Below are 121,896 nucleotides of genomic sequence, written 5' to 3' on the forward strand. Positions count from 1 at the left end.
GATAAGAGTGATGTCGAGCCTCAGCTATTAGGCCATTATCAATAAGATTAAGTACTTCTAATTTTTTACCTTCTCTAATAGTAAAGCTGTCAATGGACCAGATATTGGTCCAACCCAATCCGGTCCAATATGAGTCTATCACAGATAGATCAGATTCAATCCAGTCCAATAAATATTTTGGACCATCCAACTTATTTCAAATTGATTTTAACTTTTAATTAAAATTGGATCCAACTCAAACCCAGTCTATTGACACCTCTACTCCTTTCTTCTTTTAATGGACTGGATATTTATTCAACCTGTCCCGTCCCAATATAAATCCATTATAGATGGATCAGGTCCAATCCAATAAATTCTTTAAACCATTAAACCTGGACTGGTCCAATTCAAAATGTTTTATTGGACCATCCAACCCATTCAAATTGACTTTGATTCATATGGGTTCGACCCAAACCCAGTCCATTGACTCCCTGATCACTGGTGTACATGAATAGATAACACAAATCAACATCTAAAAAACTTAGATAACTCTAATTCCTAAAACATCTTGAGCGTCCAAATATGTAGTTAAATTAATTAAAAAGGAAGCTATGCTTTCAAGTTTCAAAGAACACTTTCAAGAAAATATAGAAAAGAAAAGAAAAGAAAAGCGGAAAGGAGCTCCTATAGTTCTCTGTATTCTGTTTTGCATGGAGACATGAAAACTAGCTTCTATATAATTCGTCTGTCTTAAGCCAATTTGCACTCAAAATCTTCATAGAATGGTAATTTTCCCAAATTGTATTATTATTCTTAGGCCCCATTCGTTTTTTGGTAAATTAATTACCTGGATAAATGCAATTACCTGGGTAAGTTTTTCCTGAAAAACACTTATACAGGTAAATACATTTACCCATGTTCTTTTTTTTCTCAGGCAAATAAGGCAATAACTATTTTAGATATAGAAATCCATTATTAAAAAGGGCATTTTTGTCTCATTCAAGTGTTGGCAACTTTTCTCCTATGTGGGAAAATTATTTACCCACCTAGGAGATGGGTATCACTTTCCTGGATAAGTGTTTCCATGGTCACTACATTAATCCGAAAAATGAACATCAATAGGATTTTGGATCTCATTGACCAACTTTCCCCCTCTCCAATAAAGCACTATTAACTGTCCCTAAGCATGTCATAAGAGTCGATTTACCTCATGCAACAACTAGCTAAGAGACATACACAAGGCTCTGCTCCATTTCATAGCAAATGCTCGCAGCTTACCATCTTCTTGCCCACTAACACAGACCCACCAACCCACAGTTCTCCAAGGCTGTTGAGCAAAATACAAGTCGTTTAATTTATCCCCTGTACCTGTACATGATGATGTTAGCAATTTTGATCCAAATACAAAATTTTTATGTGACTTCAAGTTTTGAAAATGAAAACAAATGAAAAGATCAATATATATATATATATTTACATCATTACATGTATGTTAGTATCAAATTGCCTCCATTACACAGCCACCAAACCATTCCTTAATTGACAACCCCTAATTTAATAATCGCACATCAAAACCTAGTGTATATCCACATTATTTTTCCTTGTCTAACTTTGCGGGTCAAAATTCTCATTTATTTGCTTTCATATAAAGAGAAAAGTTTTAGGTGTTAAATTGAAGAAAAAATAAAGGCCACTGGTCCACTCCTAAGTGAGAATGCAAATCCACATGTAAATTAAAAGTATAGTTGATTACATTTTTCTAAAACATCTCCAACAGTAGAATTTATGGTATTATAGATAGGTACCTTGTAATTTGGGATAGTGACAGTTGAACTTTCAATTGCAACATTTAAATATCCTGAATTCTCAAAAATAGACATTTAGGTCCACCCATTAGTATTCCGTTAGTTAAACATTATAGAATGTCAAAAATACCATTTTCATGTATTTTTAGACCATCCTCCAGTAATCGAATGTCTCCCTATGATGATGTTTTCACATGGACAGCAAATAAAATATTTAAAAATTTTGACGATGACATTTGGTGATGATTTACTCCGTAGAATAATCTCAAAAATATATGAGAAGGGTATTTTAGACATTATGTAATGTTTAACTGACAGACTACTAACGGATAGACCCCATGTGTCTATTTTTGAGAATTCAGGGTATTCAAGTGTTGCAATTGAAAGTTAAGGATACCTACATGCCACTATCCCAAAGTACAGGATACCTATTTACCCTAAAACTTATATAGCCAAATTGGCAAATTTTCCTTAGGCTGCTCTTGGTCAAACTGCAAATTTGAACCAAAAATAAATTTTGCACTCCTACGGTCCTGCCTAATAGGAAATTTGTACCTTTTTTGTCATTTGCACTGACTGAATCATTGGTACTATAAATTTTACATCTCAAGAACTGATGCAAAATTTGCATCACTTTACTCCTACTTCAATCATTATCTCATATAAAATGGAAATCACATCATCTTGCTTCCTACCTCTATACTCTTGCATATAAGGTGAGATCACCATTTTACTTGTCATTTTGTTTTTCACAAAACAAATTAGACAAAGCCAGATCTGAAACAAAATTAGATCAGAATTTGCACTCCCATACATTTAAGCAGACCGGTGCAAATACAATTTATACGATGTAAGAAATATGATAAATATGAAAATTTCGGTGTTTTATCCTACCAAAACCTTTTCCATTGAAGTATTCTCTCCATTGTTTCATTCAGTAAACAAAGAAAGATAATAAATATGGGCCGGAAAAATTTTGATGTATAAACCATAAAGCGTATTTGTATTGGCCAAAGACATGTCTATAATCCGGTAAGGTTGAGATGATGACTTAAATCCGTGGTGACTTGGTGCCGTTTCTGGTGCAAATTACTTATAACAACCTCTCGTCGCTCGTCGCTTGTCGGTAAATTTTAATTTAAATCCCGTCAAAGATAAGTGTTCTCGCTGAAATAGGATTATTTTGATTGGTACAATGTATCCAAACTAACATAAAAATTATAGAAAGAGGGTTATTTCTTCTTTTTGTTGGGACCCAGGTGTTGTTGTTCAGCCTAACAGAAGGAAAACAAGCCCACTGATAACAATACCTATGACTGACCTTGATGAGAAGGTTGCCGAAGATCAACCAAACATATATACCCACCACCCCCAGACCTCCCACTAGTCCAATCACCACATGGGCTTGAATCTAGGGCAGCCCTAACAATAGGGTCTATTGAGTTCCATTGCTTTCTATGCAACATTACACAAGAATTTTCATAGAAACTTCAGATCAACGTTTTAAAAATCGATTTGGAAATGGTATTGTTCTAGCCATCGGTTTTTAGGTCGATGGTTCAACTATTCAGTTTGAATGAATAGTCCATTGATAAGGGGGGATTTGGCCTTCTAATAACCTCATGACACATGGCATCCTGAAACAGCTGGATGACATATAGACACCACTTAAGCGATAATTTGGAGTCTCAAATCGTGGTTCATCTTCACTTTGACTTAGCGACCTCGACCACAACTTAGGTTGGCTAGGAGCACCTCGTCTAGGGCCGACCTGTAGCACCTTGTCACTAGTTGAAGTGACATTGGCGTGAAGAGCGACCTTCCTTGAGGGCTTGCCGGCTTGACTAATGTCTAGGTGGCGACCTGCAAGATGTGCTCGTCGACAAATTCAGCATGCATATCCTAACACTCCCAAATTTCTTGGAAGTTGGCCCACATACCGAGTATTCCAAAAGATGATCAACATGTGTGGCAGTTACATTCGAGGATTTAGGACCAGTTAGGCATGACTCTCTCGAAAATCTTGGATGCGGTGCGTGAAGCCTACGCCAAACAATGCCTATATAAAGGCATCAACCCCAATGACACAGGGGAAAAGGTATGCACGATTGTTTACATTTAAGCTCCTTAGCATCCAAAACTTTAGTTCGCAACGACAACATATTACTGACTTAAGCATTGGAGCGACTTCCCCGGGTCTTTCACCCTAGTCTCTCTGATCTTTGTCTCGTAGATTGATCTAGCTCACCACGTGAAACACGTCCAAACAATCCTCCAACTAGGAGCTTCCAGATCGTGCATCATCACCCATTTTAACAAAAAGTTAAAAAAAAATAAGAAAGGCTAAAAATCGTTGAACGGATTGATGGATCGACAATTTGATCATCTGAATCAATGAATTATTAACTTTTACAACAGTTTTTGGCCAAAAACTGAGTTTAAGATAAAATAAAACCGATTTCCTGAATGATTTCTGAGCCAAACAGTCTAACTGTTTAGGTCAACCGCAATTCGAAAGCCATACTTCAGATTGATCCACGGTTTAGTCGTATCTCTTCCTTATCGTCTCTCCTCTCCAAAATTCACATAACAAAGTCATGCTAACTCCAAAGAGGCTCATGGAAATTGCAAGGAAGTGGAGGAAAAGCTGCAGCAATAGGAATAGGAAGGAAGAAGAATCACATTGCTGATGTAAAGATATATCCTGGAATATATATGCATGGGTGTATTTAGGAGGCCGGGGGAAATGATATTTGCTGGGTGAGAGATGCTGTACGTGTACGTGTTAAGAACATCTCAATACGACCTTGGAAGTTGGAACAGGTTTAATGTGGGTGGGGACTGGGGACTGGGGACTGGGGTGGGTTCCATGCAATTACCAAATGGGCAATATATATGCATATGCATGGGATGTCCTTCTTTCCTTCCTGCCTTCCCAGATTCAATGAATATTATTTGGTGGTTCCATCTTCCATGAAGAGGTGGACTGGGATTCGGAACAAGTTGGATACGTCAGCTAGTTGTATATATAGGTCAATTAATTAATTACATAAAAGGCCAGCGAAGCATGCAACACATTAATTAACTAGCCAACTTGATGATCATGACATACCTAATGAATTAATATATAAACCACATCTATGAACTATGATCTATAGCTAGCTATACTCGATCGTCTTTCAAGTTTCAATGCATGGTCCTTAATACTTTTACTTTTAGGTTGAATTTGTTTATTGACCACCTATATATGTATATATGTTGGCAAAATATCAGTGGGTGAATCTGGGCTTTATTAATTTAATTATAACAAATTGGAAATTACGCAAATACAATATATCCAAAGCGAAACGCTATCTATCAGCTCTCTCTTAAGTCAATATAATCTTCTTCAAACAAAATTTTCTGTACACATGCACGGACGTTGGGAGTATTCCTCACATGCATGTGTCGATCGAGAGTTTTTGCTTTCAGGATACCCGGCCTCCTCAGTCCTCACCTATATATTGGATTATGGATAAACTACCTCATCTGTTGATTTTGTAGCTACCATTCAAACATTTGTTTATATATAATAAATTAGAAGTTGATCAGATCAGGTGGGCGCCAGGTGAGCACACTGGAATATGCCATTCAGTGCGTTTTCTGATATAAAATACCCTCAGCTAGCCCTTGGGTTTTGGTCGCTCCGTAACAAACCCAATGTGGACATTCAATCAGTGAACAGCAAACTTATATAATCAATTCATGGCAAACATTAATATAATGCAGCGTATTACTATAACCCTTTTGGCCCACTTATTTTATATTTTAGGAGAGTATTATTTCAGAAGTTAACGCAATATATATTGCGCGCCTATCAATTTCAAGGGATTTGGGATAGCATTCGGAATTTTCTATTCACTTTTTCTATCCATTCTTTATCCACTGTGAACTGAAACTACATATTTTTATTATACTCTAATTCACTGCAAATAGATAATAGGTAGAAAAAGTGAATAAAAAATCTAGGCTCGAGAGACAATTTAGTAAATTAGTGCATGCCTTTCTTTTTTTTCTTTTTTTAATTAATTAATTAGTTAATTGTACACGAGCTAAGGCACCCCACCAGGTGAGAAGTCAAAATATAGAGAGGACATTTAGTTGCTTATTCTTACTGTTTTACACCATTAATTAAAAAAAAAAAAAACTCTGAATAATTCTGCTTAATTGTTACAAACAACGCTACTCCCTCAAGACTCTAGATTGGCAAGATTCGCAATAATTATGTGCACTTATCAAGAGAATTCTGCTCTTCTTTTGTTTTCTTTTTCCTTTCCTTTTAAGGTATTGAGGTAGAAATATTCAAGATAATTAAGCCTCCATAGTTAGTTCTAGTACATGACTGTGGAAAATGGATTCAGTAATAAGACATATATATATGATAAATGAATGTGTATGTGCCAATGTTTTATCTGGAAATGAATCGAATTACATTTTTGTAATCTCCCCTTTTCCCATTCTTCTCCATGCACCCACCTCGTTCTAGCCTGCAGAGCCCAAATATGATTGAACTCAAATACGTTGTCATCAAATTTGTTTTCTTCGCATGGGCAGATGGATCATCAATCAATGCCTATGACTAACTGTTAGAGAATATCAATCTATCCAAGAACCTCGCCTGTGTTTGTTCACACTTCAAACCCAATGGGCCCTCATATAAAGGGATATGTTAGATAATATAAACCTATTCAAAGACTTTATCTAAAAGTGAAAAACTTCTAAACAGTCAACCGGAATCATAAACCTTATAGCCAATCAAGTGTTATTAATCAAAATTCATGCTTAAATTTTGATTGGTCAAAACGCTTCCCATACCATATCTTTTCGGCATCAAAGATTTTCCCATCAATAATTCTACCTGAACGACGTGGAAACTACTCAAACAATAAACCGTGGTTTTGCTTTTGTATTCGAAATTCTTCCCTAAACATCTTATCTGATCAGCCAACAGATTCTCATTTCCATGGAAAAACATATGTTAATGGCCCGCCCATCACCAAACCCATCTCTATCTCCATGGTCCAATAAGCACATAAGATGCTGCCTCTTACCTCACGCAATTCGACATAATGACGGTGACTATTTAAAGTATGGTGTCTACTCTTTGTCTAGTAAGTTTTAACTGTATGTATTATTTAGAGACTTCCAATTAATATATATATAGCAATTTGGCTAGATAACTCCTAATGAAATCTCATCATCATTAATTCTTTGCTTTTTGTCATATATATATTTATGGAACCGAAGAGTTCCCTATCTACTCAATCTAGCTAGAAATTAAGCAATGATCAGTCCCAAGAGGCTCCTTGCAATGGCAAAGAAATGGCAAAAGGCAGCTGCCAGCGGGAGGAGAAGAATAGTGTCAAGCGAGGTAGAGGTAGCACACGTGGAATGTTTCGATGACAGAGCAATTGCTGATAAAGGGCACTTCGTTGTATACAGCGTGGACAAGAAACGGTTTGTGGTTCCGTTGAAGTATCTGGACAACAACATGATTAGAGAACTGTTGAGGCTATCGGAAGAGGAGTTTGGACTACCTGGAGAAGGACCCATCACGGTGCCATGCGATGCCACCTTCATGGATTACATTGTATCATTGGTTCGTCGTCGACGCGTACCTAAAGATTTGGAGAATAGTTTGCTCACGTCCATGTCCACCGGACGCTGCTTTGCATCTTCTAATTCTCTTCCTCAACGACAAAGGCAGCAACAAATACCACTCCATGGATTTTAGCAATTTATCTTGATCCATGCATGGATGCCCATCATGCATACGTCTTTAATTAATTACTTCGGTGTATCCAACAATATATATATATAATTAGCTAGCTAGCCTTTGTAAATAATAATAATAATAATACACACTACAATTTTGATCTTTTTCTACACTTCCGCTCTCTGTTGCAAACGTTGGGCAATGTGATCACACTGTATGTAAATGGATGATCGCATGATGTACCAAAAAGAAAGAAAAAACACATGAGGCAGCAATTAATTAAAACATACAATAGAAAAACAGGTTCCGATCGATCCGTATTGGTATCCTATCCTCATCATCTTTTCTGTTCATTCATTGTTTCATGGGTAATCTCATTCATAATAAAAGCAGCAATTAAAACAAGAGAAATTTACAATTTATAAAAGGTTTAATGCAACACTTGTTTTTGGAAAATAAGGTTTACTAAAACATCGAACTGAAGTACCTTGATTCTGCAATGATTTTAAAATTCATTATCACCATGCATCTAAGCCTTGTTTGTGAGCAATAACTTGCCATCTGTATCAAATATGACAGGACCCAGGTCCTAGCTGCAGGAACATCCAATGGCCCAAAAATCAGGCTTCTTATGCTCTAATTCCATTATTTTAATTTGATGATGGAAAGTGTTTACTTTTTAAGATTAAAGCAGTTGTATAAAATAAAACGTAAGTGAATAGTCAAATTAGATGGTTAAAATCGTATGATATTGTATATTTGGCCATTGTTTTTCAGCTTATTATATTATGTTTTTTGCTCTAATGTTTTCTCCCCCTCCTTGGTGATCATTAATTAATAAAATATTCTTTTCTTCTTAAAATAAATATGCGTCTGATTATACCCGTTCTTTTTTCTGGAAATGCCAATTGTTTGTTTCATTCATCTCTAAACCGTGATTGCCCAACCCTGTCAATCTTTCCTCGGCTTGATCGAAGACTTAAATCACAAATAATTCTTGTCTTGAATTTGGAGCCGCCACTGAATCTGAATGATAAACAGAAAAGAGAAAACAGTATAACCGTGTTTATGGCTTGCTCATTTAATAGGAACATCACCACCACATGGACCTGAAATTCAAGGGCAAGAGTACTCCCTTTTTAAGTCCATCCATCTGCCAAACTTTTATATTTTGCTTTTCCAAACATTGGTCTAGAGTCTACATTCATCAGCTGTAGCTTGTAGTCAATAATTTCGGCTTATAATAAGATAATGAATCAGCCGGAGCCGTCTAAAGCAATCCAACCTGAGTCTCTCTGCCGAGAGTCCCATCTCGTGATGGGTGGCACTTTGAAAAAGGAAAAGAAAGGAAAACTGTGTTTAATGACTAGCTTTTCAATTTTTAACTTAACTGGCCAACGAATCATACCATATATGATAGAATCATAGAACCCACAGAATAGGGATCACACACACTAGTTGCTCAGCTCAGTTTGAACGCTTGCACTGAGTCATCAAATCAAAATAATTATAACCACTATTGATTCACATGTTTATATACTGTTAACAGTAGCCCACATAAATGAGTTTGGAAGTTATATAAAGGGACAAGTAGACTGCGTCAATTGCCCATCGAAGCCTTAATTAGTGTCAAAAGAAATACATATATGGAATGATACTATATAGTATCTACTGTGTTTGTGTTTGCACCCAATTTTTCATTTGAAAGGAGTATAGATATAAAAATATGTAGAGTGCAAACTCATATATTTTATATATGTATTACATATTTATATTTATACTCCTTTCAAACTGAGCCTTTAGTAATCAAATCAACACAAACATTGTTATTGTAAATGACATGCATGTTTCAGTGCATGGACAATCCGTGCAGAGTCACATGCATTATATATGCAACTAGTTGGACCATGGTCCATAAAAAGACCAATTGCACTGTACTAGCTGTCCCCCATGCGATGCTCTTTTGATCTGAAACCATGAAACCAAAGCCTCACTAGCTTGTCACCTAGCAGGTAGATCTGAATTTGATTTGTTTACATATGAATTCGGTCAGATCATATTAATCATATTGGCTGTTGAAGCCAGAAAACGATGAACGATCAAGTGTCCGTAAGCTCAGCGGCAAATAACCACCAACAAATTGGAGATGATGCAGTCTGCTGTTAAAATTGATGTGATGTTCCACCTACTGATCTACCTAGCTATAGCTGGATGAGCTTATCCTAGCTAGCTAGGTTGAGTAATCACTCAACCAACCACCTCCAAACATGCTCAGCCCACCACCTCCAATGGTCACATGGCTTTGTATGCCACCAAACCGCAACACAATGAAAGTTACTCTTGAAATCACACAGCTAGCTATATGAATTATAATCGACCTATCCCCATTGCCTTACCAGTTCACACAATCGATATCCTTACTCCTCATCTGCAATCTAAAAGCAAATCTCTTCCTTTCTCACTCCGATTCACATCTGACGACCAAATTCACAATATTATTGTAAGCATGATTAATCACAGAAAGCTCATTGCCCTGGAAAAGAAGTGGCAGAAGTTGGCTGCCGCCGGTAGGAGAAGAATTTCGTCACCAACAGCTCCAACCCATGAATCAGGAGTTGAATTAAAGGGTCATTTCGTTGTATATACCGCCGATAAGAGACGCTTTATCATTCCCTTAGCGTATCTCAGCAATCCAATCTTCATAGAGTTACCAAGGCTCAGTTTGGAAGAATACAAATATAAATTCATAGTGTAAAATCTTATATTTTATATTATTTTATATATATTTTATATCTATATTATATATATTTATATTAATATTCTTTTTAAACTGAGCCTAAGGATATCTGAAAAGGGGTTGGAATTGCCAAGCGATGGGCCCATCATGTTGCCTTGCGACTCAGTTTTTGGGAGTACATCATCTCTATGGTGCGAAGGCGTCTGTCTAGCCAGAGATCTAGAGAAGGGTCTAATTAATTAATTATGTCCTTGTACACTTGCCGATTCCCGTTATCTTCATCTCTCCACAAAGAATCAAACCACCCGCTTATACTTGTCAATGGATTTTGAACAGCTGATACGGCCATTTTGTACAACTTTACGCATTTGTACATAATATATATATATATATATATATATATATATATATATATATATATATATATAAAGCTTTTGTGGCAGTTAATACAAATTCATTCGTAATTAACTCGTTTAATATGGCTCTATTGCTGAAGATGGATTGTACAGTTTCGATTTAATTATGTTTTTTTTTTGCATAAATGTCAGTTATTACCTAAAATAGTATTTCTATAAAAATTTAAAAGTAGTTGTGCATGCATCTGGATTGGGTCAAGTAAATTCGGTTAATAACCGATCAACTTGAATTCCATGGATTGGCAAACTGGTGGGTTGGCGTTTGAAGTCAACCTCTCTAAAAGAAGTAAGAATAAATGGGAAAATGGCAATGAGTGAATGTCTACGTAGAGACCATTCTCTCTTGTAAAGATATATAATGAGGGAATGCAATGGACCACTACTCACCATGAACCGTGAGGGAGTATTTTATATGAATGCAATGGACAAAAATAAGACTTTTGTAATAATCCATGTCACTCCGATCCTCGTTTTCTTTTCCATTGTCCGGCCGGCTACACAATCAGTTTGGTTTGATTCAGAGCTTTCATTGTGAACAGGATCTCACTCTGCTTGGGGTGTTGAAAAATGGTTGGAGTTTTGGTCTATGAATGATCCACAATACTAGTACCTCAGCCACATGGGATTAGACCCAATTTTGATCCTAGATAGGACTCCAGCCCACCAATTTAATTTAGGCTGTCTTTGGAAACGATGTAAATGAAGTGTAAATCCAGGTTTAGGGAAAATTTAAATTCTGGTTCACTTTTGCCAGTGTTTGAAAATATTACATTTATGCATTGATAAATGATAGACTAATGCATATTTACATTGATAATAAGATGTAAAAGTACATCAATAAAAAAGAAGTAAATTTGCATTCAAGGGGGCTTTTGAAATAAAAAATAAAAAACATATTTATTGAACTTTATATTTGCATCCATTACAGCTAAAAGTTTGTTTGATATGAAAGTAAATTTGTTATTGCAAAACTAATCAAACTTTACAATTTATATGAACTATTTTACACTCTACATATTTGCATTCACACTTATTTGCATCATTTCCAAATGCAGCCTTAATATCCTTGCAAAGAGTTAGTTATAATTCTATGTGTGAAAAGTGAATGAGTTTTGATGCCAAGTCAGTGGAAATTAGGGCTATTTACGGGTCGGGTTGGGTCGTTTAATATATTTTTTTCAACTGATCCGACCTGGTCGTATTACTTAAACAACAAACCGAAACCGACCTTCCGTTAAATAAAACCAACCCAAACATGAAGGGTTGGTTTGGCATTGTTTGTGAACAGCCCTAAATTTGGTGTAAAATTTTCTACTCAAAAGGAAAACAATTCTAAAGACAAAAGTAATTCCCATTTAACTAATGTTTTATTGTTCTTTAATGCTAAAAATAAGTAACTAACTAGAAACAAAAAACTAGGATAGAGATTACCTAATTAGGGAAGGATTAAAAAAATCAGAAACTAACTAACTCGGTTTGATTCGATTTTAGTTTTTATACATGAAAATTAAAACCAAACCGAATTATTGGTCTATCCCTCTTTACAACCCAAAACCAACCCAACCAGTGATGAAGAAAAACTGATCAAATCAGCTTGTATCAGGCCGATTTGGTCAGTTTGACATTATTTGTGAACAGCCTTAGTGTAATTAATATAATTGAAATGGAAAGATTTCTGATGGCCATCTGCTAAACAAACATGTTAGCCAGTCATAGTTTTTAGCCACTATAATCGACACATGAGAAACATGCTGGCTTCCATATGTTGAGGGCAGGGCAGGTGGCACAAAACAGTAATGTGACAAACTAATTATTAAGCTACAAATTTAGAATCGAGTTCTTAGCCAAGTTAATCGAGTCAAAACATGTTTCCCCAAAGAAAGTTTTGAAACAGTGGGCTCATCCATTGGAGATATTAGGGTGCATTTGGTTCGTGGATAAGATTGGAATCGGAAGCATCTGTTTGGTTCAGTCAGGAATCAGAATCGGATTCCGATTCCTACTGTTTGGTTCGACTAGAAGGTAGAATCGAAATCAGCCAAAATTTCCAATTCTGCACCTATTAAAAGAACCTCAAAAACATCCACTAATTATATATTTTCAACATATACACACACTGACAACCTGCTACCAAGTGCATATATGGAGAAAACGCTTATCTTCTTTCATATTATGAACAAGATCCACACTGATAGGATCATTTAAAACAAATGTATTTACAGGAACCACAGGGGAAAAGTTCATATTACTGGGTTTCATAACTTCATTATCTATTTGGAAGTTTATGGTCTTTACATTGTTCAAGTAACTTGGAGGGCACATGTCATGATCAATATCAAGAAGTTAATAGATCATTTTATTTTGCACTGTTTTGACATAAAATCCAAGTCCTTTCCAAATGGATGCAACCAGTAGACATGATATATCAGAAGAGAACTGACCGCAATTTAGTATATAGCTCTGCGCGTGAAGGAGCAGTCTTCAGAATAGCTCCAACGATAGTAGACATCTTCTGAAGGTTTTCTCTGAAGTTTTTTTTAAGATAACAATATTTTCAAGTTTTACTTCTCTGATTTCTTCCCCGAGTGTCATCTTCACCATGCTGTGAGCTTCTTGGGCTCTATAGCATATTACATAAAACCGGCATGCACAACCAAAGTCATGGGGCTTCCTCTCAATTGAACTTATCCTAGCATCAACATATTCCTGCATGAGAAAAATATTTACTTTGAATTAAACATCATTCTAAGACCAACCCTCTGTTCAATGGGTTAATCATCTGGACCAATATTATGGCATCAAAACCATTATTGAACTCATGGGGCTTCCTCTCAATTGAACTTATCCTAGCATCAACATATTCATGCATGAGAAAAATATTTACTTTAAATTAAACATCATTCTAAGGCCAACCCTCTGTTCAATGGGTTAATCATCTGGACCAATATTATGGCATCAAAACCATTATTGAAATCAAGCACATAAAAAGAAAGATGTAAATCATGTTCCATATCCAAATAAAATTCACAAATGCACAGGTGAAAATAAAAACAAGAAATAATTAGTCATCACTGAACTATATAACACTCAGTTATGTTTATTAGCTATTTAGTTATGACAGATGATATCACTGGTTGCAACATTTTGCCATTTCCCTACTTGTTGCTATCACCTAATGACAATATTAGTTTATTAGTCATATTTTAGTTAATTCTTTAAGTATCTTGAGGCTACTAGCAAGAAATTTGATCATATAATTCATTGGTAATGTCTACAGCAACAATATCTTAAATACCAACCAAAGATACAGTGGAAAAAAAGTGTTAGAAACATGCACATCCAGTTTAGTGCTTTATTTGACGAGGAGGTTTTGAAAGGTGAGAAATTAAAAAATCATTCGATTTCAATTGTCTTTGAGCAATCCAAAGTACCATAGGAAAGACTGAATCAACTTAATGCCAAAAAAGAAACCACAGTGAGAATTAATGCCAAAAAAGAAACCATTGTAGAGACACTTCTCACCTGCATTTAGCACAGGGGTTTGAGGCCCTGATTTGCTATGCTTTGGAACCATTGAGTTGCTATATACCCTGCCCCCTTTTCCTGATATTGGTGTACGAAGGGGGCTGTTAACCACTCCAGTGTATCTAGGACTGGTAGTTCACTCATGGAAGTCTTCACAACCTTCTGTTTCACTCTTCCGCTTCAGAGGCTGAGAATCAACAATTATGTTTGCAGAATTTTAATAAGCAATTTGAGGAAATAAATTAACTGCATCACTAAATTACAATATGTTCATACTATTTTATGATGAAATAACTGAAATGAAGCACAATTGTAAAATGTGCACTCAAGATCATGATTTCTTGTTCCATTAGAGGGAATATTAAAATATGATTATTCAACTAAAAGGAATAATCCAAGGTATCCTATCCGCACTTCAAATGACAGATTCACAATATTTAGTAATGGCACATTATAAAAATAATGAGCTACAGCTACAGTAGTACACCTCCAAAGAAATACCTGAACTCCAAAGCAAACTTACCAATGTGTGGTGTTTAAGTCACAGTTTTTCAAAATATATATATATATATATATATATATATATATATATATATTGAATGTAATAGCATATTATGAGCAATAGTGAGACCATTGAGACTGCCAAATATAGATGTAAATACAATGGGCATAGTCTTCCAATATAAACTACAAGAATATTTGTGGTTTGTTGATTCTACAAGTGCAATCCATGTATCATCCAAACCGTATGAAATCTCTGAAACTTACCATCTAGTCTATAGCTGATTAAAAACAGAAAAAATAAGGACAGGAATGGAAGAACATGATCTTCATTCAGATGGGTTCTCTTGCATCTATTTTGAAAACTATTGCTTTTTGAATCTGACCAGGAGAGAGAAAGCAAGCTATTTTCTTTGGTTGTTGCATCCATTTTGCTTTGACCAAGGACCATTTCTTTCTTACATTTTGGTTTCTTATATCCCTTCTAACTTTGTACTCTTTTCTTTCTTGTGTACATGCAACAAATCTGAGTACGTTATTTACAAGCTCAAGGAAATGAGGAAAGTAGCAGAGAAAGATATCCTGCAAATCTGCAACCAGTTTGACGGGCTAGACACAGGCAATTGTGGGAAGATCACACTCGCTGATCTTATGGAAAATCATCATTGAGTTGATGGAAAATCAATCGCCCATGTCGGTTTCAATGCATGACCAGCTATAGTAGAGGAAACAATTAAATTACGAACAATCTTCCTGTTCCATCTGAGGTTTTATGAATAACAGGAGAGAGAGAGAGAGAGAGAGAGAATCTTTTCTTTTTGGGGATTAAAAGGAAGAATGGGGAAACTCCAAAATAGAGAGAATGCGATACAAAAAACAAACAGATAGCTGACAAAAAAAATTACTACAAAAGTAGCTCCGTAAGGATACTGGATTAAATAACAGTTAAATGCATATCGAAAAAAAAAAACGAAATGGATCAAATTCCAGCAAAAGAGAAAATCCAATAAGAATTATATTTGAGCATGAAGCAAGCAAACGAATTAAAAGCAAGTGAAACAATTAAAGATATCAATATGAATAAACAAATCACAAGAATGAAGCGAAGTTTCGCATAGGTGTTCCCACAATAAGATCTACGATCATCACCAAGTGAAGTAGAATGGCGGTTTACATACCAATTAAAACGAAATGGTTCGGCGATGGAAGAAGGCTTGGAGTTCTAGCAATCTCTCTTTCGTCTCTTCGACTGGATTGAAAATGGGGAAACTCCGATCTCCAATCTCGTGTTTCGTCTCTTCGCCTATATCGAAAATGAGGAGGGCATTTTTGTCCAAAATAATTATAAACTGGAATGGGAATCACATTCTCTGAGGAGGGGTCGGGAATGGCCATTTTCCCATTATACGAGGAATGGGAATGAGATTCTCATTTCGGTCGATCAAACATCCGGCGGAAACGGAATGACCCATTCCGATTCCGATTTCAGGGTCCTATTCCCCCGAACCAAACAGACCCTTAATTTGAACAACTATTAGTGGTTTCGAGCAACTGACGTTGGTTACGTTGTTCGGGTGGGACAAGGATGAGCAGTCTGGGAGCAAAAGAATATGCATTAATTGGAAGGATTTGTCCCCACTACTACTACTGGTCACGATTGTTTCTATGTTCACTCACCTTTAATTTAATTTGTAGATCAAAATCTCCTCCTGTTTCATGGCATTATCTTCAGTAATTCAACGACCACCAACATTTTCATGGTTTATGAGTTGGCTCTGAACTCGGTAGGTCCCCGCATGCCTGCTTTTAATAGCCAAACCGATAAGAAAGAAAGCCAACAGTGGATGTGATGACCTTAGCTTAATGAGGTGACCACTCAACAAATTTACGTTCATGCATTGCATTGCCAATCACATGGTTATGCATCCCATAAAAGCTACTCGTCCCTGGTTAATTTGTCTCTCCTTACAGTTAACTTATGTTCAGCAATTCAGCTTTTTAATTCAAATGTATCAAATTTTTATGTTATAATTAAATAATAATAAAAATAAAAACAAAAATTAGGCACATTTTTAATATTACATATTCATCATATTAAATAACAATAAATATGACAAATAAAAATAACTTTATACACTTACTAATTACCTAAAATAATATTTCTATGAGAGGTGATTATGCATGGATTGGGTCATTCCCAATCTAATTTGAAATTTCAGGCCAATCTGATCCAATAATGCTTGAATTTTTGTTTCCTAATATCTATAGGCAGCTTTTAGATGAGAAGGTGGGATAGTTTAATTTGGATGTTTGGTTTAAGTCCAGCTCCTGCAGTTACGGGAGGGATGGCTGGATGGGATTATACAGTTAAACTTGGGACCTGTAGCCTAGGTCACGGGTCCACATTTGATCTGATCATGGCCTAATAATATACCATCTCTGATCCACATCAGAAATCGTAACACATACTTAGATCCGCACAAGCACAAGAAAAGAGAGCATTTTTTTTTACTCAGTTTTCTACTTTTCTTGGAAACTAATCTTTCCAAAAACTCTCCAGAAAGAAGTTAAATAAATAAGAGAAAAAGGCTGGCTACCTACAAAACATTCTTCCTTATAAAGATAATGAGTAAATGCTGTAGAACCTAGATGGTCGTCCATGTGTTTGATCTCACAGAACAAGTCACCATGAACCGTGAAGGAGTATTAATGTATATTGAATGCAATGGACGAAAACAAGACTTTGCAATCCATGTGATGAAGTGGTTCAACTAAACGGTTGCCTCAGACCCCACTCATCAGTCATCACGCGGTCCCAGAGAGAGCATGAATTCCAAATTAGCCAGGACATATCCGTGTTACTTGTGCATGATACAGTACTACTTCTACGTACTGTCCTTGTGAGATGCCAGTATATATGACCTGAAGAAGAAGAATGAAGAAAACAATTATAAGGACTACACTCCACATCACATGACCACTCTCTATCCATAACATTTGGACAAATTAAGTCGTGTGTAAGTCTTGTATTGAGCGGATTAGGTTGCAAATTTAAATCATTCATATTTTATTTAATTGTAGGTTGTATTTCTCAAGTGGAGTGGGGGCAACGGGACCATACTAGCTAGCCACTATATATGTATTGCACCCTACACTTATTTATTAAAGGCTTGTTTGATTTGAAAGGAAACAGGTAGGGAAACTTGTATAATTCTATTTCAAACCAAACACAGCCTAAAAACGAGCCTAGGATAAAGCCCAAGAGTCCATTTTTCTATCTGACAACTTAGTCCAAGGCCCTTGTAGATTAGGCCCTGTTTTCAGCACCCTAAGCAGGATCCAACCCACAAAGTTTCTATCCCTTGCAAAGAGTTGGTTATAACTCTATTTGCGAATTAAAATTGAACAATTTTCGGTGCCAAGTCGGTGGAATAAGTTGGAATGGAAATGAGCCAAGTCATGGTTATGCATCCCATGCCAGATGCCACCCAACGTACCCAATTAATGAAAGCTACGTCCCTCTTCTCTGGCTTAATTGTCTCCCTTTGCATTTGTAACACTGTATATAACGAAGCTAATTCCCCCTAAATTGCCTTCTCCACCCCACAAATGACAAAACAATCTCCTTTATTAATTAGCACAAATATTCCGTGCTTCGACACTACTTCTCTCTGATCGCTCACGTTAATTTCTTAGCGAGATATGATCAGCCACAAGAAGCTCATTGGCATGGCCAGAAAGTGGCAGAAGCTGGCTGGCTGCCATCGGCAGGAGGAGGAGGGTCATTTTGTTGTGTACACAACAGATAGGAGACGCTTTAATTTGTGATTCCATTAGCGTATCTGAGTAATCCCATCATCATAGAGTTACTCAGAATGTCTGAAGAGGAGTTTGGACTACCAAGCAATGGTCCTATCATATTGCCTTGCGACTCCGTTTTTGCCGAGTACTACATCATCTCTTTGATGCCAAGACGCCCTTCAAGAGAACTAGAGAAGGCCCCCACCCTCACCAGTACTGGTCAATGCTCACTGTTGTCTTCTTCTCTCCATCAACCGACTGCTAACCAGCCTAGAGTTGTCAACGGCTTCTAATGAAGAAAGTCTTGTTAATTATTATGCACTCGTACGTTGAGAGAATGATCCATCTTCAATTTTCTGCATTTGTACATAAATATATAAACATTTTTAGGCAATACAAATTTAATTTGTACCTATACGCGGGATGATATAAATGATACATAAATTAAAACGGATCTTGAAATTCATTAATTTATTCTTTTTCGGTTTCCCTTGTCAATCAGACTATATATAGCTAGGAAAAGTCACTTTGATCTAATTGTATTAGATTCTCTTTCTTTTTCTTCCAAGTTCCACATTCCTAGCTTGCAACCAAAAAGACGGTGTAAGGGAGTCGCCACTTTCCAATTCCTCCACGACTGACGACTCCCTTTTTTCTTCCTTGGGACAAGTACGTACTCTTAATTTATAACATCTTCAATAGTTAATGCATGCCTTCGGATTAAAACACGCGTAGGTGTTTAATTTTCGAGTTTGACCTTTTCTACAGAGAGGAATTTGAATGGTGTCTTCTCTCTTGAACGTAACATGCATGCATTGATGAAAGTCACCATTTCCTGTTTAATAAGAATTAACCTTGTTGCAACAATTAATCAAGTTTCAAACAGAATAGTACGTACTGGTGTGAACCAAAGTTTGCTGGATCAACATATATAGCACGTCCTTATATTTTAGACTTCATTAATTCCTGTTAGACTTCTACGCATCAACGCTACTGCAGTCCAATGTAGGAGTATAATAGACGTCTTAGCTTTCCCTTCTATGCTCTCATCTTATTATCCCATTCCTTGTGTGTTAAGTTTAGTGAAAAACAATTAGACGACTGTGTTTGGTTTCATATAGAGAAAATAATTAAGAGAGAAACAGAAAATTAATTAATGGGAATCAGAATCGGAAAATGGTATATATATATATATATATATGTATATATATTGCTCCACCTGTTTGATTCAGGCTGGAATCATCAGAATCAGAATTAGAATTGGTTGGAATGGATTTTCATTCCCAATGAAGGGGAGGGAATGGGCATTCCATTAAGATGGTGAGAATGCCATTCTAGCTAATAATTAGAACAGAAATCGGATTCCAATTCCATCTAACCAAACAAATGAAAATTTCAAACCCCTATTCCATTAGTAACTCTGATGATCAAATGAACCTGATCTCCGGAATTTCTTGGCTTACAAGGACGGCAAGAGGTAAAACAGGAGACGGTATATCAATTCAGTGTCATTGGGCCAACAGACCACTACCTTAATTAGAGGGGGGGCTACCTAGACCTACATGGTCGGTAGTCACTGCCCATACGATACAAACTTGAGGCAGAGCTGCAGCAGACCTCCAATAAGCCAAAAGGAGTACTGGTTGTGGTCCAAGGCACATAGCCCACCTAGCTAGCTAGCTAGCACATTGGATTTGGATCCATTAATTTGATAATTAAGGATGGATAATGCGAAGATGGGATTCGATGCAATGCATGTAGAGTCGGCGAGCCAATAAACAATTAAAACTTACGAAATGTAGGCCAGCCACATTAATATTGAAGAAAATTTATGAGGCCCCAACTAACTATTTGTATAATATCTGGGTTGGCCGGGGTGTAGCATGAACACCCAGCTCAACAAAATTCAAGCATATCCCACCTCTTTAGTCTCCGATAACACTTCCTAATCCAATCCTCTATTTCCTAACATAGTAACATGCATGCATGGAATGATGGAAGACAACTCTTGCGTGGTCAGCCCAGCCCATTTTACAGATTCCGATCCGAATTTGTCTACTTGCTAATTGTAAGTCCAAATATAAGCTTCTACCCAAAAAAAAAGCCCCCATATAAGCGATTATACCCTTTTTTTTTTCAATTTTCAAATACAAGTGGTCTTAGCAAGAAATTAAAGGTCATTAATTAGCCAGATTAGTGAGAAACAAGTACTTGACCGGACAATAGGTTTTCAGATGTCTGTATTTCCGAATATTCAGTATTCTATACTTGTTAAACATTTAAAGGTCATTAATTGTTAAACATTTCAAGTACAAGGTATTCAGTATTCTATACTTGCTTACTGTCATGTGTTGGACTACCAGTCATGAGTTGGTGAGCTTAATTTTTAATTTAATTAGCTCCCAAAATATCTGCCGTGCTTGAGTTGGGCTCAACCAATCCAAGCTTAACTGAAAGTTGCATGAGAAGGCCCACAATTTTCACATATATCCACTGAAATTTGAATAAGGTTATTCAACAAGTAGGGATCAGGACAAGCACTTGAACCCATTACTTATTCCTAGTGGAGACACAGACATCTCGTGGTCGCGGCTGATCTAAACCAGCAGTCCATTCACCCAAATGGATCAAATGGGGGACCTACAGCTACAGGCCGCATGTTCGAGTTTTATATATAAAATGTGCTTATATTACAACTGACGTACTAATCACGACCGAATAAAATGCATGATGGGGCATAAAACGACTCAATTGACAGTTCTGGAAACAACTTTCAAGCTCCACAATTTCAGGCTGTCATCAATTACGTTGATTAGATAGATGGATTATTGATAGAGTGCGTAGAGTGTAGACACTTATTGTCACATGGGCACACTCAATGTTGGACCCAATGTGCTCTTTGACTGCTTAACAAAGAAGAACACAATTTGAATCAAGCGGACGAATACGAGTACCTCACCTTTATTATTTCTTATTGTGCTTCTTCAAGCTAGTGGATTCCCATATGCATGGTTTATGGTTATCCATCCCACCATTTCCATAAAGCAAAGCAACACTTGACATAGACCTATGACTCTCGCTACTTCGTCTATAATATAAACTGGGCTACCCCCATTCCTTTCCCCATCGGCGCAACCAATCTCCAGAGTCCAGTCCTTCAATTCGTATACTAAGAGCTTAGATATCTTTCTTTCTTTTTTTTCTTCTTTCTTTAGCCCTCTAGATCTTTCGCAGATTAGAAACCATGATTAACCACAAGAGGCTAATTGCCATGGCAATGAAGTGGCGGAAGTTGGCCTCCATCGGCAGGAGAAGAATCTTGCTAACAAGAACCCGCCAAGCATGTAGCAGCGGTGAATTAATGGTGGCCGATAAGGGCCATTTCGTGGTGTACACTACCGACGGGAGGCGTTTTGTCATTCCATTGCCATATCTCAGCAACTCCATCTTCATTGAGTTACTCAGGATGTCTGAAGAGGAGTTTGGACTACCAAGCGATGGCCCCATCACATTGCCTTGTGACTCTTTGTTTGCGGAGTACATTATCTCCTTGGTGCAAAGACGTCCTTCTACAGACATAGAGAACACTCTGCTTATGTCCCTACTGTCCACTGGCCGGTGCTGCTGCTTACCTTCTGTTCATCAATCACTGACCAACCAACACGTGCTACTTCATGGATTTTGAGATATGGCTCGCTCGCTCTACCTTAATTTGGAGTACTATTTCACATTTGAGGCCTAATATTGGTCTTCCTCAATTTTACACTTTACACCCTTGTAAATACATGATTATTATATTATATATGTACAACATTAATTAATTTGATCCTATACAAACTTCAATTCCTAGCTAATTCAATGCACATAAAAGCTATAGGTCCAGCAATTATATTTTTTTTCTTCATTCATGGTTTACAACTTCTGTCCAGAAAATTAAGTTTTGCGAAAACAGAGCTAGCTACAAGCTGTTTTGATCTGCCCTGGAGCTGGTGATCGACTCACTCGCAGATGACCCAACAATTGTCCTAACTTGAACCTCCAAATTAAATTATATCTTAACATTCATTTTTTATATCTATTTTCAGTAAGGGCTTGAAAAAAAAATGGAAGATGTGAGACTACAAATGTAACTCTTCTGATGAAGATCTCGATTAGACAAAAATGCTGATAAATATGTGTTTAGTACTTCAATTGCATTAGCACAAGTATGCAATTTTTCAGTTTGATTAGACTCCCTCACAATTCCCAAATCATGGGGCAGTTCCTTCGAAAGTTTGACCCAACTGAAGAAAGAGAATTCCTTACATTTATTAAAAGGACGAGCATGCATTCTCCTTTTGAGGGAGTGCATTTTCCACTTGTTCTGTCATCTTCCTACGCAACAGTAAAGTGAAAAAAAAAATACAAACCCCATGAAGTTTTTAATTTGCAAGGCAACAGGAAACTCTGGTTCTGCAAAATTTTCAGAAGCTCTCTAAAGATTGGTTTTTTTCTAGATTGCCTAGAGGAATAACAAAACTCCGGCCATTTTCAGCATAGACAACGAAATGACCCTTTTCCTTAACATTAATTCTAAGTTGGATGGGCACCCAGAATTATTATGTTAAAGGCAAGAGGGAAAGATGGAGAGTTACACTGTAATGAGATAAAATGCAGCAGATCTCGAGTCTTAAAACCTATCTTCTTCTTAGTTCTTACCCTGTAGCCTGTAGCAGACAAGCAGTAACCTAGCAAAACCACTCAAACAATTAATGCGTGTATCTTCCATGGTGTATTAATGCTTGGGCACGTAACTTGTTTGCTTTTGGCATAAGATACATATATCATGTAACAGGCGTTTGGTAAGATTACGTGTTTGTACTGAGAATGAAAATGAAACTGTAAATACAAAACAAATATGTACAGTACAGAACCTTGTCTTGTATACGGTTTGTATTTGCACCGTTAATCTCAAAGAACCCTTGCTTAAGTGTTGACAAATACAGAGTAGGTTTTTATTCTCTAACTCATCCCCTCACATCACAGGAAAGCCCATGGGCTTGAAGTTTTGATAAATATAGGCCCATCCATATCTTATTCTTAAATGGTACAGCAAGGATCAAATACTAGACCACTTGATGAAACATGCTATAATACCATCTCAAGAAACTGTTCAACCTTTTAAGCTGTTAAGTGAACTTCCTGAATAGGTTTTTATTCTCTAAAATTACTGTTTTTAGGCCCAAAGCTGGTCAATGGCTAATTCCAGTCCTGGGCTTCATCTTTGGCATTCAGGTCTCCTACCCATAGGACACTACAACAATACATCACGAACTCCTTTATATTGGTATTCATGGCAAGATGTTCCTAATGTGTAGGTGCGATGTCCTGTAGGTAGGTATGGATAGGGTTACCCAGATGAATTGGGATCTACTTCTCACAAAAGATTCTCACACCAAACTCACTGTCACATCCCACTATGTATTAAGATCATCTCCCAATGAATAATAAATACAAGCATGAGAGATGTTTCTGATATATGGTCAAGACATGTTGTGAGGTCGGCGTGAGGAGTAGATCTGGACTCTACCCAGATCCTCACAACCAAACAATACATTATAAATTTATGAAAAGCCGAATTGGGTTTGTATCCTTCTATTTAAACAAATTTACACTAACATTAGTGCACACAGACCAAATTTCACAGTTTGCTTGAGTGAATCCTAAACCAACCAAATCCAGCATGAACTGTAAGTGAATTTATTCCCTCCCTTTTCTGAACTTCCTACGCCTGTGGCAAATGACTCATTACATGTGTATTTTGATCAGTCCGGATTTCCTACTAACTTCCCTCTACTCCCCTCTTTACTAACCCGTTAAAATTGTTCCAGCTGTTAAGAAATTGGTGTTGTTCAACGTTTAAATCTTAGGGTGATGTTTGGAATGTTAATAGCGTTGTCAATCACATTGGTTTATTACCGTGTTCAGGGATTGATGTTTTAACGTTACTCGAAGAAAAGAAAGAAGGCGCAAAGGATTTGGGTGTGTGATACAAACAAGCCTCGATTTTCCCCGGATTTGGGTGTGTGATAAGGGCAATTTCGTAAATGTGGATGAGTAATTTCGTAAATAATGATGTTTTCCGTCTGGGTTATTGATGGAAGGGAGATTTTTGTCTAATTATTTAAAAATTTAAGGGAGGTTTTTGCTAAAATGAAACTATAAAGGATATTTTTATGATTATTAGAAACTTTAGGAAAGATTTTTATATTTTATCCTTATTTATATAATGAACTAAAATTGACCTTTATATTGTATTTCAAGAATTAAAAGATTTGAAAATTAATTATGTGAAACTTGAACCTATGATCATTTTTAGTAAATGTACAACATTGAAAACCAACTTTAATAATAGACACAGTATAACTTCTTAAGCATATATGAACATGTATTCCCTAAAAACTAATCATACAAAGAAAATGGATTAATTACATAAAAAATATCCCCACCCTCTAATGAATTCATTGAACCCTTCCATAACTAGTCAGCGATCTCTTGCCTAGTCTTAATCAATCAATAGTCGTTGGAAGCAGTTTGCCAGGGTTTGTGGAGAGAGAGATGAATGATGATAAATTTTGGGAGAAAAGATTGATAGATAGGGAGGGAAAGGGCGGTGAGAGCTTTGGGTGAAAAAACAAGAGAAGAAAGATAGTACGATTTTATTTCTTTAACTTTTTATACATTGGAAAAAATGGTAAAGATGATGCTTCATGCTATGATTGAAAGACCGAAATGCCCCCCTCCCTTCAGTGCAACTCCATGCTCACACGTTAAAACAGTTTCTTGTAATCTTGCATTTGGAATATCCTCTCATAAAATAAAGTACATATGTATGAAGATATTCCCAATGCAAGGCTGTAAAGACTGTTTGAATGATGATTGCTTTGATCAAAGCCGAATATAATGAAATAAGTTTGTGTGTATTAACATTGAATTTTTATAAGTAAAAAGAATCAGTATATAACTTATATAGAAATATGCATAAGTGAATTTATCCGGATAAATATTTTCAGAAATAACCTTTTAAAAAAGAAAAAAAACTTACCGTCAGGTCCGTCACATGTAAAAGCCCCATGTTCTTACCAATAGACATAGATGGCGGTTAAAGTTAAATTCTTTTTAAACAAAGCCTTCTTTTAGGAAAATCCATGATGGTCGTGTGATTTCTTAATATCTGCCACATGGTAAATTATGAGGGGCCCTAATCGTATCCACCCAACGTAAGTTCAGGTGTTTATTCCATCTCCATGTTTCAAAACGGGCATCTGGTTGCAACCGAGCCCGAGTCAATCCCTTGAAAATTAACAGGTTCCTCTGTTCTTGTAAAAATAAAATAAATTAATTATGTTAGTTGTCAAACATATTTAAAGTATTATTATCAATAAAAAAAAAACTATGCGCAAAGTCAGTTCGAATTTCTACTATTTTCCAAAAAATATATTTTAGCCTATGCAGGAAGAGAAGTCCATAGATGAATTATCAGATAGCCCTATATTTTGGAATTAATTTGCTCTTTCTAGTGTAAAGGTTGATTGTCATGCTTTGGAAGTTTTCAAGTATGCGTATTTAGAATGACTTGTGATGAAGATGGGGAGCCCTCAGTAGTTAGTACTGTCTTAGTCAGGAAAACGTGTTGAAGCAGAGGACCAGCAGTTTCTTATAAAGTGAGAATTTCAGCGCAGTTTGTGATTTCATTTGTTCGTGATTTTCAACCAAAAAGAATTTGAGCATAAAAGGCCCAATTTTTCCCTTTTTATTTGTTTATCTATTTATTTATCTGATTGTTTTCGCCTTCCTGTTGTCCATTAAATGTTCGACTGAGTTATTAAGCGTATTCTTCAGTACTCTGTATGGATCCTTATATTTGTACTCTTCCCAGACTGAGACAAATGCATCTTTTAGGAATGTTACTTACGTTTCTGGATTAGCCCGAACCTTAACTTAAAATGTCAGTGGCTTGTGTTACATTGAAGATCAAGTTAGATTGTATAAACATAAATCCAGCTTAAATTCTGATTATTTGGATCAGGTTAATTTGAAGCCTTGGACCACCCAACCCAACCTTAATACAAAATGTCTTCTTGTTTGCATACATAAATTAAAATCATATACAGGATGTGGAAGGAGAGACGGATGATTTCCCGAGAGGAATTATAAAATTCTTTTCAAGCCCCTAGATTGCAAGGTGCTGCTTTTTGGAAGGTTCTGATGGCAGTTTTTCTCAGCCGGGGGCTTCAGGTTTTGGTGCAGTTCTGAGAGATGAGGCTGGGTACGTGATACCAGCTGAGGCCTTGGCTGTTTTTAATGGGCTCAAGATGCTGGAAGAACTTAGAAAGTTTTTTATTACAGTGGAAACCAACAGACTCTCAACGCAAAGGATTTTGACTCGATGATAGATGCTAGCTTTCTGTATAGAGATATCGATGTCTTGGCAGTTAAATTGAATAGCTCTTTTAATTTTGTTAACAGGGGTTGTAACAATGTAGCTGATCAGTTGGCTAAACGGGATCTAAAAGAATCTTGGCGCTTTATTGGTGATATCCCACCTTGGATTAAATCACTAGCAAGTCAAAACTTAAATAGTCCCTAGTTATCTTTTTGTTGTTCTTGGACTTTGCTCTCGGTTTTACTTTTAATGAATCTTGCTGGTTTACTATTCAAAAAATTAAAATTAAAATCATAGGGCTGAGCCCAGGCATTGGTTTTTTAGTAAAAAAGTGAAAAAAGAAATGTTTCAAATAATGATTAGAATCTATTATGAATGATAATAGATCTTCTATTGAAAATCTAAGATCACAAAATTAACAATAATAAAACATAAGCTTTTATAGAATGAAAATCACTAATGACATAAGAGTCGATACAAATTGATATGAATGTATGTAAGGAAGTAAAATAATACATATGTACAATAGCAATAGTAGAGTCAGGTTCAGGTTGGGTCAAATTGTCCAAGGGGTAAATCCTAACTCAACTCAAAGTAAAGTCAGGTTGGCAAAATTCAACCCTATCCCTAATCTAATCATCAACTCAACCCAATCCAACCGGATTTTTTTGGGTTGGATTAGAGTTAACCCGGCCCAAGTTGCACCCCTATAGCTGCCTGAGTCTAATCCAACCCAAATTCCAGGTCTAAAATATAAGCCCAGGCCCAGCCCTGAAATTTATAGGTCTAATGCAGGACCAATCCCAGGCTGGGCCTAAACACAAAACCTAACATCTGTATATATGTTGTTTTTGTTTTGGTTTTTTTTTTTTTTTCTTACGATCACCAAGTTGTTATCTTTGTTATTACTTCCTTTGGGTGCCATCAGCCTCTTACATGTTTATTTATGTTTTTTTTTTTTTTTTTTTTTTGTGATGTCAAAGCATGTTAGATGATTAAAGTTTATTTGCTTTGTTTATCAAAGACAAAGCATTTATTTTCTCCATTAGAGAGAATGACTCTTGACCAGATGAGTAATCCGCATTACTAGCAACCCAAGTCCCCAAGTCCCGGAATACAGTCAATCAACAGGCGTTGTAATATTTCGATGGTTTGGATCTTGACTGAATGAACTCTACAATAAAGAATTATGCAGAATCCAATCAACAGCCAATCCAAACTAGTATCAGCTCTTCAAGGACTTTTGGGCCTTTTCTTTTTCTGTGAATAAGAGATTGGGAGGAGTAATTACAATGCAGAAAATGCACCCTTTTTTAGTAACCAATGTAAAAAATATACCTGGATCATTTTAGTTGTGTTTGATTGGATTAGATAGAAAATAAAGGCTCAGTTTGAATATTTTGTTATTGTGTATTATCCATCGAGTCAATTTGCTGATGTAAGGACACGTTACCGGCATCATGCATATCTTTGGACGACTAACGTATCCCCGTGGAAATTTCTTCCTTTCGTTTTTTTTTTTATTTTTTTTAATCCATACTTGGAAGGTGGACCATGGGACCAGAGAAAAGTAAGCAGGCGAAAAATCATCACTAAGGTCATGAAATAAACGTGCTGTTGAACATGAACCAGAGGCGTATTGAATCAATTTATTCGCATTTAATTTCTTAGTTTTTTATATTTCAAAGAAAAAACAAGATAAATTAATAAGAAAAAAAATTAAAATAACAGGTTCGACTATGATATTCAAAAAACTTGTAACCGGTGGGTATAATCCAATCAGGTGATGCATATCAAAATTGACGAACGGTTTTTGATCGATCAAATTCATTCTGGTATCATATTTTTCCGGCAGCATAGATTTTCGTTTTCCCCAAAAGAAATAATGCTTGCAGCGCAACGAAGGAATTTGAGTGCGTGGGGCCACTTCACGGAGAAGATGCCTGTCACCTATCACCACCGCTGGTTCGTGTTGGAGCTGAGTTCAGATTTGCGCCCCACGATGTCTCACTACACATCTCTCTCGTATATTAAGAATATCTCTTGATGATAATATCAGAATCAATGATGTCATCATCAGGAGAGGAGATGTTCCCAATACACGACGAAAATGTACTGTCGGGCGTTATAGGGCGCCCCTTCGTGGGGCTCAGATATGAACTCGTTGGAGCTCAAATGGAGAAGACAAGTACTTACTGAATTTTGAAAAAACGATGGGGACAGTTTTGTTCGAAAAAGTTGGAACAAGTACTTATTGAATAAATGCTTCAAATAGCAGCTCCTGCATTCATTTTTTTTCAAGTACTTATTTTGAAAATAAGCATTTATTTGCTCCATTTTTGCCAAATGTGAATAAATGTTTATTTACCATTTATTTTACGATCTCATTATTTATTTTCATTACTTATTTAAATAATTACTCAAAATAAATGATATCAAACAGGAAGTTAGTGTTAAATGGGTAGGGGCAAACCAGCACGCCTCCACTTTCACCATGGACCACTATGCAATTTGCCTTTGAATTTTTCTCAATTTATTTTGGGACAAGCCATAGAGCAGGTCACAATAGCACCAAAACACACATCTTAATGGCTCCTTCCCATCAATAAAGCTTCTTCTTTACCCAAATAGAAGGAGTCATTTCATGAAGTACCATGCAGAAACCCATGCTTTATGCATGCATTTTAGATTACTAGTAATTAAGCACATGCATTACATGTGAGAAATTTTTTCATATTAATTATTTGAATTTTAGATAAATCATAGTTAAGATAAAAATGAAAACTAACAAAAGTAAGAATATGATTAGAAATAAACTTAAATGCTTGTAGTAAATGGCTACGTGCATTGCATATGAAAATTTCAAATTACTATTATTACTATTATTATTATTATTATTATTATTCCACTATGCCATAAATAAAAATATATTTTATTTAACAAATATTTGTATTTATTATAATGAATATATAACATTATAAATGTTCCCAAATGCCATAGAATTCTGTACTTTTTCATTATTTGTGTTCTATCCTTTTTTAAATATTTATTATTCAATTATGACATCATGAGTTTTTTTGAAAAGTTGGATCATTGACCCACCATTTAAATAAGAAAATAGCTTTACTTTCGGATTTTTTTAAATTATATATCATCTATATCATATAAATAATTTTACTTATCATACTTAATTTTTGATTGGCATAATTAATATATAATTTTTTATATGTTCTTTTGATTACTTGTACTTTTTATTTTTTAAAGATTTATTATTTAACTATCATATCATTGGTTAATGCATTTGACCCAAACCACTAATCCACAACCCAAAAAGGAAAATAATTTGATTTCTAGGTTGACGCTAAATTTTATATTACATTTCCATCATTAATAATGAATGTATAATATTAGAGATGTACCCAATATTTATTTTTATGAATATATAACATTAGATATATGCCTTTTTTTTGTTATTATTTATATTTTCTATTTTTTTTAAATTATTATTTGACTATGACATCATTTCATTTGTAGGTTGATTTTAACTTTGGCATTCCATTTTCATCATTAATAAAATTATTTATTACATTTATACGTATTTTTGTTTAGTATAATGAATATTCTATGTTAGATATATCCAATTGTTTTTATTTTTTGTATTATATATTTTTTATATTTTAATTTTTTATTATTTAATTGTGACATTATTTATTAACCAATTTGACCCAAAATGGTTAAATTGCTTACCCACCATTTGGAGGGAAGAAAATTATTTTGTTTTCAAATTATTTTTCAAAATATTTATTTTCATAATATTAAAATTAATATTATGGATTTAATAAGAGAATATACCTTAATATGAGATTTAATGAGAGAGATTAGGAAAATATTTTTATTTCTAATTTGTTTTAAATTTTACATTCCACTCACATCATTAAAAAAAATCATTTCTTATTATTAATATGAGATTTAACGAGAGATAATAGGAAAATAGTTTTATTTCTAATTGATTTTAGATTTTATATTCCATTTCCATCATTAATAAAATCATTTCTTAATATTTCTATATTTTTTAATTTTATCTATTTTTAAATTTTATTATTTTATTGTGACAACATGGATTGGCCCATTTGACTTGAAATGGTTTAATTTCTTACCACTATGTAGATGAAAACACTATTTTTTAGGTAAATTTTAAAAGTATGTTTTTATGTTATTGAAATTATTAATTTATTATATATGGATTTAATTAATAAAATTTAATAATGAGAAGAAATAAAATTGCCTTAAATATATGATTCAATGAAGGTGAATGCAAATTAATACCTTAAGTGTTGGATTTTATGAGAAGAAATTGAATACATTGAATATCTTATAATTGTGTCTTTGTAAGTCATTTAATATTAATAATTGATTACCCTTTTGCCCTCATTTTTTATCAATAAATTTAAATATAAAAGGGTAAATTATGTCCTAAAAAAAGTTCCCAGAAATATTACTAAGGCTATTCGTGTTTTTAAAGTAATATAGATTTGAGCTTGCTGACTTTTTTATCCTATTAAGAAAGCGTGTTCCTTTACATTGGCAGCCCTGATGTTCAAGCAAAAAAATCGGTTTGATTGCAGGGCAAAAATGGTTAATTAATTTGATAGCATTACAATTTCATTTGCATCATCATAAATGCACGGGAGTGCAAATAAATTTAGCTTCAGATTTACTTTTGCTTCAAATTTGATCATCTTATTTGTTTGTGAAAAATAAAATAGAGAGTAAAATGATATTATCTCCGCCTTTATATGCAAGAGACTGGAGATGGGAGGAGGAATTATTTGTTTAGGAGTGAATGAGATGAAAAATTACGTAGTCCCACTTTATATGAGATTGAATTGAGGTAAGTGGAAGGTGTTGAAATGCAAAATTTGCAAATCATAATCACACACAGACAAACGAAAACTGAACTGATTACAAAATTAATTTGTATGCTCCATGCAGTTAAAATTGTGTAATAGGCAATCAGTGCAAAGTATGAATAAAGACATCAATAGTCATCCTTCTTATCATATTAAAGTACGATATGCCATTTCAATGGATCTGAGCCTTAGAGAGTAATTTTGATCCCAATGATTTTTCAGGAATCAGAAAAACCATCACTATGCTCTTCAACGCGGATTGATCTCCATTTTCTCAAGTGGGTGCTGCACATAACAATAGCAAAATACTAGCAAAAGCAAATGATAGTGGAGCCCAAAGTGAAGATTAATAAAGTTGCACGAGAGAATATATCATCAAGCTATGCATATACTCCACGAACATTAATCATTTAATTGCTATTAAGTTAATGCTGGTAGAGCCAAGATGGCACAGGTGGCATGCCCAGTAGTTGGTGAAATTAAATAAACTAAACCAGAAATCCAAGCATTTTCCCTACCGTTAATCGTCTGATTAACTTGAAATATAGCTAGCAGCTATACAATAATGAAATACACAAATTGCTTACCTTATGTCGCTAATTAATTGTAACTTGTGTATTTGGTCATTCATACGTCCAAAGGCGCTAGCTAAGCCTAAGAGAGGCCAACCATAACCAAATAATTGTATTTTCTTTATTGCCTTGGCCCTTTTTCTATTGGTCAAACTAGAGCGCAACGAAAATGAATGTCTAGTGGAATTACTATTGTATATAGAGGCACAGGCACTTACTTACCCCTAATATTAATTAACTAAGGGCTTTAGTGCAGATATCTATTTGTAGATTAATTATAAAGTGGTCTTGCGCCTGGTTTAATCATTTTATTAAAACGATGCTTTACGACGTCCATGCCTTCACTTTATATTTCACTTGCTTTGTTTGGGTTGGTGAATGTAAAAACAAGAAATTCAGCTGAGAGAATTCAAAACAGAATAAAATTAAAAAACAGCCTAACAGTAGACTAAGAGGTTGACCTAAAAAGAAGGTGGCAGTATTATGCCCATCAGCAATTCAACATCAATTAAAAATATATAGTCATATAGAAAGAGAAAAAGAGAGAGTAGAATATATATAGCTATTGGACTTACTTGTATGTCTGCAATCGATCTGATCAGAACCTGAACCTGAACCTGTGTAAATGTTAAACTGTAAAAGTAAATCATTTGATCTGTAATTCCTTGCCTGTGCTTGTGGAAATTTGGTATGAGGTAGAAATTAATGTCACCATCACTTATTAGCTGAATCCTATTCATATCTGCTAGCTGAAATTAATGGACCCAAATGGTAAAATCTGACAAATTAATTTGCTAAATGATACCCTCAACTCAACCTCACGCTTTCAAATCGATCCTATTCCGTTAATCTTCTTCTTAGCCGGCCGACATTACCAAATTAACACGATTATAACGGATGAGTTTGTTTTTGTTGGTTGGTGGGGTGCTGCTGCTGCTTGCTGTTGTAAGCCCCGGTTACTGTGACTGTGAGACTGTGAGACTGTAGCAATGGCAATGGCTTCCATTAGAGCCATGTCATCACAGACACAAATTAACGTACTATGGGGGTAGACCCTCAGACGAAGGGAGGCAAAATGTTACCGTCCAATATACTTCAACGGTCAATATCAGGCTGTTTGAACTTTGAATTATAATTATTTCAATCAATGTCGATATCACTTGCCCATTGCCAGTCTGTATTTCATCGTGTCTTAATAATGCTCTATTGCAGTGTTGGTGTTGGTCGATCTAGACCGCAAATTAATTTAATCAAGTCCGACCACAAAATTAAAAAATAATAATAATAATTAATTCCATCTTATCCTTTTAATCAACCAACTTTGTTGTGTACTTTGTAGGGACTAGAGAGGTTGGTTGGGTGGTTGATTCCATGCGTATATATGGCATGTCAATGGCATCTTAATTTTGATATCCAAACGTTTTCTTTCAAAATGAGATGGCGGTCAACTGGTTTGGTGAGATGACACGACTGTTGTCATCCTTCCTCTGCCCTCCTTAATCAAATTAATTCAGTAACCCCTGGCGGCCCTCAACATTTTCTTCCTTGATAATAGTAAATTAACCAGCTGGTCAGCATTTCCACGTTAACACACCTACTGTTGTCCCTCTACTTCACCTTATAACGAATCATTGAATGTAACAGTCTTACTTATATATATCATCAAGTACTGCAACATATCGATCCAGGAGAGAGAGAGAGAGAGAGAGAGAGAGAGAGAGAGAGAGAGAGAGAGAGAGAGGGAGGGAGAGAGAGCTAGGAGAGAAGAGAACAAGATAGCTAATTTAGCTAGCTAGGAGGGGAATTAATAGCTAATAGCTAGCGCTAGCTATTGCTACAAGTTGAGCAATTAAGAGATGGGTGATGAGGTGATGGAAGTAAGATCTGTTCCCATAACACCGAGGAGGGGGGCTGGTGCAGGGCCAACTCCGCCCATCTCGGCTCCTCCCTCACAGTACCACTCTCCATCCTTGTCAAGATCGCCTCTCCTCTCATCTGTTGGTGTTGAAACAACAACAGAGGCGCACAAAACCAAGACCCCCAGACTCTCTCTAACTCCTCGCTTCATCACGCCTCTGGGTAGCCCCATAAGAAAGGCCCTTCACCTCACCAAGCTCGACCCTCAAGACGCCTGGCTTCCCATCACTGAATCAAGAAATGGAAACGCCTTTTATGCTGCCTTCCACGCTCTCACTTCCGGAATTGGAATTCAGGCCCTTGTTCTCCCCGTTGCCTTCACTGTCCTTGGCTGGTAAGTGCGGTAACACCCTCCCTATACCTTCACTCCATTCATTAGATGTCCAATCCGGGGAGACACCCGCCGGAATACATGCAATTGATATGAGATTTGAGAGCTCATGATCACCATCAACAGAGCATGGATTCTCGAATCTCAGTACGATCATCACTAACTAACTAACATTAACAATATAATTAGTTCACTTGATTTTGATTGATGGCTGCAGGAGCTGGGGAGTTATAACTTTGACGTTGGCATTCATCTGGCAACTTTACACCCTCTGGATCCTGGTCCAACTCCATGAATCAGAATCTGGAACCCGCTACAACAGATACCTCCAATTGGTCAATGCAGCTTTTGGTAAGAGAACCAACGCCCATTTCTCTCACCCTCTGTTCACTTATGTTGAGTACGTAGTACGTACTTGAGTGGGAGCAAATTCCATTAATTAAATTAATGTTTTTATCTAATGATGGATGGATGAAATCTTAATCCGACATGTACGTATACTACTACGTCTCAGGTGAAAGACTAGGGAAAATGCTAGCAGTATTTCCGATCATGTATCTGTCAGGGGGTACGTGTACCGCCTTGATCATCATCGGAGGTTCCACCATGAAGCTCTTCTTCCAGATCGTATGTGGAACCACATGCCATGCCAAGCCACTAACAACCGTAGAATGGTATCTGATCTTTACCTGTGCTGCCGTCCTTCTGTCTCAACTGCCCAACTTAAACTCCATTGCCGGCGTTTCGCTAATCGGTGCCATCACCGCCGTCGGCTATTGTACGTTGATATGGGTAGTATCCGTTGCCGAGGGCAGAATGCCAGGCGTTTCCTATGATCCCGTGAAGGCCAAATCTGATATTGCCAGGATTTTCGGGATATTTAATGCACTTGGGATTATTGCTTTTGCTTTCAGAGGCCACAATCTCATACTTGAGATACAGGTAATTAAGAGGATTGAAGATGTCATTAATCAATTCCTTTCCGGCTGGCTTTCCCTCATGAGATGTCGATTGTCAAATATTGAGGCATGACTTTGACTGTTTGACAAATTGACTGGCCTTAAAATCGAAATCATGAACTTGCCGACGAAAAGCAAAACAAAAATATTGAAGTATTCATTCAAAATTCTAACGAGGGTGAAATGCTTTTGGTTGCAGGCCACAATGCCATCCAGCGAGAAGCATCCATCGCGAGTACCCATGTGGAGAGGAGTGAAGGCTGCATACGTACTCATTGCAATGTGCTTGTTCCCACTTGCAATAGGAGGCTACTGGGCTTACGGCCACATGGTAACCATTTGCTCATTAGATGAATTAATTGATTCAGATTATCATCACTATTAACGAACGAACTTGATAATTTTTAGTTTAATTTTAGTGGGTGAAGAACAAAATCAAAAACAAAACTTACAAATTGATTACTAAGGAATTTATATATATATTAATGCGCAGATACCGGCAAACGGCGGGATGCTAACAGCTTTGTATGCATTCCACGGACGTGATGCCTCAAGGGCGGTGCTTGGCTTGACAAGTTTATTCGTTGTAATCAACGCAGTGAGCTCGTTCCAAATCTATGGAATGCCAATGTTCGACCATATAGAGTCTCAATACACAAGTAGGAAGAAGAAAGCAATGCCATGGTGGCTACGTGCAATTTCTCGGGCCATGTTCGGATTCGGATGCTTCTTCATAGCGGTGGCAATCCCCTTCTTGGGCAGCTTGGCAGGTCTCATCGGAGGGCTGGCTTTACCCGTCACCTTGGCTTACCCTTGTTTCATGTGGGTGATGATTAAGAAACCCAAGAGATTTAGTCAAATGTGGTGTCTCAATTGGGGTCTCGGCTTCTTGGGCATGGCTCTCAGTGCCATTTTGGTTGCTGCTGGACTGTGGAGTGTGATTCACACCGGTGTTAAAGTCAGCTTCTTCAATCCTCAATAGATAATAACCATATGTCTCCAAACCGTGCTGTTAATTCCGACAGCTGAAGCCTCAACGAAAAGGGAAATTTATTAGAAACAGTGAATATGCATGATTTATGAATTAGTTCAATTGGATATCTTCTCTCTGGTTGCTCCTTAGTTGTGCATCGTTGTAACTATATATGATTTGCATTCTTACTTGATACAAATTTTGTACTTCTTCCCCTCATGATTATATTCACTGGTATCCAAAATAACTGCTGGTACAAAATCCGCATCACCTTCCTCTTACATCGATTCTCCATCTCTCATTTAAATTGGGGGTCACACATCATTTTTCCACTTAGCTCGATCACTTCTAAACAAAAAGCCCTCCTATCTCCATTAATTTGTTTCATATATATAAGGTGGGTATTATATCTGTTAGTTATAACTAACAAATAAAGACACATATATATATATATATATATATATATATATATATATGCTCCGCCTATTTGCACAGTTGCACTTTCATGTATTTACATCAGCAAACAAACTGAACTTTATGGTTTAATCTAATTCATATACATCTCTTTCCTAGAACAGATGATTGATGACTAGCCAAAGTTTGAACGAGGACCAAAGACTAAAGATGGATTTCTCAAACAATGTTCCACAATTAAGACTCTAAGACCACAAAATTCCCATACCCACTTGGCTTAATCAACAACCAAAGTCGGTATCAATTAAGAGTCTTAGACCACAAAGAGTCCAACTAATCCAATATCTTATTATTAAATATTCAATTCAATGCACATTTTCAAAAGGAGGGAATGGTTGTGGAGATTGGAGTCGCAAGAAGGTAGCGGTATCAAATTTGAAGATTATTAAACTGATAAGGTTACAGGATTTAGTAAAAACTTCAAATTTCAAGATTAATCTTCAAGGCCCAATAAAACTTCGACATATTTATAATCAGCCAGGCAGTAATTCCTATTAAGTAAACAGTTAGTTTTGATACAAATCCCATGCCCGGATCAAAATGTTAATATGACCATGTACAGTGCAAATACAAGGTTTTGCATATTTAATATATTTGTATTTGCACTCTTCCGTGAGCAGAATGGTTAATCATGGATGAGATCTTACACTGTTAGCTCCCTAACCTCCTGACCAACCAAATAAAATGAATGATCCTGATAGTCTCTTTTTCTTCTGTTCAGTGCTGGGCTCCATTAGTCTTCAACATAAATCTCACTGCCAACTATGCCAATCAATATCAATGCTTTCAAACCACCATTCACCCCGGTCGAACCATTCAAACCGTCATCCAGTATCAATTCCAATCGGATTTATCCCAAGATTTTATGCAAACACCATTGACTTCGTCACAACCCGCTCAACATAGATGGTTGAACGATACCAGAATAACTTTGTCCCAGGTGGTTGAATGATGTCATTCCAAAGGGCCGTCAAAACAGGAATTGAGACATCCGGTCACATTTAATGACAAATAACCTTGTTAGAGGGGTTCAGGAGGTAGGCACAAACTTGTAAGAACGTTCAATGAGCACTTAAAATTTTTTTTTTACACCAATTTCTTAAAATACCCTCACCCCACCTTGAAAAAAGATATCCTAACTCGATTCCTGAAACTATTTTTATCACAATGTATAGGCCAATCTAAAGGCACGATACGCAAATTCATCTTATCGTGTTTGAACCTTGTTTCTGATGCAATTAAAAATAGATTTTAATTTCATTTAAGTGAACTGTGTCAATTTCCACATACCTGATTAGCTCCCATCATTTGATAAGTCTGGATCTGGAATAGACTGCGTCGTCGGCCCAAACCCAACAAGACATGAAACTGAGGCAATATCATAAAAAGCTTGTCCCTCGACTCCCTCCTACATATTATTTATAGCATATTGAGCTTTAGGGGATATTTGGCTCCGTTTACATTTATTGGCGTCAGTTCAACTTTTGGTTTAATAAACGTTTTTGGATTTGAAATAGTTGTTTGGTGAGAGTGTTTATTAAAAAAACGCTAATAAACGTTTCTTTATTGATTTTCGTGAAAAGATCCGTTGGGGAAGCCAACGGCTGGCCATTTCACGAAATGCGTGTTGATGTGGCAATGACGTGTAATCCGATGTGGCGCACTTGGTTTTTGATCCGGTACATCACGGATCTACCATCCCACAAGAGAAAAAAAAAAAAAACAATTGAAGCCCTAACCATGACCAGAGGTCCAGAGCTAGACGATGCAGACGATTGGTGGGGCAGGGGGAGTTCTTTCTTTTCACACCATTGACGCTAGCCACTGGACGCCGGTAAGACTTCGTCGTTGACACTCCGTTAATCCCCCCCCTTGCCCTTGTCTCCATCGACCGACGTCTTCTGCAAGGTACAACCTTCGGATTCATCCTCTTTCCTCTGATCAAGCGAGTCATTGAGATTCCACATGGTGTCTCCTCCATTGCCGTCTTCTTCTCCTTGTTTGTCTGTTGTGGTGGTCTCCAGAATATGGAAGATCCAAGCTGCTCCGACCTTTAACAAACTAGGATCATCGATCATCTCTCTCCATCAAGATTGGAATTTGGGTTGTTGTGGGCAAAAGATATCTTGCTTTCTTCCCACTCAATATACCGGCCAGACTTGAGAAAACAAACGTAATAGAAGAGTTTCGATGCAAAAAGGCACTCCAAAACTGCTATCTCCCCCAAAGTGCCCAATACAGTATACACGAGGCTAGAACGAGAAAGATTAGGGAAAAGCATTTTAATCTCATAAGACATTAAATACAATGGGTTTGATTGGTAAATTACACGAGAAGTTGCACTTGCACATTTGTTTGGAAAATTATTTTTCTCTTACAAAATTCAGTTTTGAACTTATCCCACATTGGAAAATTATAAGCTTTGTTTTCAATATTTTAATAAGAGTTGATTTACACTCCTTAAAAATAGTAAAGAAGAGTATGGAGGCTTGATACCGCGCAATGAGGTGCTTTAGAAGCACATTTTGCTCATAAAGGACGGCTTTGGTTTTGGTGTGATGTTAACTGTTGATCAACGGACACGATTCGATCGGATGTGATCAAGAGGCACAATTCAAAAATAACAGTCATTAACTATTAACTACCTTTTAAATAGTCGTCGCACATAAGGTTTTTTCAGAGACTCTTCAACTTTGCTAGTTGCAAATTTTCGCCCAAGGCTCTATTGTATCCTGGGAACGAATTTTTCTATAATCGAACAACAAACTCAGTGAAACTGAGTGGGGGCAAATAACGTTCTAAAAAGTGTCTTCAGATGCACCTCAGAGCTTCTCCTCCAAAGTTTTCAGTGACCCCCATTTTCCAACAATTTTAAAATGCTATTCTGCAATGGAGGCAAAAGCAAGCATGACTTCGATCAAGATGATGAACCAAGATCTTGTTCGACTGGACCAGTTCGATAGAGCAAACTTCAGCCGAATTTGCAATCACTTCCCGAATCCACTGACAAAGGCTTAGAAAATTTGAAGAAGGAAAGAGCAAAACGAGAAGATGATTCACTTATATGCCGGGGACACATACTGAATGCCTTATCAGATCGACTCTACAACTTCTACAAGGAACTTACATCCCCAAAAGAATTCTTGAAGGCTCTAGATTTCAAATACAAGGTGCAAGAAGCATATATGAATAAGTATCTTATCGCAGAATACTTTGACTTCACCATGAACGACCATAAACCCATACTGGAGCAAGTTCATGAACTATAGGTGATAGTCAACAAAATTCGGTCCCTTGGTATCATCATTCCTGAATCTTTTCAAGTGGGAGCAATTATTGCCAAACTACCACCCTCTTGGAAGGATTACAGGAAGAAGTTTCTGTATAAGGCTGAAGAACTTACCTTGGAGCAAATTCAACAACATTTTCATGTTGAAGAAGAATCTCGAATTAGAGACAGTAAGGATAAGACCCTGGCCAATGTTGAACTCTAAGGTAAATTTTGTGGAAAATTGATCGAACAAGACTAATCATGCATTACAAGTAAAGAAGAAAGATGAGAACTTCAAGAAGGGATCATGCTATGTTTGTGGAAAGAAGGGGCATTATGCCCAAATCTGCCAACATTGGAAAGGTGGAACCAAGCCCGCAAACATGGTGGAAGACAATCTGGTGGCCATGATTACTGAAGTAAATATGGCAGAATCGTCTTCTAGATGGTGGTTTGATTCAGGCGCCATAGTCCATGTTTGCAAAGACAAGTCCTTGTTCAAGACATATGAAGAAATGACTGATGGCTAGGAGGTACAGATGGAAAACCAAACATGTGCCAAAGTTGTTAGAAGAGGTAATGTGGAATTAAACTTCACCTCCGGAAAGTCATTGACTTTCCTGAATGTTCTCCATGTTCCTAATATTAGAAAGAACTCAGTCTTAGTAAACCTTGTCTGTAAGAGGGGATTCAAAGTTATTTTTGAATCTGACAAATTAATCATATCAAAGAATGAGATGTTTGTTGGAAAGGGATATGGTTGTAATGGTATGTTCAAATTAAGTATTAATGAAGGAAAAGTTTTTGCTTATATTGTTGATTATTTCTCTTTATGGCATTATAGATTGGCACACTTGAATCAACTAAAAAATGTGAAATATGTGTACAATCTAAAATGGCTAAGAAACATTTCCCTAATGTTGAGAGAAATTATCAACTTCTAAAACTAATTCATTCTAACATCTGTGAACTCAATGGTGTATTAACTAGAGGAGGTAAGAGATACTTCATAACATTTATAGATGTCTTTTCTATGTACACCTATGTCTACCTTATGAGAACTAAGGATGAAGCCTTTGACATGTTTAAACTGTATAAGACTGAAGTTGAAAATCAATTAGAAAAGAAAATTAAAATCCTTAGAAGTGATAGGAGTATTGAATACTTTAAAAATGAGTTTAATTCTTTGTGTAAAGAATTTGGAATAATACATCAGTGTTCTGCTTTCTGTACCCCTCAACAGAATGACCTAGCCGAAAGGAAAAATAGAACACTTACAGAAATGATAAACTGCATGTTGTTAAAAGCTAATGCACCCTTAAACCTATGGGGGGAAGCACTCCTAACGGCCTGTCATTTACATAACAGAATTGTTTATAGAGTTAATAACAAATGTCCATATGAATTATGGACAAGAAGAAAGCTAAATTTAGCATATCTAAAAGTGTGGGGGTGCTTAGCATATTATAAAGTTTTGGATCCTAAAAGAACCAAATTAGAACTCAGAGCTAAGAGAAGTATGTTTGTTGGATATGCAGAACATAGTAAGGCATATAAGTTTCTAAACTTAGAGTCCAACATAATAATTGAAACTAGAGACGTTGAATTCTTTGAGAATAAACTGTGTTCTGAATCTACAAAAAATGAATACACAAAAAATGATAGAGAACATGAAAGAGAAATTCAGATCTCAACACTAACACCTATAATAGAATCTAGAAGAAGTCAAAGACAAAGAACAAATAAACACTTAGGTTCAGATTTTATCTATACTCAATCAATTGTATTTTTTGTTGAGGCTGATAAAGAGGAGATTTTAAATAAGATACTCATTGTCCAGAACATTGAAAATAATCCAAAAACCTACAATGAGGCCATGACCTCTAGAGATGCTGCCTTTTGGAAGGAAGCTATAAATGATGAAATGGATTCAATAATGTCAAATAACACATGGGTACTAGTAGACCTACCTCTAGGATCAAAACCAATCAAATGTAAATGGATGTTTAAAAGAAAATACAACACTGATGGAACTATACAAACTTTTAAGGCTAGATTGGTAGCAAAAGGATTTAGTCAAAAGGAAGGGATTGATTACTTTAACACCTATGCACCAATGGCTAGAATAACTTCTATTAAAACACTCATAGCATTAGCATCCATTTATCACTTATTTGTTCATCAAATAGATGTCAAAACTGTTTTTTTAAATGATGATTTAAATGAAGAGGTTTATATGAAATAGCCAAAAGGATTTGTTATTCCTAGAAATGAGAAGAAAGTCTGTAAACTAGTTAAATCATTATATGGATTAAAACAAACACCTAAACAGTGGCATGAGAAATTTGATTCTTGCATTTTAGCTTTTAGTTTTAAACATAATAGTACGGATTGATGCATTTACTCAAAATTCGCTGAAAATTATGGTGTAATTGTGTGTCTTTATGTTGATGATATGCTTATTGTGGGTACAAATATGGTTGGTATAAATGAAACTACAAAACTATTACCTTCATCTTCAAGATGAAAGATTTAGGATAAATAGATACCATCTTGGGAATAAAAGTTAAAAAGCATAGTAGGGATTACACATTAAGCCAATCACATCATATTGAAAAAGTACTTGAGAATTTTAAGTATTTAGGATTTAAAGAATATAGCACACCATATGATTCTAGTATAGAGCTAGTAGAAAATACTGGTAGAGCAATTGCACAACTTGAGTATGCCAGTGCAGTAGGAAGTTTGATGTATGCTATGCTTTGTACTAGACCTGATATTACATTTGCAATAATTAACTCAGTTGGTTTACAAGTAATCCACGTGCAGAGGACTTGAAGGCAATTAAGAGAGTTCTTGGATATCTCAAGAGAACATTGGAACTTGACTTATTTTACTGTGATTATCCAGCTGTACTAGAAGGGTACACCGATGCAAGTTGGATTACTAGTAATGGAGATAACAAGTCCACCTCTGGATGGATTTTCGTCCTTGGTGGGGGAGCGATCTCTTGGGCATCTAAGAAACAAACTTGTATATCTCACTCGACCATGGAATCTGAATTCATAATCTTAGTGGCTGCTAGAAAAGTGGCTGAATGGATTAGGAATTTATTGTTGGATATAAAACCTTGGCCTAATCCTATGCCTCTAATTTTTATTTACTGTGATAGTGAGGCAACTCTGTACTTACAATGGTAAGTCTAGACATATAAGTCTAAGATATGAATTTTTTAGGCAATTGATTCAAGATGGAATCATCACTATAACCTATGTGAGATTAAGTAAAAACTTGGTTGATCCTCTTACCAAGGGCTTGGTCAGAGAATTGGTAAGAACAACAACCAAAGAAATGGGATTAAAACCCTTAGTCACCTATAATGGTAACCCGACCTGAAAATGTGAGGTTAAGTAAAAACTTGGTTGGTCCTCTTACCAATGGCTTAGTTAGAGAATTGGTAAGAACAACAACCAAAGATATGGGATTAAAACCCTTTACTTAGTCACCTATAATGGTAACCCGACCTGAATTGAAAACCATCAGTATTGGGTTTAATGGGTAACAAGTTACAGCAATGTGACTATTAGCATTGACATTGAGAAATTTCCCATCACAACATAAACAGTGTTGTCCGTTATAATGAGAGGTTGAGTTAAAATCTTAACGAAATTCTGAAATGTGTCAAATAACGAAACACAGTGGAACTTCACCTATGTGAACATAGAAGTGGTGTTGCTTCTCATGAGAGTTTGGATTTGCTCTTGGGATTGTTCATGAAACCAAGAAATAAGCATATGGTCATACCAGTGTTGAGCAAAATTTGAAACTCTTGCAGAGACGGGACATTTTTGTGTGTATGGGTATCTCTAGTCTGTCTTGAGAATAATTGATTTAAGGTCTTACCACCAATAACTTTGACAAGGTTTTGAGATATCTATACTAACAAAAGGTTTAAGTTGATAAACATCTTTTGTATGCATAACTATGTAATAGTAGTTTGGATCGAGAGAGAACTATGTAATTGATCAATCAATGTGGGGGATTGTTGGGTTTTAATCTCATAAGAGATTAAATCCAATGGGTTTGATTAGTCAGTTACATGAGAAGTTGCACCTGCACACTTGTTTGGAAAATTAGCCTTTCTCTTACAAAACCCAATTTTGAACTTGTCCTACATTGGAAAATTATAAGCTTTGTTTTCAGTATTTTAATAGAAGCTGATTTACACTCATTAGAAATAGTAGAGGAGAGTATGGAGGTTTGATACCACGCAACCCGTGTGCGTGCATGTGTGCGCCGCAATTAGGCACTTTGCTCGCACTTCACGCGCACCCGCGTGGTTTGCGAAGGGCAGCTTTGGTTTTGATGTGATGTTGATCGTTGATCACCGTTGATGAGATCAATGGACACGATTCGATCGGGTGTGATCAAGAGGCACAATTCAAAGTTAACAGTCATTAACTATTAATTACCTTTTGAACAATCAAATTGTGACTATTCAAGGTGCCTTCTGTGAACCAACACCTACATTTTCTTCATACCTTTTCATAAATTATATAAGGAGCATGAATCGGACTTCTCAAGCACACATTTTTCGAAATACACTTTCTCTCTCTCTCTCTCTTTGTCGGAGACTCTTCAAATTTGCTGGTTGAAGATTCTTGTCTAAGGCTCTATTGTATCATGGGAACGAATTTGCCTATAACCTATTATGGGCCTGGGCATAGGATCTTGTCACGGGGCGGTCCATGGGAAAAACTCCTAGCCTTCCCTTGCCCTTCCCTTTGCGTGCTAACCCTATTGTGGCGAACTAGGGGTGATTTGTCCAAGAGATCACCCTAACTCTCCTAAGCTCTTTTCTTGATCAAAAATTCAATGCTTTTTCTTCAATTCGTGGCTCCTTAAATAGGAGATTACATAAGGAAATTCCTAATTACCTACTTCTAAGGGTAACACAACTCCTACTTAAGATAAGATAAGATAAGGATAACGGATGAGGAATGGTATAGCTAGTGACGAGTTGGCGAGAAGAGATAAGTGTGGACCCACCCTGAAGAGCTGTCATGTGGGTCCCACCCTACTGTTGCTGTCGGGCGGTGTGTGTGTCTCACAATGCTGCTGCCGTGTGGCGCGTGCTGCTGTTGTGCGGTGCGTGCTGCTGCACAGCCTATTGTGCGTGCCGCTGCCTGTGACTGTGCTGCAATGTGCTGTCAGACAGTGTATCCATAACATCACACCCCTCCTGGACAACGAGCTTGTCCTCAAGCTCGAGAGTTAGGTAGGCATTGTGAAGGTCGGTCCAGGGAATCCAAGTGGCCTCCATTGAGGGTAGTCCTTCCCATTCTACAAGAACCTCAAAGGTACCTTGATTGATGCGTGACCGGAAAAGAGCTCGAGGATGGAGGATGGGTCTACCGTCCTTTAGAGGGGGTAGAGAAGGCACGTGCTCAAGAGGAGTCCCTGTAAAAGGCTTCAGTAGGGACACATGGAAGATGTCATGGATTCTACTATGCTCCAGTAGCTCGAGTTGATAGGCAACCTTCCCGACCTGCCGTAGAACCTTGAAGGGCCCGTAAAATTTTGGGGCCAGCTTGGGGGGGCCTCGCTGCCTGAGAGAGAGCTGTCGGTAAGGTTGGAGCTTCAGCCAAACGAACTGACCTAGCTCGAAGGTGACTTCGCGGCGGTGCTGATCGTAGGTTTGCTTCATGCGCGCCTGTGCCTGCTGCAAGCATAGGGAGACTTCGGTCAGGAGGGCGTTGCGATCTTGGAGACTGTGATCTACTTCTTCCAACCGTGTGGAACCTGGTTCGTAAGATAAAATACTGGGAGGGTCTCGGCCATACACAACCCGAAAGGGAGTCATGTCAAGGGAGGAGTGGTAGGACGTGTTGTAGCAGTATTCGGCCCAAGGGAGACAATCCACCCAGCATCGTGGTTAGTCTCCTATGAAACAGTGGAGGTACATCTCTATGGTCTGGTTGACAACCTCCGTTTGCCCGTCTGTTTGTGGATGGTAGGCAGAGGAGAAAGCCAGGGTTGTGCCTTGTAATCGGAACAGCTCCTTCCAAAAGGTGTTGGTGAAAACTGCGTCCATGTCGCTGACGATGGACTCGGGCAGCCCATGTAGGCAAAAAATGTGTGTGAAGAAGGCATGGGCCACAGAGACTACACTGTATGGGTGGGACAACGGAATGAAATGGGCATATTTGGAGAAGCGGTCCACCACCATGAATAAAACTGATTTCCCTTCGACTTTAGGCAAGCCTTCAATGAAGTCCATGGAGATATCGGCCCAAATCTGTGTTGGGAGTGAGAGGGGCTGCAGGAGGCCAGCCGGGTGTAAATTCTCCCACTTTTGTTGCAGACATGTGGAGTAGTTCTGGATGAAATCCCTAACTGAGCCGCGCATACCATGCCAATGAAAGTCGGTGCGGACATGGTGCAATGTCTTCTGAACCCCTTCATGGGTGGCGTTATGGATGCTGGCGATGATGGCTGGAATGGGCAATCCGTCGGGAGATATACCCTCCCTTTGTATAGCACAAGTCCCTCATGGATGGACCAGTTCGGGTTGGTTGTGCCTGACTGTAATTCTTGCACACGATCCTTCCATGTCGGTGATTGGGGCAGTATGCTCCTTAGGTTCTCCAATAGGGTGACGCGGGGTCGGGAGATCGTGTAAAGGTGTACCTGGTCTTCATCATGCCTAGATAGTGCATCGGCGGCCCGGTTTGAAGCCCTTGCCTTGTGGTCTACGCGGAAGTCAAACCCTAGCTGTTTACTTGCCCAGTGCTACTGGGGTGGGGTAGTAAGCCACTGCTCTAGAAGGTACTTGAGGCTGTAATGGTCTGTCTTGACGATGAAAGGTCTGCTCCACAAATATGGCCTCTAGTGTGGGACGGCCTTGGCAAGCCCAATTAATTCGTGCTCATAGGCAGGTAGCTTTAGGTGCCGGTCTACTAGCTTGCGGCTGAAGAAGGCTATGGGGTGCTCTTGCTGCTACAGCATTGCGTCGATGCCTATGCCAGAAGCATCACACTCAACCGTAAACTCTTGGTTGAAGTTTGGTAACTGCAGCACGGGGGTAGAGGAGAGTGCCTCTCTTAAGTTTGTGAAGGCGGCGTCTGCTGCTTCATCCCACTGAAATGCATTTTTCTTCAACATCTTGGTTAATGGGGCAGCCAGGAGTCCGTAATCTCTCACAAACTTGCGGTAGTATCCCGTGAGACCTAAGAACCCGTGGAGAGCCCTAGTGGACTGAGGCTTGGACCATTCCCAAATGGCCTGAATCTTGGAGCCATCTACCGAGACTCCTCCCATGTTGATTATATGTCCTAGATAAAGGACTTGTTTCTCTCCAAAGGAACACTTGGTTCATTTTAGGAAGAGCTTATGTTGGCGTAGCAGCTCCAGGACTATTCGTAGGTGATAAACGTGCTCCACCCACGATGTACTGTAAATCAGGATGTCGTCAAAAAATACTAGGACGAACCTGCGGAGGTGGGGTCTAAATACCTCGTTCATCAAGGCCTGAAAAGTGGATGGAGCGTTGGTGAGACCAAAAGGCATGACCAAGAATTCAAAGTGGTCGTGATGCATTCGGAAGGCTGTTTTCTTCACATCCTCGAGGGCCATTCGAACATGGAAGTAGCTTGACCTGAGATCCAGCTTAGAGAAATATTGAGACCCGTGGAGCTCATCTAGCAGTTTGTCCACCATAGGGATCGGAAACTTGTCCTTGACGGTCCTGTTGTTGAGCTCCCGATAGTCTACACAAAACCTCCAGGTGCCATCCTGTTTTGGCACCAGCAAGACCGGCGAAGAGAATGGGGAACGGCTTGGGCGGATAATACCCTGCTTCAGCATTTCTGTACACTAGTTCTCTATCTCGTCCTTCTGAAGGTGTGGGTAGCGGTATGACCGAATGACCACGGGTCCAGTCCCTGGCATTAAGGGGATCCGATGGTCACATGATCGAACAAGGGGAAGGCCCTTGGGTTCTGTGAACACGTCTGGAAAATCAGTTAGCAGTTTCTCCATCTTTGTAGTGTGCAAGGCATCGCCATGAAGAGCATGTACCTGTGGTCTTTTTGCTCTCATCTTGGTCCCTTTCCAGGTGACTTGTTTCCCATGTAGGTTAAACGTCATGGTCAAGGCACTGAAGTCCCATAGGATAGGGCCGAGGGTGATGAGCCACTTGATTTCCAATCTATATCAAATTCGTTTAGGGGCAATACAAACAGATCAGCGAGGAATGGTTCAGAATCCACCTGTATTTGGATGTCTCGGCAGATCCCTGGGCTGTGAATTCTCTCCCCATTTGCTACGGCTACCTGAAGTCGTGGTCTGTTTTCCACCGGTAGTTTCAGATGGAGCACCGCTTGCTTGCTGATAAAATTATGTGTGCTTCCTGAGTCCACCAAAACCCGTACCTATTTTCCTGCCACTTGGGGCTACAGCTGCATGGTTTGGGAGTTTTGTATTCCGGTGATGGCGTGAAGGGAGATCTCGGGTTCTAGTGTTGTCTGCCCCTCTTCTTTATCCTCTAGTTCATCTACCAGAAGGCAGAACAACCGCTTGCAGCGGTGGTCGGCAGAGTACAATTCGTCATAGTTGAAGCATTGGCCCTTGGCCCAGCGTTCTGCCATCTCGGCTCTGGATAGGCACCTGATTGGAGGTGTCATCGTGCTGCTCCCTATGTTGGTTGCAGATCGGGGAGAGTTATTGGTGAAAGGTCGCGGTTCCCTGTTGGCTGCCAGCGAGGGCCCTCCTCCAGCAGGCTTCGGGTTTGTCCAAGCCGTTACTGGGCGTCCCATGCTAGACGGCCCTCGGCTAATCTGTAGTTTGCGCTCGAAGGCTCGGGCTAAATTCATTGTTGTGTCCAGGTTAGGTAGGCTCTGCATCTCTACGTCAACTTGCAGAGGTTCGGCTAGGCCAGCTATGAACATATCCACCTGCTGGTCTAGTCGAACTGAAGAGGCTCTGGCGAGAAGGGACTGAAATTGCCACTGACACTCTGCTACTGTCCCGGTCTGCTTGAGGTTAATGAACTACTCCCAACTAAGGCCTGGTTCTTCCTGCTCTACTCGGTAGAACCAGAGCTGCGCTTCTTCGATTAGGTGGAATGCGGTCAGGCTGACCTTGTCCTTCTCCTCTGTGCGTTGATTACGGAAGAATTGCTCACAGCGGTACAGCCATCCTAGTGGGTCGCCACTGCCGCTGTATGAGGGAAACTCCAAACGATTGTATTTGGGTATGACTGCTGCAGCTGGGGTGGCGTCCTGTCGTTCACCGAAGCCTTCGGCCTGATCGGGACGATGGTTGTGGTTGGTGGCCACCTCTTCAGTACTCCTTTCTCTGGTGGCGAAGTATAACTCTAGTAGATGTCGAAGCTCCCTAACATCCTCCTTGACTTCTCTTACTTCTGCGTGATTTTCCACGAGTCGGTGTTCCAATTTGTGGACCTTGGATGACAACTGCTCCATGTCGCCCATGACGCTTGGCTCTGATACCAAAATGTTATGGGCCCAAGCGTAGGATCTCGTCACGGGGCGGTCCACGGGGAAAACTCCTAGCCTTCCCTTGCCCTTCCCTTTGCGTGCTGACCCTATTGTGGCGAACTAGGGGTGATTTGTCCAAGAGATCACCCTAACTCTCCTAAGCTCTTTTCTTGATCGAAAATTCAATGCCTTTTCTTCAATTCGTGGCTCCTTAAATAGGAGATTACAGAAGAAAATTCCTAATTAAACTCAAACTCCTAATTACCTACTTCTAAGGGTAACACAACTCCTACTTAAGATAAGATAAGATAAGGATAAAGGATGAGGAATGGTATAGCTGGCGACAAGTTGGCGAGAAGAGATAAGTGTGGACCCACCCTGATGAGCTGTCATGTGGGTCTCGCTCTACTGCTACTGCAGGGCGATGCACACATCTCATAGTGTTGCTGTCGTGTGGCGTGTGCTGCTATTGTGCGGTGCGTGTTGCGCGCTGCCAGGCGGTGCGTGCTGCTACGCGGCCTGCTGTGCATGCCGCTGCCTGTGACTGCGCCGCAATGTGTTGCTGGGCGGTGTATCCATAACATAACCCAACAACAAACTTAGTGAAACTGAGTGGGGACAAATAACATTCTAAAGACAGTGTCTTCAGACGCACCTCAAAACTTCTCCTCCAAAGTTTTCAATGACCCCATTTTCCAACATCTCTCTCTCTCTCTCTCTCTCTCTCTCTCTCTCTCTCTTATATCCCTAGTTTCAATCATTCATATTCATAGACCCCCTATCACCCATCAACAACCCCCCAACCCAAAGACTTTAACTGATTACTCGTCACTCTCTCCGTCTCTGTTAATTTCTCTCTTTAGACTTATACTAGTTAATTTCTCTCTTTAGACTCATACTAGTTAATTTCTCCATTACTTGTAGTGAAGCTAGAGGGGAAAAATCAAGAGTGGAAAAAAGAGAACCATCTCTTTCTTGGTTATATTGTCCCCACATTATTAAAAACCATCCTCTCTCTCTTTCTCTCTCATTATGAATTTCATTATCCACTAATAGAAAGTCCAGACACTACTAATTACTTGCTTATTTCTTCTATTTACTTATAGTCATTGGTTATCATTTCTCATATTTTTGCCGTTGGATCTAAAAATCAGTCTTTAATTATAAGCACATGTAATTTAGACCATTGGATTAACTAATAAATCTTATACACCAAAGTGAAAGTATTACACTGAAATATTCATATAACTGTTTCTTGAAACACGCATCCAATAAATATAAACAGAACCAAACACATATAATGTTTATTTGCTTTATTTACAACATACTTACATAAACCTACCATATTTGTTTTATTATTTCCATCGTATTTTCTAGTATACGCCGCCCTTAAAGTCCCTTTCGGTAACTCGTTGCAACACAGATGCTTCGAACCTTGATATAAAAAATACCGTTTACTTGGTTAATAGTTAAATTAATTAGCTTCCCAAAGCTCTGACTTCTAGATTGACTATTGTTGTCTTGCTGCTGCTCTCTCTTCTTATCTTCGCTATCAACTAGAGATTAGAGAACGGGGGGCCTGAATTTTAATTTTAATATAATATTCATCCTGAATCCTGATTTAGCAAAAGTTGTAATGCCTTGCCGCCAATCTGACACAACCCTTTTCTTTCTTTTATGTAGGCTTTGTTTAAGTATATATATATATACACGACGCAACCCTTGTCTTTTCAAATAGGAAATTTTTCAATTGAAATTGCCCTAAGAACATAGACCATCCCAAAATTACATCTACTAACCCGCAAGTGTAAAGGCTGAAAACAATGCCATGGCATATCCTGTAACCATGTAACTAGAAAATGAAAAGAAAAGAAAGAATGCACGGACATGCTTTCACGGCAAATCAGCACTAAAAAAATTAAATTGTACGAGAAGATGATACAAGGCCCCAAATGTCAGCAACAACAACAAGACAAAACATCCAAGCACGTGTAAGGTCTTGACTTGGCTTCCAGCTCCTCTGGTGTGGGCAATGGTTCCACGGAGTATATGCTGCTTGAAGCACAACAGAAATTATACAGATTTCTACAGATGCCTTTACTGAAAGGGTAAACTCTTTCAGGAATCCCTCTGCAAGTTCAAGGAAGATTTTAGATGGTAACAACAAGAATAATCAGATGTTTAAAAACCAACATGTGGGAAATTCTAAAACGTGCATAGACGAATTTGCTAGATCACCACCACTACAAGTCCCTTGGCAAGTGGGTTGTATTTACCAAGGTGAAATCCATAACATTTAGCTCTGCTGGGGCCAAAAGCCCACATCAACATGGAAAGAAAAAAAAATTGTCTTAGAGAATAACCTAAGTTCTTTTTTTTTTTGTAGAAAAAGGCAAGTAAAAAGCCTAGAATTCTTTAATAACACAAGTAGGCAAAGTAAAACACAGTACCGCAATAGACTAGGTACAACATGGGCAACCAACAATCATATGTTCACCCACACCATCTCGTCAGTTGACATTAAGTAATTAACTGTCTGGTCCACTACTGTTTTGGGGAACAAAATAATGTGTCGCAGGATGTTCCTTTTGGGACAAGCTAACATTATCAAATCCAAGGGATTCTTTGTCATAAAAAATTGTGGATGGGAGAATGGAAACTGGTAATTACATGTCCCAGTTACTAGCCAGGCCTTCATCCTTGGTTCTTTCGATCCACTCTAGTTTTACTTGAGCAAGAAACATCTTTAAACAAATGTTGGGCTAAATTCCAATTTTAAGATTGATGTAGAATAACAATTGAAAGGATCAAATGAAAGAATAATTTGTCAACTCATTCAATTCAAGATACCAAGTCTGGTATACCTGATGAAGCTAAAATATTTTCATAACGATAAAATAACCAAACTTACACTTCATAGCCCATAACTTGCAATTATAATTGAAAGCAAGACACGCATAAAACTAACCTTAAATATGGGATTCGACGTCGTCTTACTAGTTCATAGGTAGTCTGATTTGTGAGAACAAGATAGCTGTAGCAGGACAAGGTTAAGATTAGCCAACTAAAGTGATGGATTTTTGGGGGAACCTTTAGGGAAAGAATGTCAATAACATGGGGAAGAAAGATTTATGCAGAAAACAAAAACAACTTTCTGATAATGCATCTGCAACAAATCTTACCTATGGAAAAGAAAAAGCAAGACCAAAAAGATCAGACAAATGGACAGTGTGGCCAGAAGCAATATCATGATGGCATCTTTCCACCTGCTAATGCATGTTATTCCAAAATTAGAAAGCAGCTTAGAAAATGAGAATAATAAAGTTTGTTGAATTTTGAAAAAACTAAATGTGGACAACTAAATAAAACATAAAAACAAGATTAGTGGAGCCAATTAGTATCAATCTAGAACCAGAGTGATAACACTTTGCAACTTAGACACTTCATCTTTCTTTATTGTGGCAATCCATCTGTAGCATATAACATTGTTGCACTGAGCGAGATCATGCCCTGGCAAGACTTTGCTAAGATCCACTCAGAACTAACTCGGAGATATGAATTGATTCATAATTCTACAGGTGGAATCAATTGAGCACTATATTTAAATCTCAATCCCATTACTGCAATTTTCAGTCAAAAGCATTTAAGCAGTTCAATTTATTACAAGGACCATCTTTGGCATCATAAGTGATTACCTCATTCAAATGGGTTCAAAGATAAGCCAATTTTCTTCAAATTCATTGTTTAGGGAAGATGCAGAGCGTTTAGGAACTTTACTGAGGGCCAGCCTTGTCAGATTATGGATGCATTCTTTTCAGGGTGAACAAAATGAGGATTCAACAGGTATAGTTGGCTTCATAGTTCCCCATACACCACTTGCTAAGATAAGTTTGGCACTGATTCTTGTTCATGTAGCAATCAGATCCATCAACTCTTTGTTCTGAAGTCTTGGCTCCAAATACTTGAATCATAATTGTTAATTGTATGTAATTTCAATCAATGGTAAAATTTTAGGTTAACAAGCATGAGAATGCAGGCTCACGTCTGATGGTAACTACTGGTGCAAAAAATGCTGGAGGTTAGGTCTGTATTCAGTCCACCCTCCTATCCAAGAGCCCAGATAGCAGGGTGCAGCACTAGATAATAATTTTTAATCATTCAATATTTTTCTTTCTGCCAAAAAAAAATATTTTTTTCCATGATAAGTTTAGTTTATGGTGATTCAAATAGCTCTACAAGGTCCTTTGTTCCATGATCAACTTGCCTGGAAGCATTCCAATTGATAACCCTCAGATTCTATTATATTCCCAACTACCCTACACAAATTCAACCACAAGGAGCCCTGGTGAATTGCTAATTAAACTTAAGTTTTGGACAATTAGAATACTGGATGTATTCTAAAACCTAGAATCCTTGGTAGATTGATGAGATACCATCCAAGTACTTCCTACTACTCAAAACATCCAGCAGATAAGAGGAGTTTTTAGTAGCTTTCTCTACATTGAGGAGTCACGCCAACTTCAAAATTTATAAAATATGTCCAAGTGAAAAGATTATTCATTTTATCCTCATTTATTCCAAACGCAGTACAAGTTGTGTTTCGGGTGATTGAACCCAGGGTTCTTTCTCCTATTTCTCCCTCTCTAGCAACTGTATCACCATTGGCTAGGTTAGTGTTCATGGGTGTTGATGAAGGGTGATTTGGCCTGACCTCCTGACTAGGTGACACGAGTACGTGACTCAGCATATACGACAGTTCGGCATAGGCGGACCGGTACGTGGACATGACTCGACGCAGGTGACAGCTCAAGTGTCAGCTCGCCACGGGGCGAGCTCGAGCACGCCGATGTCCCGATCTGCACTCCGAATTAAGTTCGTCCCAGTTCGCAAACTGGAACAACGAGGTCGCTCCAGGCCCAAGTGATGAACTTACAATTTATCTATAATTTTTGAGGACTTTAGCATGGATTTTTATGCCGGTTTTATTAATTTTTGCCTTAATTTAGCTTAATGCTAAGAATAGGTTCAGGGATAATCAATCCAAGAAAAGGAAGGAAAAAGGCAAGAAAAGAAGGTTCAAAAAGACCAATTTCAGTCCAGACCGGTCGTGGAAGCAAGAGAGAGCACTTCGGCCCAAAAAGAGCAAGTGAATTCCTTGAGAAAACCCAAGAAAATAAAGCCTAGCTATGAGGAGAATTCGGCCCAGCAAGGAAGGCCCATTTTTAGCCCAAATAACAGCCTAGAGTGTAGCCCACATGAGCTCAAAAGCAAGCTAAGTTGTAGCCCAAATAGCAGCCCAAAGAGAGCTAGGGGCGGCAACTTCTAGGAGTTTCTTGAAGAGAAGGAGGGAGCACTCTAGAAGGTTCATGAGGGGTGTAATACACCCCATTCTAGAGGCTTCAAGAAGGGGCAAGAGCCCCCTTGAAAAACTATAAAAGGAGGCCTCTAGGAGGGGAGAAAATTGTTCAATTGCTTGAGAGGAAGGCTCTCCCACTCTTAGAGGTTCGGCCACTTTGAGAGAAGAGAAGAAGAAGAAGGGCTGAAGGAAGTTCAAGACAAGCAAGCTAGAAGAAGAAGGTGAGTTCGAATTGAGGATTTGTGATTCAAAGATTTTTTGTAATAAATCATTTGTAGTTTCATTCTCTTTTGATTTGAATTCAGTTTCTTAGTTATATGTTCTTTCTTCTTTCTCCTTGTTTCCATTCTTCCTTGATGTATTTCAGCTTGTAAAATTTCAGTTCTGCAATCTAATTCTTTTTGATTCATTCAAATGGTCATGCATTGTACTTGAAGTTTCTTGAATAAGGGTGTGATTGTAGAGTAATTCGGCCAACTAACCTTCAAAACTCAGATCTGAATTCTCAGATCTGAGATTGCAAGATCTGAATTGCTTGAAAGAGAATTCAGATCTGCAATTTTCAGATTGGGCGAATTAATCTACAGCTTGGAATTCCTAGAGTGCTTGAGAGAGACTCTAGGAATTCAGATCTACTATTCAAGAACTGAATTGAGTGCAAGGTTAGAGATAACTTGCACAATTCAGTTGGTGATCAATTCAGATTTGAATTGATGCCTTAGAAGTGTTTGAAGAAATGCATGCATGGGGATTAGATTCTAGCTAGAGATAGAAGAACCGTCACTCATGCATAGGATGAACATGCGCTTGAGAGAGGCTGTTCATGACCTTGGGGTTTCACCAAACCAAGGCTCAATCATGATTCATTCGAATGATCCAAATTGATAGATTGCTGAATTCTGAGATTGACATTTATTGCTTACTCTTCTAACCTGATTTGAAGGCAATTGGACCAATGATTTAGATAGATTTTAATTTAGGATTTCTTAGCTTTCATTAGAGTTTTGATTTATTTGTTGATCAGATAAGAAGTGCTCAATTTAGTATTGGTAATTGTTTCCTAAATCCTCGTGGTAACGATACTTCACTCTCTACTTTATTACTTGAACGGCTAGTGCACTTGCTAGTGTCACAATGAGCAACACATCAAGTTTTTGGCGCCATTGCCGGGGATTTAGAGAAGCAATATTAGGAAACATTGAGCATTCTTAATCTGATCTCATTCAGCATTGCATTCATAGTTGGGTTAATTTGCTAACTTTTTCATTTCAGCTTGGACTGTAACTGCTGTACTACTGTAGTTATGTTTCTTCTTTCTTAAGTAGATTACTTTCTTTTTTTTGGTTTCAGTTTCATTTTAATAAAGGCATGTTTGATTTCTATTCAATCTTGGTGTTGTTCCCTTCAAAGAAAGAAAAAAAAAAGAAAAAAAAAAATTACATAAACATGAGTGTTGCAGATCTGAGTTGCATTCGGCACTCAGATCAGCAGATTTCAGATCTGCAGCACTCAGCCGAAAAGAATTGCTTGCGTTTCAGAATTTTATTTCTTTTTTCCATTACAAAAAGAAAAAAATATATATATATATAAAATGAAAAAAAAAAGATATCTTTTGAACAACAAGAGGAGCAATTGAGAATTCGGATCAGAATTCAGATTTGAGTTCAAATCTGAATTCTGCTACAACAGATTTGCAACAGTTCAGATCTGAGTTCCTCTGAACTCAGACCTGAACTGATGCAATTTTGAGGGGAATTGGGTGTCATAACCACCCCAATTTACCCTAGGACACTTCTGCTACTCCTCAAAAACAATTTGGTAGCAATAACTGAAGGTAAGGCAATTGAGAATTCAGATCCAAACTCAGACTTGAGTTCAGATCTGAATTCTGCTGTTACAGATCTGCTCAGTTCAGATCTGAATTCCTCTGAACTCAGATCTGAACCGATGCAAGTTTGAGGTGAATTGGGTGCCATCACTACCCCAATCCACCCTATGATACATCCAACCTGCCTCAAGGGTGAATGGATAGCAAGGAATGAGAGAAATTCAAATCTGAAATGCAGTTGATATGATGTGAGGACTGAACTGGTACAGAGCATACTATGAATTCTGGGTGGACTGAATTCTTGGCTTTACCCACTTGTAACCGAGCTACATTAGCTAAGGAGGTGTATGTTTGGATTGAATAATTGTTATGCCTCAGATATTTAAGAAAAATTAGCACTTTCCAAGTATTTCTTTTAGCATTCAGATCTGTAGCAGGGCTGCTATAGTGCAACAGTTAGCAGACCTGATTTCAGATTTCTACAAAAGTTGTATGGGCCGAATAGCTTGCAATACCAAGCATTGCAGACCCAATTTTCAGGTCTTAGCAAGTGTTTGATATGCATCAGCTATACAGGTTTGAGCTTCAATTGTAGAGTTTAAAATCTTTAACCCAAGCCTAACTCAGGACTGGTTTTAGTTTATTTCAGATCCTTTTAAATTTTTTTTTTTTTTTTTTTTTCAGATCAGATCTGATTTCAGCCCTAAAGCATCACAAAATTGATTCCAACCTTAATGGATGTATATTGTAGTGTATACCAATGAGTGTGTATGAGATATCCAGCTCAGATCTGAATTATTATTTATTAATTTCTCTAGACTAACAATACCAAAAACTTGTAGATCTGAACTCATATCTAAATTGGGTCTGAATTCAGATGTTGCAATCGATGGATGTAGATAAAGGAACCTTGAATAAGATGATTGGTTTAAATCTGCTTTTAGTATAATTGGCTTCATTTATTCATGATAGGATGTAGGTTTTGTATTCCAATAATTCACTTTACATTTTCAGTGTGATAGGATTAGTTATTTATTTTCTTTTGTGAATATTGGCATTTTTATTGCTTTGACTTTAACAGTTTATGACAAGCAGACCTGAACTGGAAGAGATCCTTTACGACCCGGAGATTGAACGGACTCTCCGTGTCCGTTTGAGAGCTGCTAAGCAAGTCAGACAAGAAGCACAAGAAATGGCTGAACAAAGAACTATAATGGATTATGCCAAGCCTACCCTCACCGGGACTGTCTCCAGCATTATCAGGCCAACTATTGCTGCCAATAACTTCGAAATTAAACCGGCCATAATCCAAATGATACAAAATACGGTTCAGTTTTATGGTATGGCCCATGAGGATCCGAATGCCCATATTGCTAACTTCTTGGAAATCTGTGACACCTTCAAACACAATGGGGTAAGTGATGATGCCATCCGGCTGAGGTTATTCCCATTTTCTTTGAAGGATAAAGCCAAAGCTTGGTTGAACTCATTACTGGCAGGATCTATAGCCACATGGGACGAAATGGCCAGCCGTTTTCTCTCTAAATATTTTCCCCCTTCTAAAACTGCTAAAATGAGGAATGACATCACTACTTTTTTCCAGCAAGAGGGGGAATCTTTATATGAGTCATGGGAACGATACAAGGAGCTGTTAAGGAGAGTTCCTCACCATGGCCTCCCCATTTGGCTGCAAGTGCAGACTTTCTATAATGGTCTTACTGACTCAAATAAGACCATATTAGATGCTGCAGCCGGAGGATCCATAAATAATAAAACTCCTGAGGTTGCCCATGCACTTATTGAGGAAATGGCAGCCAACAATTATCAATGGCATTCGGAAAGGACTCAAACTAGGAAGCAGCAAGGCTTGCATAATGTTGACACTTATACAGCACTAGCTGCACAAATAGGAGCACTCAGTAAAAAAATAGATGAAATGCAGATAGTTGCCATGCATGTGCAGCCTCTTAATTGTGAATTGTGTGGGGGAGGCCACATCAATACAGACTGCCAAGTTGGCAATCAGTTCAGACCATCTACTGAACAAGTTGACTATGTCAGCAATTCGTCAAGACAGCAGGGTTACCGGAGTCACCATACTTTTCATCCAGGATGGAGGGGACATTCAAACCAGTCCTGGCCAAATCAGCATATTTCCAAGCCGTTCCACCAGACTTATCATCAGCCTGAACCGAAATCCAATTTGGAGGAACTGATGACAAAATTTATAGCAGGTGCAGAAACTAGGTTCCAGAACCAGGAAGCCTCAATCAAAAACCTGGAAAACCAAGTGGGGCAATTGGCACAATTAATCTCTTCCAGACTGTCGGGAACTCTTCCAAGCAACACTGAAGTGAATGCACGAGAGCAGGTGCAAGCTATTACCTTAAGAAGTGGAAAAGAGTTGCCTGAGGTAGAAAAGAAGAATTGGGCTGAACCCAAGGCAGAAACAAGCCTTGGAACCAGTCAACAGAAGACGGAACAACTAGAAGCACAACAAGGGATGCACCAACAACCGCAAGTTCCATTCCCTCACAGACTGAAGCAACAAAAATTGGAGAAGGAATTTGGTAAGTTTCTTGAAATATTTAAAAGTTTACATATTAATATTCCTTTTGCTGATGCTTTAGCCCAGATGCCACACTATGCAAGGTTTTTGAAGGAATTATTGGCAAACAAAAGGAAACTGGGAGATGTGGCTACAGTTGCATTAAATGAGGAATGTTCTGCTATCCTTTTGAACAAGCTGCCTCAGAAACTCAAAGATCCAGGGAGTTTCACTATTCCTTGTACCATTGGCAGTTTAAAAATTGAAAAAGCTTTATGTGACCTGGGAGCTAGCATCAATTTAATGCCATATTCTATCTTCAAGAAATTGGGGTTGAATGAACCCCAACCCACTAGAGTGGCATTACAATTGGCTGATAGATCCATTAGACATCCTAGGGGGATCATAGAAGATGTGTTAGTTAAAGTTGACAAATTCATTTTTCCAGTTGATTTCATTGTGTTAGACATGCAAGAAGATGTGGAGGTCCCGCTTATCCTAGGGAGACCTTTCCTGGCTACCGGGAAAGCAATGATTGATGTCCAACAAGGACAACTCAGCCTTAGGATACAAGATGAGGAGATAATTTTTAAAATGTCTGATGCTATGAAACATGCACCCTCTAGTGATGATTCTTGTTTTATGATTGATGCCATTGAATTGACAATTGATGAATGCTTCCAGGTAAGTAGAATAACTGATCCTCTTGAACTCTGCCTCCAGCAGGGAGAACTTGAAGAAGCAGAAAATGAAAAAATAAACCTCATGATAGCATACCTGAACGATAAGCCTCAATTCAAGGGAAAGGGGTTTCTTAAATTAGAGAACTTAGGCAAATTGCCCGGACCATCAAGTAAGCCATCACCCCAAGAACCCCCCACCCTTGAACTGAAGCAATTACCATCCCATTTAGAGTATGCTTTCCTTGAGGAACCATCAGATCTCCCCGTGATAATTTCCGCAGCACTGAATCCCTTACAAAGAGAAAAATTATTAAGAGTGCTGCGGGAACACAAAAATGCTATAGCTTGGAAGGTAGAAGATATCAAAGGCATTAATCCATCAATCTGCACTCACAGAATTTTGATGGAAGAGGACAACAAGCCTTCCGTTCAGCCCCAAAGGCGCCTGAATCCCAACATGAAAGAAGTGGTAAAGGCTGAAATAATTAAGTTGTTAGATGTTGGGATCATTTATCCTATTTCTGATAGTTCTTGGGTAAGCCCTGTGCAAGTTGTGCCCAAAAAAGGGGGTACGACTGTTGTTCCAAATGAGAAAAATGAGTTCATCCCTACTAGAACCGTTACCGGATGGCGTGTGTGTATTGACTATAGAAAATTAAATGAAGCCACCCGGAAGGACCATTTCCCTCTCCCATTTATGGATCAAATGTTGGAGAGGCTAGCCGGGCATGAGTATTATTGTTTCTTGGATGGATATTCAGGGTATAACTGATCCTCTTTTACTTGCCCATATGGAACCTTTGCATACCGAAGGATGCCCTTTGGGTTATGCAATGCCCCAGCAACCTTTCAGCGATGTATGATGTCTATATTTTCTGATATGGTTGAAAAATTTATTGAGATCTTCATGGATGATTTTTCAGTTTTTGGCTCTTCGTTTGATGCATGTTTGAATAATCTGGAACAGGTGCTTACTAGATGTAAAGAAACACATCTTGTGTTGAATTGGGAGAAATGTCATTTTATGGTGCAAGAAGGCATAGTGCTTGGACACAAGATCTCTCAAAGAGGTATAGAAGTCGACAAGGCCAAGGTGGAGGCAATTGAAAAATTACCAACCCCAACATCTGTTCGTTCTTTGAGAAGTTTCTTAGGACATGTCGGATTCTATAGAAGGTTTATTAAAGATTTCTCAAAAATTTCCAAGCCATTATCTACCTTGCTTCAGAAAGAAGTGCCTTTTGAATTTTCAACTGAATGTCTTCATGCTTTCAACATCTTGAAAGACAAATTGATCCATGCACCTATCATGGTAGCACCAGATTGGACCCTCCCATTTGAATTGATGTGTGATGCGAGTGATTTTGCTATAGGAGCTGTTTTAGGACAAAGAATGAACAAACATTTTCAGCCAATTTACTATGCTAGCAGAACCTTGACTGGACCCCAACTCAATTACACCACCACAGAAAAGGAGCTGTTAGCAGTAATATTTGCACTTGATAAGTTTCGTTCATATCTGATATTATCCAAGGTTGTTGTCCACACAGATCACTCGGCATTAAGGCACTTGCTTACCAAGCAAAACTCAAAACCAAGACTGATCAGGTGGATCCTTTTATTGCAAGAGTTTGACATTGAGATTAGAGACCTGAAGGGTGCTGCAAACCTGGCTGCTGACCATCTCTCCCGGTTGGACACGGTAAGCTCAAAAGAGGAGAGAACCAGCAACATTCGAGAAGAATTTCCGGATGAGCAGTTGTACTCAATACAGAAATACTCATATCCTTGGTATGCTGATTTTGCTAATTATCTAGCTGCACAAGTCCTTCCTCCTAACCTTTCATATCAACAGAAAAAGAAATTCTTTTCTGATGTAAAATACTATCTGTGGGAGGAACCCTTTTTGTATAAATTGTGTGCAGATCAGATCATAAGGAGATGTGTCCCCGAGGAGGAGATGGAGTTGGTACTCCAATTTTGCCATGATAAAGAAGCAGGAGGTCATTTTGGAGCTAGTCGCACTGCAGCCAAGGTTTTGCAATCAGGTTTTTATTGGCCCACACTCTTCAAAGATGCCCATCGGTATGTGTCCACATGTGACAAATGCCAAAGATCGGGAAACATTTCCCGACGGAATGAAATGCCCCTTTCCAATATTTTAATCTGTGAAATCTTTGATGTTTGGGGTATAGATTTCATGGGACCTTTCCCGAATTCTTTTGGGAATAAGTACATCCTCGTTGCAGTTGACTATGTATACAAATGGGTAGAAGCCATGGCTTTACCCACAAATGACTCAAGAAGGGTAGTACACTTCCTAAAGAAGCTATTCTCCCGATTTGGCACTCCGCGAGCTATAATTAGTGATAGGGGAACTCACTTCTGCAATAGCCAATTTGAGAGGTTAATGCAGAAATATGGAATTACACATAAATTAGCTACCCCTTATCACCCTCAAACCAGTGGCCAAGTGGAGTTGGCTAACAGGGAACTCAAAAGAATTCTGGAAAAGACCGTAGCATCTGCCAGAAAAGATTGGTCCATCAAATTAGATGATGCATTATGGGCATACAGAACTGCATTTAAGACACCTATTGGCATGTCCCCCTACAGATTGGTCTTTGGTAAAGCATGCCATTTACCAGTTGAATTGGAACACAAGGCCTATTGGGCTCTTAAATTCTTAAATTTTGACATTCAGGCCACAGGGGCTAAAAGGCGATTGCAATTGAATGAATTGGATGAATTCAGACTTACCACCTATGAGAATGCCAAAGTTTATAAAGAAAGAATAAAAAACTGGCATGATAAGAACTTGCTGAGACGGGACTTTTATGTAGGCCAACAGGTATTGTTATATAATTCCCGTCTCTGCTTGTTTCCAGGTAAGCTGAGATCCAGGTGGTCTGGACCCTTTACCATTTCACAGGTTTTTCCCCATGGGGCTATAGAACTCACCCACCCGGTTCAGGGCACGTTTAAAGTAAATGGTCAGCGCCTGAAACCATATTTAATGGGCAGTACTGTACCCCCTCCATCCACTGTTTATCTAGATAACCAATAATCTCTTATGCTTGCTCATGAACAAGTTAAGGAATCTTTTTGTCATTTATCTTTTTAGAATATTAGTTAGTAAAATAAAGATCTTTTTCTCAAAATTCCAATTCTTTAAGGACTCAGTTCATCATTTTCTTTTATTCAGTTTGCTCTAGCAAATGTGACTCCTTAACACTACGAACATTGAGGACAATGTTCATCTCAAGTGTGGGGGAGTGAGCCCGAGGCTAGGGTATAGGGGTTGAAACCATGCACCTCATGCACCCCAACACACATATGCAAGCAATGACATCACAAAAAAAAAAGAAAGACTGGAACCCCTCAAGTTCATTACTATTTATTTGATGATTTTTTTTTTAAGAAGGAATTCAATGAGTTGAGGGAGACTGATGTACTTGTTAAGTTTTTATTCTTGTGAATGACCCAATTTGATATTTGTAGGAGAAAAGGGGAGCTGAATATGCCTTTCAGCATGACTAGCCCTAACTTCCTTCATGTGTATGGAAGCCCTTGATTTCATTGTTAATGGTCAAGAAAGCTAGTGCACATCTGAAGTGCTAATTCTTGAGGTCCAATAATTGCAAAAGAAGGACAAAAGCCCAAATTGACTCCGCTATTCTGAGCTGAATAGTAAAACTAGCAGCTTAGAACATGAGTCCTATTTACCTACCTCAAGCAAGTGACCAGTGTGAGATGGAGCATAAGATGCACTCACACAAAAAAAAAAAAAAAGAGAGAGAAAAGTGTGAGATGGAGCATAAAATGCACTCACACCAAAAAGAAAAAAAAAAAAAAAAGGTGAGATGGAGCATAAAATGCACTCACCCTTAGAAATAAGTAATTGTGGTGACAACCGAGGTTCAAAGGGGCACTCTAAAGTTGAACTCTCATTGAGATTTAGTTACAGATGTGAAACTCAGTGAAATTTGATTATTAACCTTGACAATTAAAGAGCTGATTTATATATGAATTAGGAGTGAAGGCTAGACTATGATGAAATTCATATTCTCCTTTCCTCGGATCTGATACATATCTTAAATGGTAATTTACAAGAATAAGAGTTGAGCACTTACAAAAGTTCCCTGACTACTCAATGCATTTCTATCTTAAAAAGTTCACCAGGTAAATGGTGAGAACAGAAGGGGGGAATGTTAAGTTTATGGCTGATGTCTTTGCTTGAGGACAAGCAAAAGCTTAAGTGTGGGGGTATTTGATGAACTTACAATTTATCTATAATTTTTGAGGACTTTAGCATGGATTTTTATGCCGGTTTTATTAATTTTTGCCTTAATTTAGCTTAATGCTAAGAATAGGTTCAGGGATAATCAATCCAAGAAAAGGAAGGAAAAAGGCAAGAAAAGAAGGTTCAAAAAGACCAATTTCAGTCCAGCCCGGTCGTGGAAGCAAGAGAGAGCACTTCGGCCCAAAAAGAGCAAGTGAATTCCTTGAGAAAACCCAAGAAAATAAAGCCTAGCTATGAGGAGAATTCGGCCCAGCAAAGAAGGCCCATTTTTAGCCCAAATAACAGCCTAGAGTGTAGCCCACATGAGCTCAAAAGCAAGCTAAGTTGTAGCCCAAATAGCAGCCCAAAGAGAGCTAGGGGCGGCAACTTCTAGGAGTTTCTTGAAGAGAAGGAGGGAGCACTCTAGAAGGTTCATGAGGGGTGTAATACACCCCATTCTAGAGGCTTCAAGAAGGGGCAAGAGCCCCCTTGAAAAACTATAAAAGGAGGCCTCTAGGAGGGGAGAAAATTGTTCAATTGCTTGAGAGGAAGGCTCTCCCACTCTTAGAGGTTCGGCCACTTTGAGAGAAGAGAAGAAGAAGAAGGGCTGAAGGAAGTTCAAGACAAGCAAGCTAGAAGAAGAAGGTGAGTTCGAATTGAGGATTTGTGATTCAAAGATTTTTTGTAATAAATCATTTGTAGTTTCATTCTCTTTTGATTTGAATTCAGTTTCTTAGTTATATGTTCTTTCTTCTTTCTCCTTGTTTCCATTCTTCCTTGATGTATTTCAGCTTGTAAAATTTCAGTTCTGCAATCTAATTCTTTTTGATTCATTCAAATGGTCATGCATTGTACTTGAAGTTTCTTGAATAAGGGTGTGATTGTAGAGTAATTCGGCCAACTAACCTTCAAAACTCAGATCTGAATTCTCAGATCTGAGATTGCAAGATCTGAATTGCTTGAAAGAGAATTCAGATCTGCAATTTTCAGATTGGGCGAATTAATCTACAGCTTGGAATTCCTAGAGTGCTTGAGAGAGACTCTAGGAATTCAGATCTACTATTCAAGAACTGAATTGAGTGCAAGGTTAGAGATAACTTGCACAATTCAGTTGGTGATCAATTCAGATTTGAATTGATGCCTTAGAAGTGTTTGAAGAAATGCATGCATGGGGATTAGATTCTTGCTAGAGATAGAAGAACCGTCACTCATGCATAGGATGAACATGCGCTTGAGAGAGGCTGTTCATGACCTTGGGGTTTCACCAAACCAAGGCTCAATCATGATTCATTCGAATGATCCAAATTGATAGATTGCTGAATTCTGAGATTGACATTTATTGCTTACTCTTCTAACCTGATTTGAAGGCAATTGGACCAATGATTTAGATAGATTTTAATTTAGGATTTCTTAGCTTTCATTAGAGTTTTGATTTATTTGTTGATCAGATAAGAAGTGCTCAATTTAGTATTGGTAATTGTTTCCTAAATCCTCGTGGGAACGATACTTCACTCTCTACTTTATTACTTGAACGGCTAGTGCACTTGCTAGTGTCACAATGAGCAACACATCACCAAGCAAGTGGGCCGCCTCAAAGACAACTCACCTCAGGCAGAGCCACTTCGGCACGTCACCAGTAGCTCGTCACAAGGTAGCTCGCTACGGGGCGGCTCGGCGTTCTACAGGAAGCTTCTCATCTGACAAAGTCGTACCTGCCAAACTGCTCCCGCATCCCTCGCCTAACGGCGCAGCACCTACCAATTCAGAAGGTTGCGCCCCTGTCTCCCGCCTGGCGGCGGCATGCTTACAGGTTGTCCCCCCAACTGGCAGGACCGTACCATGCAACGGTCATTATAGCCTGCCTACTCTCAACCCTGACAGTAACCGCCAGCCACTCCAAGGTACGACCTGATAGCGGATCGCCACAGCAGGGATTTGGGATCAATCCCACTGAACTTGTCAGACGCCAGTATATAAGCACTCCGACTCCTCAGAGGCAAAGGTATCGCATATTCACCACTCTCTAGCTCTCATCTTCTTGCATACTCATTCTCATTCTCAGCTCGCTACCGAGTTCTAACTTTAGCATCGGAGAGTCCCCGCCGGGTGTTCAACCCCGGGTCCTTTCGTCCTTCTTGCAGTTATCTCTTGCCCATCGCCAGCTAGAAGCCTCATCACTTCCAGCTAGGAGTGGCCAGATTGCGCATCATCAGGTGTTGTCTGCCAAAGTTATCTTATTTTAATAGGTTTTGGAATCTAAAGTTAACCCCTTGTTCTTTGGGACAAAGGGATCTGCTAATTCGAGAAAACAGATCCCTCCTACAGAGGGTGTGTGGTGTAAACACTTAGGAGTTCCTTTTTTCTGCACTGGAGGGTTTTCTAAGGGCTTTGTACATAGTGAAGCACTACTTATTTTGTTCTGGGGGGAAGGGACTAGGGTTAGTTCTTGGATTTCTACAGCACTCAACCTACAGCCACCCTCATACAGAGTTCTTTAACATACTAATTAATTATTAATAAAAAAAATAATTCTCAACTCATATAATTTGGAGACTTTTTGCAGATAAATAATAAATTTGTAAATCAAAATCCCAATGGATATCCTTATTAGTCTACAAATAACAGTAAGTCTCTGCAATGTGACAGCAGACCAGAATTCTGTTAAGGCTGAATATCATTCGACTAGATAATGTTATTTGTTTCTCTTGATTTTAGTTGCTCTAGGCCCTCCATCTTATTTATGTAGGATCCCCTCCCCCCAACTTCTTATAGAAGACATACCTAACTAGATATTAACTACTGTATTTTTCACAGAAAAAGTGTGTCACAATCCAGAACGCCACTAAACAATTTTCTTGCAGAATCAATGAAGTATTTTTAGAATATTAAAACAGTGTAAAAAGGGGTCAATCTTTAAATATTGCATCCATCTAAAAATTGACATGTCATAAACGTTTTATTTGTTTAAGTACTAAATACCAATGTGTTACAGCAAGGCTACTGGATAGGTGAAAATTTCTGTTGTAAAACATTCAGCTAAGAGTTAGCCAAATCAAATTACTCCCAGGGAATCAAAGGAGTAACAAACATTACTAATTTTCACTTTAGAGAAGCACACATCATTGGGATCATGACTCGACCCAAATCACATATTTAGGGTGTGGAATCAGCTTTGGAGTGTTAAGTCAACTTGGGGGGCTTGGTCAGGAGGGGGGAAGAAGGTAAGCTATACTTACAATGAAAAATGGGTACTATTTCTTTGGCCATGTTAGAATGCTCGAGTCAGGGGTATTTTGGTCATTCTGGATTATCTTTCTTGAGAGTGAAAGGTCTATTGTATCTGTGTTTAAGTTAAGTGTCCCATCTTCTATGAGGGACAAAATGGTCTTTCCTGTAACTCTATGTTTTTGAATAAATACAAGTGGGTCAGCTAGGGAAGGGTGATTTTGACTCTCTTCTAGTCTTGCCGAACCTTTCTATCTTCTTCTTCTTCTTTCTCTTTTCTTTATTCTTCTCTACTTCAACCCTAGAATCTACTAGGGTTTACTAACATGGTATCAGAGCCGTAAGGTCGTATCCTCATTTCTTTCTTACTGCTGTTCTCTTTCTGGGTTCGCCGCCAACTTTCACAATCATCTTCTTCCTTTTCGACTGATCTGAGTGGAGGTTCGATAAGGGGCTGAAAAGGAGCTGTCGTTTTGTGGGCCTGGAGGTGAGGATGCCTCCGGTCGTTGCTGTGGTGGTCGTTGGAGTGGTATACTAAACCCTCTATTCAGTATCGAAGAGGGCTGAATGTGTACAGGTATGAACACTACTGTTGTTTGTCCAAGTAAGGAACTGCGAATGCTTCCTTTTGTTTCAAAAGTTGGTTGTGGTGGTGCTCAGTGTGACTGATATGGATCTCAGTCGTGTTCCTCTGCATTTCTCTTCGTATGTATGTTGAAAGAAGAGTTGTCGACTGCTGAAGTTCACAACAGCAGTAGATTGGTGGTGGTTGTGTCGTGGTGATTGGTGTATCTATGTTTCAAAATATTTAAAAGCAATCTCCTATACCTTGTGTGTAATCAGTTCTGCAGTGTGCAGCCCAAGTGTTTGATGTGAGGACTGAGTGATTTCAGTCTTAGTGTGTTGATGGTGAATGGTCCTGCAGTGTGCAACCCAGGTGTTTGATGTGAAGACTGAGTGATTTCAGCCTTAGTGTGTGGTGTGTAATGTGTATTTAAAGAAGCTGGAATTGGTGGTGTTATAAGTGAGATAAGTCTTGTGAAAGAGTGTGAGGTTGTGCTGTATATTTGAAGGTGAAATATTTAAGATGGCTTCATTTGAAAATGGGGATGATAACAAAACAGGTGCCATGCTTTCTCCAGACTATTTAAGTGTTCAACTGACATCCATCAAGTTGAATGGTGAGAATTATGTACCATGGGCAAAATCTATGGAGGTGTTCTTGAAGGCCAAGAGGAAGGTAAAACATGTAAGAGAGGAGAAACCTCCCTTTGATACCCCTGAGTTCAGTGACTGGGAACAAGTAGATGCACAGATAATGACATGGCTCTGGAACAGTATGGAACCAAAGATTAGTGTGAACTTCATGTTCCTAGATACAGCTAAGGAAATCTGGGATCATGCTAAGAATTTATACTCTGGACAAGACAATACAACTAGGGTGTATCAGTTGTACCAAGAGTATTTCAATTTGAAGCAAGGGAGTCAAAGCTTAGAAAAGTACTATGCAAGTTTGAGGAACATTCGTAATGAGCTTAATGTGTATCATCCTCTAACATCAGATGTTCAGATCCAACAATAGTAACGTGAACAGCTTGATGTGACAAGGTTTCTTGTGGGGTTGAAGGCTGAGTATGAGCCTGTTAGAGCACAAATATTGGGAGGATATGCTCTTCCCTCACTTGAAGAAGTCTTTGCTCGTCTTAAGAGGAGAACATTCCTCCCTCTCTGACAGATCTGGTTTGGTAGTGACTAAAGGGGGTGGTCGTGTCAGTTGAAAAACAGCCCACTTGATGTATGGAACTGTTTGAGATTAGATGCAAACCAGAAAATGAACAAACAGGAGAAGAAGAGAAGAGAGAGCTGGCGGCAATGAGTGTTAGAGAGTAAGAAGTTCGAACATAACCCCTCTCTAACACTCTAAACATCTTATTAATAAGTTAATCTTTGACAAATTACAGAGAGGCCCTTGACAGGAAAATACAAAAAACAGAATATTACAGAGTATGGGCCCAGAATAAGGCCCACAACAGAGAAAAACATAACATAACATGAAATGACAGTCTATGGGCCATTCGGCCCATCTTCTCTACACTCCCCCTCAAGCTGAGCATAGATGTTAATCATGCCCAGCTTGCTAGTGTCATGTTGAAGCCTTGCCTTGGAAATGCCCTTGGTGAGAAAATCTGCCAGTTGTCCTTCAGAAGTAATGAATGGAAGACACTTCACCGGAGGAGACTCTTTCACGAATAAAGTGTCTATCAACCTCAATATGTTTGGTTCTATCATGTTGTACCGGGTTGTGAGCAATGTTGATGGCAGCCTGATTATCACAGTACAACATCATGGGTTTGTCATGATCTACCCCAAGTTCTTCCATTAAGGACCTTAGCCACAATAATTCCGAGACTCCATGTGCCATGGCTCTATATTCTGCTTCTGCGGAGGATCGAGCCACAACTGTTTGTTTCTTACTCCTCCAAGAGACAACATTACCAGCCACCAGACTGCAATACCCTGAAGTAGATCTTCTATCATCAATATTTCCAGCCCAATCAGCATCAGTATAGGCTTCAAGTTTCAGATGACCATGTTTGGCAAATAGAATTCCTTTTCCTGGAGAGCCTTTCAGATAGCACAAAATCCGTTCTGCTGCTGCCATATGGGTATCTCTAGGAGCATGCATGAACTGGCTAATGCAACTGACAGCATACGCGATATCTGGCCTAGTCATGCGCAGGTACAAAAGCTTCCCAAGAAGTCTCTGAAAGACCCCTTTGTCTTCCAACAAAGTTCCATCCGAAGCTGAAAGTTTGTGACTCATATCAATAGGAGTTGCAGCTGGTCTTGCACCCAATTTTCCAGTTTCAGACAACAAATCAAGGACATATTTCCTCTGGGAAATAAGAATCCCATCCCTGGATCTGGCAACTTCTATGCCAAGGAAATATCTCAACTCCCCCAGATCCTTAATCTCAAATTCTGTACGGAGGAAAGACTTAAGGCCCAGAATGCCAGAGGCATCATCACCAGTCACTATAATGTCATCAACATACACAATGAGATACACTGCTAGAGACCCACTTTTCTTCACAAAAAGAGTATGATCTGACTATGTCTGAACATAGCCGAATTTAACAAGTGCAGCTCTAAATCTCTCAAACCAGGCTCTAGGAGATTGTTTGAGGCCATAAAGAGATTTCTTCAGTTTACATACATTTCCTTGCATATCTTTCCCATACATTCCTGGAGGAAGACACATGTAGACCTCCTCATGTAAGTCACCATTCAGAAATGCATTCTTTACATCTAACTGATAGAGAGGCCAATCAAAGTGAGCTGCCAGAGATAAAAGAACCCTCACAGATGTCATCTTAGCAACAAGGGCAAAAGTCTCCAGCTAGTCAATCCCATATGTCTGTGTGTAGCCCTTTGCAACAAGTCTAGCCTTGTACCTCTCAATAGTCCCATCTACCCTGTATTTAATGGTAAAAACCCACTTGCATCCAACTGGATCCTTCCCTTCAGGCAAATCCACCACCTCCCAAGTACCATTTTCATGTAGAGCATCCATTTCAGCCTGCATGGCATCTCTCCATTCTGGAATCCCAAGAGCTTCTGATACAGACCTAGGAATGGGGTTAGAAGCAACTGAAGAGAGGTAGGCACAATATGAAGGGGAAAGTAGGTCATAAGAAAGGTGTTTGGAAATGCAGTGTGCAGTACACTTCCGCTTTCCTTTCCTAACAGCAATGGGGACATCAAGATCTGAGAAGGGGGATTCCAATGGAGCTGAAGCAATACCTGTTATCTCATCTGTGATTGGGAGGGTATGAGCCTCATCTGTTGTAAGGGAAACCACTTGCTCATTCCTGGATCTCTGCCTTTGATACACTTCGGGATTATGGGTAGGACGAGGAGGTAAAGAAATAGGAGCACTAGGACAAGAGGAATGAAGTGGCTGATCCTCCTTTGATTCATTTTGTGAGGATACATATTTGTCAAGAGACTGAACTGGGACAGGAAGGGGAAGAGCAAAAACTTGTGACAGACTCTCCCCCTGTTGACAATGTCCTTCCTGAGAGGAACCATAAAAAGGAGAAAGTTCATCAAAGGTAACATCCATAGAGACATGTCTGGTGCCAGTCTTTGGATCAAAACAACAATAACCCTTTTGTGTGGGGGAGTAACCGAGGAAGATGCATTTGTGGGCTTTTGGTTCAAACTTGTGTCTCTGCACACTTGGAATGTGAACATAACAGGTACAACCAAACACACGAAGAGGAATTGGGAAGAGATCCTTATCTGGATGAAGAAGACTGAAGGGGGATTTAAACCCTAAAACCCTGGATGGCATACGGTTTATGAGATAGGTAGCAGTAAGTACAGCATCACCCCAAAATCTTGTGGGAACATGTGAGGCAAATAAAAGGCTCCTTGCAACTTCAACAATATGTCTATTTTTTCTCTCAGCAACTCCATTTTGTTCAGGGGTTCTAACACAGGAGCTTTAGTGAATAACCCCCATGTCAGAGAGATACAAGGATAAGCTCTTCTCAAAATACTCTTTTGCATTGTCAGATCTGAAAACCTTAATTCTGGTACCAAATTGAGTCAAAACAAACTCATGAAATTGCCTCACAAGTCTCGGGACTTCGTCTCGGGATTTCATTAAGTATATCCAAGTGAATCTAAAAAAGTCATCAATGAACAGGATAAAGTATTTGTAGCCCCCCATAGAGGATAAGTGGTAAGGCCCCCACACATCAGAGTGTACAATATGAAAAAGAAAAGAGGATCTTTTATTGCTCACAGGGTAATTTTTTCTACAATGCTTTGACAACTGACATGACTCACAATTGAGACTGGACACACTGACTCCCTTAAACAGTTTGGGAAGCAAATGACTTAAAGCAAAAAAAGGTAAATGACCCAACCGACAATGACTCAACATAATTTGACTGACTGACTCTGAAGAAGTAGAACCAAAAGCAGCATTCTTGGGATGATCAAAGCATTGGCCAGGGGTGTCGAGCAAGTATATTCCATTCGCTTCATGGCCACTCCCAATCACCTTCCGAGACTTCAGGTCCTGAAACACACAGTGAGAAGGGAAAAAGGTTACACAACAATTCAATGACTTGGTCAAGCTACTTACAGATAACAAGTTGGTATTTAACTTAGGTACATGAAGAGTGGAAGATAAAAGTAAAGAGCCTGTAGGCTTGACAGTTCCCTTGCCAGAAATGGGGGCAAGAGAACCATCAGCTAAGGTGATTTTGTCACGACCAGGAAGCAAATCATATGACACAAACAAAGTGGAAAAGGTTGGTCATGTGATCAGAAGCACTTGAGTCAATGATCCAAGGGGTCTTGGGATTACCTGAGGTAGATGCATGGTTAGCATAAGCCCTTATACCTGAGTGAGCAAATGCAGAGGTGGCTGGACTTCCAGAAGGGTTGGATGATGAAGTTACACCTTCAAGCTGGCTGATCATCCTTCCAAACTTCTCATAATCAGCTTTCATGGCTTCCAATTGTGCACTTGCAGACTCAAACTCTGTATCTGTACTTGTGGCTGTATGTGCACTTCCTGTCTTTCTACTGTCATTCTTCTTCTGGAATCGGATAGGGACAAGACTGGGATGCAATTTCCAGCACTTGTCCTTAGTGTGTTTCGGCTTCTTGCAATATTCACACACCACCTCCTTCTTTCCTGTGCCACTGGGGGCTCCTGTAACCCCTTTGGGTTTGATTCCCATATTTGCAAAATGATCATTGATACTGACCCCTTGAACCTGCACTTGCCTCCTGCTTTCTTCACTGCTGACCAAAGCATATGCTTGAGACAATGAAACATCTTCCTTGGACAAGATGTTTTGCTTTGTAATGTCATATTCAGAATTCAGCCCTGTCAAGAACTCAAAGACCCTATTCCTTTCAACCAATTTCCTATATGTTTCAGCATCCTTAGGGGTATCCCATGTCACGGCCTCTATCAAATCAATCTCTTGCCATATAGATTTTAGGGCTGAGAAGTATGCTGCAAGTGACTTCTCCCCCTGTCTTAGATTCTTCACATCACTTCTCAGTTTGTAAGCTCTGGCAACATTCAACTTCTGGGAGTAAGTTTCTGCAACACTATCCCAGATTTCTTTAGCCGAGTTCATCCACAAGTAATGTTGGCTAATCTGTGGCTGCATTGAGTTCACAAGCCACCCAATCACTGTGTAATTCTCCTGCACCCATTTCTCATAAGAGGGATCCTCCTCTGGGGGAGCTTTCTTGCTCCCAGAGATAAACCCCCACTTTCCTCTACTGCAAATATGAATTTTTACGGATTGTGACCAGGCCAAATAATTGGTTCCATCCAATTTAACTGTAGTTACAGCCAACAAGGAATCAGTTGTAGTTCCCAAATTATGTCCATATTCAGCAGTGCTCTTGTTCTCAATTTCTGAGAAGTCCATTATGTAACAACTTCAATTAGGGTTTCGGTAGGCCTTTAAAAGTTATCTGATTTCAAAGAACTCAGATTGAGTTGAAACAATAGCAAACACAACAACACACAAACTCAGTTCAAAACTGACAGCCGTGAGAACCAAGTTCGGTGGCAGCACTTTCAAAGAGGAGAAACTCTGCTTCAGCCTTCAAGGAACAATCAGTAGGCCTCCAAACAATATGTATTCTTGGTTCCCAACAATAATTTCCCAAGGAGAACAAAGAAAACAGTCCACAGTACCTAAGAGGACTTTTTACAAACACTATGTATGCAACAGTCAACACTTCACTGTTAACAAGCAGAAATCACTTCAAGGCTTGTACCACTCAATTTAGATCAGTTTTTTTTTTTTTTTTGCAGTTTGGAAGCCCAATAACAGCCGAACCACACTTCCAGAATAACCCAGAAATCAGTCCAGCAACAGTGCGCCGAATGGAGGTGTTTTGAATGCTTTAACAGTCCTCCCAAATAACAAAAAATAACTCAGCAAAGAACTGAGAAAAGACTTACAGCAAGAGAGTCTCTGGTTTGAACTATAAACCAGGCCGAACACTTATTCTCTAAGATAACTTCGAAAGTCCTTTTCTCTGATTTCAAATCAGGCCAAACAACTTGCTCTCTGGTTCTTCCTGGTCACCGAACCCTTCTCCAAGTGTATAGAAACTTGGGCACCCTCCAATGACCTCCAAGAACCAGGCGGATGACTGTAAACTTTCAACCCTAGAACCTCCTCATGTAGTTGGCTGAACTAGAACCACATGAGGGACACGCCAAGCAATGGCCCGCTCTGATACCAAGTTGAAAAACAGCCCACTTGATGTATGGAACTGTTTGAGATTAGATGCAAACCAGAAAATGAACAAACAGGAGAAGAAGAGAAGAGAGAGCTGGCGGCAATGAGTGTTAGAGAGTAAGAAGTTCGAACATAACCCCTCTCTAACACTCTAAACATCTTATTAATAAGTTAATCTTTGACAAATTACAGATAGGCCCTTGAGTGAGCAGGAAAATACAAAAAACAGAATATTACAGAGTATGAGCCCAGAATAAGGCCCACAGCAGAGAGAAACATAACATAACATAACATGAAATGACAGTCTATGGGCCATTCGGCCCATCTTCTCTACAGTGTCAGGAGTGGACTCCCAAGCAACCATGGTGGTCACATGTTTAGCAGGGCTAGTGGCCGGACTAGAGGCCGAGACTCAGGGGGAGGTCCGGGAAGAGGAATGAGTAATACTCAGAGAAAGTGTACACATTGTGGTTTAGAGGGGCACACAGTTAATTTCTGCTATGATTTGCATGGTGCACCCGACACTTGGGCTAACCATGCTAGGACTAAGGGTAGTGACACAATTACTGAAAGTCAGCAAATTGACCCAATCCTCTCCACATCTACTTGTGCTTCTAAGAAGGAAATGGTGAGTGTGCCATGTGAAGTATATGAGCAGTTCATTCAAACATCTCGGCAGAACACCGCCACACTTGCCCATTCAGGTATGGCTTGCTTAGCTTCCAAAGACACACTGGATCATTGACTCCGGGGCCTCGGACCATATGTCTGGGACTCATGATGTATTTTCCTCCCTTTCCCACTCCTCCACACCTCAAACAATTACACTTGCTAATGGTTCTACATCTCCTATCTGTGGTGTTGGTGATGTCAATCTCTCATCCTTGTCTTTATCATCTGTTTTATATGTTCCTAAGTTTCCTTTTAACCTTATGTCTGTCAGCAGATTAACCAAGTCTCTTAATTGTTCTGTAACCTTCTACCCTTCTTCTTGTGTGTTTCAGGATCTCAAGACGGGGAGGAAGATTGGAGGAGGGCATGAAGCAGGTGGATTATATTACCTTGATGGTGGTGGTCCTCCAGTAGCTTTTCAGTCATCTCTTACTCCTCTTCAATGGCACTACAGACTTGGTCATCCTTCTCTCAAGGCCTTGAAGTTACTGGTTCCTTCCTTGAGTCATCTTTCATCATTAGACTGTGAGTCATGTCAATTGGGTAAACATCATAGAGTCTCATTTAGTCCAAGAGTTGATAGTCGTGTCTCAAGTCCTTTCTCTTTAGTTCATTCCGATGTATGGGGTCCAATTAAAGTGGTGTCATACAATGGGTATAAGTATTTTGTAATCTTTGTTGATGACTTTTCAATGATGACATGGATTTATCTTATGAAAGATCGTAGTGAGTTGTTCCCTATTTTTCAAAAATTTTATGCTGAAATACGCACTCAATTTGGTGTTCATATTAAAATTATTCGCTCCGATAATGCCAAAGAATACAACTCCTCACCATTTCAGCAATACCTAGAACATCATGGGATCATTCATCAAACTTCTTGTGCCTACACCCCACAACAGAACGGTGTAGCTGAACAAAAAAATCGACATCTTCTTGAAACTGCTCGATCCTTGATGATTAATATGAATGTCCCAAAACATTTTTGGAGTGATGTTCTCACATCCTATTTTCTGATCAAACGGATGCCCATGTCAATCCTTGGAAGTCAATCCCCTTTCTCCGTGTTGTTTCCCACTTTATCTCCATTTCCTCTTACCCCAAGAATCTTTGGTTGTGTTTGTTTTGTTCAACACTTGGGGCCTGGGTTAGACAAGCTAGATGCTCGAGCTACTAAGTGTATCTTTCTTGGCTACTCAAGGACTCAAAAAGGGTATAAGTGTTATAACCCAAAATCCTATAAATCGTTTGTGTGCTCTGATATCACCTTCTTTGAATCAGTTCCATTCTTCTCAGATGTTGGGGTCTCTTCCTCTCCCTCAGTGGTTCCCCTTCCAGTACCTGTTGTGGACATCCTTCCAGTAGCTCCTGTTTCTATTGCAAATGCACATCCTATGCCTATTACTACTGAGAAGCCGCCAATCACTCAAGTGTATACCCGCAGAAGTGCATCGGGCCCTCCTCCACTTCAGCCCCTATCGACAGATCCTGCTACTGCTCCTTCCCCTTCAGACCCTGATCTTCCTATTGCTCTGCGAAAAGGTAAACGCACTTGTACTTCTCACCCCATTTCACACTATGTTTCTATTGCTCACCTTTCTGCTTCTCATTGCAAATTTATATCATTACTCTCATCTGTTCCCATTCCCAAGACTTTCCAGGAAGCTCTTGCCTCCCCAGGGTGGCGGCAAGCCATGGAAGAAGAACTCTCTGCTCTACAACATAATCACACATGGGAACTCACCGCTCTTCCTTCTGGTAAGCACACAGTTGGGTGTAAATGGGTCTACACAGTGAAGTTTCTTCCTGATGGCAGTGTGGAGCGATTGAAAGCGAGGTTGGTGGCCAAGGGTTATTCTCAGATGTATGGTGTGGACTATATGGAGACATTTTCTCCTGTGGCTAAGATTGGTTCAGTTCGGTTGCTGATTTCATTAGCTGCTATGTATGATTGGCCTCTTGTATAGCTTGACATCAAAAATGCCTTCCTGCATGGTGATCTAGTTGAGGAGGTGTATATGGAGCAACAACCAGGGTTTGTTGCTCAGGGGGAGTCTGGCAAAGTGTGTAGGCTCAAAAAGGCAATTTATGGACTGAAACAATCTCCACGTGCTTGGTTTGGCAGGTTCAGTGAAGTGATGAAAACCTTTGGGATGAAACAATGTCAGGTTGATCATTATGTGTTCAGCTATAACTCAAAGGATGGGAAAATCTTGCTAGTTGTGTACGTGGATGATATTGTCATAACTGGGAGTGATAGCAATGGAATCAACAGATTGAAGAAATTCTTACAGGATCACTTCAATACGAAAGATCTGGGGAAGCTGAAATATTTCCTGGGAATAGAGGTTGCGAGGTCAAAACATGGGATCAACCTATGTCAGAGAAAATATGTTCTTGATCTACTTGAAGAGACAGTGTTGTTAGGTGCTAAACCAGCAGAGACTCCTATGGAACTCAATGCCAAGCTGAGTGTTGATGCAGGTGAAGAGTTTGATGATCCTGGAAGATACAGAAGGTTGGTGGGCAAATTGAACTACCTGACCATTACCCGACCAGACATATCATTTGTTGTGAGTGTGGTGAGCCAGTTTATGCAACATCCTCGGGTTCCTCACTGGGAAGCTGTTCTGAGAATTGTTAGGTACCTAAAAGGTGCTCCAGGTCGTGGTTTGTTATACCAAAGTGGAGGAACTCTTGAGATAGTAGGGTACACAGATGCTGACTGGGCTGGTTCTATATCAGATAGGAGATCAACTACAGGGTATTGTACCTTCCTTGATGGCAATCTTGTAACTTAGAAGAGCAAGAAACAAACAGTGGCGGCAAGAAGTAGTGCAGAAGCAGAGTACAGGGCTATGGCCCATACTACATGTGAGCTAGTATGGCTGAAGAACTTGCTTCAAGAGATGGGATTCTCAATTGACAAACCCATGAAACTATACTGTGATAACCAAGCTGCTGTTCACATCTCTTCCAATCCCGTCTTTCATGAGAGAACTAAGCATATTGAGGTTGATTGTCACTTTGTAAGAGATAAAGTGATAAGTGGAGTGATAACCACATCTCATGTGAGCTCAGGAAATCAGTGGGCAGATCTTCTCACAAAGGGATTGTCTCGGGGAAGAATAGATTACATTTGTAACAAGCTGAGACTATATGATATATACTCTCCAGCTTAAGGGGGAATGTTAGAGTGCTCGAGTCAGGGGTATTTTGGTCATTCTGGATTATCTTTCTTGAGAGTGAAAGGTCTATTGTATCTGTGTTTAAGTTAAGTGTCCCATCTTCTATGAGGGACAAAATGGTCTTTCCTGTAACTCTATGTTTTTGAATAAATACAAGTGGATCAGCTAGGGAAGGGTGATTTTGACTCTCTTCTAGTCTGGCCGAACCTTTCTATCTTCTTCTTCTTCTTTCTCTTTTCTTTCTTCTTCTCTACTTCAACCCTAGAATCTACTAGGGTTTACTAACAGGCCATATCACTCATTGAGTAGGAGGTAGACTACTTTTTCAAATACATGACAAAGTGATGCTTGTTTGTACAATATGAAGAATCAAAAAATGTACCATGCCCTTGTAATATTGGCTTTCAAATAAGTAATGTATAAGATGCAAGTCCAGATGCACAAAGTTGTTTCTTCAGCAATGTACCACCTGCCATTAAAATTTCAAGTTATTGATAAGAAAAATGCATTAGAAAGATACATAGGCAAACATCTTATAGAATTTGTAAAGATTAATGATTCATTTCCCCTGAACAAAGCTTGAATTGGAGATATAAACAGCATCATTGCTAATGGAATTTATGTGGGTGTTTGGCATCAGTGCCGTTGCTTCAAAGATGTTTTCTGAGAAAACGGTGCTGTATGCATGAGGGTCTGTTGCACCATTTTCTCAGAAAATGGCTCCTTTTTTTTGTTTGGCATCAATGCTGCTACATAGGCTGTTTTCTGGGAAAACAGCACTGGTTTTGTTTGGTACCAATGCTGTATAACCGTTTTCAGCATTGGTCTACATTATCCAACGCCCAAGATGATGCCACATTGATGTCATGTCATTGCACTGCTGACAGCAACAGGCTGTTTCTGAGAAAACACTGAATTTGGCATTTCTTCAGATCACACTTTCCCAATTTCCAAGGCATGGTCTGGAGCAACGTTTTTTTCTGGAAAAACGATGTGGCACTGATGTGGCACCTTTTCTCAGAAAACGGCATCGATGCCAAACACCGCCTATGAACAAAGATAAAATGGTGCAAAATCAAGTTTGAGCTCTTGAGATCTGGAAGAAGCATCCTAATACAATGCAACAGGAATGTATTAAAAAAAGAAAAAAAAAGGATCTAGAACATAGGCATCGGAATTTCTCTTCATTAATGAATTCAGATAGACAAAGAGACATAATGAATTTTATTTATCTAAGAAATGATATTTTACTATTGACAAAAGTAGGCAGAGATTTCTCCTCTGTTTTTGAGAATTTGAAGAATCTATCGAGATTAAGAACAAAAAGAACAAAGCCTGAGAAAGGGCACATACAACATAAGATAACATACCAACAACTTGATGTTTATGATCTCATAGTCATGGCATTACCCAAAAAAATCTTTCAGTCTTAACCAAACATGGACATAAGCAAACAAAATGTTCGATAGGAAATACTTATCATTAAAAACATGTTCAATAGAGAAGCCACATGTCAAATTTCTCCACTAGAATGTATTACAGTTGAGTATAGTCACCTCCTTGAACATATACCAGAATACTCACATTCTTTCAGGCCTTACAGCATGTAGTCGTATGAGACTACTGACAGCCCAAACTGTGGTGTATAATCAACAGGAAATTAAGAGGATGAGAGGAGAGAATGAGAAGAGAAAGAGAAAAGAAGAGAAGAAGATTTCGAAGGAAGGATTTCAGAAAAGAAGAGGATGCTTAATCTGCCGCCCCCCTCTTTCTACTTATATTAATTCTGAAGTAAGGATAAGACTGCTTACATGGCAAAATTAAAATCCTAATAAAAGACAACAATTAAAGTCCTAATAAAAGACTAAAAGACTAAAGTCCTAATAAAAGACTAACAACTATTGTGGACTGACACTTAAATAACTAGTAGTTGTATACGAGTACAATAGAAAGAAGTGGGGACCATATCAGTGATTACATAGCAAAGGATAGATTTCCCTTCCCAATAGGATATGGGAAGACATAACGATTCTCCAATTTCCCTTGCTAAATAAGTGAAAAAGAATACTTATCAATCACCTGGGAAGACCAGATGGAGACTCCTATAACTTAGTTTCCCTTGCAAGCAAGGTTCAAAATTTCGATATGATACGCCCCGTATCAGGCGTATCGTATCACATTCGCATCTTTGGGGGTGGGGTCTGATACACCTGTTTACCCCCCTCTTTTTTAATAAAAAATATGCTTAAATATCTTTCCAAAAACCAAATTTAAAAAAAAAAAGTTTTTCTTTGTTGTTTTTTTATTGGAATTTGATGAAGGAAGATTTGGCCCGACCTCACAGTTACGCGACACGTGGCAAAAACAACAGCTCGGCACAAAAGCAAGCCTAAGGCACGAACACCAAGGGGAGACACCAGCGGACCGAACTCCCTACTGGGGGCCCGAACTCACCCTTGGCCCCAAACCAGAAAATAATCCGAACTGGCCTACCTTGTAACAGTTCGGGATATACCTCGCCGAACTGGCCAACCTTATCAGTTCGGGATATACCTCGCCGAACTGGCCAACCTTGTAACAGTTCGGGGCACACCTCGCCGAACTGGCCCGCCCTATACATACCTCTGAACTCAAGACTTCGCCTCGCTCACCACTCCACATCACCTTCTGGACACCAAAACCAAACAAATCGTACCACGCCTGACACTGAGGAAGTCCGTACCCGAGGGCGCCGCACCGGACTGACTTGGGATCTGACGCTTGACGGCCGCACTCTAAACGGCCACCTGCCACCGCCACCTGACACCGCCATCTCCAGTTAGAGAGACGGTTAGGCAGTGACGGTTCTGTCCCAGCGGAAAGGACGACGGCCGAATTGACAGACGCAAGGGTAATCATACCCGACCTGACAAGGGCCTCGGAACGAGTGCGCGAAGTGATTATAAGAACCCCCTGCCCCCAACAAACAAGGTATGTGAACTTTGCGCTATCTAGTCTACACTTTGCCTTTGAGAGATTACTGACTTGAGCTTCGGAGTTATCACACCGGGTTCCCCCCGAAGCTCTCTTCTTTCCCGTTTCAGGCCCCCCGACGCTCCAGCTCAGAGGCGAGTTCGTTGACAGCTAAGACCGGCCGGATTGCGCTCCATCAATTGGCGCCGTCTGTGGGAACGCTTATAAAAGCCTCCCTCTAAATATCTTTTACCTACCCTTCTTTCAAAAACTCCATCACCCACTCCAACACCGAAATGGCCTCCTCCAGCAGTGTCGGACGTGGAACCGAAACTACCACTACCAGAGAGCAGCTTCATGTTCCGGCAGTGTGCATCGGGCAGTTCACCATCCCCCTTTCAGTGGATGGGATCCCAAGTTTGAATGCGCCACATGCGGTGGCACCTCTGAACACTCCCTCGCTGAACATCCCTCTGCCCATCGAAACGAACTTCGCGGAACCAACTGTTGTCCCACTGGCAGCCCGCCAAAACCAAATAGATGATCTGATGCAATGCATGCGGGCAATGCAGGCCCAAATGCAGCAATTCCAGCAGCACCAACTCCAACAACACCAGGTGTTGCACCACCTCTCCCAACACCATTATCAACAACAATTCCCTCAACTACCCTTGAACCAGCCACTTCCCCCCCGGCACCCTGTTTCAAAGCCGGTCAAGGCCTCCCCTCATGGTGGACAACCTCACCAAGGAGAGGCTTCCCGACCGCAGAACCCCCCTAACAGCCAGGCCTCATCCCCGAGCCGAAAGCAAAGAAAGATCACTCCCGCCTCGCAGCCTGCGGGTGGGTCAAGAACCTCGCCAACAAAGTCACCTCGGCGCTCCAAGCCCAAGTTCCCACTCACGGAGAACCGCTTCAGCGCCTTGGCAGCAGGCCAGCAATCCGGACCTATCGAGCTCGGCAACACAGAGGCAAGCAGCGCCAGCACCAGGCCCACTCAAAGAAGGCACCGGCGAAGTCGCCGAACTGCTACCCGCGTGCTACCCGAGCTCAGAGGCAAGGAAGAAACGAGCTCGGGCGAGGTAAAAACCGTCCCCATTCTCTCAGTTCCTTCCCCCCTTTCAGCAGAACTTTTGGCAGTCCCCTTGCCTAGAGATTTTAAACTCCCTTCTCTGGACAAGTATGATGGGTCCTTTGACCCCAACGACCACGTCGATGCGTTTCAGTCGCAAATGCACCTCGCTAGGGCCAGCGAGTCGTGCATGTGCGTGGCCTTCACCACCACCTTCAGAGGGGTGGTCCGCACCTGGTACCGGAACCTAGCTTCCGGGTCAATAAAAAGCTGGCCCCAGTTCGTGCAGATCTTCACTGCGCACTTTGTCACCAGCAAAAGGTGTCCCAGAACCGAGGAAAGTATGTTCAGGGTAATCCAAAGAGAGGGAGAACCCATCCGGAGCTACATCAGACGGTTCAATGAAGTGTGTCTGCAGATCCCTCGGTTAGACCCCGCGGTACAACTCGCCGCGGCCAAAAGAGGTGTGACGCACAAAGAATTCAAATGGCACATGGTGGCCAGCCAGCCAGCAACCGTGGCCGACTTCCTCAAGCTCGCGGACAAGTTTATGAGAACAGAGGAAGAGATCAACCAGAGAAACGAAGGCGGTGTTGAAAAAAGAAAAAGAGAAGGCGAGCCCTCCAACCCCGGCGACAGAAGAGGACACAACCGAGAGGCGAAGCCAAGCCAGTCGTCCCAAGCTCCCCTAGCAGTTCGGACGGATTACACGCCATTGAACACAAGGCGGACCGAGATCCTGATGACGATCAAGGACGCCCCTTACGTAAAGTGGCCACCTCGCCTGAAAAGCAACCCCAACAAGCGGAACAAAAATTTATATTGTAGTTTTCATAAAGATCATGGTCATAGCACCGAGCAATGTAATAATCTCCGCGACGAGATAGAATGACTCATCCGTCACGGGTACTTAAGAAATTTTGTACATTATGACAATAGTAATAAAGCAGGTCGGCAAAGGGAACAAGGGAAGGATGTCCCCGAGCCGAGCAACAGACCGACCAAAGCCTTGCAGCGACCTCCCCCAGAAGAAAGGCCAGTCCAGGGAACCATCCACGTGATAGTGGGCGGTTCGGTGGTGGCAGGATGCACTTCGGCAGCAGCAAGGACGTCAATTCGCGAAGCAGCCCGAGAGGAGCAGAACCCTCCCAAGAGGCCAAAAAAGGAAGAACCGATCTTTTTTACAAAAGACGACGCGCGAGGTGTTCACTACCCTCACGACGATGCGCTCGTCATAAAGCTAAGGATCAGCAACTTCGAAGTCCGGCGCGTACTGGTAGACTCAGGCAGTTCGGCGGACATACTATTCAAATCGGCATTCGACCAATTGCAGTTGCAGAAAAGCGATTTGAAACCCGCTCACACCCCTCTGGTAGGCTTCAGCGGAGAGGAAGTTAGGCCCTTGGGAAAAATAATAGTACCTGTGGAAGTCGGCACATGGCCGTGTGCGGTAAGACTCAACCACGATTTCATGGTGGTCGCGACCCCCTCCCCATACAACGCCATAATAGGACAACCAATTACGCATATTCTGCGTGCAGTGGTCTCCACCTATTATCTGGCAATGAAGTGCCCCACGGACCTCGGTGTGGGGGTAGCGCGGGGCGACCAACTCGAGTCCCACAAGTGCTATGTTGCCGCCCTAAAGGGAAAAAACAAGGCAGCCGACGACCTCGAACTAGAGCGACCTGCGGAGCAGGGCGAGGAACGAGCTTCGCCCACTGAGGAAACAGTCGCAATCCCGACCTCGGTTACAGATCCGACGTGAACTCTACAGATCGGCGCCTCCGTCAAGGAGCCTTTGCGAACTAAACTAGTGAGTTTCTTACTCCAAAATTTAGATATTTTTGCATGGTCTGCGGCAGATATGCTCGGTATTGACCCTGGCCTTATAACTCACAAGCTTAACACTGACCCTGTAGTCAGACCCATCAGACAGAAGAAACGCAACTTAGCCCCGGAGCGCTGGAGGGCGGTCGACGAAGAAGTCGAAAAGCTCCTCGCAGCGGACTTCATAAGGGAAGTTCATTACCCGAGCTGGGTAGCCAACCCAGTGCTGGTGAAAAAAGCCAACGGCAAGTGGCGCATGTGCGTCAACTACACCGATCTGAACCAAGCTTGCCCAAAAGACTGCTTCCCCTACCCCGAATTGACCGCCTGGTGGACGCGACCTCGGGACACGAGCTGCTAAGCTTCCTGGACGCCTACTCAGGCTACAACCATATTAAGATGGACCAGTCTGACCAAGAAAAAACCAGCTTCATTACCGAGTTCGGCCTGTACTGTTACAAGGTCATGCCCTTCGAGCTAAAGAATGCTGGTGCGACCTTTCAAAGACTTGTAAATAAACTTTTTCGGCCTTTAATTGGCACGAAAATCGAATGTTATGTAGACGACATGGTCATCAAAACACGGTTTTCGCCAGAATTAATAAAAGACTTGGATTCTGTCTTCCAAATTCTACGTCAGTATAACATGAGACTAAACCCAAACAAGTGTGTCTTCGGTGTCACCTCGGGTAAGTTCCTAGGGTACGTTGTCAACCGGCGCGGCATTGAGGCCAACCCGGACAAAATAAAGGCCATCCTTGATATGAGACCACCTCGGAAAGTAAAAGAAGTTCAAAGGCTAAACGGCCGCATAGCCGCTCTGAGCCGCTTCATGTCCAAGTCGGCAGACCGTTGCCTGCCTTTCTTCAAGGCAATCAAAGGCAAAGGGTTCGAATGGACCCGAGATTGCCAGCTCGCGTTCGACGAGCTAAAGACTTACCTCGCCACCGTACCAACCTTAGCCAGACCCGAGGGGAGGTCCTAGAACTGTACCTCTCGGCGAACGACGAAGTGGTCAGTTCGGTATTAGTAAAGCAAGTAGATCAGGTCCAGCGGCCCGTCTATTATGTTAGTAAAATTCTGCAGGGAGCAGAAACAAGGTATCCGCAGATTGAAAAAATTGCCTACGCACTGGTGATATCAGCTCGAAAACTCCGCCCATACTTCCAAGCTCACACCGTCGTTGTCTTAACCGATAAACCCCTAAGACAAGTTTTGCTGAAGCCCGAGGTCTCTGGTAGGCTGACGAAATGGGCCATCAAACTCAGCGAGTACGATCTCCAGTACAAACCCCGGACCGCAATTAAGGCCCAAGCTTTGGCAGATTTTATCGCCGAGTGCACTTTCAGCCACGAAGCCCTACAGGTCGAGCCCGAGGTACCCAGTTCGGGCGAACCCGGAGCTCCCAAGCCAATAGAGTCTGAACACTGTGAAGTAGCAGCCAATGTGGCATCTCTCCTGGTCAGGCGAAACGCAAACTGGGATGAGGAGCCTTGGATCCTTCACGTGGATGGTTCCTCGAACCAGCAAGGCAGCGGGGCTGGAATAGTCTTATGCGGCCCGGGCGGCACAAATTAGAATACGCACTACGCTTTGAGTTCGCGGCATCCAACAACGAGGCAGAGTACGAAGCACTGATAGCTGGGCTGGACCTAGCGCGAAAGGTAAAGGCAAAGCATTTGGTCATCTGCAGCGATTCCCAGCTCGTGGTCAACCAAGTTACGGGCAAGTATGAAGCACACGAGCTCTCTATGATTGCATATTTGGCGAAAGTAAAAGAGGCCCTGCTCAACTTTCAGTCACACTTCATCAGGCAAATCCCGAGGTCAGAGAACACTGAGGCCGACGCTCTGTCCCGGTTAGCCAGCACAAGTCACAACATGAGAACCGTGTACATAGAGGACTTACCTCGGCCTAGTATTCTCGGGGGGGGCAGAGGAGGTCGCTCCCGTCCTAGAAGCAGAGTCGAGCTGGATCGACCCACCCGCGAGCTTCTTGATAGACGGAACCCTCCCTGCAGAACACAATGCGGCCAAGAGGGTGCAGCGCCAGGCAGCCAAATACGTCATAATAGACGAACGGTTATACCGACGGTCCTACACGCTCCCCTACTTGCGTTGCCTGCGACTTGCCGAAGCCGAGTTCGTACTCCGCGACACTCATGAAGGCCTGTGCGGCGGACACTTGGGGGGCAGAGCACTCGCCCAAAAAGCACTCCGACAATGATACTACTAGCCAACGATGAAGGCAGAAGCTGTCGAGCTCGTCAGAAAATGCGACAAGTGTCAGAAGCACTCAATATCCACCATCAGCCTGCCTCCGGCCTCAAATACCTCGCCAGCCCGTGGCCCTTTGCACAATGGGGCATTGACCTCCTGGGGCCATTCCCACCAGCAATAGGTGGAAGAAAATTCCTAGTTGTTGCAATAGATTATTTTACGAAGTGGATAGAAGCCGAACCTCTAGCAACTGTTACGGCCCGAAACATACAGAACTTCTTTTGGAAGAACATAGTATGTCGTTTCGGATTACCTCGGGTACTAATTTCTGACAACGGCAAGCAGTTCGAGGATATCAAGTTTCAAGAGTGGTGTCAGAACATGGGGATTCGGCAAAACTTCACATCAGTCGCGCACCCGTAGGCAAATGGTCAGACAGAAGTAATGAATAGAGCCATCCTGTGCGGACTGAAAGCACGTCTGGATCGAGCTAAGGGATTGTGGGCCGAAGAGCTACCAAGTGTCTTGTGGGCTCACCGAACTACAGAAAAAACCGCCACAGGAGAAACCCCCTTCAACCTCACCTACGGCACAGAAGCAGTGATCCCGACGGAAATCGAAGTACCAACATTGCGACTAGAAACATACGACGATCGGACAAACGGAGATGAGTTACGTACCAACCTTGACCTACTGGACGAGGTAAGGGACCTCGCGCACATCCGGACGGCGGCATACCAGCAGCAGGTAGCTCGCTACTACAATGCCAGAGTAAAGCAACGAAGCTTCCGAGTCGGCGACCTGGTCCTTCGTAAGATTATGGTGCCCGAACCCAGCATGGGCAAACTTGGACCAAACTGGGAAAGGCCCTATAAAGTAAAGAGAGCGCTCGGGGGGGCATACGAACTCGAAACCTTGGAAGGCAAACAAGTACCTCGAGCGTGGAACATCGTGAACTTAAGGCGATACTACCTATAAACCGCCAAGCGAAGGGGATGAAATCAGGTCCTATTGGCCACAATGCAAGCCAAGAGGAACCTCTGCGTAAACAAGCAAAGAAAAGTCGGGCATATTATTAGCTCGGCAAAAAAATCAGTTCGCTGCAAAAGCCTTCGCGGCAAAACAGGTCGCGGAAGTATAATAACCCGGACAAGAATGGCATATTGTTAGTTCGACAAAGAATCAGTTCAGGAAAAAAGGAACACTTGGGCAAAAAGATTATCTATTCCGTTGCAAGAAACAAGAGTACATTGGCCATCAGAAGGCACTTCAAAAAAAAAAAAAAAAAAAAGAATATCTTTACATGCCCAGAGCTACTTCTTCGCCATCAGAAGGCACTTCAACAACACCCGAAGGCCCTGCCTCTCCTTCAGAGTCCGGCTCGCCATCGGCAGCATTGGCCATCTCCTGAGTTATATGCGAGGTGGATATGGCACTAACATCGAGGTCGGGGTACGTGTTCCTGATCATCCACCGGCTCAGTTTGAACCCCCTTCTGTAAGAATCCACCATCAGATCGTCAAAACGCGGAGATGCGATGTAGTCTTCAACGGCCTTCTTCTTAGCGTCTTCAATGCCTTGGGAAAAAATCTGTGTTTTCTCCCTGATGTCCTCCTGAAGATATTCGACTTGATGCTGCAAATCCAACTTCAAGTCTGCCATGTGCTTGACAACGACCCCCATGGCCTCGGCATCACGCTGAGACCTCGCCTGCCTGGCCATTGCAACACGAGCAGCCTCTTCGGCAGCATAAGCGGCCGCCTCAGCAGCTCGGGTATTCGCCTCTGCGGCACGGAAAGCCTCTTCAGCATCATGAGCGGCAGCCTCAGCAGCTCGCGCCTGTCGCGAGCTCCTCTCCACTTGGGCTGCTAAGGCATGAATTGAAGAATTCACCTACCAAAGGAAACAAGTGAGCAATGACAGCAAAAGCGACAGAAAATGAAAAAGGCAAACGAATTCTGACCTACCACCATAGCATGCGTTACGGCGCGGCAGGCAACCTGGTTCAAAGGAAGATCGGTCCACGCCGCGATCTCCTCAGGGAAAGTAGCCTCCCTACTCTTCTGAAGAGCGTAGTTCGGTGTCAACACGCTCCTGAACTCCCGTTGAGCTCCTGAACCCGAGGGCCCAACCCGCGTATGAGCGGACCCAGAGTGAGCAGGAGCACTTGAGTATGCAGGAGCGCCCGTATAAGTGGTCTCAGCGTATGGCGCCCCGACAACTTCATGCATCGGTGGAGTCACCTCGGGCTCCCTGGGCAGATCCTCCGGCGTGTTGTCTGGAACGTGAGGCTCCTCTTCCGGTGGCAGCTCGGTACGAGTTCGCTTGGCGACCCGCTTCCTCTTCATACCTTGGAACAGACGCCCCCCACGAGTTCTCTCCGCGTCCATCACACCTGCAGAAACAAGTTCGACATCAGAAAAAATAAAGGAACAAAGCAACAAGAAACCGCAGAACTAGAAACCTACCCGAACTCAGGCCGGCCGCAATAAGCTTGGCCTCCGTTAAGTAGTGGTGGCACTTTAAACCTTGCTGTGCCCATTGTCAGAGGCCCTTCACCGTCTCTTTGCCGAGGGTAACACCCGAATCAGAAGCGGCCTCACCCCACCCGGTCTGAAAGGGCCATCCTTGTGCACTTCGCACACCGAAGTAGTCCCGCTTCCACGTCGGGACCTTATTAGTTAGATCATGCAGAAGCTTAAAGCCCGGGCGAGGAGAAAGGTAATACGCTCGTCTTCCCCCAGGAAGAGAACCCGCCTGTCTCTTGAGCATCAAGATGGATGAGAATATCTCTAAGTCTAAAGGGAAATTCTGCTCGCAAAAAAGGGAGACTATCCCCACCAGGTTCCGAATAGAGTTCGGATGAAGTTGGCCAATGGTGACACTGAAGTGGTTTATGACTTCGACGAGAAGGGGGTGGAAAGGAAGTCGCAACCCCGCAGCGAGCTGCTCTCGAAAAATCACGATCTCATCAGGACCGTGTTCCCAAGGAAAGCTACCTAAAGGAATAAAATATGTATACCCCCCAGGCAAATTGTAAGACATAAGTATAGATTGAAGCCCCTCAGGCGTCATGGTCGAGGGACCAAACATGTCTAGCATTCGACCTCAGTGAGAGGTAGATGCCAAACTGCCCGAAGTGGCTCAGCCTACTGGTTCATAGTCCTCGAGTTCCACCTCAGGATCACTGAGGCAGTCGGGGGATACGGCTCGATTTGTAGAACCTACGTCAATCCTACTTGAAGAGTCGTCTGAGCTATCAAAGCTAGACATTGAGGAAAAAAGGTGGATCCAGGAAAGTACTCACCGGAAGAAAGTTTTGAAGGCTCCGGAGACGGGAACAAGCCAAAAAACCTTGGAGGCTATGTAACCAGCCTAGACGCGAGCTGAAAAAACTTGGACGCGAGCTCAATAGGCAAACCGCAAAAGTGACAAATCGATTGGGGTCCCCCACTATTTATAGCTACAGTAACCAAGAACCGACTGTGCAGATCAAAGACGATCCGACGGCCCACATTCGCGCTGACCGCACGTCCCCTGAGGTCGAGACGTGATTGGTGCACGTCTTTCCAAAAAAAGCGAAACGTTAGCGCACGCCTTTTTGAAACCGACGTCGCACTGACGCACGTCTTTCTGAAACTGGCCGCGCCGCACATCCCCCTGACAAATGCCAGCGCACGTCCAGCAGTGGCGCACTCTTTTCAAGTTTGAATGACCCGTTGTCACGTCCCAGCGACGCAAATTTTTGAAATTCAAAACGCACGCTGTCACAACCATCAACATTTATGAGTAGTAGGCACGTTTCCCGCCTTCTCGGAAACCGAAGAACCCTCGCAAAAGCAACTCGCGCAGTCAAGATTCAAAGGACGGGACAAATCCACCTACCACCTCGCAAAACTCCCCGCACCAGGGCAAGACCCTTGGCACGAGGAGTGGGGGGCAATTGATGAAGGAAGATATGGCCCGACCTCACAGTTACGCGACACGTGGCAAAAACAACAGCTCGGCACAAAAGCAAGCCTAAGGTGCGAACACCAAGGGGAGACACTAGTGGACCGAACTCCCTACTAGGGGCCCGAACTCACCCTTGGCCCCAAACCAGAAAATAATCCGAACTGGCCTACCTTGTAACAGTTCGGGATATACCTCGCCGAACTGGCCAACCTTATCAGTTCGGGATATACCTCGCCGAACTGGCCAACCTTGTAACAGTTCGGGGTACACCTCGCCAAACTGACCCGCCCTATACATACCTCTGAACTCAAGACTTCGCCTCACTCACCACTCTGCATCACCTTCTGGGCACCAAAACCAAACAAATCGTACCATGCCTGACACTGAGGAAGTTCGTACCCGAGGACGCCGCACCGGACTGACTTGGGATCTGACGCTTGACGGCCGCACTCTAAACGGCCACCTGACACCGCCATCTCCAGTTAGAGAGACGGTTAGGCAGTGACAGTTCTGTCCCAGCGGAAAGGGCGACGGCCGAATTGACAGATGCAAGGGTAATCATACCCGACCTGACAAGGGCCTCGAAGCGAGTGCGCGAATTGATTATAAGAACCCCCTGCCCACAACAAACAAGGTATGTGAACTTTGCCCTATCTGGTCTACACTTTGCCTTTGAGAGATTACTGACTTGAGCTTCGGAGTTATCACACCGGGTTCCCCCCGGAGCTCTCTTCTTTCCCGTTTCAGGCCCCCCGACGCTCCAGCTCAGAGGCGAGTTCGTTGACAGCTAAGACCGGCCGGATTGTGCTCCATCAGAATTCATAGAGACAAGAAACAATAATAGCACAATATTAGCAAATTCTTTACAGAATAAAGGATGAGTGAACTTTTAAAATCACAAGGGCTGCCCAACAACATGGAAGGATTGGATTCTAAAACATAACAAACAAATATTTCAAAAGATCTTAAAAACATAGGCAATTGACCACCAAAGTTGTTTTATCTTTTGGGTTCCACTAAAGATATTATAACTATAGGGCTTAATTTTAACTTTTCACCAACATGTTAACATTACTCTCCCACAAGTATGTTACTAAAAACTTTCTAACTTGCTTTTTGCTCATCATGTATAATTTGCATAGAAGCATGCAACTAAAGGATTGATCAAATAATTGCTAAATGACATTATATAAATTACAAAGGATGTAAACTTACCAAAATCGGCAGTGATTACCATGTCCTATGCATGTTCCAAGCCAAACACAATGATGATCAAACTGAAGAACGCATTTGTCACAATCATGACAATGCTTCGAGCGTGGAGGCTGCAAATATGTATTCAAAAAACAAAACATATTCAACACTTAGTTTTACTTATAAAAAAATACCTCTATCAGGCTTGTACAATGTACCTGCCAAGGCCACATTTTCAATGCAATCAATAAAACATATTCACACTTAGCTTAAAAAAATAAGGTAAAAGGCTTGGTTTTTAGCATTTAATTTGAGGCAAGTCTTTCTCCATGTTAGTAAAAAGAACAATTTTTCTAGGATAAGTCATAAAGAAATTAAACTAGTAGATAACTTAAAATCTCTTCCTCTAAGCTTAAGTCTTAAAACAATGCATGCTCAATTAAAACATTAAGAATTTAAAATATATCTTGTCAACCCTTAAAATTAGATTAGAAATATACTTAGCTGATCATTCTTTTTTTTATCTTTTTCGATCAATAATTCATAACCTTCATTTATAGATAATAATTAATTATAGGAGAAGGGGAGATAAAATCTCTTAACCCCCCACCTTTAGGCAAAGAAAAACATTAAGTCCCTAGTTGCCCCTTGTTTGGCTAACCCATCAGCAAAGGAGTTAGCACTTCTTTTCACCCAGTTCAGTTTGACTTCAATATCTTTAGCCAGCCACTTAAATTTCCTCTTCTCAATGTTGTAAATCCAAAAGCTCTCATTTTCTTCTTTTAGCCAGCCCACCACCAATTTGGAATCCCCCCTCTATAACCAATTTAGTGATGTTTAGCTCATTAGCCCTTCGAATTCCTTCTAGGACAGCTGAGATCTCAGCCCGGAGAGCATCACCCACTTCAACTGGCCTCAAAAACATAGCTAAATCCCTACCCTCCTCATTTCTAAAGACACCTCCAATACCTGGTGGACTTGGGATTACCAATGCTACTTCCGTCAAAATTTAATTTGAAGAAACCACTAGGGGGAGGAGTCCAAGAAAGTAGGGGGTGTCCTTAGCTGTAGATGAACTTGCAATTTCCTTCCAATCTCTAATCAGATCCGCCATTGTAAACTCTTTAAACAGGTTTGTTAAAGTTTGACCTGCCCTAGAATTTTTTATTGTTCGTTGACTGTAAAGTAAAGTAAAGTAGGAGAAGAAAGAAGAAGAGAGAAAGATGAGGAAAGAGAGAGGCTGGTTCGAATTAGAGAAAGATCTCTCTACCTAGATTCGGCCAGACCTGTTATTATATTATTAACTAAATGGAAAAGACTTAAGTGCCCTTCTTTAAGTAAGAAGCACTCGAACTAACATAACAGTACACATCAACCTTCTCAACAAGTACAAAGACAGAAATACCCCTTCACTAACACCACTAACACTCCCCCTCAAGCTGGTGAGTATATATCATATAGTCCCAGCTTGTTACATATGTAGTCCACTCTCCCCCGACTCAAACCTTTTGTAAACAAGTCTGCCCACTGGTTTCCCATATTAACATATGCAGTTTCTATTACCCCATTCAGCACATTCTCTCTCACAAAATGACAGTCAACTTCGATGTGCTTGGTTCTTTCATGAAACACTGAATTGGAAGAGATATGAACTGTTGCCTGATTGTCACAATAGAGCTTCATTGGAGTACTGATGTCATATCCTATCTCCTGTAGAAGGTTCCTCAGCCACACTAATTCACAAGCAGTATGTGCCATGGCCCTATATTCTACTTCTGCACTATTTCTTGCCACAACTGTTTGCTTCTTACTTTTCCACGTTACTAGGTTACCCCCCAGAAAGGTGCAATAGCTTGTGGTGGATCGTCTGTCAGACATAGAACCTGCCCAATCAGCATCGGTGTATCCTTCTACTACCAGTTTTCCACCACTCCTATACAGCAAACCACGACCAGGAGCTCCTTTCAGATACCTCACAATCCTTAGCACTGCATTCAAATGTGGGACCAAAGGTTTCTGCATGAACTGACTCACCACACTAACCGCAAATGAAATATCTAGCCGAGTAATGGTTAGATAGTTAAGTTTGCCTACAAGTCGTCGATATTTGCCAAGGTCTTCAAATACTTCACCTATTTCACTGCTCAACCTCGTATTTGTTTCCATAGGTGTCTCAGCCGGTTTAGTACCCAACAAACCTGTTTCTTCCAATAAATCGAGCACATATTTCCTCTGCACAAATTAATGCCATGCTTAGATCTTGCTACCTCTATGCCCAAAAAGTATTTCAACTTGCCAAGGTCCTTTGTCTGAAAGTGTTCATGTAGGAATGTCTTCAATCTGTCAATGCCCATTTTGTCATTCCCAGTCACAACCATATCATCCACATACACCACCAATATTATTTTGCCTGTTGAAGAGTCAAAACTGAAGACAGAGTGATCAACTTGGCACTGTTTCATACCAAACTTCTTGACCACCTCACTGAACCTACCAAACCATGCTCGAGGGGACTGTTTAAGTCCATAAATAGCCTTCTTAAGTCTGCATACCTTACCATCCTCCCTCTGAGCAACAAACCCTGGTGGTTGCTCCATATAGACCTCCTCGGCAAATCACCATGCAAAAAGGCATTTTTGATATCTAGCTGATGGAGAGGTCAATCATACATAGCTGCAAGAGAGATGGGGACACGAACTAACCCTATCTTAGCAACCGGGGAGAATGTCTCTGTGTAGTCAATGCCATAGGTTTGGGAGTACCCTTTGGCAACCAGCCGCGCCTTCAGGCGCTCAACACGACCATCTGGCAAGTACTTAACACTATACACCCACTTACAACCGACAGCCTGCTTCCCAGGAGGAAGAGCGGTGAGATCCCAAGTGTGATTATGATGCAGAGCAGAGAGCTCTTCTTCCATAGCACGGCACCACTCTGGAGAGGTAAGGGCTTCCTGGACATCCTTAGGAACAACCACGGAGGATAACAAAGAGATGAACTGGCGATGGGAGGCGGAGAGGTGGGTAAGTGAAACAAAATTGGAAATAGGGTGAAGGGTGCAAGTACGTTTACCTTTCCGGAAGGCAATAGGGAGATCTAGGTCGGAGGCTGGTGTCGGAGCCGGAGCTGGATCTGTCGACGGTGATGAAGCTGGAGGAGCTGCAGCCGGTACACGCGGGCGATGTGTATACACGTGACAGATGGGTGGACGGTCAACCGACGGTGGCACCGGAGGCAAGGACGTAGGCATGACTGGAACCAGAGGAGGTGGATCAGCCACAAGAAGAGGAAGAGGAGGTGGTGATGAGGAGGAAGCAGCAGCACCGGATCTGACAAAGAATGGAGTAGACTCGAAGAATGTAACATCAGCACATACCAAGGAACGATGAGAACTGGGATGATAACACTTGTACCCTTTCTGAGTTCGGGAATAGCCAAGGAAGATACATATCAGGGAACGTGCATCTAACTTGTCAATCCCGGGACCCAGATTATGAACGAAGCAAACACACCCAAATACCCGAGGAGGAAGCAGAAACAGAGACATGTTGGGGAATAAGACACTAAAAGGAGAACGACCATCAAGGATAGACGTGGGCATCCGATTAATTAAGAAACAAGAGGTGAGCATTGCATCACTCCAAAAGGTTTTGGGAACATTCATGTGGTGCATGAGGGAGCGTGTCGTTTCTACAAGATGACGGTTCTTTCTCTCAGCCTCCCCATTTTGTTGCGGAGTGTAAGTACATGAAGTTTGGTGTATAATGCCATGTTGGTCCAAATATTCTTGAAAAGATGAAGACAAGTATTCACGTCCATTATCAGAACGGAAAATTTTGATGTGAACGCCAAATTGATTGCGGATCTCAGCATAAAATTTCTGGAAGATGGCAAATAATTCACTTCTTTCTTTCATTAAATAGAGCCACGTCATTCTTGAACAGTCATCAACAAAAATAACAAAATATCGGTATCCATTATATGACATCACTTTATAAGGACCCCAAACATCTGAATGAATTAAAGAAAAAAGACTCGACACACGATTATCGACCCTAGAACGAAAGGGAACACGATGGTGTTTCCCAAATTGACACGACTCACAATCTAAAACAAAAAGTTGACTCAATGAAGGGACTAAGGACTGCAACACTTTCAACGAAGGGTGACTAAATCTACAATGCCACTAGAGAGGAGAAATGGATGACTGAAGGGCCATCGACGTTCGTCCACCACCATCAAGATAATACAGTCCACCGGCTTCATGCCCTCCACCAATCTTCATCCCCGTCTTGAGATCCTGAAAAACACACATAGAAGGGTAAAATGTGATGGAGCACTTAAGGGATTTGGTCAGCTTACTAACAGACATAAGATTAAATGGAAACTTAGGTACATATAAAACAAAGGATAGGGATACAGGGTCTAGGTCAACATTACCAACACCACAGATAGATGATGTGGAGCCATTAGCAAGGGTAACAGATTGTGATGTTGAGCAATGAGTGAGAGATGAAAACACACCTGGAGTTCCCGTCATGTGATCGGAGGCTCCAGAATCAATAATCCAGGGGTTGGGTGTGGATGCCAAACAAGCCATACCTGAGTGTGCAAAGGAAGTTGTGTTCTGCTGCAACTTGGATTGAACAAACCTCTCACACTCATCCCGATGAACACTCACCATCTCCTCGCCTGGGCCATCTAAGGGAGTAGAAGGCAACGGGTCAGCTGACCAGTTCTCCTGTCTAGAGCTGAAACTGGTGTCACTAGTCATGGCATGGTTGGCCCACGTCGAGGGAGGACCATGTAAGTCGTAGCAGTAGTTAATGGTATGTCCATCCAATCCACAATGAGTACACTTCCGTGGACCCGAGCCACGTCCTCTACCACGAGCTCCCCCTGAATCTCTGCCTCCAGTACGACCACCATCACGGGTATGTGTAGATCCACCACTACCACTTCTGCCAGGTTGGGCTCCTCGAGCCCCACTTCTGCCACCTCGACCTCTCGACACTGCAAATGTTGATTTATCGGAGACATTAGAATCCATAGATCCAATGGAAGCCCTCCGAAGACGGGCAAACACCTCCTCTAAAGATGGAAGAGCAGATCCCCCTAGTATCTGAGCTCGTACTGGTTCATACTCAGACTTCAGCCCCACCCCAGAAACCGTGTCACATCAAGCTGCTCTCGCTGTTGCTGTTGAACTTTGACATCAGAAGTGAGAGGATGATAGACATTTAACTCATTACGGATATTCCTCACACTGGCATAGTACTCCTCAAGGCTCTAACTTCCCTGTTGCAGTTTCTTAGCATGATCCCACACCTCTTTGGCTGTGTCAAGAAACATGAAATTCACATTGATTTTGGGTTCCATACTGTTCCACAGCCATGTAATGATCGGTGCATCTTCCTGTTCCCAGTCTTCATACTCTTGAGAATTAGCAGGGGGTTTCTCCTCTCTTATATGCTTCACTTTCTTCTTTGCCTTCAGAAAAACCTCTACAGACTTGGCCCAAGGAACATAATTCTCTCCATTCAATTTAATGGAGGTCATTTGGACATTCAGGTAGTCAATAGAGATCATGACACTAGGTTTACCATCACTGTTATCTGCCATTGCCGAACTCCTTATCACTGAATTCTGAGCACTGAATTATGAGCACTACACACTGCACACTACACACAGACACTTCACCGAAATCTACACACTGATTTCAGCAGTATTAAATGTTGAAAACCGCAACACCACAACCCCTACTCACCGAAGTCTACACACTGATTTCAGCGATATCAAATGCTGAAAACCACACTTGTAACACCACAAACCCTAATCCACAGTTATAGGGAGTTTCACCATTAAGTAGACACTATTGCCCTTTGATTCACACACAAACCAGAATAAACCCTAGCATAAACCCTAGCATACTGCAATCTGAAAACCCATCATGCAAACTGTACTACACCTCTCATGTATTCCATAACAGATAAAAAAAAAAAACTTTACCTCATTGCCTGAAGGCCAACCACACAAAGGGCTGAGACACCACTGCACCACACGTACCAGCCCTAACTAGGGCTTAGAAACCATAGCAACCAATCACCAACGACACAATCAGAGGCATAGGAACCTCCTAGGGAAGAGGGCGATCACTCCTTTTCAACCCTTTTCCCAGTCTCCAACTCACAGCTGAGAAACCCAAGAGAAAACGTAATTCGAATGCGCAAAAGACAGAATTCTAGCAAGTCTTATTTGTTGAACCTGGCTCTGAAACCATGTTAAAGTTTGACCTGCCCTAGAATTCTGTCTTGTTCGTTGACTGTAAAGTAAAGTAAAGTAGGAGAAGAAAGAAGAAGAGAGAAAGATGAGGAAAGAGACAAAGGTTGGTTCGAATTAGAGAAAGATCTCTCTACCTAGATTCGGCCAAACCTGTTATTATATTATTAACTAAATGGAAAAGACTTAAGTGCCCTTTTTTAAGTAAGAAGCACTCGAACTAACATAACAGTACACATCAAACTTCTCAACAAGTACAAAGACAGAAATACCCCTTCACTAACACCACTAACAAGGTTCACTGATTTCAGCCACTGCACCACTCTGAGGATCACCTCTAGAAGGTCTTGCGGACTTCTTTCTTTATCTGAAAAGACTCTTCCATTCCTTTCCTCCCAAATTGTCCAAAAGACAGCAACCCTTAAACATCTCCGCATTACTCTTCCTCTCTTCTTTGGCCAACTAAACAAGGTATGGGCAAAAGGAGTTTGTACATCTGACAGGGGAGACCACCTGCACCCAAACAAAGAGAAACACCACTCCCAAATATAATTAGTAATAGAGCAAAAAATCTGTAAGTGGTAACCAGTCTCACCCGTAGCCTTGCAGAGAACATACCAGTGAGGAGATAAATAACAATTAGGTCTCTTTCTCTGAAGAAAATCATAGTGTTGAATCTTTCCAAGAAAGCTTCCCCACAAAAACTCCCTACCCTTGGTGGAATAGGTTTACACCAGACTTCCTTAACTGGAAAAATCTGCCCTAGTGGATCAAATGATTGAATTAAACCTTTGAAATAGGAAGCACATGAAAAGACCCCATAGGCCGACAGAGTCCAGACCCTATTGTCATATTTAGTGGAATCTAATAATAACCCCCCCAAGAATGTTTAGGAGAGACAAGGAACTACTCAGTTCTGAATCCCTAATAGCTCTTCTCAGTCCCAAATTCCACCTGCACCCTGAATTTGCTTGTGAAGGTACCAGAATGTTGGAGATAGGCTGATTTTTCAAATTAGATAAAGCAAAAAAGGATGGTAATTGATCCTTCAAGGGGGAGTCCCAATCCAGACTTGTTCCAAAATTTAATATGGTTAACAAAATGTAGATCGTACCTGATTCAAGGTAGAAACAGAGGCAAAGAAGCATGGATAGCTTGAAGGAAGGTGAAATCCATCATACGGATGGACGAACCATGCCAGATGGTTGGGCGAAATTTCAAAAATTTTCTTTCAACCTTCCAAGAATCGTATTCCATGATTTAGAAAAACTGCATTTTTCAAGGATCATTCTTGCACCGAAAACGGACCAGATCTGAAACCAAACTAGAGGGAGAAGTATACCCAATACGAATTCCACAAATGTAGCTCCCAAAGTGGTAGTTCATGCCCAAACTGAAACCCAAAACCAGCCTCCACTGAAGATGGCACAGCTTTGAATGGAGTCGGTTCAGCAATGCAGTTTTTAGCAAAATTGCAATCCAACTCTTTGGATCATACAAAGGAGGTGAGCACGAATTATCTCTGATATTTTCTTGCAAAAATTAGAAACTAAACTGATCAAGATCAGTCACCAAAGGGGAGAACGAATTAGGGTTTCTAGGTAGCAAGAGCAGAGAGAGAGAACTGAAAGCTATTGATCTGGAGCAATTCACCTCCTCTCTTTTTATAAGCCTTAAGGAGCACCGCTCTTAATCGAATTAGGAGGTTCCTAATCCAAATCTTTATTTGGATTTGAACTCTATCAATGGATAAGACTTATCATCTTATGAGGATGGGTGCTCCAGACCCATATCCGCCCATGTCACAGCAATCATGTGATATCTTGATTAATCCAATTAATTATGGGCTTTAGGCCCATTAAGCAAGTGTCTCACGTCCCTAGGTAGTTGCTGGCCCATTTAGATTCAATTTGTATGGTGTAGGACCTCAACAATAACCTTAAATAAGCCCACATGGGTTCGGCCCAACCTCTCAGAAGAGGCCTGGCCAAATTTAGTGAACCCCTAAGTCTATCAGTATGGGCTCTTAATGGGCCCAACATTTACAGTTAAATGATCCTTGAGTCCAACCATCCTATGAAGGCTCAAGGACAATGGGCTTAAGTAAGGTATAGCCCATCGGGTAAACAGCCCTTACTGGTCTCTTACACTTAAATCTCTCAATCCACGATGATCAAACACTACCCGACAGGGAAGGACCTCTCCCATGACTACAAGGTGTAGTGTTGCACTCTCTGCTCGGATGGGTCCCAGGAATTAAAACCTTTTGCAAATCCTTTTCTTAAAACATAATATATATATATATATATTATCATATAAATATATTTTGCAAAACAAATCTCAAACATAGTTGAAATCGACTACCAGCAGTTTTGATTTCCATCAGAGAGAGTGCAGTCCTGATCATTCACTTTGTCCAACAAAGGGGTTGATCTTATAACTATGATCACCCACTCGAGTGAATTCTCAGACTGCTCCGACATACCCAGGTTTTGACCCCCAAAGGATCTCACTGATTGGCATATCAAAGACAGTCCGATCCGACAAGTGCAGTACCATAATCAAGTTTAAGGGTTATGTGTAACTTTCTAGTTTTGCCCATCAGTCTCCAAGGTCCAGGGCATAATTGGAAAAAGGTTCGGGCTCAGTGCTTCAAACAAATACACATTACATGTGCTTTGGGTCCAACCCTAACAGCTGAGACAAGCGGCCCCAACTTCTTTAGCAGCACATTAGTGCCGGCCTTGGCAGGATAAACTACCCAAGCCTATCCAACGGCTGAGAACATTCTAAATTAACACGAGTCTCATAAGTGTCCAATTTAAGGGGTAATTACACAGAAACACACCAATCATAACATGAAATAATTATGTACTTTTATTCATTTACAATAAATGTATATGTACATCAACCTGATTGGAGCTAAGGGCATACACTGTCTAACATAGCTTTCCAAGGAGAAGTTCTTGTAGTCCTAACCGACATTCCAACATCCCAACCATTACCAGCAAGCCCATGAATACTTGTCACAATCTTTGCCCACAACTTCTCTTTTTCTAAGGGGAACCTTCATAGCCACTTTCCCAATAACGCCATGTTCCTCTTCTAAATATTCCCTAGACCTAGACCTCCACACTCCTTGCTTCTACTAACCAGTTCCCACCTAACCCTATGGTCCTTCCTCTCATCTCCTGGGTCCCACAAAAAGTCTCTCATTAACTTCTCCAATCCCCGAGATATCTTTTCTAGCACTTTAAAAATTGACATAAAATAGATTGGCAGATTAGTTAACGTGGACTTAATCAAAGTAACTCTTCCCCCAAGAGACAAATAATTTATCTTCCAAGAAGCTAGCCTCTTCTCAGACCTCTCTACCACTACGTCCCTTACCTGATCATTCTATCCCAATTAAAACTTCTAACATTACCTAGTGTTTTAAATGTGCAAGGCTCAAACATAAGTGCAAGGGGCATTTTGTGCCCAAGGTGCAAGGTGAGCATGCGCCTTTTCGAAGCAAGGTATAAAAACGCCAAAAATTCAATATTAAATGCAAAAATTAAAAACATATATATTAAACAAAATATTGGTTAAAAATATTAACTTAAAGTTTAAAAAATTACTATCTCAAACTAAAATACATAAACATAATATATAAGACATTCAAAATGAAAATGTAAAAATAAAATCAAGCATAACATATAAAACATATTCAAGCACATAAAACTTCAATGACTTTATTATTTTTAATTGCATTGCTTCAAATGGTTAATGTGATATTAACATTTTGCATTCCTAATTCTATGAACCACCTTTGTATCAAGCCCAACCAAGTCCAAGTTAGGGTCTTAAATTCTTAATCCTTACAAAAAAATGATTTTATAATTTTCATTGTCTTTTAGAAATATCTTTTATTAGAATGAATGAATGAACATTAACAAATAGGGGGTTCTCAAAGCTTCACAAGGCACACCGAGTGCACGCCTAGGTGCACTAGGCACGCACCTCTTGAAAATGCTAACCCTAGGGCCTAGAGGTGAATACCTTAAATGTGCCTTGCATGTGTGCCTAGGCGCATCTAAGGTGAGCTTTTTAAATCCATGCATTGAGAGATGCAGCACAACATATACTGAATTCAAGGTAAGAAGAATAAGGCATCATATAGCACTGACCTCTATAACATTACAATAAGTGCATGTCCAACTTCTGCAAAACCAAGAGGAAGCAGTTAGTCTTAGAAATCATAATACCACACCTTTTCTTATGAGGAACATCCCACTTTTTTTTCAAGCAAATTTAGCATTTTTATATAGTTTTGTGCATGAAATATTACATGAGCATGGGGAAAATCAATCATTTCCAAAGAAAGACAAAGTCATACATACAGAATGCTCCAGTTCAAGCCTATGCTCCTTGAAGCCAGAATAATCATGCCAAAGATCATCAGATGGTATAATCTCCCCCTGGATCCATGACATGAGGACCTATAGATAAAATAGAGACTCCAAATTATGTAGATCCCATGTTAGGAGTCTGTTAATTATCAAATATCTGACACTTTTTCTTTGGGGTAAGAAACAGGTAATTACCGCTTAAAAGGGAGTTATTGAAGTTGGATTATTAACCCAGGTATGCCTCTTAAACCTCATACTTTTGCTGAAATTTTCCCATAGGCTGATCTTAGGACCTATTCACCCTTTGTTTAACTCATGATGTGTTTCTATTATCATGAACTTTGGCTACTATTCTTTTAGCCATCCCACTACCACCTTGGAGTCCACTTCCACCAATGTATTCCTGAAATTAAGGGTTTTCCCAGTCACAACCCCTATTCCTATAGAACAGCTAGCAATTCAGCTCTTCTTGAATTCCCAACTTCTATTAGTCCTGAGAAGATGGCGAGAACTGCTCTATAGCAGTTTCCAAACACTACTACTATACCCAAGTTCCCTAAGTTGCCAATGCTATATCCATCAAAGTTTAGTTTAATTTTGTTAAGGCACACCGAGTGCACGCCTAGGTGCACTAGGCACGCACCTCTTGAAAATGCTAACCCTAGGGCCTAGAGGTGAATACCTTAAATGTACCTTGCATGTGTGCCTAGGCGCATCTAAGGTGAGCTTTTTAAATCCATGCATTGAGAGATGCAGCACAACATATACTGAATTCAAGGTAAGAAGAATAAGGCATCATATAGCACTGACCTCTATAACATTACAATAAGTGCATGTCCAACTTCTGCAAAACCAAGAGGAAGCAGTTAGTCTTAGAAATCATAATACCACACCTTTTCTTATGAGGAACATCCCACTTTTTTTTCAAGCAAATTAACATTTTTATATAGTTTTGTGCATGAAATATTACATGAGCATGGGAAAAATCAATCATTTCCAAAGAAAGACAAAGTCATACATACAGAATGCTCCAGTTCAAGCCTATGCTCCTTGAAGCCAGAATAATCATGCCAAAGATCATCAGATGGTATAATCTCCCCCTGGATCCATGACATGAGGACCTATAGATAAAATAGAGACTCCAAATTATGTAGATCCCATGTTAGGAGTCTGTTAATTATCAAATATCTGACACTTTTTCTTTGGGGTAAGAAACAGGTAATTGCCGCTTAAAAGGGAGTTATTGAAGTTGGATTATTAACCCAGGTATGCCTCTTAAACCTCATACTTTTGCTGAAATTTTCCCATAGGCTGATCTTAGGACCTATTCACCCTTTGTTTAACTCATGATGTGTTTCTATTATCATGAACTTTGGCTACTATTCTTTTAGCCATCCCACTACCACCTTGGAGTCCACTTCCACCAATGTATTCCTGAAATTAAGGGTTTTCCCAGTCACAACCCCTATTCCTATAGAACAGCTAGCAATTCAGCTCTTCTTGAATTCCCAACTTCTATTGGTCCTGAGAAGATGGCGAGAACTGCTCTATAGCAGTTTCCAAACACTACTACTATACCCAAGTTCCCTAAGTTGCCAATGCTATATCCATCAAAGTTTAGTTTAATTTTGTTAAGGCACACCGAGTGCACGCCTAGGTGCACTAGGCACGCACCTCTTGAAAATGCTAATCCTAGGGCCTAGAGGTGAATACCTTAAATGTGCCTTGCATGTGTGCCTAGGCGCATCTAAGGTGAGCTTTTTAAATCCATGCATTGAGAGATGCAGCACAACATATACTGAATTCAAGGTAAGAAGAATAAGGCATCATATAGCACTGACCTCTATAACATTACAATAAGTGCATGTCCAACTTCTGCAAAACCAAGAGGAAGCAGTTAGTCTTAGAAATCATAATACCACACCTTTTCTTATGAGGAACATCCCACTTTTTTTTCAAGCAAATTAACATTTTTATATAGTTTTGTGCATGAAATATTACATGAGCATGGGGAAAATCAATCATTTCCAAAGAAAGACAAAGTCATACATACAGAATGCTCCAGTTCAAGCCTATGCTCCTTGAAGCCAGAATAATCATGCCAAAGATCATCAGATGGTATAATCTCCCCCTGGATCCATGACATGAGGACCTATAGATAAAATAGAGACTCCAAATTATGTAGATCCCATGTTAGGAGTCTGTTAATTATCAAATATCTGACACTTTTTCTTTGGGGTAAGAAACAGGTAATTACCGCTTAAAAGGGAGTTATTGAAGTTGGATTATTAACCCAGGTATGCCTCTTAAACCTCATACTTTTGCTGAAATTTTCCCATAGGCTGATCTTAGGACCTATTCACCCTTTGTTTAACTCATGATGTGTTTCTATTATCATGAACTTTGGCTACTATTCTTTTAGCCATCCCACTACCACCTTGGAGTCCACTTCCACCAATGTATTCCTGAAATTAAGGGTTTTCCCAGTCACAACCCCTATTCCTATAGAACAGCTAGCAATTCAGCTCTTCTTGAATTCCCAACTTCTATTGGTCCTGAGAAGATGGCGAGAACTGCTCTATAGCAGTTTCCAAACACTACTACTATACCCAAGTCCCCTAAGTTGCCAATGCTATATCCATCAAAGTTTAGTTTAATTTTGTTAAGGCACACCGAGTGCATGCCTAGGTGCACTAGGCATGCACCTCTTGAAAATGCTAACCCTAGGGCCTAGAGGTGAATACCTTAAATGTGCCTTGCATGTGTGCCTAGGCGCATCTAAGGTGAGCTTTTTAAATCCATGCATTGAGAGATGCAGCACAACATATACTGAATTCAAGGTAAGAAGAATAAGGCATCATATAGCACTGACCTCTATAACATTACAATAAGTGCATGTCCAACTTCTGCAAAACCAAGAGGAAGCAGTTAGTCTTAGAAATCATAATACCACACCTTTTCTTATGAGGAACATCCCACTTTTTTTTCAAGCAAATTAACATTTTTATATAGTTTTGTGCATGAAATATTACATGAGCATGGGGAAAATCAATCATTTCCAAAGAAAGACAAAGTCATACATACAGAATGCTCCAGTTCAAGCCTATACTCCTTGAAGCCAGAATAATCATGCCAAAGATCATCAGATGGTATAATCTCCCCCTGGATCCATGACATGAGGACCTATAGATAAAATAGAGACTCCAAATTATGTAGATCCCATGTTAGGAGTCTGTTAATTATCAAATATCTGACACTTTTTCTTTGGGGTAAGAAACAGGTAATTACCGCTTAAAAGGGAGTTATTGAAGTTGGATTATTAACCCAGGTATGCCTCTTAAACCTCATACTTTTGCTGAAATTTTCCCATAGGCTGATCTTAGGACCTATTCACCCTTTGTTTAACTCATGATGTGTTTCTATTATCATGAACTTTGGCTACTATTCTTTTAGCCATCCCACTACCACCTTGGAGTCCACTTCCACCAATGTATTCCTGAAATTAAGGGTTTTCCCAGTCACAACCCCTATTCCTATAGAACAGCTAGCAATTCAGCTCTTCTTGAATTCCCAACTTCTATTGGTCCTGAGAAGATGGCGAGAACTGCTCTATAGCAGTTTCCAAACACTACTACTATACCCAAGTTCCCTAAGTTGCCAATGCTATATCCATCAAAGTTTAGCTTAATTTTGTTGAATTCTGGTGGATACCAATCCATGAAACTCTACAAGCATTCCTTGTTTATTATTATTTTAAGCTCAAATCTTGCAAGCATAACCTTTTTATTGGTAATTGAAAACTAATATTAATAATGGGGACAGATATGATATTTGTCCAAAAGGCAATACAGGGTCCAAAAGGAAAAAAAAAAGACCTCATAATAGTGTTTTAAAAATGCAAGGGGAATTTTGTGCTTGAGGTGTAAGGATCAAGACAAGGTGCTTGCCATTTTGAAGCAAGGCACAAAATTTTAAATTTTTCAAAAAATGCAAAAGAAAAAAAAAACAAAATAAATCGAAAAGGGTTAACTATGATGCCAAAAAGGCATGATACTAGAAAAACTAATAACCAATCAATCAGCATCATAAAAGTGGTAACCAATCAGGTGGATTTTCATCAAAATTCACGGCAGGTTTTGATTGGTCAAAGCCTTATTATTAATTACAAAATGCATACTTAAATCATAAACTAAATGCTTTCAAAAGCCTATTAGCTCAAATTAAAATACATAAATATAACAAATAAAACAAATTTAAGTATGTGAAACTTTAAATCTATTTTTTTTTCTTTCCCAATCAAATTACTTCAAATAGATAATGTGATGTTAAACATCTTGCATTAAATTACCCTTATTGCTTACATGGCAAAATAATAAAAGAAAAAACTAATAACATAAGGCCAAAATAAGCTATCAACTAACAAACTGAAATAACTAACATAACTAACCATCTACTACTATCATACGAACGCAGTGGGGACCACATCAATGGGGTCCACATCAGTGTTCTCTATACTCCCCCTCAAGTTGAGAATAGATATTTGTCATTCCCAACTTGCATAGGCCTGCCTCTAACTTCTTCCTTAAAACAACATTGGTGAGAAGATTTGCAAGCTGCATGTCGGAGGTGATATACGGAAGACATACTTCTTGAGATGAAACCCTTTCTCTGATAAAATGCCGGTTCACTTCAATATGCTTAGTTATGTCGTGTTGTACCGGATTATGGGCTATATTAATAACAGCCTGATTATCACTGTACAGCATTAAGGGCTTCTCATAAGCAATACCCAACTTCTCAAATAGTGATCTCAACCATAGAATTTCAGCCACACCATTTGCCATGGACCTATATTCAGCTTTAGCACTAGAACGAGAAACAACATTTTGTTTCTTACTCCTCCAAGAGACAAGATTACCTCCTACAAAAGCACAATATCCAAAGGTAGATCTTTTAACATCAACACACCCTGCCCAATCAGCATCTGTGTAAACTTCTATCTTCATGTGATCACTATTCTTGAATAAAACACCTCTGCCTGGGCACCTCTTCAAATATGTCAATATCCTCTCAACTGCAAGTAGGTGAGTAGTTCTAGGAAAGTGCATATACTAACAACACTGACTGCATAACTGATGTCCGGTCGTGTGAAACAAAGATAGAGAAGTTTTCCAACTAACCGTTGGAACATAGCTTTATCTTCAAGAGGCTCTCCACCCTCTACACTAATCTTGTGGCTCTATTCAATAAGTGTATTAGCAGGCTTAATACCCAACTTTTCAGTTTCTTCCAATAAGTCAAGAATATACTTTCTTTGAGAAACAAAAATCCCATGCTTAGACCTAGCTACCTCAATACCCAAGAAGTATCGTAGCTCTCCCAGATCTTTTACCTCAAACTCTTGATGAATGAGTTGCTTAAGAGACTCAATCTCATTGTTATCACTCCCTGTCACTACAATATCATCCACATATACAGCAAGCAAGGTTAAGGAAGAATCAACTTTCTTAATAAACAAGGTGTAGTCTGACTAGGCTTGCACATAAACGAACTTTTCAAGGACTTGTCTGAATCTATCAAACCAAGCTCTGGGAGACTGTTTTAGTCCATACGAGGCTTTGTTCAGCCAGCAAACCTTCTTTCCTATTTCTACACCATAAAATCTAGGAGGCAACTGCATGTAAACCTCTTCCTGAAAGTCTCCGTTGAGGAAGGCATTTTTAACATCCATCTAAAACAAAGGCCAAGAGTAAATGGCTACAAGAGATAATAAAACTCTGATAGTGGTCATCTTTGCTACTAGTGCAAAAGTCTCCAAGTAATCGATACCATATGTCTGAGTAAATCCCTTTGCAAATAATTGGGCCTTATACCTTTCAATGGAACCATCAGCATTATGTTTCACAGTAAACGCCCATCTATATCCAACTGATTTCTTCCCTTTGGGCTGATCAACTATCTCCCATGTACTGTTTCTGATAAGGGCATCCATTTCTACTTTCATTGCATCCTTCCACTTAGGAACTGGCAAGGCTTCCTGCACTGTTCTAGGAATGGGAATATCAGCAATGAATGCAAGAAAGGACTTGTAAGAGGGGAACAGATGATCATAGAACAAGAACTGGGAAATGCAGTGAGTTGTGGATGTGGTGCAACGGCATTTACCTTTACGGACTACAATGGGGAGGTCAAAGTCATCCAATGAAGGTGAGGGCTCAACAGTGGAAGGTATCTCATCTGTAATATCTGATAAAGGAACTATGGTACCTGGATCTGGATCCACAGAAGGAACTGGGGTTGGCCTGGACTATTAATGACCAAAATCAACCTGCCTCCACCGTCTGTAATAGACTCTCAAATCCCAACACTTTTGACAACCCTCCCCATTATATCCCTCTTCACTCAATGGAACAGGTAAAGGAACTTCTGATGAGTTAATCCCAACCTCACTACTCTCCTCCTGAGGAGAAACCCTAGGATAATAGGGTACATCCTCAAAGAAAGTGACATCCATAGAGACAAATCTCCTCCTAGAAATGGGTTCATAACAGCAATATCCCTTTTGAGTTTGTGCATAACCAAGGAAAATACATTTTGAGGCCTTAGGATCAAATTTGGAACGATGAGGGCCAAGAATCTGAACAAAGCAAATACAACCAAACGTTTTAAGGGGAACGGTAAACAATTCTTTATTGGGATATAAAAAGGTAAATGGAGGTTTCATGTCAAGAGCCTGTGAAGGAATTCGATTAATGAGATATATTGTTGTAAGAATAGCATCCCCCCATAAACTTATAGGCACATTGGAGTTAAATATAATGCTTCTATCCACCTCCAATATGTGTTTATTCTTTCTCTCAGCAACCCCATTCTGCTGTGGTGTATGAGGACAAGTACTCTTATGGATAATCCCATGGTCAAGCAAATAAGAGGCTAATGGTTTTTCATAGTATTCTTTTGCATTATCGGATCTAAAAATTTTAATTTTGACCCCAAACAGGGTTAAAATCATCTAATGGAAGATCCAGGTCAATGCAAGAACCTCATCTCGAAAATGCATAAGGTAAACCCAAGAAAAACGGGTATAATCATCAACAAACAGCAAGAAATATCTGTACCCCCCCCCCCATTAGTAGTGATATGATAAGGTCCCCAGAATCAATATGCACAATTTCAAAAGGAATATTACTTCTTTTATTACTCAATGAATAAGTTGTTCTATAGTGCTTTGCAAGCTCACAACTTTCACATCTCAAACTAGACATCTGAACAGACTCAAACAAACTCTTCAAAGACCGAAAAGATAAATAACCCAACCGATTATGCCAAGGCATAACCTGACCAACAGACTGAGAAACAAAAGAACTCCTAGTTTCATTATCTTCCCAATGAGAATTCCCACCAAGCAAATAGATCCCATTCGTCTTACGGCCAGTCCCAATCACCTTCCTTGTCTCCAAATCCTAAAAAACACATCGATCGAGGAAAAAAATCACTGAACAATTCTGGTTTTTAGTAATGCTACTAACTGAAAGCAAATTAATACTAAGTTTAGGAACATGCAAAATTGAAGACAAAGAAATGGCATTAGACAACTTAATGTCTCCCTTGCTAGAAATGGAAACAAGGGAACCATCAGCAATAGATACTTTGTCTCTGCCAGAAGATAAGTGGTAGGTAGTAAACAGTTAGGGCAAGTCAGTCATATGGTCAGATGCACCTGAGTATATTACCCAACAATGTTTAGTGTTACTTGGAGCTAAAGCACAATAAGTTGAGGCCTGAGTACCTGAATGAGCAAAAGCTGAGGTGGGAGGAGCTGATGGCGGCTGAGGTGATGGAGATGAATTACCAACTTCACTTTCCAACTGAGTTAGAGCAGCCCGGACAGCAGCTAGGGTGTCTAGTGGTGTGCCTCTTGTGCCCGATGAGGTTGCACAATCAGTATTAACAGCCATATTAACATTACCTTTTTGTTCCTAAGTTTTGCTAGAACTAGATGAGGATGCAACTTCCAACAGGTGTCTTTAGTATGTTTAGGTTTCTTGCAATGTTCAAATACTAGGTCCCTCTTGTGATCTTGTCTTCCTTCTTCATATCCCTCTCCTTATTACCCCTAGACTTAGGTTTAATTGATGCCAAGGCTGATTCGAAGGGCCGACGCTACAACATAACATTCCTAGGCTTGTGATAGGGTCACATTGTCTCTTGTCAGTAGTTGTTTCACAATATCATATTCAGAATTCAGACCAATTAGGAACTCAAAAACCCTATTAGTTTCAACCTACTTTCTGTAAGTCTATGCATCCTTCTGACTTTCCCACTCAATTGTTTCTAGGTGGTCAATTTCATGCCACAAGGATTTCAAGGTTGAGAAGTAAACCGAGACTGGTTTCTCTCCTTACTTAAGATTATTAACCTCACATTTCATCTCATAAGCCCTAGCAACATTAAGGGGTTTGGAGTAAGTCTCTTTCATGACATCCCATATTTCCTTAGTTGTTTTTGCCCACAAATAGTTTCAATTGATATGCGGCTGCATAGAGTTGCACAGCCATGCCATCACCAAATAGTTCTCTCGAACCCATTTGGCATAGGTTGGGTCCTCCTTAGTTGATTCCTTCACATCCCCCAACAAATAGTTCAATTTTCCTCTACCCAATGGCCATCATGGCTGATTGGGCTCATTCAAAGTAGTTTGATCCATCAAACTTAACAGTTGTAATCTAAAAAGTGTTCTCAGACATGTTACCAAAACCACCAGCCCCCAAAACACCTTCCCCTTGGTTCTTAAACTCCATTCTTGGTTAAGAGTTAATTAAAAAACACTTTTTTAATCACTGTAATAGGAGAAATTGTACCCAGAAACTGATAACAACCGACCTAAGAGGATGATTTAGATTCGGCAACTACCCAGAAACAATGAACAGCTCTACTGGATCTTCTAGAGAGCAAAAACAAACTCAAATTGAATGAAGCAAGTCCAACTACTAACCCGGAATCAAAAACAGACTTGGATTTTAGGGTTTTCTCTTAAAACCCTAAAAAAATGGTGAAAAGAGGAGATTTTCCAGCTGCACCTCTCAAAATAAACAAAGATGATCTTTTTAATATCGATCTCAAGGAAAATAACTTACTTCATGAAAAAATTCTGGCCGCCACCTTCTAACTGATGCAAAACCCTAATCTTGAGGATTCGAACCTTCTTCTAATTCTTCCTAGTCACTGGAACTCTCCAAGGCTCTACATTCTCCTTAGTAGCAGCTGCACACTGCCAGTAATCTCCAAGTTCACTTTTTCTACTGAAAACTTCCAAACCTAGGAAATTCTCATGTAGTTGGCCTGATTAGACTAGCATAAGAACTCCTAGGTTGGCTCTGATACCAAGTAGTCGAACAAGACTACAATCTGTCTTAGGTTTTAATGAGAAAAACAAATAAAGATTGAAGAGAAGAAGAGGAGAGGAGAAGAACTCGAAGAGAGAATTCAGAAAATAGAGAGAGTGTGACTTGCAATAGCCGCCCCACTCTGATAATTTATATTCATATTCGAATAACTGTAAAAGGGTTGAATTACCCATACTGTTTACATGGCAAAATAGTAAAAGAAAAACTAATAACATAAGGCTAAATTAAACTACCAACTAACAAATTGAAATAACTAACTGTCTACTATTGTCATACGAACACAGTGGGGACCACATCAATGGGGTCCACATCAGTGTTCTCTACATTCCACAAGCTTCTTTTGTACCAAACCCTTGAGTTAAGCCCAAGCAAGTCCATGCTAGATTCTTAAATTTTCAATGGATGAACAAATTAACAAATAGGGGGTTCTCAAAGCACTAACGAGTGAGAAAAGCGAGCAGACCCCCCCCCCCTATTTGCCGATGTTGTTCATTCATCCTTCTTAATACAAGACATTTTTTTTATAAAGATAAGGAACTATAACTAAACTTACAAAACCAATCTTTTGAGCATGGATTAAAAATTTAGGATCCTAGAATGGACTTGTTTAGGCTTGCCACAAGGGGCTTGGTCAATGGTCCTAAAGCTCCAAGCCTGGCCTAACCATATTAGAAAAAAGCACAAATTTTAACTAAGATGCACACTTGGGATGAGGTGCAAGGCACACTGAGCATGCCCCTTGCAAAAGACCTGCACCTAGGCCTGGGCAATGCATAAGCCTTGAAATGCACCTCACTTGTGTGCCTAGGCACACCTTTGGAACCACTACCTCATAAGTTGTCAAATGACCACCAATAGGTGTCATCATACCAGCACTAATGCATCAAGTCCCATCAGAACTCCAAAGTTAAATGTGCTTGGGTGAGAATAGTACAATGGGTGACCTCCTTGGAAGCAGGGATTTAAGGTGATGGGACTATGTTTATATGTACATTACTTGTATCTCATCTTGTAATTTCTCCTTGGCAGTACAAAAACTCCACATATGTATTGCAACATCTGTAGCGATTGAACTGTGAATCCAAGAAACCACTTTTGCATAGTTGACCCTCCATGTTTGTAATTTTTCAGCTTCACTACTATCCAGCTTCTCATTTGTACCATCAACTAGACCCAAGAGTCCCTTCCCTTCCACAAAATTGGAAGTGATATTTCCGTAGTGCATAATTTGTTCCGTTGAACTTGACAGGTAAGAAATCTGATTTTGCCATAGTGTGTAATTTGTTCTATCAAACTTGACAAATGACAAAAGAGCAAGGAACAGCTGATAATCAAGTACAATAATGATTCTAGGCCCAGAAAAGGTAGAAAACTCAATCTGATTTGAATATTGTAGAAAACTCAATCTGCCAAGCTAAGAAAGGGATCAAAACCCTTCAAAACAAATTCAAATCACCACAAGACTTAAGGGTAAGAGAAATCAGCCTAGGGTGACACAAAGTCTCTAGTTTCAGCCCTAGAAGTTCATCCAAATAGGAAAAAATGCAAGATTACTAGACCAGGGGCATCCTTTTCTAGCAAAAAGCGACTCTTCTTGTTCAGACCAGAACTCCTTTAGTAAAAACCCAATCTCCATGAGATTTTACAGGTATAACAATGAGGTTAAGGTGACCCAAGATGCAAAATCTCAGCTTCAATAGATAAGGCGATCAAGAGAGAGAGCAAGAACACTGATTCAAAGGGTGTTTTTTCCCAAAAAATGAAAAAATGCAGTTCACCTTGTACTGATTGAAACAATCACAAAGAGAACCCTTCATCAACTCCAACGGGTCGATTTGAAGACCCTAATCACAGTCTTAACAACCAAGAATGAAAGTTGTGTTCACAGGAATTGAGATCAAATTTGCTCTGATACCATGTTAAAGCAGTTCAAGCAACAGTGATTTGAATCGGGTGTTTGTATTCATCCGCCCAGAAAAAGACAAATCATATTAACACTAAATAGTGTGAAAGGACAACATGTCCCTCACAAACAAAAGAAAATGCAAATACAAGCAAGGAAAAATGGGAATTTACAACAAGATGCAATATAGGCAATGTACAATATTAACATGGCCCCATCAACCTATGCAGTTCAGATTGTCAATTAGTTTGTCTCTGCCCCGCAGAAGCCTCATATGTCAGCAGTTCATCGGATTATTCGTTATGCTCAGGGTACCCTGTCTCATGGCCTCTTCTTTTCTTCATCATACTCATTCACTCTTAAGGCCTATGTTGATGCTAATTGAGCTGGGTACCCTGCAATGTCCTCAGCCTATAGTGAATTGGTGTGGCTTTGTGCTCTCTTGCATAACATTAGTCTTTCTCATAGACCTATACCCTTCCTCGTGTGTCTTCTGGTTTTCAACTAGCAGATCTCTTTACCAAAGCTCTGACACGTGCTCACCATCAATTTCTCAGTGACAAACTGATGCTTATTTCCCAGCATCAGTTTGAAGGGGGTGAAGAGATATAGGGTGCTGGGACCATATTTATAATTATAGTGTACATTGTTTGTATCTCATCTTGCGGTAGTTTCCCCTTTTTCCTTGCTTGTAATTGTATTTTCTTTTGTTTGTGAGGGACATAATTGTCCTTTCATGATATTTGGAGTTAATATTATTTGTTCTTTTCTGGGTGGGTGAATACACACACCCGATTCAAATCAGTGTCACTTGAAATGCTCTAACAGCATGCTCAAAAATAAATAATGTCACTATATCATACCACCTAGGAAAACGGGGACCCCAATACAACAACTCAGAGCTACTAACAGTTAACACCATGCCTAGTCAAACCATCTACCATCAAATTAGCCATCTCTAGAATCCAGCTAAACGAGATGTTCATTTTGGAAACCAAGGATCCATTCCCTATGATGGACCAGCAGAGGACTGGGAAATTCCTCTTACAACAACTTGGGTATCCTCCAGCTCCAACCAATCCACTAGCAAAAATTACATCAATCTGAAGCCCTATAGAAAATAAAAGTACTAGAATCTTAGCCTAAATACAATAACCCAAGTAGAATATAAACTCCAATCATCTGGATTGCCTAGGGAGCATCTATTGAAGTTAAACTTGAGACATTAAGCAAAGAGGGGGCATCCAAGCAAGATACTCTGCTAAAAAACCTCTATGAGTAAGGCAAGCAAAGAATTGCTAACAAAATGCTAAAAAAAAACTATGAGAACTCTTCTCTACTCTGTTAGCAATGGTATCATTCTAAAGAGGTCTCTGATGCCAAAGAGTGAATACATGTCACTATGGACAGGACGAACAAAACATTGAAGAATGCCGGGATCTGAGAAGGAAATTCATACATGAATGAAAAAAAAAAATGCTTGCAAATGTATTACCAAGTATCATCAGGTTGCATGAAGCACAAAAATGTTTTGCCTACCTCACAGAAGATCCAGGAGGATACATGTCCATCACTAGCTTTGCCCATGATATAGTATCATTGCCTAGAATAACTTTTCCTGACTGGGTATCTTCTACAGGGATAATCAAGCTTCCATTTTGGCTTGAGGCTGATTGTCTTTGCTTGATCATCATAAACAAAGTAAACCAATAGGTAAGTTACAACAATTAATTATACACACACACACACACACATATTAACATGACATCAATTATCAAACTATACAAGTTAAAATAAATGGTAATCAGCTCTTACTTTGATGTCATGGATGCCTTCCTGGATATAGTATGTGACTCATTAACAGCCCTCATGGCATCAATTACATAGCTAAAAATAGACAAAGATAATGTTAGATATAGACAGGAATGAAGTCTTAAGAGCTTAATTGGACATTCAAGATCAAATCTCAATTCGCAAAGCCACACTAACAAGCTTGTGATGAAATAGAAAATGAAACTCACCCAGGAGAAGAGCCAGATGTGAAGAAATACTGAACCAAGGTTGCGGCAAAAAGTAACAAGTATATAGCTGTGTACCTGAGAATCGAGGCAAATGAGTAATAGACAATCAATGAAAAAAAAAATAGTAAGAAGAATAAATAAAGAAAGGCAGAAATTTACACCCATCCATATGTTCATATTATCATATAATTATTAATTAGGGCACCTGTAACCAATGCACTATAAGACCATAATAGTTGAACAAGCACAAAACTTATAGCAGGAATGAAAGAAACAAAGAAAAAGGCACCTAGAGGCCTTAAAATCATGCTTTATCACCTGTTGATCCCAAACCAAACTTCATATTTCTTAAGATCTCAATTGAGTCCTAAAATATTAAAAATAATTGATGCAACCCGCAAGACCCAAGATTGTGACCACAGGAACGGAAAAGAGGAAGAACGAAGCCAAAGAGCATGTCCGACCCTGACGAGACCTGTAAGGACCCATCCTATGAAGTTACGTGAATGTCAGACGACTGCAAAGATCATCCAGTGAGCTTGCCTTGCGATGCTCCATGTCCTGCAAACTCACATCGCTAAGATCATAACCACGAGTCATAATCTCAACATTCCCAAAACTCATTACAGCCATAAGATCACCCAAAGCCTGCCCATGAGATCACTCCTCACTTTGTTATCTCGCCACATATATCCGAGCCTCGATAGAGACCCAACGTGCATAGTGAATGTTGACCCAAATCTTTCTAACGTCAACGAAGATTACACTGACCTCCCACCCTAATTGGTTGCAGACTACTGAGCTCTCAGGCACCTGAAACTACCAGTTTCCATCCTAAGCTTTCAAGTGCCTACATGATTTACCTACCCCTTTACTTATCCATTTTTGTACAAATTTTTGAGCACCAAAAGGTGCATGTCTTTCCAAACTCGACAGTACAAAAAACTGGCCAGCCACATGTAATTCAATCATCTTTGAAATTGAATCAATTGTTGTGTTTGCCTATGGGCATCCTATCTCTCTCCTTTCTTCCTTTCTCTTGTTGGTCTTGTTTAGAGCTAGAAAGAATCCAAATCCTAACGTTGTCTATGCGAGTAGAGACTATAGACTCAAGTCACTGCCTTTAAGAGCTGCAAAGCCAAGGGGTCAGTGTTACCGCTACTTGGAAATTGTAGACCAACATATAGGATTACTAAAAAATCTTTGAATCCACCATTCAATCTGCTATATCCAACATACAACTCAACAAAAGAAAAAAGAGTTGTAATCAAGGTATCTAAATGATGCTTAGGTGTTGTTGCATGTCAATGTAAGTCATTTCCTAGGAAACAAGCCAATGACTAGGTATTCCCTGTATGGCAAGAATTAAAATCAATTTTATGGATAAAGTGTATGAAGAGTGCAAGGGGAATCACAACTCCTATCTGACAAAGCCAACAGATAAAATCACAATCTCATCAGCTACATTGCAATCAACGTGAAAAACCAAGAGACCCCTTCCCTTAAGAACTCTTAAGTAAGAGAAGCAATACAAACCAACTCCACATGCCACAAGAATTTTTTTAACAATAATAAAGGCTGCAAAATACGTGGACAAACTTTCTGTTGCGCCGATAACCTAGTAGTTCAGTTGTCCATTCAACACTCCTCAATTTGAGGAAGCAAGTTTAAACCCACAGAAGGATAGGCAATCCACATCGTGAATGCCAGTGGAACTGTGTGTGAATCCCTACCACCACTAACCCCACTAATGTGAGTTGTAGGGCTGACATGAGGTAGGAGAATGAATACATGGCAGATTCAGAGGGTCCCTATCCAACGAATTTATTAAATGGACTACATACTTAACCCACATGATAAAAATAGGGTACATTGAGCAGGGAAGAAGGCTAACCAATTCACTTAAGAAATCCTTTTTACACACAAAATCCTTTTCATACGCACTAAAAAGAGCTTACTGTTTTTTTATGAATTAAAAAGAGCCTACTATTCTCATTACAGAACTGGTCTGGCACCAGTCTCGGTTTCACTGACAAGCGATGTTGTACGGTTGTGTTATCAGTTTTTAGATCACAATCAGGATGAGATAGTATCGCATTTAGTGTTTTTTCTCTATTCCCGATAGAAAGTGTGGTAGCAAGTAGCAAGTTTACTGTAACTACAAGAATTGGATGAGAAGGGGCCATTGCTTGGTGTAATGGCATAATCTCGGGCCGGCAAGCATGAGAAAACAGGACCAAGTCTTAGAGCAGCCATTTTGTGCCAAAAATCGCCAAAGGTAACCCAAATAATTGGGACCAACATTGGGCAATGACCTTTTTTCACAAAATTTGATTGAGGACGTCAAGCTTTCACTACAAGATTTCGAGTTTGAAGTTAGATATTGGAATTTGCAGTGTATATAGTTAGCACCTAAATAGCATTTCACTTATTAGTCGTAATTATTCTATTTAGTTTATCTAATCAGTTCATAGGTTCTTTAGTTAGCCATTAATTGAGTTAAACACCAATAAACTTCTGAAACATAATCACATAACTCCAACCTCTGTAATATTTAAAATGATCATAGTAACCTAATTTAAAAATAAGCAAAAATAATAATAAAAATAACCTTTGAAAGCACGAAATTATCCTTGTTTAAGTTCATTTCAACGATGTTTAAAAAATAAAATAAAATTATTTTCAGCCAGGAAAGAAAAATTAGGTACACAATAGGAACATACCATGGTTCTTTTTTCGTTTTGGAAATCAAATCTCTACCAAAAAGAAAGAGAACACCGACATTTATCAGATGCAGCATCACCAAAGCAACTTTCAGGCCCAATGAAGGTCTCCGAGCTGAAAAACACAACCCAAAATAAAATAATAATATATATTTGTGAAAAGAAAAACAAACTAAGTGAATAGGTAATTAGGATACACCCAGATTCTGGAAACAGAGGGAGAAAACGTGCCCGGATCGGAGAGACACGGGGATAACTGGAAGCATCTCTCTGATGCTCGATGCCATGAATAGCAATTAGAGCGGCAAAAACCCACAATCGTCATTGAAACCGTGGCATCAGATCATCAACGGTCGAAACAAAGCCTATGGTTAAGAGAATCTCTTCAAACAGAAACAAAGACAGAAGGGGAAGAGAAAACAAAGGAAGAAAGAAAGAGTAGGTGGGGCCTGGGGCGCTAAGGCAGTAAGGTCGGACTCAGGTGTGAGACGAGTTAAAAAAAAAAAGCTATCCTCGTGGTTTAGTTAATTGACTCGTACTATTTGAAAATTGATTAATGTTATCCAACTATTTTGACAATTGAATAATACTTCTCTACTATTTTGACAAAAAAAAATTATTTTATCCTTTATTCTTCTTCAATTTTTCAAAATAAAACCTTCACTCTCCATTATTTCTAAACACGTTCGGCAATTCAAGCCCTTAAAGGTCTATAATTCTCTTTGTTGATTTTTTTGTTTCTTCTCTTATTTGTACTGAATTATCAATTCGACCATGTAATTGAGAACCCCTTTCGGTTCAATTGCAGGCACTTAATAGCATCTCTGAAAAGCTCATTAACGGCAACCATGAAATGAGGCAAACAATAAATCATGGGAGAAGGGCAACTTTTTGAGGTACTTATTCAGGACTCCGGTGTTGGAGAAGTACACCAGTAATCTGCCTTTGGACTCCCTTGTACCACTCTGGTCCAATCCGGTCCCTTGTACCACTCCCGTTCAGAAAGAGTTTTTCACCAAAAAAACCCATTTCCACCATCCCGACGATCACCTATCCATCCCAACGACGCAACCGATGACAAGCATACGCCTTCCTGGTGCTGTGGGAAGAGGAGGATTCTTCCAAAGTTGTGTTCCTAGAGCTTTGGCCAAGTGCCTAGAGGTATCTTGAAGATGGCTCAGATTCAATTGTAGTTATTGATTCAAATGGCTCAACAATAGCATCCATTTCAATCCTCTCTCTACGATCAGAAATATCTTGCCCACTGGAGGATGAATCATGGGCTGACATCTCTGCGTTGGCCGTTTCAAAACTAGCTCGAGTGGCCGGTGAGAGTTGATCTTATGAGGAATCGGGACGAAATCCTCGTCCACGTCCTCGTCCCCTTCCCCTTCCACGGCAAAACCATGAATTTGCTAATTTCAGAAAAATGTGAATTAGAAAAATGTCACAATAAAGAACACATTTACTAAGTTCAGGTTCCATAATAAAGTCACCTTCAAATCGGATTCGAACTCAAAAACAGTGAATTTTTTAGCAAGGCAGGCCTCATCCTCACATAGGAAATGCTCTCGGCGGAAATGGATCTGTAAAAGAGAAATTTAACATAGACAATATCCTAAGAAAGCATGGAAATCGGAAAGTGTAATGCATTACAAGTTATGAGATCTCACCTCCAAGTCGTCATAATCTTTGTAATATTCATATTGTCCTGGATGATGCCTGCACTGAACATCAATGCATGGTTTGGTTATTTTGAATTGCAAGACCACCAACACTACGTCATAATAATAGAAAACAGAGTCTACCTTTGGCATATATGACAGGTATAATGTTCAGTACATATGTGTGAGTAGAGCTCATTATCTCCATAAAATGGGGTTCGGCAGAATTCACACATAGGATGACCCATGAAGCCAGCTCTCTCTCTCTCTCCTCTTCTCTTCTCTTCTTCTCTACCGTCATTTGGGCACCACCGCTGCAACTTCAGGCGAAGTAGGGACCTTCCTCTCGCGATGGTGAACGATGAGCTCGAATTACCCCAACAGACTCCTAATGTTGTTGTTTTGCACATTGCCAGTTGATGTGGTAGGGATGTCGACCACTTGTCTCTGTCTCTGTTGACCACCTGCTCGCTATGCCTGAAGCGAGACGATCGTCATATCGGAAACAACAGAGACGAAGTGGTCGTCGTGCCAGAAGCGGAGACAATTCTGAATTATTTGTTTACTTCATTCCGGCTCAGGGAATTCAGGAGAAAGAGGACCAATACTGACCTGTAGGTGACCACCTGTGGATGATGGTCCTATTTAAACCATTCCGCGCCATGGGGGCGGATGTGAACTCAGAAGAATAGATACTTCCATGTTTCAAAAAGAGTATCTGCTGCCTTTGGTGGAATTAAACACTTCTTCGGAAGTCGAGGCTCCCCATCACCAATAATTCTGTCGTCGTCATTGTTGTCCCCATCACCATCACCATTACTACCGAAAATGTTCAAGCTATCACCTCTGTTGCCATCTAACCCATCTCCACCATCCATCTCGTCATCTTCTCTCGTAATATTCCCATTATTGCTATTAACCACCTTTTTGTTGGAAGCTGCATTTGAATGGCCGCCGATGGCCATTAGCTCCGTCAAATTCTTCCCGTCTCGAGGCAGAGAAAACACCACTGGGTACTCCGTCTCAAACGCGAACTTTGTGTTCATGAAGTGCTCTTTTAATGCATCCAAGCCTTAAACTCGCCGGTGATAGAGATAGAGAGAAAGGCAGAGGGGGAGGTTTGAGAATGGAGAGACAGAGAGAGAGAAAGAGAGACAGGTGGAGAGAAACAATATGGGCAGCACCAGCAAACAGTAAAGGTATATTTAGTCAATTTTGCAAACATCAAGGGTAGTTTAAGAAATTCACCAAAAACATAGGTGTGAGACGAGTTCGATCTCATATCCAGATTGCAAAGTCCGTTCCAACAGCCATAATAACCTTGCATTGGGAATATCTCAACACAAAATAAAGCACTAAC

At 40.2% G+C, this 121,896-nt stretch overlaps 4 protein-coding genes, 1 long non-coding RNA gene, 1 other non-coding gene and 2 pseudogenes across 7 annotated transcripts; 3 read left to right on the forward strand and 5 right to left on the reverse strand.

The window, feature by feature from the left end:
* The first annotated feature begins 7,107 nt into the window (after positions 1 to 7,107).
* Positions 7,108 to 7,557, forward strand: LOC148849826 (auxin-responsive protein SAUR67 pseudogene; annotated as a pseudogene).
* Positions 7,558 to 12,931: 5,374 nt separating this feature from the next.
* LOC148849827 (uncharacterized) lies at positions 12,932 to 16,554 on the reverse strand. The gene is made up of 3 exons (XR_016099920.1): positions 15,897 to 16,554; positions 14,215 to 14,404; positions 12,932 to 13,398 (listed from the first exon to the last, which is right to left on the reverse strand). It is a non-coding gene; the product is annotated as an uncharacterized LOC148849827 (long non-coding RNA).
* A 4,988-nt stretch (positions 16,555 to 21,542) lies between these two features.
* Positions 21,543 to 22,423, forward strand: LOC148849828 (auxin-responsive protein SAUR64 pseudogene; annotated as a pseudogene).
* Positions 22,424 to 34,122: 11,699 nt separating this feature from the next.
* On the forward strand, positions 34,123 to 36,795 carry LOC148849829 (lysine histidine transporter-like 8). The gene is made up of 5 exons (XM_088947089.1): positions 34,123 to 34,677; positions 34,892 to 35,025; positions 35,189 to 35,616; positions 35,833 to 35,964; positions 36,127 to 36,795. Exons 1-5 carry the CDS (start codon positions 34,283 to 34,285, stop codon positions 36,613 to 36,615), a joined length of 1,578 nt encoding a protein of 525 aa, XP_088803215.1. The 5' UTR covers positions 34,123 to 34,282; the 3' UTR covers positions 36,616 to 36,795.
* Positions 36,796 to 51,573: 14,778 nt separating this feature from the next.
* On the reverse strand, positions 51,574 to 119,332 carry LOC148849830 (protein S-acyltransferase 10-like). Its single transcript, XM_088947181.1, has 11 exons — positions 119,104 to 119,332; positions 118,873 to 118,987; positions 116,150 to 116,224; positions 115,944 to 116,015; positions 115,668 to 115,805; positions 105,691 to 105,724; positions 92,170 to 92,279; positions 79,311 to 79,397; positions 53,034 to 53,117; positions 52,820 to 52,885; positions 51,574 to 51,981 (listed from the first exon to the last, which is right to left on the reverse strand). The coding sequence occupies exons 1-11, from the start codon at positions 119,195 to 119,197 to the stop codon at positions 51,807 to 51,809; spliced, it is 1,050 nt and encodes a 349-aa protein (XP_088803307.1). The 5' UTR covers positions 119,198 to 119,332; the 3' UTR covers positions 51,574 to 51,806.
* On the reverse strand, positions 58,606 to 58,712 carry LOC148849831 (small nucleolar RNA R71). The gene has a single exon (XR_016100026.1). It is a non-coding gene; the product is annotated as a small nucleolar RNA R71 (small nucleolar RNA).
* On the reverse strand, positions 88,300 to 90,833 carry LOC148849832 (uncharacterized). The gene is made up of 3 exons (XM_088943946.1): positions 89,469 to 90,833; positions 88,968 to 89,395; positions 88,300 to 88,893 (listed from the first exon to the last, which is right to left on the reverse strand). The coding sequence occupies exons 2-3, from the start codon at positions 89,388 to 89,390 to the stop codon at positions 88,300 to 88,302; spliced, it is 1,017 nt and encodes a 338-aa protein (XP_088800072.1). The 5' UTR covers positions 89,391 to 89,395; positions 89,469 to 90,833.
* Positions 119,333 to 119,939: 607 nt separating the features above from the next.
* Positions 119,940 to 121,676, reverse strand: LOC148849833 (uncharacterized). Of its 2 annotated transcripts, none has more exons than XM_088947178.1 (4): positions 120,681 to 121,676; positions 120,546 to 120,594; positions 120,369 to 120,458; positions 119,940 to 120,287 (listed from the first exon to the last, which is right to left on the reverse strand). In XM_088947178.1, exons 1-4 carry the CDS (start codon positions 120,944 to 120,946, stop codon positions 120,066 to 120,068), a joined length of 627 nt encoding a protein of 208 aa, XP_088803304.1. In that variant the 5' UTR covers positions 120,947 to 121,676; the 3' UTR covers positions 119,940 to 120,065. The 2 variants fall into 2 exon arrangements, with proteins under 2 accessions (XP_088803304.1, XP_088803306.1); XM_088947180.1 differs by having other exon boundaries at positions 120,546 to 120,599; positions 120,681 to 120,816.
* Positions 121,677 to 121,896: the final 220 nt, after the last annotated feature.

This window comes from Nelumbo lutea, chromosome 5 (assembly GCF_056320005.1).
Source record: "Nelumbo lutea isolate HS-2025 chromosome 5, American lotus-T2T, whole genome shotgun sequence".
Taxonomy (NCBI): Eukaryota; Viridiplantae; Streptophyta; class Magnoliopsida; order Proteales; family Nelumbonaceae; genus Nelumbo; species Nelumbo lutea.

Coding starts and splice junctions, on each gene's coding strand:
- LOC148849829 (XM_088947089.1), top strand. CDS start 34,283: ATGGGTGATGAGGTGATGGAAGTAAGATCTGTTCCCATAACACCGAGG. Junction 34,678..34,891: donor GCCTTCACTGTCCTTGGCTG/GTAAGTGCGGTA, acceptor TGATGGCTGCAG/GAGCTGGGGAGTTATAACTT. Junction 35,026..35,188: donor ATTGGTCAATGCAGCTTTTG/GTAAGAGAACCA, acceptor ACTACGTCTCAG/GTGAAAGACTAGGGAAAATG.
- LOC148849832 (XM_088943946.1), bottom strand. CDS start 89,390: ATGGACGCGGAGAGAACTCGTGGGGGGCGTCTGTTCCAAGGTATGAAG. Junction 88,894..88,967: donor CCGTAACGCATGCTATGGTG/GTAGGTCAGAAT, acceptor TTCCTTTGGTAG/GTGAATTCTTCAATTCATGC.
- LOC148849830 (XM_088947181.1), bottom strand. CDS start 119,197: ATGACGATTGTGGGTTTTTGCCGCTCTAATTGCTATTCATGGCATCGA. Junction 116,225..118,872: donor AAAACGAAAAAAGAACCATG/GTATGTTCCTAT, acceptor CTCGATTCTCAG/GTACACAGCTATATACTTGT. Junction 115,806..115,943: donor AAGGCATCCATGACATCAAA/GTAAGAGCTGAT, acceptor GATCAAGCAAAG/ACAATCAGCCTCAAGCCAAA.
- LOC148849833 (XM_088947178.1), bottom strand. CDS start 120,946: ATGTGCAAAACAACAACATTAGGAGTCTGTTGGGGTAATTCGAGCTCA. Junction 120,595..120,680: donor ACCTGTCATATATGCCAAAG/GTAGACTCTGTT, acceptor TGTTCAGTGCAG/GCATCATCCAGGACAATATG. Junction 120,459..120,545: donor AAGATTATGACGACTTGGAG/GTGAGATCTCAT, acceptor TCTCTTTTACAG/ATCCATTTCCGCCGAGAGCA.